The 137506-nt window shown below is 38.7% G+C and overlaps 2 protein-coding genes across 3 annotated transcripts; one reads left to right on the forward strand and one right to left on the reverse strand.

Annotated features, from left to right (window-relative positions):
* The first annotated feature begins 3753 nt into the window (after positions 1–3753).
* Ca-Ma2d (Ca[2+] channel Muscle-specific alpha2/delta subunit) lies at positions 3754–99535 on the forward strand. Of its 2 annotated transcripts, XR_010949452.1 has the most exons (15): positions 3754–4963; positions 40040–40121; positions 40180–40546; positions 81681–82195; positions 82261–82620; positions 82688–82858; positions 88392–88469; positions 88538–88914; positions 88974–89125; positions 89227–89732; positions 91513–91755; positions 95294–95387; positions 95451–95642; positions 95693–95872; positions 99295–99535. XR_010949452.1 is itself a non-coding variant. In XM_067765240.1 (14 exons), the coding sequence occupies exons 1-14, from the start codon at positions 4830–4832 to the stop codon at positions 99400–99402; spliced, it is 3609 nt and encodes a 1202-aa protein (XP_067621341.1). In that variant the 5' UTR covers positions 3754–4829; the 3' UTR covers positions 99403–99535. The 2 variants fall into 2 exon arrangements, 1 of the variants encoding a protein (XP_067621341.1); XM_067765240.1 differs by having other exon boundaries at positions 95451–95872.
* Positions 99536–118456: 18921 nt separating this feature from the next.
* LOC137242101 (uncharacterized) lies at positions 118457–124712 on the reverse strand. The gene is made up of 3 exons (XM_067769471.1): positions 124480–124712; positions 124211–124379; positions 118457–120458 (listed from the first exon to the last, which is right to left on the reverse strand). The coding sequence occupies exons 1-3, from the start codon at positions 124573–124575 to the stop codon at positions 119713–119715; spliced, it is 1011 nt and encodes a 336-aa protein (XP_067625572.1). The 5' UTR covers positions 124576–124712; the 3' UTR covers positions 118457–119712.
* Positions 124713–137506: the final 12794 nt, after the last annotated feature.

A 137506-nucleotide genomic window follows, 5' to 3' on the forward strand; every position in this document is an offset into this window, starting at 1 on the left:
AGACGAGGATAACTGCGTCACATTATGTGAATCTTGTGATACAGACTAACAAAAAAAATTGCTCGAAGCCTTGATTTATTTGTGAGGAGGATCAATTGCTCGAATTGTTCGTTTTAGTGTTGGAAACTGTCGAAATGACCTTAGCTCTGCAGTGTCAACAAAAACCAAAGAGAAAGAAAATAATTAACAAGATGACGAAGCAGAAAGAAATTGCGGAAGAAATAACTTAGCAATGCTTGTTTCTCATTCTCATCTCGCGCATGGACTTCCAATTACTCGTACACTTACTCTCACTCTCTGTTATGAAAGTGGAAAGCAAGCAAAGCAAACCAAAGGAGTAAATAATTCCAAAATGAAGTAAAAATTTGACAGCTACCAAAATATGAAAGCAAAAGCACGAACACCAAAAACAAAAACGAAATAAAAAATAACAAAGAAGCGAAAAATCAATAAAAACAGCTGACAAATTAACAACAAACTAATTACCCCAAAAGAAAATGTACACCTTTGCCATTTGCGGTTGGCCTTGAAGTAAAAACTTTTAACTGTTCTTAGCACAAATTATGCGAAACTGTGCAACGCTGGGGAGTCATTAGAGATTGTTTTCGTGACCACTTACTGACTATTTGGAGAGTATTTTCGGGACTATTTAGAGCCATTTAGAGAAAAGATTGAAGCCATTTCGGAAGTGATGGTTTTCATGATACTGATTTTTTTTTTTTTACTTTTTATAATTGTTAAAATTACAATCAACAGTAAATCTACAATCACTTCAGAATATTTGATTGCAATCACATTTTGCTTATAATCGTTGATTGAACAACTCTTGATTGTATAAAAATTACAAACTGCAATCACTTGTATGTACTGCAGTCACTTTTATGCTACAATCATTAATTGCAAGATAAAATCACTGTTTTTTTTTTTTTTTGATTGATTTTTTTAATTTTAATTTTTGTAATTGTAAATACATATTACAATATAATAACTTCATAATATTTGAGTGTAATCACGTTTTTCTCACAATTGTTGAATGTACAATAATTGATTGTATAAAAATTGAAATCTGCAATTATTTGTAGGTATTTGAAAGGGGAAACGGTCAAAATTCTAAAATTAAAATTCTGAAGTCAAAATTCCGGAATCAAAATTCTGGGTCGACAAAATTCTGGAAGTCAAAATTCCGGAATCATGGCATGGCGTAGCCGGTGTTGGATCGGCTAAGGGTTATTTTTTTTAAGTGCGGCTGAAGGCCGCCTACGCAGAAGGGTGTACTACCTAGAAGGACATCACCGTGGCGGTAGCCACGGTTATACAACACACGGACTTGGCATGGCGTAGCCCAGGGTTATTTTTTATAAGCGCGGCCGAAGGCCGCCTATGCAGAAAGGTGTTCTACGCAGAATTACTGTGCATGGCGCAGCCGGTGTTGGATCGGCTTTTTCCAGAATATTGACATCCATAATATTTATTTCCGGTGTTTCGACTTCCGGAATTATGAATGCAGAATTTCCAAAAAAGCAGAATTTTGACTTCCGGAATTATGAATGCAGAATTTCCAAATATTCGATTGCACAATCACGATTTGTTTACAATCGTTGATTGAACATTTCTTGATTGTATAAAAATTACAATCCGCAATAATTTGTATGCAGGTTACTGCAATCACTTTTCTGCTACAATCATTAATTGCAAGCAAGTCTCAGCTAAAATCGTTGTATTTTTTTTTCATTGATTTTTTTATCTTTAAATTTGTATGTTTGTAAATATAACAATACACAATCACTTCTGAATATTTGATTGAAATCACGTTTTGCTTTCAATCGTTGATTGTATAAAAGTTACAATCTACAATCATTTTTTAGGTATTTGAATGCAGTCACTTTGCTGCGCCAATCAATGAATGCAGGCAGGTCTCGGCTACAGTGATTAATTTTTATTTAATATTTTTTTTTTTTTATAATAGTAAACATTGCAATTAATCTGAATATTTTCCTTGCAATCGCTGATTGTACAGTTATTCATTGCACAAAAATTACAATCCGCGAACATTTGTATGTATTTGATAGCAATAACTTTTATACTACAATCATTGGCCTTAAGCTTGTCTTGGCTATAATCATGAAATGCCTGATTGCAATCAAGCTTGATTGCAAACAAAATGTTTCCTATCAAATTGATGGTAAATTTTGGTTCTTACAATCACAAAAAGCGATCAATGTGGTTGTAAATGAATTGTACATAGTAAACTTTGCAATCACAAAAAAGAAATAAAATTTGACTGCTTTAGTTGATTGTAGATTGTAAATTTTACAATCGCAAGAAAATCAGCAAAATTTGATTGCAATAGTTACTTGCAAATTGATTGTATATTGTAAATTTTACAAACAATATAATTTTATTGTAAATTGTTTGTAGACTGTAAGGTTTACCATCAGAAAAAAGCAATCAAACTTGATTGGAATACTAAATAAATTGATTGCAGATTTTTAATTTTACAATTAAAAAAAATGTAATAAATTTGATTGCAATGATTAATTGTAAGCTGCTGTAGATTAAAAACTTTGCAATCACAAAAAAAGCAATAAAATGTGATTGCAATAGCTGGCTGTGAATTGATTGTAGATTGTATAGTCTGTAATCACAAAAAAGGCATTAACATTTGATTGCAACATTTGATTGTAAACTGACTGTACATTAAAAATTTGCAATCACAAAGTCAGTAAAATTTGATTGCAATAGCTGATTGTAAATTGTTTGTAGACCGTAAATTTTACAATCACAAAAAAATCAGTAGAATTTGATTGTAAATTGTTTGTAAAATTTACATTACAATCACAAAAAATGCAGTAACATTTGATTGCAACATTTGATTGTAAACTGACTGTAGCTTAAAATTTTACAATCCCAAAAAAGTCAGTAAAATTTGATTGCAATAGTTGATTGTAAATTGTTTGTAGACTGTAAATTTTACAAACACAAAAAATCAGTAAAATTTGTTTGCAATATTTAATATAGTAAATATAGCAATCACAAAAAATCCAATAACATTTGATTGCAATAGTTGATTCTAGACTGTAAATTTTTAAAACCACAAAAAGGCAATCAAATTTTATTGCAATATTTGATTGTAAATTAAGTGTAGATTGTAAATTTAACAATCATAAAAAAAACTATCAAATTTCATTGCAATAGTCATTACTGATTGTAAAGTTTGCAATCACAAAAAACGAACCAAATTTGATTACAATAGCTGATTGCAAATTGATTGTAGCTTGTAATTTTTACAATCACAATAAAGCATTAAAATTTGATTGCATTCATTGATTGTAAAACCAATATTTACTAAAAGAATCTAGACTTCTATTGCGTTTGCCATTAATGTCTATTTACTTATGCTTTGACATTTGTGTAGATAAATGTTGTAGCCAAAGCGCAGGGCACAAAATGGAAACCACAAAAAACACCACAATACTTCCTTTGGCATATTGCGGTCGGAAATGAAAAGAGCCTCAACCAACATGGCCCAAACCGAATTGGGTTGAGTAAGAAATTACGCTCAGGCGAAACATTGCAAAATAAAATGAATGAAATATTTGAAAATGAAATACCCTCTTACCTAAAATCTCGCGAGTCAAAGGCACGAGATGTGGCACGAATGCTACAATGAATGAGCAGCGCTGAGCAGACAATTTTCTCACAGCTTCAATGATTTTCCATACTTTTCATACACATTTTCGCTTTTCAGTTTTTCTTTGCTACTCATTGGCAACGGTACGGTGTAACGGTAAAATTGTTTGTATCTTCTAAGTAAATAGTAAATTTAGTAACAGGAAACTGTGTAACCCGGTGCGAGTTTAATAGAATAAAGCAGCAGCAACAACAACACCGATACGGCTAGCTATAATAATAATAATAATACCAGCAACAACAACAACAACATAATATATACAAAACGGCCGAGAAAAACAAACACAACTATACGAATTTTCGAATACGAATACGAATCAGCGCACACACAATCGTACACCGAGTTTTATATATAGAAAATTTACGCACAGCTGAATAATTTCATTTTGGTTAAACAGTGAATTTTTGTCGTTGCGATTTCATTGTGAATTTTTTGGTTATTAGAAAATGTGTTCAACTATCAAATTGTGCAATAAATATATAAAATTAGAGCAAGAAAATAGCAAATTTTTGTTTACATAAAGAAAATATGAGTCTGTGTAATGTCAAAGTTCAGAAGTGATTACTGTTGTTCTTTTAATCATTCGTTCGTCTTGTCAACACTTAAATTTTCGGGACTCCACCCAGTTTTGTGATCAATGAAATAATATGCAAAATATATTTTTTTTAAATTTACATATATACATAAATTCTAATAAGAAGAATCAGTAAACGCACATGTGTAACACAAATAGAAATAATAGCAAGCAATCATATTGTTTTAGTTTTTTTGCCAAAAATAAAAAAATGGGCCAATTGAGGCCATAAATACGTATGCAGCGCGTGTGTCTATGTGTCCAACTTTTCTAAGCTAAGTTAATAAGTTCAATATTCTCCTAAGGCAAAAAGTGTAGTCTTGTGTAAAGTGAGCCCAGTGTAATATTTTGCTATATAAATAATACATCCATCAAATTTTAACTTCATATATATTTATGCTGTTCTGCATATATAATAAGTGTAGTTTGGTACTTAAATAGATATTAAGTGCTATTTCGCCGTCTAGTACTTGGTGGCGTTTCTGTCTATCATCAATTTCGTACGTCGTAGCGACGCCCAGCAGCGCCCGCAATAACAGGGAAAATGCTAGAAAATTGGCCAAGATGTTCACATGCGACAAGTTGATGACACATTTTACTCTCATTGTGACCGCATTCCTGCTACTTCATTGCATTGACTTTTCACCGTTTACGTCGCCAACGTTGCGCGCCGTTGAGGCCACTCCTGAGGATGAAGCGTAAGTTTGGACAATTATGTATTTATTTTTTACTATTGATGAACAGAACGCAGAAACACGCTTTTTTTATTGAAAATACAAGTTCGGATATAAGACGGACTTTGAAGCAAATGTGCGAGGAATGGAACTTTGTCCCAAAAGGCTCGAAACATGTGTATTAAGTTAGGAAAGGTCATTTTGAGAGTAAGCTTAGAGGACTGTCTTCGGCAGAAATGACAGTTTATATGGGGTATAATATATATACTACCGATCCTATGATTTTTTCAGACTATATATTGTTGAAATGCAACCACTATAGCTGTCACTGAATGTCTCTCTTTTCTCTTCATTTTCTTTTCATCTCCCTTTTCTTTTTCTTCCTTTTTTATTTCCATTTCTTTCCTTGCCTTTGTTTTGGTTTCCTTTCATTTCCTTTTTATTTTATTTTAATTATTTTATTTTACTTTGTGTAATTTTATTTTGTTTTTTATATTTTTTTATTATTAAATTTTTTTTTTTTCGTTTTAATTTTATTATTTTGGTTTATGTCATTTTATTTTATTTTATTTTATTTCATTTCATTTCATTCAATTTCATTTCATTTCATTTTATTTTATTTTATTTTGTTTTATTTTATTTTATTTTATTTTATTTTATTTTGTTTCATTTTATTTTTTATTTTATTTTGTTAAATTTTTTCTTTTTGTTTATTTTATTTTATTTCTTTTCAAATTATTTTATTTTTTCTCTTTGTTTATTTTATTTTATTTCATTTCAAATCATTTCATTTCATTTTATTTCCATTTCTTTCCTTGCCTTTGTTTTGGTTTCCTTTCATTTCCTTTTTATTTTAGTTTATTTTAATTATTTTATTTTACTTTGTGTAATTTTATTTTGTTTTTTATATTTTTTTATTAATAAATTTTTTTTTTCGTTTTAATTTTATTATTTTGGTTTATGTCATTTTATTTTATTTTATTTCATTTCATTTCATTCAATTTCATTTCATTTTATTTTATTTTATTTTATTTTATTTTATTTTGTTTCATTTTATTTTTTATTTTATTTAGTTAAATTTTTTCTTTTTGTTTATTTTATTTTATTTCATTTCAATTTATTTTATTTTTTCTCTTTGTTTATTTTATTTTATTTCATTTCAAATCATTTCATTTCATTTTATTTTATTTTATTTTATTTTATTTTATTTTATTTTATTTTACGTTATTTTATTCTATTTTATTTTATCCTTTTCCATCTCTTTTATTTCATTTTATTTAAAAATTTTTTTTTTTACTTTTTTTTATTTTATTTTATTTTTTGTTCACACCGTAATTAGACAAAGAGGATAAAAATCGATGTATATTTGAACGAGTTTTTTGGAGGCAAACCGCTTTTGGCGTCATGCCATCTTCAGTGACATGTGTGGTTCTGATCTGTTGTTGTCGCTTGTTATGTACTGTTTTTACTTATCAATTTGTGTGGCTAGCCGAGGACGGTAAAGCCAGTCATTTTAGTCGTTTGATCTTTTTTCGTGTACGACACTCGAACGTGAAATGACGCCGAGGATGGCACAACGTCGAAACCGGTTTGTCTCCAAGGGATGTCGGAAATTCAACAAAACAAAATGAATTCAAGAAATATGGAATACAGGACTTTGAAAGGGATCAAAACATTTAATGAGTAATCTCAGAACGCTTCCCAAGGCAGCCAGCTTGGAGCTGAATTAAGACCATCTGTAACTTTAGCAATGACTGGTTAAAGCAACCAAGTTCTTGGAAGGATATCCTACAGAGCTGTTATTGAGAATGATGCTACGTATCACAACATTTTGGTAGCGGATACTGTCGACAAAGTCTTCAATGCAGGATTGGTAGCTAACCACGTCTTCTATTTACACTCTGAGAATTGTAGAACTTGAATTTGCCATGAATTTTGTTTAGTTCTTCATTCAACTTAAAGACCAAAAATGGCAACTTTCCTTTAAAAAATATTTGTCCTTACTTACTACTAAAACGTAGATATATTCAAAATGTTCATTGCCCTTAAGCATTTTATCTTTGTCTGTTACTAATCGAGTCATAAAGTCTTAACAAAAATATGTAGCTCCACTTCTTTTTAGCCGCGACTGCCTTCTTTTGACATAAACAGTGCTTTTGACATTTTCTTTACTATCATCATTAATTGGCATTTAAACGCATTTAAACTCGAAGAGTCATCTTATCTTCTCCTGATACCGTCCATGACTCCAAGCCATACATCAGGACAGGTATGATGAGGGACTTGTAGAGCGTGATTTTTGTTTTAGAGAGAGGATTTTACCTTTCGATTGCTTACTAAGTGCTACTACTTGTCAAGAGTTATTTTTTGTTTGGTCTCTAAGCTGGCATTGTTTTGGCTGTTATTGTTGGTTCCCAGATATAGGGGTTATACACAGTCTCGAATTTGTATCCCTCAAAAATTATATTGCTGCCAAGGCGCAAATGCGCTGACAGCAAGTGATATGCCTTGTCTTCATTTACTGCAGAGCTCACTTTTTAATTTTCCTCTTTATTCAATTGTATATTCGTCCTAGACCAATAACATTTGGTATGCGGGTCATATAGAACCGAGTTTAAAGTAATTTTGGAAAAGCAAGCAGTGGCGCGCTTTGAGACTCAATATTTTAATAGAAAAGTATGATGACAGTTTTCGGCATCATTTCGGGACTTTTCCGGATTAGTTCCGCTATAAATTCGGGACTGGTAGGGCTAGTTCGGAACCATGTTCGTAATCATTTCGGGACGATTTCTAGATTACTTCAGGATTATTTCCGGATCGTTTCGCAAAGATGGTTGAAAGCATTTCTTGGTTATTTCCAGATTATTCCAGGACTATTTGAGGACCATTTTAAGATTGTTTTGGGACCTTTTCGAGGCTGTTTCTAAATTTTTTAGGACCGTTTCGGGATCATGTATGAACTGTGATTGAGATATTCTCGGGATCAGCTTTTTGGGTCTTTCGTAATAACATAACCGGGATTATCTTCGTATAGGTTTGGAACTGTTATTGAGATAATTTCGATACTCTTTTGGATCGTTTCGGGAAGGTTTTACGCAGCCATTTCGAGGCTGTTCGAGAATCATAGCGACAAGATTTCTAAGGGAAATGTTGGAACTATCGCCGGACCGTTTCGAAATTGTTGTCGGCACTATTTCAAAATCATTTAGGAATCAATTCGTAAAAAAGTGTTCTCAGAGAACCATAAAATATCAGAATATTTTTTTCTAATTGTGTGTGTATCGGAACTGTTTTCAACATCAATCGGGGCTACGTCGCAATAATTTTGCATTATATTTTCTTCGCGCGGACAGGGCCGCGGATAAAGGCTAGTATTTAATAGAAAAATTAAGACATATGTATATCTTCCAGTTTCTAAAAGTTTAATTATATACCATCAGACCCTGCAAACGTAATCCTGCCCAAATACTGACTATCTTATATTCAAAAAAAATATATTCTTTCCGAGCTTCGTATTTCAATTCTTTGACTCTCTATATAGTAATTTTCATTTCATCATTGTCTGTTTCCTACTCTTCCACTTTCCTCTCAATATTGCTTTTTCTTTTTCTCTAACTTCTTGTTTCCCATTCTCTGCATGTGCCAGTACTCCTACTACGCTGGAAACAAACACGCTTGTAAGGGCTATTAATTCATTTAAGCGTAACAAATATCCAATGGCTGATGGAGAAATTCCGGTGCATTGGGTGAGATTTGGTGAGTTAACTCTTATCCACGCCAACTGCTTGAGCTTTGTCTATGTTCACAAGTCTTGGAATATGGTCTAGGTCACCTTCGTTCCGACAGCTCTCACATATAAAAAACTAAAACATATAAAGTACGACTACGCGAGAGCGGTAGCGGTTATAGTGACGCGCCTATTGTAGGGTTAAGTACTTTGAGGCAATACATACTTTAAGTCACCGCTACCAAAGTTGCGGTGAAGGGAATGCTATATTATGAAGTATAATATCAATTCGGACTCTAAGCTAGTGGATGACTGCATTGAAATCCTTAATGACCTGGGAGCCAAAAAAAAGTTTTGTTAGAATAGGTTCCCGGACATAAGGAACATGAAGGTAATGAACATGCAGATTACCTAGGAAAGCAGGATGTTAAAGCAGCATTCTATGCTCCAGAGCCCTTTCGTGGAGTCACAAAAGCACACACCAGGCAAACCATAAGTAACTGGGGAACAAAACAATGCAGACGCGACTGGATTGACTTCCCAGAGCAAAGATAGGCCAAACTGTTTATACTTCCGGCAACGAAAGTATCAGCCAAACAATTAATCATTAAGCAGGCAGGACCTACGCTCTCACTGGGAACTATACGGGACACTGTGGTCTACGATATAACCTAAGTAAGTTAAAGCTATCCGATACTCAAATTTGTTATTTCTGCGAGCTGGAGGATGAAAGGCAGGTTCATATTCTCTGCGGATGCCTCGCTCTGGCAAGGCAGAGACTCTCCCATCCAGGTGGTGTGACTCTTAATCCCGTGATATGGAGTAAAAAGCCTGAAGAGGTACTTAGATACATTAAAAGCCACCACACACAAAAGTCATGTACAATAGATCTAAACAAAGGTCGCAGCGCTTCCAGGCCTAATAATAATCTATTCGGACAGTCAAGCAGTTATTAAAGAGCTTTCATAAATGGCAATTAAATCAAATTTAAAAGTTTCCAAATTCAAATGACCATATGGCCATTTGAAGGTCAATTGACATTATGTCACCCCACCATTTTCACATGCACACATTGTCAACATTCAACTTCTCGCAGGAATTCATCACCCAAATATTTACACAGCGAGCAACAGCAAAGCAGGATGTTGAGTATGAGACAAGTAGGGGCGGCCACCAACTGCAAGATATACAGGCCTGTTCTGAATTCCGACTCGGAATGAAAAGTAAAACGACATTGATTTCGACTCGGTTTCTATTTGGTGTTCTCAATTCCGATTGTAAAAAATCGATTCGAAGTCGATTTCGAATCGTTTTCATTCCGATTCGGTAACCAGTTTAATCAGCTGTTTTTGTTTATGTGTTTTGTTTTAAGTATCATAAAATTTTATTTTAATTAAAAAATGCCTGCAGATATGGTTTTTGGATGCGCAGACGCAAGAAGACGTGCTATTGTGCGTGCGAATCGTAAAAATGCGCTGGATCGGAATTCAGAACAGGTCGACTTCATTTCGATCAGCATCGATTTGTTTGCCTAATAGATTTCTTGATAGAAGTTTTTAAAGAAAGATTTATTATGCCAATTTAACTCAAATTTAAACGAAAACAAGTAAGGAAGGCTAAGTTCGGGTGTAACCGAACATAACATACTCAGTTGAGAGCTATGGAGACAAAATAAGGAAAATCAATCTGGGGTAACCCTGGAATGTGGTTGTATAACATGTGTATCAAATGAAAGGTATTAAAGAGTATTTTAAGAGAGAATAGGCCATAGTTCTATGGATGAACGCCATTTAGGGATATCGCCATAAAGGTAGACCAGGGCTGACTCTAGAATTTGTTTGTACGATATGGGTATCAAATGAAAGGTGTTACTGAGCATTTTAAGAGGGAGTGGGCCTTAGGTCTATCGGTGGACGCCTTTTCGAGATGTCCCCATTAAGGTGGACCAGGGGTGATTCTATAATGTGTTTGTACGATATGGGTATCAAATGAAAGCTGTTAATGAGTATTTTGAAAAGGAGTGATCCTTAGTTCCATAGGTGGACGCCGTTTCGAGATATCGCCATAAAGGTGGACCAGGGGTGTCTCTAGAATGTGTTTGTACGATATGGGAATCAAATGAAAGGTGTTACTGAGCATTTTAAGAGGGAGTGGGCATTAGGTCTATAGGTGGACGCCTTTTCGAGATATCGCCATTAGGGTGGGCCACGGGTGACTCTAGAATGTTTGTACGGTATGGGTATCAAACGAAAGGTGTTACTGAGCATTTTAAGAGGGAGTGGGCATGAGGTCTATAGGTGGACGCCTTTTCGAGATATCGTCATTAGGGTGGGCCAGGGGTGACTCTAGAATGTGTTTGTACGATATGTGCATCAAACGAAAGGTGTTACTGAGCATTTTAAGAGGGAGTGTGCATTAGGTCTATAGGTGGACGCCCTTTCGAGATATCGCCATTAGGGTGGGCCAGGGGTGACTCTAGAATGTTTGTACGATATGGGTATCAAACGAAAGGTGTTACTGAGCATTTTAAGAGGGAGTGGGCATTAGGTCTATAGGTGGACGCCTTTTCGAGATATCGCCATTAGGGTGGGCCAGGGGTGACTCTAGAATGTGTTTGTACGATATGGGTATCAAATGAAAGGTGGTAAGGAGTATTTTAAAAGGGAGTAATCCTTAGTTCTATAGGTGGACGCCTTTTCGAGATATCGCCATAAAGGTGGACCAAGGGTGACTCTAGAATGTTTGTACGATATGGGTATCAAACGAAAGGTGTTACTGAGCATTTTAAGAGGGAGTGGGCATTAGGTCTATAGGTGGACGCCTTTTCGAAATATCGCCATTAGGGTGGGCCAGGGTGACTCTAGAATGTGTTTGTACGATATGGGTATCAAATGAAAGGTGGTAATGAGTATTTTAAAAGGGAGTAATCCTTAGTTCTATAGGTGGACGCCTTTTCGAGATATCGCCATAAAGCTGGACCAAGGGTGACTCTAGATTGTTTGTACGGTATGGGTATCAAACGAAAGGTGTTACTGAGCATTTTAAGAGGGAGTGGGCATTAGGTCTATAGGTGGACGCCTTTTCGAGATATCGCCATTAGGGTGGGCCAGGGTGACTCTAGAATGTGTTTGTACGATATGGGTATCAAATGAAAGGTGGTAATGAGTATTTTAAAAGGGAGTAATCCTTAGTTCTATAGGTGGACGCCTTTTCGAGATATCGCCATTAGGGTGGGCCAGGTGTGACTCTAGAATGTTTGTACGATATGGGTATCAAACGAAAGGTGTTACTGAGCATTTTAAGAGGGAGTGGGCATTAGGTCTATAGATGGACGCCTTTTCGAGATATCGCCATTAGGGTGGGACAGGGGTGACTCTAGAATGTTTGTATGATATGGGTATCAAACGAAAGGTGTTACTGAGCATTTTAAGAGGGAGTGTACATTAGGTCTATAGGTGGACGCCTTTTCGAGATATCGCCATTAGGGTGGGCCAGGGTGACTCTAGAATGTGTTTGTACGATATGGGTATCAAATGAAAGGTGGTAATGAGTATTTTAAAAGGGAGTAATCCTTAGTTCTATAGGTGGACGCCTTTTCGAGATATCGCCATAAAGGTGGACCAAGGGTGACTCTAGAATGTTTGTACGATATGGGTATCAAACGAAAGGTGTTACTGAGCATTTTAAGAGGGAGTGGACATTAGGTCTATAGGTGGACGCCTTTTCGAGATATCGCCATTAGGGTGGGCCAGGGTGACTCTAGAATGTGTTTGTACGATATGGGTATCAAATGAAAGGTGGTAATGAGTATTTTAAAAGGGAGTAATCCTTAGTTCTATAGGTGGACGCCTTTTCGAAATATCGCCATTAGGGTGGGCCAGGTGTGACTCTAGAATGTTTGTACGATATGGGTATCAAACGAAAGCTGTTACTGAGCATTTTAAGAGGGAGTGGGCATTAGGTCTATAGGTGGACGCCTTTTCGAGATATTGCCATTAGGGTGGGCCAGGGGTGACTCTAGAATGTTTGTACGATATGGGTATCAAACGAAAGGTGTTACTGAGCATTTTAAGAGGGAGTGGACACTAGGTCTATAGGTGGACGCCTTTTCGAGATATCGCCATTAGGGTGGGCCAGGGGTTACTCTAGAATGTTTGTACGATATGGGTATCAAACGAAAGGTGTTACTGAGCATTTGAGAGAGAGGGGGCATTAGTTCTATAGGTGGACGCCTTTTCGAGATATCGCCATTAGGGTGGGACAGGGGTGACTCTGGTATGTTTTTGTACGATATGGATATCAAATTAAAGGTATTAATGAGGGTTTTAAAAGCGAGTGGCCCTTAGATGTATATGTGAAGGCGTTCTCGTGATATCCACCAAAATGTGGACCAGGTGATCCAGAAAATCATCTGTCGGGTACTGCTAATTTATTTATATATGCAATACCACTAACAGTATTCCTGCCAAGATTCCAAGGGCTGTTGATTTCGCCTTGTAGAACTTTTTCATTTTCTTCTACTTAATATGGTAGGTGTCACACCCATTTTACAAAGATTTTTCCAAAGTTATATTTTGCGTCAACAAACCAATCCAGTTACCATGTTTCATCCCTTCTTTCGTATTTGGTATAGAATTATGGCATTTTTTTCATTTTTCGTAATTTTCGATATCGATAAAGTGGGCGTGGTTATGGTCAGATTTCGCCCATTTTTTATACCAAGAAAAAGTGAGCTCAGGTAAGTACGTGGGCTAAGTTTAGTAAAGATATATCGGATTTTGCTCAAGTTATTGTGTTAATGGCCGAGCGGAAGGACAGACGGTGGACTGTGTATAAAAACTGGGCGTGGCTTCCACCGATTTCGCCCATTTTCACAGAGAACAGTTACCGTCATAGAATCTATGCTCCTACCAAATTTGAGAAGGATTGGTAAATTTTTGTTCGACTTATGGCAATAAAAGTATTCTAGACAAACTAAATGAAAATGGGCGGAGCCACGCCCATTTTGAAATTTTCTTTTATTTTTGTATTTTGTTGCATCATATCATTACTGGAGTTGAATTTTGACTTAATTTACTTATATACAGTAAAGATATTAAATTTTTTGTTAAAATTTGAATTTAAAAAAATTTTTTTTTAAAAAGTGGGCGTGTTCTTAATCCAATTTTGCTAATTTTTATTTAGCACATATAGAGTAATAGTAGTAACGTTCCTGCCAAATTTCATCATGATATCTTCAACGACTGCCAAATTACAGCTTGCAAAACTTTTAAATTACCTTCTTGTAAAAGTGGGCGGGGCCACGCCCATTGTCCAAAATCTTACTAATTTTCTATTCTGCGTCATAACGTCAACCCATCTACCAAGTTTCGTCGCTTTATCTGTCTTTTGTAATGAGTTATCGCACTTTTTCGGTTTTTCGAAATTTTCGATATCGAAAAAGTGGGCGTGGTTATAGTCCGATATCGTTCATTTTAAATAGCGATCTGAGATGAGTGCTCAGGAACCTACATACCAAATTTCATCAAGATACCTCAAAATTTACTCAAGTTATCGTGTTAACGGACGGACGGACGGACGGACGGTCGGACGGACGGACGGACGGACGGACGGACATGGCTCAATCAAATTTTTTTTCGATCCTGATTATTTTGATATATGGAAGTCTATATCTATCTCGATTCCTTTATATATGTACAACCAACCGTTATCCAATCAAACTTAATATACTCTGTGAGCTCTGCTCAACTGAGTATAAATACATACAACTCTTCCAAATAAAATGAAGAATTAAAAAAAAAATATTTGAAAGACAAATATCGCAACATTTGTGTATAATCTGCCAATTAATTTTCATTCCGACTGCTCAGAGGCATACTTTTCAAACCGATAATTTTTGGTCGGAATCGAAATTGAGAACACCAATCCATTTCGATTCCGAAAAAATTGATAGGAATCGGAATTCAGAACAGGCCTGATAATGTAATGTAATTGTCTGCTTCTTCTTTACGTCAAGGCACGCGAATGTTGTCTGTTTCTGACATTAAAATATTTTTTGTTTTTATTGTTTTATATTCATTGAATAAAAATGGTTAAATTGAAGGAAATGGTTATAGCCGCGTACTCCCACATACTCACACATACACACACAAACTATGTTGAATAGAAATGACAAATTAATATATAAAAGACGAGATATATATGCCTAGCTGGAAAACCTTTGAAGAGTATGTAGATATGTATGTATTTAATAGCACAAAAGAAAACGAAAACGTGCAATTAATAGCGAATTACTTAGCATGAGTAAAAAATGTGGGAAGAAGTGTAAGGAGTAACGCCTAGCTGATTGGGTTGTGGAATGGTTTGCAGGATTACCTCGGCATGATAGCAAGTACAGTCATGTGGATTGACTGAACTATTGCATTTCACGTGAGGACGTAAGATCTCTTCATAACTAAATGTGGAGCTAAGAAAATAGAAATCATCGGCAGAACCTTAAGCCTCGCGCAAACAGTCGTACACTGGCTTTTCGACAGCAGAGCCAGCTATGCGATTATACATATGCAGCAGCAAACTCAACCAGTTAGTCAGCAGCCAGTCTTATTGCTTCTGCTGGTATCCCATCTGGTCCTGGCGCTTTTCCGGGCTTCATCCTGTTCATAGTCGTTTTTAGCTAACATTCACTGAACGGTTGCACGTCGTGGTCTTCGTGAGCGGCGTGGTCACCTTCTCTGTTTGTTCGAGTGAGGAACAGAGCATTTAATATAATTCACATCTTTTCCTCATCCATCGTTTGATCGGTACCCTTATCCCCAAGGATCACGATTAAATTCTTTGCAAAGCTTTTTCCAGCATTAAGTTTCTTTGCTTTAGGTGGCACCGAGAGCCTTTTCTGCTCTTTTGTAAGCCTCATGCTCTAGAGCGCCGGACCTGCTGCGTGCGCGGGTTGCCAGACTTCGCATTCTGTGGCAATTTCACTACTCTGCCAGTGCATTTGCTATTTACCTCTCCTAGGTCCTTTTCGTGGCATTCTGGTTCAGGCAGCGCATGATCGATTATCTGTTGTGCGCTCTCATGTACAAAAGTGCAGAACTTTGTAGCGTCAACCTTAGTGTCCTCCCATCTTATTTTCATACGGGGCGCTCTCCCTGTCTGACATTCCCGTGGGTCATTAAGATGAAAGGTGACGTAGTTATGGTCGCGATGGATCCAACCTTTTTAGCTACTTTATTATATCTGCGATGACGTTCGCACATCTGCCCACCGAATGTTTTGGGAGTGTTATCTTCCCCCAATTAAGCTCAATAGTGATGTGATGACGTGTTTGTACGAAATGCCTGGCCTTGATTTCGATTTATTTTAACTATTTTAGGATTAGTATTAAATTGGTTCAAAGAGATAGCCAAATTCAAAGCAACTTGCATCCCAAAGAAACTAATATCACATACATATTTTCGAAACCATTCATGACTGCTCTAAAACTTTTTATCCGATTTGCAGGAAAGTTTCTACCTGATTCCTTAATTTTATACGCAAATATTTTTCCCGCTGCTTGAAAAAAATATATATTTATGGTTCGATTCGCTTGAAAGTTGGTATGTATTTATGCAGAATAGATTATTATTTGGGATACATTTTCTCCGGCCAATGAATTAGGAACGACCTGTTCGTTAAAAAACTATTTAAGACGCGGTTTTAAATAAATATTGTCAATACTTAGAAGAGGGATCGACCTATGATTAGTGAGGGAGAGAGGTAGAGGGAGTGGTCGGATAAGGAAAGAGAGGTGAAAGAAAAAGGTGGAACCAGCAGGAGAGTGAGAGGGAGGAGACAAGGGTGAGAGAAATAGAGAGTTAATAGAGAGGATAGAGGTATAAGCACGGATTAAGAAGAAAAAAGGAAGTGGGAGAAAGGAGAGAGGGAAATAGGAGTGAGAAAGGTATGTATTCACCATAAGTAACAACAAAACAAAATAGATTTTATTAAGTTAATTTAGAGACCTTTAATAATTTATTTTTGAGTTAAGTATAATAACAGTCAGTTTGATTTAAACATGCTAGTAGTGAAATATAATTGTGAAGTACTACTCCCAAAGTAGTCTAAATAAAAAGGATTTTGCAATACTAATCAGAATCCCCCAAAATTATTTACAATAGCCTTTAAAAAAAAATATGAAATGGTATAGTGAAAATGGTTTTTTGCGGCAGCAAAGCGCTGGGTAATAGCTAGTTAAGTTACAAAATCATTTTGCGACCAAAATGTGAAGTATTTTTTTTTATTGATTTTCTCTGGTATGTTATTGATGTATAATAAAAAAAAAATATTTCTATGTATATGTGTGTATCCTACAATGAAATAAATCCTTTTAAGCTGAAACACGTCCATCCATGCATAGTTACATACATATCGCACACTAACTACAAAAGAGTCACAACTTAAAATTTTTCAAAATTGGTTTTTTCCATAAACCAATTCACAGTACACATCTCTAACTTCCCCTTAAATTTCATTGTCATTATTTCCTTCTTTAACTGGAAAATTACCGTTATGTCAGTTTTGGTGTTGATTGCATCGCTTGCGTTCTATCAACTAAAGAGTACTATTTTTAGTTGTGTCAATGTGCTTAAGAACAAGTGAATAGTTTTTTTACGCATAAAGTATATTATTTTAAATTCTGACTATTTTGTTGCAAAAAACTTTTAACTTTGTTACTTATTAATTAAAATTGTGTCTTTTTATACGTAAAGAGTGAGTAAAGTTGCTTGTATTATTGTGAAATGTGCCTTTTTTGATGAAATAATTGTGAAAGTTTTCTTAGAAATAGTCATAATTCAAAGTTGCTATATATTTTGTCCGTAAACAAATAATTACAATAAAATTTCGTAAATTCATTTTATAATGAAGGTATCCTTCTTTGTAAAACTGGATTTCAGTATAACATTACAGACGTTTTCACATAAACCGTTTTTCTTCTCTCCTGAACATTTACATTTTTTCAAGTTGTGACTCTTTTGTAGTTAGTGTGCGATATATATTTTCACACGTACACATTAATAAAAGTGATGCTTTGAAATTTCATTGAATGGCTGTAAAAGGTGTTTCGTTTGCAAGAGAATGTCAGGCTCTTGATGAATTGTTGTCGGTAAATCGTGTTCTGTAATTCATTCAAACAGTTTTGATTAACAATTTTTTATTACTGAGCATATTTTTTATACAAAGCACTTAAACCCAATTTGCTTCAAAATTGTTACATAAATATAAACAGAACGTGCGCTATTAATCTTCACAGTTGAATGGAAGAACAATTCATATGTATTTGGTTAAGCAACAAAAATATTGTTAAAAAAAACTTGTATGGCGGTAAAAGTAAATTAAGCGTAAAATGCTGGCAGATGTTGTGATAAATAAATATTACCGCTAAATTTTCCAAGTTATAAATTTAAAAAAAATGACAAATGAGAAAAACGCAAAAAACAGCTTTAAGGCATTCAACGTTGGCTTGTACGAAGCATGTTAAACTTTCATTACCTATGGCAACACTGCACAGCAAATTCGACATTTTTTCATAGCAACTTTTTAAAATTGCCGCTGAGTATGTGTTTGTAAGGTTGCCACTTAATTGAACTTTTTAATTATATGTGAGATATCAATGTGGATATCAACTGAAAAGTATTTTACGTCGCCTTTCAACTGTAGTATTATTAATGGGAGTTGCCACTTAACTTTATTACCTATATTTATTTCTTTATATATCACATTAGCACCCCAAAACCGGAAGAAATTTTATATCTAGGTTGCACACTACAATTCAAGCACATTCACTTGGGTAATACTGCTTTTAATGTTTTTACAAGGTTGCTACTTGTTTGAAATTAAAATATTGTGGCGAATATTAGCATTACTATGCTGTTAGTAAATAATCACATCAACAAAAACGACAACACTTATGTAAAAGGCAACGGAGAGATATGCCACACATACACATGTAGTAATCAGCCGAAGTAATTACTCACACATACACATGCATATGGCTATAAGAAAAGCATAAACTACAAATATACATGTATATAGCTGGTAACCAAGCATGAGATACAATTGTTCTCGAACAGATTTTCGCGAAATGACTAGACCTTAGGAGAAATGGGTGAACGAGGAAACCGAGAGTATAAAAGCAGCGCAAGCTGAGTAAGGAGTTAATCAGTTTGATTTTAAATACGCTTTTGTGTAGTACATTGAAGTATAGTTGTACTACTCCCAAAGTAGACTAAAAAAAGACCATATTGCAATACTGAATATTGGAGTTATTTATTCGACAGTTCAGCGATTCGAACGTTAGCAGAAGGTACAAAATAATCGGAATTCCACAAGATTCGTTACAATGTCAAATGACGGAAAATCGTTACAATATATATCCTTTCCTTATTAAATTGATAACTTTTCGTTAAATAGCTATATATTTTTTTATAACAAATATATAGGTTTTTGGTAACAAATCTATAGCTTTTCGGTAACAAACTGATAACTTATCGATAAATAATCGATTACTTTTCGATAATAAACTGGTATGTTTTCGATAGTAAACCGATAACTCGACGACAAAAACTTGGTAACTGATTAATAGCAAAGTTCTTCTGCTGAGGCTTCTGCCTCATCGATAACACACCCTTAACAAACCGATAACTCGTCCACTTCCAAGTACTACCCTTACGCTTACGCATACCCTACCCTCACTTTTGACATCCCCCATAAGCAAAGAACAAAGATCTTTACCCCCAGGAAAATCTACGCCGAGCTTATCTTTCAATTTCCTTTGCTATTTTCACTTTTATCTACAAATTGGCTGGACGGATGGAAATGAATTTTAGCTGCGAAGCTTATATACATTTGGAGTGTTTGAAAACCACTGGCTAGACTATTAGACGCCCTAATACTAGAGCCCTCCGCCCTAGTGCAACCCTTAACCCATTTTCATTGAAATATATTTTACATTGTAAATATATAACTCATTAGACGGCTTTTGTAATGGAGTTTTTTTCATGAGTATCTTTCTTTTTTTATTTTTTTAGAGTGTTATTTGGATTTTAAAGCCAAGTAACGACTTTATTTCTAGCAAAGATGTAAATATGGGATTCTAACACTTTGTCACGGAACTTCGAGCCACATCCGCCCATATATACGACTTTTCAAAATATCCCAATCAGCGTGCCACTTGGCGGATTTATGCCCTTCATGATAGTTATATTCACATCGCGTTCTTAATTACATTCCATGTTTAAAATCTCCATCTTTCAGGAAAACTACCTTAAATGTATCGGAAAGAATTACCGATTTCTAAGCATATCGATTACTGCGTCACCCAGCAAGAGATTCTTTAATAGTTTTCAATAAATGGGGTGCAGCCAAGGGCATCACTTGATATAATGGCAGTAAAAATGTAATACATAGGCATTGATGTTAAACTCTAGAACAGCATAGTTCAGTTTTAATTTAAATTCAATTGAAAATTCTTGCATCAATGCACAACACATGCAGAAACACTTCAAAGTACATTCATACATAATATTATACTAGTGTAAGGGCGAATTGGTTACTCATACGCCATGTACTCAGACGTAGCGCACTGTGAGTTTTTAATGGTTTATGACGCCAAAATTAAATAAAATAATTTAAAAACAAGTAAGGATGGTTAAGTTCGGGTGTAACCGAACATTACATACTTAGTTGAGAGCTATGGTGACAACATAAGGGAAAATAACCATGTAGGAAAATGAACCGAGGGAAACCCTGGAATGTGTATCAAATGAAAGGCATTAAAGAGTATTTTATGAGGGAGTGGGCCATAGTTCTATAGGTGGACGCCATTTAGGGATATAGCCATAAAGGTGGATCAGGGTTGACTCTAGAATGCGTTTGTACGATATGGGTATCAAATGAAAGGTGTTAATGAGTATTTTAAAAGGGAGTAATCCTTAGTTCCATAGGTGGACGCCGTTTCGAGATATCGCCACAAAGGTGGACCAGGGGTGAACCAAGAATTTGTTTGTACAATATGGGCATCAAACGAATGGTGTTAATGAGTATTTTGAAAGGGAGTGGGCCTTAGTTCTATAGGTGGACGCCGTTTCGAAATATCGCCATAAAGGTGGACCAGGGGTGACTCTAGAATGTGTTTGTACGATATGGGTATCAAATTAAAGGTATTAATGAGGGTTTCAAAAGGGAGTGGTGGTTGTTGTATAGGTGGTCGCCTTTTCGAGATATCGCCTCAAAGGTGGACCAGGGGCGACTCTAGAATGCGTTTGTACGATATGGGTATCAAATGAAAGGTGTTAATGAGTATTTTAAAAGGGAGTAATCCTTAGTTCCATAGGTGGACGCCGTTTCGAGATATCGCCATAAAGGTGGACCAGGGGTGACCCTAGAATTTGTTTGTACAATATGGGTATCAAAAGAAAGGTGTTAATGAGTATTTTAAAAGGGAGTAATCCTTAGTTTCATAGGTCGACGCCGTTTCGAGATATCGCCATAAAGGTGGACCAGGGGTGACCCTAGAATTTGTTTGTACAATATGGGCATCAAACGAAAGGTGTTAATGAGTATTTTAAAAGGGAGTGGGCCTTAGTTATATGGGTGGACCCCGTTTCGAAATATCGCCATAAAGGTGGACCAGGGGTGACTCTAGAATGTGTTTGTACGATATGGGTATAAAATTAAAGGTATTAATGAGGGTTTTAAAAGGGAGTGGTGGTTGTTGTATAGGTGGCCGCATTTTCGAGATATCGCCATAAAGGTGGACCAGGGGTGACCCTAGAATTTGTTTGTACAATATGGGTATCAAAAGAAAGGTGTTAATGAGTATTTTAAAAGGGAGTAATCCTTAGTTCCATAGGTGGACGCCGTTTCGAGATATCGCCATAAAGGTGGAGCAGGGGTGGCCCTAGAATTTGTTTGTACAATATGGGTATCAAAAGAAAGCAGCCAATGAGTATTTTAAAAGGGAGTAATCCTTAGTTCCATAGGTGGACGCCGTTTCGAGATATCGCCATAAAGATGGGCCAGGGGTGACTCTAGAATTCGTTTGTGCAATATGGGTATCAAACGATAGGAGTTAATGAGTATTTTAAAAGGGAGTGGGCCTCAGTTCTATAGGTGGACGCCTTTTCGAGATATCGCCATAAAGGTGGACCAGGGGTGACTCTAGAATGTCTTTGTACGATATGGGTATCAAATTAAAGGTATTAATGAGGGTTTTAAAAGGGAGTGGTGGTTGTTGTATAGATGGTCGCATTTCGAGATATCGCCATAAAGGTGGACCAGGGGTGACCCTAGAATTTGTTTGTGCAATATGGGTATCAAAAGAAAGGTGGTAATGAGTATTTTAAAAGGGAGTAATCCTTAGTTCCATAGGTGGACGCCGTTTCGAGATATCGCCATAAAGGTGGACCAGGGGTGACTCTAGAATTCGTTTGTGCAATATGGGTATCAAACAAGAGGAGTTAATGAGTATTTTAAAAGGGAGTGGGCCTTAGTTCTATAGGTGGACGCCTTTTTGAGGTATCGCAATAAAGGTGGACCAGGGGTGACTCTATACTTTGTTTGTACGATATGGGTATCAAATGAAAGGCGTTAATGAGTATTTTTAAAAGGGAGTTGACCTTCGTTCTATAGGTGTTCGCCTTTTCGAGATATCGACATAAAGGTGGACCAGGGGTGACTTTAGAATATGTTTGTACGATATGGGTATCAAAAGAAAGGTGTTAATGAGAGTTTCAAAAGGGAGTGTGGTAGTTGTATATGTGAAGGCGTTTTCCAGATATCGGCCAAAATGTGGACCAGGGTGACCCAGAACATCATCTGTTGGATACCGCTAATTTATTTATATATGTAATACCTGCCAAGATTTTAAGGGTTTTTTATTTCGCCCTGCAGAACTTTTTCATTTTCTTCTACTTAATATGGTAGGTGTCACAACCATTTTTTATAAAGTTTTTTCTAAAGTTATATTTCGCGTCAATAAAACAATCCAATTACCTTACCATGTTTCATCCCTTTTTTCGTATTTGGTATAGAATTATGGCATTTTTTCATTTTTCGTAATTTTCGATATCGAAAAAGTGGGCGTGGTCATAGTCGGATTTCGGCCATTTTTCATACCAAGATAAAGTGAGTTCAAGTAAGCACATGAACTAAGTTCATTAAAGATATGTCGATTTTTGCTCAAGTTATCGTGTTAAAGGCCATTCGGAAGGACAGACGGACGACTGTGTATAAAAACTGGGCGTGGCATCAACCGATTTCGCCAATTTTCACAGAAAACAGTTATCGTCATAAAATCTATGCCCCTACCAAGTTTAAAAAGGATTGGTTAATTTTTGTTCGACTTATGGCGTTAAAAGTATCCTAGACAAATTAAATGAAAAAGGGCGGAGCCCGCCCAGTTTGAAATTTTCTTTTATTTTTGTATTTTGTTGCACCATATCATTACTGGAGTTGAATGTTGACATAATTTATTTATATACTGTAAAGATATTAAATTTTTTGTTAAAATTTTACTTTAAAACAATTTTTTTTAAAAGTGGGCGTGGTCCTTCTCCGATTTTGCTAATTTTTATTAAGCGTACATATAGTAATAGGAGTAACGTTCCTGCCAAATTACAGCTTTCAAACATTTTAAATTACCTTCTTTTAAAAGTGGGCGGTGCCACGCCCATTGTCCAAAATTTTACTAATTTTCTATTCTGCGTCATAAGCTCAACTCATCTACCAAGTTTCGTCGCTTTAGCTGTCTTTTGTAATGAATTATCGCACTTTTTCGGTTTTTCGAAATTTTCGATATCGAAAAAGTGGGCGTGGTTATAGTCCGATATCGTTCATTTTAAATAGCGATCTGAGATGAGAGCTCAGGAACCTACATACCAAATTTCATCAAGATACCTCAAAATTTACTCAAGTTATGGTGTTAACGGACGGACGGACGGACGGACGGACATGGCTCAATCAAATTTTTTTTCGATCCTGATTATTTTGATATATGGAAGTCTATATCTATCTCGATTCCTTTATATATGTACAACCAACCGTTATCCAATCAAACTTAATATACTCTGTGAGCTCTGCTCAACTGAGTTTAAAAATTTTTAAGTTAAACGGTTTTATTGTAAACCATACTTACATGAAATAATAATAATACGAAAAGCTAGAAAATAATTAGGTATGTCCTAGGTACTAGTCATCACACTCCTTATCAATCTAGGGCGTTGATCAGACAACTAAATAAAAGCGTTGGGTGCGTGAAATTTCTAAAAATGTGAGGCGCAGCATAACCTGATTAAGGTTCAGTTGGTTTTACTTATGACTATCAATAGAAATATGACGCGTCCAACGCTTTTATTTAATTGTCTGATCAACGCCCTAGATTGATAAGGAGTGTGATGACTAGTACCTAGGACATACCTAATTATTTTCTAGCTTTTCGTATTATTATTATTTCATGTAAGTATGGTTTACAATAAAACCGTTTAACTTAAAAATTTTTTTTAAATTATTTTATTTTCAAGTTTTTAGTCTTTATTTAATTGCCTATTATTTCTCATTCTATTTAGTTCATTTAGTGACTCATTATTACAAGGACTCTTTCCTGACAATTTGTTACGACCTACGTCCTCAATACATAATCCTTCCAAAGACTTTACTCGACTCTGTGCCACGTATGCTTGTCCCTCCTCCAACTCCAAAATATTTTGATGTCACTTCTACTGGACTGTATGCAATATTTGTTCCAAATATGAGCCAAATCGGGCATCATAGGTCGCTTTCTATTCATGTATGTATTATGTGTTCCAAATATGGACCAAATCAAATCGGACCACAAATACGATTTTTGTGAATTTCTCGATCCTTGCGCCATCTAGCGGCGATTTTTTTGATAGGTCGCTTTCTATCCTTGTATGTATTATGTGTTCCAAGCATGAGCCAAGTCAGACCTCAAATACGATTTTTGTGAATATCTCGATCCTTGCGCCACCTAGCGGCGATTTTTTTTTCATAAGTCGATTTCTATTCTTGCATGTATTATGTGTTCCAAATATGAGCCAAATCGGACCACAAATGCGAATTTTGCGAATATCTCGATCCTTGCGCCACTTAGCGGCGATTTTTTTTTCTTATTATTGCATTGTCATCGGGTTCTGAACTATATTCCAAGTTTCAAGCTTGTAGCTTATCGGGAAGTTACTTACAAGTCTATAATTTTTCTATATTTTCGATAACAAATTAATAGTTTTTCGATAGGAAACGACTAACATGCCTATAACAAATTAGTTATGCAGCGATAATAAATGGACCACTTTTCGATAACATATCGATAACTTTGTGATAAAATAGCTTGTCGATAACTTTTCAATATTTTCTATAAATAATCGATAACTTTTCAATGGTAAATCGATAATCTGTCGACAAAAACTCATTATTTGCGGATACAAATCAGTATCTCATTAATGAACTCTGTTATCGATAGCAAATTTAAAACACTTCGGTAACAAAAATGATAAGCACTAAAATTTCCGGAAATAAAAGCTTCTCAAATAATAATGAATTCAAGAAAGTACCCAGTAATTTTTTTGGTACAGGTATTAGAAGACAAATCTGAAGCAAATCGCAGCATTAATACGACTCATTACAATTAATCGGCCCTGGGACACTTCCTAGAATGAAAAACGCAACATATATTTTGGAAGGGGTTGGTACCTGGTCGAATTTCGTAAAGCAAGGTTTCTCAAATAATACAAATAAAAATGCCAAATTTTAAGGAAATCACACCATAAATAATTTTTTTTAGAATTGGTCGGCCTTTGGTTTACTTACCGACAAGATAAGAAAGAGAACGGACCAAATCGTAAATCGAAAGCATCCTCATTTCCACTTGATTGAACACCCACACAAAATTTGATCAAAATCAATCCAGTCATTTAGATGAAGTTCAGTCACAAACACATTTACAGAATACATATTGTGGCGAATTTAGCATCACTATGATGTTAGTAAATAATCACAACAACAAAAAAAGCAAGCAGCCACACTTATGCACATGTACACATTAACGCAAGCAGCCACACCTTTGTACAAATGTAAAGCGCGATAATCTGCGAAGAGATTTTAGGCCGAGCTTCTCTTCTAATTTGCGTCGTGCTCCTCTTGATTTTTTCCTACAAATTGGCGGTACGGGACCTACTTGTATTATGCCGACTCCGAACGGCATCTGCAAGGCAAATGAGAGCTTTTCATGTCAGTGCTTGCCAAACACTGCCGAGGGGCAACCCCGCATAGAAAAATGTTCTTCTAATTGAAAAAACTTGTTTCTAAAATTTGGATGTTGCTTTGGCCGGGGCGTGAACCCAGGATCTTCGGTGTGGATGGCGGAGCACGCTACCATCACACCACGGCGACCGCCTTATGTACAAGGCAACGAAGAATGTTCCACACACATAACCAGCAGCTTGAAGCGAAGCGATTATTACACATAACATTTTTTTTATTATTCATATGTAGGCATCAGCTAAGAGCAGAAGTTGTTACTCACATATACACGCGCATATAGCTAAATAACCAAGTATGAGATACAACTGTTCCAGAAGGCATGTTCGTGAAAAGTCTAGACCTTAGGCGAAATATGCGAACGAGGAAACAGAGAGTATAAAAACAGCGCAAGCTGAGGTATAATTAATCAGTTGGATTTAAACACGCTATTAGTGAAGTTTATTGTGAAGTACTACTCCCAAATTAGTCTAAGTAAAACCCATTTTGCAATACTAAATAATGGAGTTATTTATTGGACAGTTCAGCGATTCGAACGTTAGCAGAAGGGGCATCATTATCAGGAATTTACCAGAATTCGTTACAATATATATATTAAGGTAGGTCGGTCCCTTGTCAACCTCCCGTACCAATTTATGAATTTAAGGCATCCTCAGACCGCAGAGAAATTATGTGTTTATATATAGTAGGATTCAAACAATATCGAATACTTCTTAATATCACTAAATTTCAGCATCATATCTACGAATAAGCCAGATATTTGAATTTTGACATCCTAAAGCACTAAAAATTCCCACTATGCATAGGTACGATTCAATTCAATTAGCATTATTACCAACACTTCACTGCATACCAAGAGTTGTATATGTATATGTCAATGTGCAATTTTGATGAATGCTATTGGCACTTGCCACATTTGTGCAATTCATAACACCTCTTTCATTTAAGTGTTACTGTGGAAAAATGTTTATTTCAGCACAGGTGAAATGCAGCAAGTAAAACGATGTCATATAACGTTGTAAAGCATTTGTGCATCATTTTTCGATACAAATAAATTAATTAAAGTTCTTCACATGAACCAATTTCGCTTCAAGTCTCGTCAATCATTCATATGAGTACAATAAGTGAATCAATCGATGATGGTTATTAACATTCGAGTGAGCATTAACTATCGCATTGCTCTTTTTAGTTTGCATCAATGGTTGGACTAGTGAACGTTTTTAAATAAGAGCATAATATTTATTAAAATGGAGAAAAATTTTATACTCAGCGTGTGCTTGTCCACAAGCGTTTTATAACTTCGACTGGATAACGGGTGTACGTAATGGCTTATAAGAATCGAGATAGATATATGTAGACTTCGTTATATCAAAATTACCAATATTGAAAAAAATTTGGATTCAGCTATGTCGGCCCTTTCGTCCGTCCGTTAAACGGTTAACTTGAGTGAATGCGATATTTTTTTTACCAAAGACCTATATAGTATCGAAACCCGATATTTGCATATATATAGGTAGCATGCTTAAATCTTCATATCATTTAATGTTCTTGACATTAAATGTTTCCTTGGTATTGTAATAAAGCTTGGTGAATTCCTAATTATTTTGCAGCTTCTGTCGACGTTTGAATCGCTGAATTGTCGAATAAATTACTCAAATATTCAGTATAGCAAAATGTTCTTTATTTACACTACTTTGGTAGTAGTACTTCAAAATTACAATACTAGCGTTCTTCAATTATAGCGTTTAAAATCAAATAGACTCATTATTCATCAGCTTGAGCTTCTTTTATACTCTCGGTTACCTCATTCGCCCATTTCTCCTAAGGTCTAGACTTTTCACCAACAGCCTTCTCGAACAGCTGCTTATTTACTCCTCATTTCCAATATCTGATATTCATTCATTTGTCTTCTCGTAATATGTGTGTATATGTGTGAGTAATAACTGGTTCTCTTAACTGCTAACTACATATATGTAAGTGAAATATTATTGTTGTTGTTGTTGTAGCAGTGCTTCGCCCCATCCAATAGGTGCGACCGATCACAAATTGTCATCAATAGTGAAATATTATCTTCGCTGTTAGTTTCGCTGCTTACATGTGTGTGTGGCTGCTTGCTTTACTATTGTTGCTTAACCGTATAGTGATGTATCGAAATGGTACTACTCGCCACACTATATATGAGGCCACACGACGGGCATACAATGTTCGGTTTCGCCAGGCAGGGGCAGATAAAATGAAAAATTAGAAGCCAAAACAGAAGTTTGAATCGTAACCGGACGAGTTTTCTTTTAGTTATCGAAGAGTTATCAATGATATGCTAACTTATTATCGACGAGAGACTATCGATAATTTATCGAAGATTTATTGATATGTTACCAAAAAATTATCGACAAGTTATAGAATCATTATTGAAAATTGACGGATTATCTGACGACAAGTTATCATAAATTTATAAATTTGTAATTAAAAAGTTATCGATTTACTATCGATGTGTTGTCAATTTTTTATCGGCGTGTTATCGATTTTTCGTAGAAAATATATCGATTTTTTATAGAAAAATTAACGATTTATTATCAACAAGTTATCGACTTTATATCAAAAAGCTATCGATTTACTTCAGATTTAGCAGTTTGTTATGAAATTGATAAAACATTAAAAATTCACTATAAACTCGAAGACACATCTGTAACTCAGATATAAAAAGCCGATAAGAAGGTTCTGCGAAGTCAATGATTTGGCGATAACAAACCGATAGCTCGGCGATAATAATTCGGTGTCGACATCGGTTCTTATAGATAAGAAGCCGACAAAGCTCCTCTTAAAAAGCTCCAAACTATTTGTTTCTGGTACAGTTGCCTATTTTGTGGTTGAACTTTAACTTCTGGGTGACCTCTATTTAACTTAAAAACAATAGTTTTTATACTCAGCGTGCTTTGCACACAAAGTATATTAACTTTGATTGGATAACGGTTGGTTGCACAGGTATAAAGGAATCGAGATAAATATAGACTTCCATATATAAAATCATCAGTATCGAAAGAAAATTTGATTGAACCATGTCCGTCCGTCCGTCTGTCCGTCTGTCCGTTAACACGATAACTTGAGTAAATATTGAGATATCTTCACCAAATTTGGTACACGAGCTTATCTGGACCCAGCAGATTGATAGGTATTGAAAATGAAATGAATGAATGAAACGGATGATAACCGCGCCCACTTTTTATATATATAACATTTTCGAAAACACAAAAAACCTGATTATTTAGTAAATAATACACTTAGAATGTTGAAATTTTACGTGTCGCTGATATTAAGACTCCTGATAAAAATTTGAACAAAAATTTAAAATGGGCGTGGCACCGCCCACTTGTGATAAAATCAATTTTACAAATATTATTAATCATAAATCAAAAATCGTTAAACCTAGCGTAACAAAATTCGGCAGAGAGGTGGCCTTTACTATAAGGAATGCTTTGAAGAAAAATTAACGAAATCGGTATAGGAACACGCCCACTTTTATAAAAAAAAAGATTTTTAAAAGGGTCGTAGACGAAAATAATAAGCTATATCTTAGCAAAAAACAGCATTGTATCAATAGAATTTTACTTTCTAAATTGAAATATAACATTAAATTAGAAAACACTAAAATTTTTGAAAATGGGTGTGGCACCGCCCCTTTTATGACTAAGCAATTTTCTATGTTTCGGGAGCCATAACTCGAAGAAAAATAAACATATCGTAATGAAATTGTGTACACAAATTTTCCTTATAGCATAAAAATGTCTAGTAAAAATGGACGGGATCGGTTAAAGACCACGGCAACTTAGATATAAAACAAGTTTAAATGGGTCGTAGACTAGAATAATAAGCTATAACTTAGCAAAAAATAGTTTTTTAATCAATGATATTTTACTTATCAAGTTTTCTTGTAAGAGAAAATGGGGAGACATTCTTTTTAACGGGCGGTGCCACGTGTAATGTAGAAAAGTAATTTATCTGAAATGAAATGTACAATTGAAGCTCACGCTGAGTATATAATGCTCGGTTACACCCGAACTTAGGCGCTTTTACTTGTTTAAACATATACTTCTATATTTACACTTCGAACTTCTAGAGTACTTGGTAATCACGCCTTTTTTTAATTTTCATTTAACATGTAAACACAAAACAATACAAGAATTATTGCCGCAAAATGTTCTTAGCTGAGTTCTATAATTGGAATTTGTTTATAAAGTAGTGCAAAATCTAAGAATAAATCAAAATGTGTTGATGCGTTAGCTGATAAAAGAATTTACTGACGCTTTTTAAAAACATACGACATATACATATGTACATGAATGTACACATATGTACCAACGTATGCATGTGTGTGAGTATGTGTATAACTAAACACAAACAACATTGTTACACTTTTTTTTTAATATTGACAAATGTCATGTCTAACACAAATGAATTACTTAAATGGCCAGCGATAAATTGTGGAAATTAAAACAAAAAGCACAAAAGAATATTAAAAATTTTAAGGTGAGCATACGCCATGGTGTACTCATATAAAAACACTCAATACAAATAAAGAATGGCGTCGCCAATAGCAATAAAAAGAGCGCTAATATTGAGTATGGAAATGCGTGAAATCGAAACACGAAATGTTGGCGAAACAATTTTTAAATCAAATTGCAATAAAAGAGTATACAAAAGAATAAGGTGAAAGAGCGCATGAAAATGAGTTTACCACAAGACACACTTGTTGATTTCATATAAATACTTTGATCAAAATACATTTGCATATGTGCACTTCATTATATATTTCTCTCTCTCTTTTGCTCTTCGCCTTTATATCGGTCACTCACTATGCACACAAATCGTAACTTTCCGTTTTCGGTTTACGTTTTATTTATGTTTAGTTATTCTCTACCATTGCTTTATTAACAACTTTTATCACCTAATTTTTCGGGTCATCAGATTTTTGTTTGTAAACAAATAACAGCTGATTGATGCTACCAGCTGTTTTACATTGCCTTTAACATGGCTTTCATTAGCATCTGAAATGCCTATTGTGAATTAGTGCGGCTGCAATGGCACAGCTGAGGTTTCCAACACACACACATACATGCATAACATTTATTAAGTTTTCACTTTTTTTCTGCTTTGCTTTAACTTTGTACTCACATGCAATTATCTAGAATTTTACATATATTTGTATATTTACATTTATATGCGTATATCAAACGCATGGATCATTGCGCTTCAAACACACTCACCTATACACATGCACATACATAGACATACATCCATACACGTGTGTATTACAAAGCCTCAAGTCTTTTCATCACCGCGCACGTTGCTATTTTCATTCGCCATGTTATCATGAATTGCTAGCTTTCTGCCTATTTGACGAAGTGTTTACTTGCCAGCCGCTTTTGTGGTAGACAGGTCTACATGTGGTCCCTTGTATGTGTGGGCGTTAAAACAATCACACAAACTTGTTTTCATATCTACTACATTTGCATGTGCTTATATATAGGTACATATGTACATATGCGATTGGCGGCATTTAGATTTGGTCATAAATAAATAATTTACCCTGAACTGCCTAACAATTCTGCTGTTTACACCAGACTCAGGCACTTTGAAGGCTTGTTGCTGTTGTAATTTCAGTAACTTGCAGTCGTCACAACTCAATTAAAATAGTGACGTCGTTAGATAGCTGATACGCCTACTTAACGAAAGGAATGTTTTGCATACATGTACATATGTACATACTTATCTCTTTATAAGAGATTTTTTGTGTATATGAAATGAAAGGGCTCAGCCTGATGATATTTGAACTTCAGGTTTTATTCTAGTAGAATGATTAGTGTTAGGCTGTGGAACCTCTTCTCAGTTTTTGCTTTCTTGTGTGACCACATCCTCTAATGGCTTCCTGTTATTGGGTTCCAGTTCTTTGTTATTCTTATCCAACTCGATTCAGCCTACCAAACCTTCCCAACCAAAACGATTATAGCTTAAAAAACTTACGCCGAACGCAAGCCCATGCACGTAACCACACAGACCCCACTATACCATCCCCCGTATTCGAAGGACTGATGAGGTCCAGCACGGTTCCTAATGCCATATATCTATATAGCACAGATTGCAAATGCGAGGGTAGATCCCATTTAGTTTTTTTTTGATGTGTGAACATCTTCGCTCACGGTATGGGAGAGTTCAGAATGTAAGCGTAAGAGTAATCTTTAAAGTGGGAACGTTATACATATGTACATTGAAGAGTTGATATGAGCGAAATTAGATAGCAAATTAGTTAAATTGTTGATATATGTGTTAAGGAGAAGAGGAAGCGACATAGGAAAAGTATCTATATAAGATATAAACCAGAGGAAGAGGAAGAAAAAAAACAGTATATTAACAAAGTCGATAATGATGTGGACGATAATAACGATACTTGAGACTATCGTAAAGTTTGCGAAGCCAAGGTAAGAAAGGGAAACGAAAAGAGAAAATGAGGGGGGAGCATAGGAAAGGAAAGATTAGAAGGAAAACCGAAGCGTTCCGAAGTGTTAATGGTTTGTTATCGATGAGTTATCGAATTATCGTTTTTTAATGAACTGTTATACAGTTGCTTCCAATGAGTTACTAAATTTTTTCGACGAGTTATCGATTTTTTATCGAAATATTTTTATTATGAAAAAGTAATCGGTTATTTATCGAAAATTTATTGCTATGTAACCAAAAAAGTTATCGACAAGTTATCGCTTTTTAATCAAAAATATATCAACATATCAGGGAAAATTTATCGATTATTTATCGATAAGTTACAAAAGAGTTAACGATAAGCTATTAATTTACTAGAAAAGTTATCTATTCGTTATCTGAATGTTACCGATTTGCTATCGGCACGTTATTGATTTGCTCTCGAAAAATGTTATATTTTTTAAAATATTTTTTCGAAAATTTATCGTTTGTTTATCAAACGTTGTCAGTTTAAATTCGAAAAGTGATCGATTTTTTATGAGTGTTACCAATTATTAATTGGCGTGTTATTGATTTGTTGTCGCTCATCGGTTTGTTACTGAGTTTTTCCATCGACCTATCGAATTCATATCAAAGAGGAATGGATTATTTATCGAAAACTTATTGATATGTTACCAAAAAGTTATCGGCCAGTTATGAATCTTGTATACAAATATATCGATATGTTATGGAAAAGTTATCGATTTGTTACCTAAAAGTTATCGATTATCTATCGTAAAGTGTTAGATAAGTTAGTAAAAAGTTATATATTTTTCAAAAAATTATCGTTTTATTACCTCGGTGTTACCAATTTGTTATCGGCTTGTTACCGATATGCTTTCCAAAAGTTATTGAAAAATTATGGATTTGTAATCGAAAATGTTATCGATTTGATTTCGAAAATAGATCGATTTTTTTATCGCAGTGTTACCAATTTATTATCGCTGTGTTATCAACGGCTCATCAGTTTGTTATAAAACAGGTACCGATAAAACTTAAGTTTAAAATTGATAACACATCGCGACCCAACTATAACAAACTTATAAGAAACCAATAAGAAGCCGATGACTCAGCGATAACGAACCGATAAATCGAGGATAATTTCGTTGTCGAACAATAACGTGTCGGTATCGGTTGTTATTTGTACCTGGTTTAACTCTATTGTTGTATAACTTCAAGCCCTAGGCGACCTCTAGCTAACTTAAAAACATTCGTTTTCTAAACGTCAACCCTCATGTTTACACATCGAACTTCTCGAGTAATTGATACTCACGCTTTTTTTAGTGTTTTGACTGAAGCCAGAGAACATGTCTTGAGTGGGACTTGAAGCTAGGTCCTCGGTATGGTAGGCGATAATGGTACTTCCATAACATGGCGGCAAGTTTATAACATCTTACAGTACTTTTAGAAGCCCTTGTTTAAAATTTTCTCAACAACCAAACTGAAACCCCCTATCTGAAAGCAGGACCTATGGGCATACGCTACTTGCTGTTCTACATCTGATAGTTTTGCTACTCTTGATAGCTGGTGTCTTATCCTGGCGAGCCCAGGGCACGAGCACACAATGTACTCGATATGATGTGTAATAAAAGCTGTCGTAATTTTAAGAGGTTTCAGGTGAAAAGAAATAAAGTATCTCAGAAGCTTGTCCAATGGTTGTGGCACATAAGATTACCTGGATCCGTGAACAACATACACCTAAGAGCCCCATACACGAAGTTTTTTTATACCTTTCATGACAATGAAATGGTATATTAGCTTTGGCACGAATCTCAAAATTGTAAGTTCTTAAAGGAAAATAGATAGACCCACCATTAAGTATACCGAAATAATCAATATGAAGAGCTGAGTTGATTTAGCCATGTCCGTCTGTCCGCCTGTCTGTTTGTATGCAAAGTAGTCCCTCAATTTTTGAGCGATCTTGATAAAATTTAGTAAGCGGGGGTATTTAGGTGTCCGATTAGACATTTGTCGGAACCGGCCGGATCGGACTACTATAGCGTATATCCTCCATACAACCGATTTTTCAGAAAAAAGGGATTTTTGTCATATCTTCCTCAATTTATCAGATTGAGGCTTCAAACTTCACCATATGCTTTCGTATATTGCACATATTGTTGCCTGAAAAAATGGATGAGATCGCTCGTATATATAGTATATATCCCCCACAACCGATTTTTCAGATAAGAAACTTTTCGTAATTACTGCCCCATTTTAAGAGCTAGAAGCTTCAAATTTAGACGAATGCTTACGTATATAGCATATATTATTGTCTGAAAAAATCATAGATCGGTGGTATATATATTATATACCCCACATAAACTGTCATTTTTGCACCTTTTTTACGTCTAGAAGCTTCAAATTTCAACAAATTCATATATTGTTGGAATACGTGATTCGTAGTCATAGTTTTTACATGCAGACCACAAAAAACGTGAAACTTTGCATCCTCACACAAAGTACCTACCTCTTTTTTTATTTCCTAAATAAAATAAATGTAAGGCGCGGTAACCTCCGAAGAGATCTAAGGCCGAGCTTCTCTTCCAATTTGCGTCGTGCTCCTCTTGATTTTCTCTACAAATTGGCCGGACGGGACCAACATGTTTTATGCCGACTCCGAACGGCATCTGCAAGGCAGATGAGTTTTCACTGAGAGCTTTTCATGGCAGAAATACACCCGGAGCGTTTGCCAAACACTGTCGAGGGGCGACACCGCTTAGAAAAATTTTCTTCTAATTGAAAAACCTTATTTCTAAAACTTTGATGTTGCTTTGTCCGGGGTGTGAACCCAGGGCATATGGTGTGGTAGGCGGAGCACGCTACCATCACACCACGGTGGCCGCTATCCTAAAAATCGCTTAGGTATGTACATCTGTTCACTATATATTTTTATTTTATACAGCCGATTATTTGGAGGTTACGAATGGGATAGTTATTGTTCAGCCCCATTCATGAAAGGTATGAAGTCTTCGGCACAGCCGAGGACAGTCCCATCCTTACTTCTTTTCTTTTACGGAACATCGCCAGACTGCAGCAGATAGGAGGGGCCCCATGATAGATCCTAACAGAGTTTGTTAGAAGCCTTAGAAAGTTTCGAGCTCCGATTTCGTATCCTGACCGGTTTTAGAGACATCAAGGATAAATAACTGAATGTAAGTAATGAGGCTATCCGTCGATTATTCGGCATTAGAGAGGTTAAAGACAGTCCTGCTCACGGTGCCTCATGCATTTCGGAAAAGCAGCATTGAGAACAAAATGAAGGAATGGAAGCCGACATATTTTTCAAAATAAATTTAGAAACAGTCGAGCACCGTTTTCGTACGCTAACAGCTACTGGAGAGATCGTTGCTGACTCTATTGAGCGACCGTTTGGTTCTAGCCGCTTAATAGAAGTTGCACATTATGGCAAGCTTGCTACCATTAAGGCTATAGTTTTTGTTGCAGGGAGAAGACGTTGGTAAAATGTTGAACAGGGCAGACAAAATAATCGAAGCCATATCTGAAACCTCAATGAGTTTGCCTCAGCAGTGAAGTACTAAGCTAGTCTTTCTGCAGCTCTGTGAGGCTGAGGACGGCCGCTATACCTGGATTTAGCATTGTCGTCATTAAGTCATTCCAATACGACAAAACAAGGAAAACAAGCAGCTTATATTGATTAATGCAGCTCCTTTCCGGTGAGCTGGTCCTAGCTCGCTCAAACTTCCTATCAAAATAATGGGCCAAAATTCGAAAAAAATTCATTAAGAGTCTGAGAATGGCAACCCAAAATGCGGAGTGCATCCAAAAGTTCTATTAGCAATGTCCAACTAGGCAGTCTATAGTCCGCAAAGGAGTCTGATCTTAGCGCTTCTATTTGCTTTGAGCGTACTTACTTACTTACTTAATTGGCGCTTAACCGTCTAAACGGTTATGGCCGTCCAACAAGGCGCGCCAGTCGCTCCTTCGCTCCGCCAACCGGCGCCAATTGGTCACACCAAGGGAGTTTAAATCGTTTTCCACCTGGTCCTTCCAACGGAGTGGGGGCCGCCCTCTACCTCTGCTTCCATAGGCGGGTTCCGATAGAAACACTTTCTTGGCTGGAGCATCATCTTTCATTCGCATAACATGGCCTAGCCAGCGCAGCCGCTGCGTTTTAATTCGCTGGACTATGTTGATGTCTGCGTATAGCTCGTACAGCTCATCATTAAATCTTCTTCGGTACTCGCCATCGCCAACGCGTAGAGGTCCATAAATCTTTCGAAGAACTTTTCTCTCGAACACTCCCAAAGCCGCTTCATCTGCTGTTGTCATGGTCCATGCTTCTGCCCCATATAGCAGGACGGGTACGATAAGTGACTTGTAGAGTATGATTTTCGTTCGCCGAGAGAGGACTTTACTTTTCAATTGCCTACCTAGTCCAAAGTAGCATTTATTGGCAAGATTGATTCTTCGCTGGATTTCAGTGCTGATGTTGTTGCTAATGTTGATGCTGGTTCCCAAATAAACGAAGTCTTTTACTGTTTCGAAATTATGGCTGCCAACAGTAGCGTGGTTGCCAAGGCGCATATGCGCTGACTCTTTGCTCGATGACAGCAGGTACTTCGTTTTGTCCTCATTCACCATCAAACCCATCTTTACCGCTTCTTTTTCCAGCTTGGAGTAAGCAGAACTAACAGCGCGGGTGTTTAGGCCGATGATATCAATGTCATCAGCATATGCCAGTTATTGCACGCTTTTATAGTATATTGTTCCAGTGCGGTTAAGTTCTGCAGCTAGTATAATTTTCTCCAGCATCAAATTAAAGAAATCGCACGATAGGGGGTCACCCTGTCTGAAACCTCGTTTAGTTTCGAACGGCTCGGAGAGGTCCTTCCCAATTCTGACTGAGCTGATGGTGTTGCTTAACGTCATTTTGCACAGCCGTATAAGTTTTGCGGGGAAACCAAATTCAGACATAGCGGCATATAGGCAGCTCCTTTTCGTGCTGTCGAAGGCGGCTTTAAAGTCGACGAAGAGGTGATGTGTGTCGATTCTCTTTTCACGGGTTTTTTCCAAGATTTGGCGCATTGTGAAAATCTGGTCGATGGTAGATTTACCAGGTCTGAAGCCGCACTGATAAGGTCCAATCAGCCGGTTCACGGTGGGCTTCAATCTTTCGCACAATACACTTGAAAGGACCTTATATGCGATATTAAGAAGGCTGATTCCACGATAGTTGGTGCATTTTGCAGTATCCCCCTTCTTGTGGACTGGGCAAAGAACACTTAGATTCCAACCGTCGGGCATGCTTTCGTCCGCCCATATTTTGCTAAGAAGCTGCTGCATGCGCCTTACCAACTCCTCGCCGCCGAACTTGAATAGCTCCGCAGGCAATCCATCAGCGCCCACGGCCTTGTTGTTTTTCAAACTGGTTATTGCTATTCTAACTTCGTCATAATCGGGCGGGGGGACATATATTCCATCATCATCGATTGCGGGATCGGGTTCTTCATCTCTGCGCGGTGAATTGCTGCCTCCATTTAGGAGAGCAGAGAAGTGTTCCCTCCATAATCTAAGCACTCTCTGGACATCAGTTACAAGGTCGCCGTTTTCATTCCTACAGGAGTTTGCCCCGTTCTTAAAACCTTCCGTCTGTCGCCGTATTTTTTGGTAGAATTTTCGGGCGTTATTCCTGGTGGCTAGCAGCTCAAGCTCCTCGCACTCACGCCTTTCTGCTTCTGCTTTTTTCTTCCTGAAAAGGCGTCTCGCTTCCCTTTTCAACTCACGATAGCGTTCACACACTCCTCTTGTCGCGCTCGCTTTTAACGTAGCCCTGTAGGCAGCGTCTTTTCTTTCGGTTGCAACGCGGCATTCTTCATCATACCAGTTGTTTTTTCGTGGCCGCCGGTAACCAATTTTTTCCTCGGCGGCAGTATGAAGTGCTTTGGAGATATGCTCCCACTGCTCCTGTATTCCTTCAGGATGAGTTGTGCCCTCAGAGAGCAGGTGTGAGAGTCGAGTTGCGAAATCATTGGCAGTCTGTTGTGATTGAAGCTTTTCGACGTCTAGCTTTCCTTGTGTTTTTTGTTCCTTGTTTTTAGCCGCGTTGAGGCGGGTGCGTATTTTGGCTGCAACGAGATAATGGTCCGAATCGATGTTAGGTCCTCGGATCGTTCGCACATCTAAAACACTGGAGGCATGCCGTCCGTCTATCACAACGTGATCGATCTGATTGCGAGTATTTCGATCAGGAGACAGCCATGTAGCTTGATGTATCTTTTTATGCATGAACCTCGTGCTTGATATGACCATGTTTCGAGCACCGGCAAAGTCAATCAGCCTCAGTCCGTTAGGAGAAGTTTCATTGTGTAGGCTGAACTTTCCGACTGTAGGGCCAAAAACACCTTCTTTGCCCACCCTGGCGTTAAAGTCGCCAAGCACGACTTTTATATCATGACGGGGGCAGCGCTCGTATGTGCGTTCTAATTGTTCATAAAAAGTGTCTTTCACCTCATCGTATTTCTCCTCTGTCGGCGCATGGGCGCAGATGAATGATATATTAAAAAATTTTGCTTTTATTCGAATACCGGCGAGACGCTCGTCCACAGGCGTGAACGCCAGCACTTGGCGACAAAGTCTCTCTCCCACCACGAATCCGACGCCGAAACTGCGCTTATTCGCATGGCCACTCCAATATATGTCACAATTTTTGATCTTCTTTCTTCCTTGCTTCGTCCAACGCATTTCTTGGATGGCGGTGATGTCAGATTTTGCTTTGACGAGGACATCAACCAGCCGGGCATCTGCACCAATCCCATTCAGGGAGCGGACGTTCCATGTGCATGCCCTCAATTCATTGTCCTTCAAACGTTTGCCATGGTCGTCATCAATAGAGAGTGTATTTATCCGAGGCTTGTTGTTATATTTCATTGGAGTATGGTTTTACGTGGCGGGTCCCAAGCCCAGCGCACAACCCGCTCAGCGGGGGTGAAAATATTACTTGGCACGTTTATATAGCGAGCCGCTTGCTCCAAGACAGACGCCCGCTTGCAGCCGCACCTAGAGGTGTACAGACGCTGCCGATGAAATCTCCCCCCGGCTAGCCCTTAAACCGATTATGTCAGAGTGGCCTAGCCAGGTTGTCGCCTTCTCACATTAGCTCACCGCTAAACGGGTGTTTAGCGGCTACCCAGAGGATACTTGGCCGCAAGCGACCGGCAGTAGTGAGCTGCTTGAACCGCATGCAAAAGAATCGCTCTGGCCATTCCCAGGTGAATGGCGGTCAGAAGCTTTCCCCACTTTCGTGGACTTCTACACACGGCCCCACCCTCCTTTGAGCGTACACCTTTGGCAAAATCACGATCAGGAGAAGTTAACGTGCTTGGGAAGGAATATTTGAGCTATATTTAGTCTCAAAAAAGTTTATCGGTGTGAAAACCCACACAATGAGCTTTAATCGATTACGGACCTTTAAATAGTCTTTGGTTGCAATTCAAGCTTTTATTTACTATCTCAGACAAACAGCTCTTAGTTTGTACAATTCAAAACTTTGGAGATATAGTCTACAAATTTTCCAACTTTCCATTTTCCAGTGTCGGCAAATGGGCGATGCAGTTTGGCGATGAATTGTGGGAATTAGCGCAACGTATGACGAAATCACAAGAGATAAAGGCGGTAAGTACACAAACAGTGAAGTCCTTTAACCTTTCATACCAATTTCTATATTCCATAGAAATACAAAGAATACAATGCTCGCGTCGAATTAAAAAATGGCAGCGAACTCATTAAATCCATTACAGCGAACGTGGGACGTATGTTGTCGCGCAAAATGGACGCAGTACGATGTATTCAACAGAAAGCCGAAACGGTCTTTGAAGCATTCGATTTTAATTATACAGACGCCTCAGAAAATTATCAATATTATTCGAGCAAATTTTCGACATTCGATGGTAAACGAGCAGAAGAACTACTGGAAGGCCTACAAGAGGAAGCGAGGAGATATTTAAACTTTACATTAAATCCGGATACGCACTTTTATAATATATCTGTTGATACAGAACATAGTTCCGTCCATGTGCCATCAAATATATATGATGGGGGTAAGTTGAAATGAAGGTGGGGTGACATAAGGTCAAGGGGCAAAAGGTCAATTGACTTTATGGCCACTTCAAATGGCCATAAGATCAGTCAATTGACTTTATGACCTTTCTTTATTTTGACTTTATAGCCATTTACGAAATTTTCGGTTTACCTTATGGCATTTACGGGAAAAGCCATATACAGCAATTTAAGATTAGCACATCCGCAGGATGGGTTAAACGTCTAATTGAATATATTTTTATACTCAGCGTGCTTTGATTGGATAACGGTTGGTTGTACAGGTATAAAGGAATAGAGATAGATATAGAATTCCATATATCAAAATCATCAGTATCGAAAAAAAAATTTGATTGAGCCATGTCCGTCCTCCGTCCGTCCGTTAACACGATAACTTGAGTAAATATTGAGATATCTTCACCAAATTTGGTACACGAGCTTATCTGGACCCAGAATAGATTGGCATTGAAAATGAGCGAAATCGGATGATAACCACGCCCACTTTTTAAGTATATATCATTTTCGAAAACAGAAAAAACCTGATTATTTAGTAAATAATACACCTAGAATGTTGAAATTTGACATGTGGACTGATATTGAGACTCTTGATAAAAATTTGAAAAAAATGTTTAAAATGGGCGTGGCACCGCCTACTTGTGATAAAATCAAATTTACAAATATTATTAATCATACTTCAAAAATCGTTAAACCTATCGTAACAAAACTCGGCAGAGAGGTTAACTTTACTATAAGGAATGCTTTGAAAAAAATTAACGAAATCGGTTAAGGACCGTGCCCACTTTTATATAAAAGATTTTTAAAAGGGTCGTGGACGAATAAAATAAGCTATATCTTTGCAAAAAAGACCTTTATAACAATGGTATTTCATTTCCCAAGTGGATTTATAACAATAAATATGAAAAACTTCAAATTTTAAAAAATAGGCGTGACACCGCCGCTTTTATGACTAAGCAATTTTCTATGCTTCGGGAGCCATAACTCGAAGAAAAATTAACGGATCGTAATAAAATTGGGTACACAAGTTTTCCCTATAGCAGAAAATATTTCTAGTAAAAATGGACGGGATCGGTTAAAGACCACGGCAACTTAGATATAAAACAACTTTAAAAGGGTCGTAGACTAGAATAATAAGCTATAACTTCGAAAAAATAGTTTTAAATCAATGGTATTTCACTTATCAAGTTTTATTGTAAGAGGAAATGTGGAGACATTTTTTTTAAACGGGCGGTGCCACGTGTTATGTATAAAAGTAATTTATCTGAGATGAAATGTACAATTGAAGCTCACGCTGAGTATATAATGTTCGATTACACCCGAACTTAGACACCTTTACTTGTTCTTATTTTAAATGAATCCTTCCCGGCTTAGCTTTTAGTCCTATTTTGCACTGTATTGAAACTAGAATAAGGGAAAGTACCGCCGCGGTTTTTTCTTCCAAATTTTCTCTAAACTTTTAGCCGAATGAGTTCTTATCTCAGAAAGGACCTCATTGGCCATAAGTAGCATGAGACAAACGCATCCTTCCATAAGCGCTAAAAAGTCTTCAACAAATGCTACAGCTTGGCTACCCAATTATTCATCAACACCTTTCAAATCCGGAGTACGGAGCAGCATACTTTCCCCTCTTTTTAGATGGGTTGAAGCGCCCCATCAAGTCTGCTTTGTAAAATCGGATGGGTAGATGCGACTACGGTGTCTCCATTCTGAAGTTTTACTTGTAACACTAGATGCCATTGCTCTCAAATAGCGGACGGAGGATGATATTCTGAGTTGGACATCTAGATTCTTTACATATTTTATCTCATTGGGTCTACACAGAGTGCGTCTGACTCGCAAGTCATCTCTGTATAAGTGTTGACTCGCCGGCAAAATTACACACATTTCGATTTTCACTAGTTAGTCAGAGTTATTTCGGTGCAACTATTACTGAAATATTTTCACTAACACATCGAAACTGACTCTTGACTCCGACTCATTGTGCGTAGATAACTCAGTCCTCTTTGCCATAACTAGAAGTTTTGTAGGACGCAGCTTAATTGGTATCTAAAAATCCTTTAACTTTTGCCTGCAACTAGTAGCCGGAGCCTTCCCCTCGCAACACAAGATACGAACACGGAACGTGCTCAACCACCACATCCTACTTCAGACTTCCTACGTCTGCTGACGAAGCTTTATTTTTAAGCATATTATGCTTGAAAGCAATGCCCTGTAAGAACCTCCATCAAGGGATGTTATTAGTCTAACAACATAAACATTCACATGGTCGTTAAGGGCTGCCCTTACTCGCTTACGTCACTTCGCTGCTTTGAAGGAACATCATCTTTACTACCCCAGTCTTTTGCTTCCATTTGTGCTGCTGATTTCGGGTTATCTTTCTGCATCCCCTGCTTCTAGCGTATTTTGATTTGTTTTTCTTTAGGACTTTCCTTCCTAAGACGCAAATAAATACTGTCCATGGATATTTACCCACGCTCTGGATACAACACATCCAACGCCTTTTCGTTTATTTGTAGGATTTATCCTGACTCTTCATTGTGGTTAGAGACACTTGACACCCCCTTCAATCCAATTTTGATATTTTTGGGTTCTGACCATCGTGCCTCTTCTTTCCGCCCGGGGCTTATTCCTTCTCAATCTGGTTTCTGAATCAAGGAATTCACAGCTAAGTTATTGTCAGCGCATTGCCGTCGGCCTGCCTCCAAATGTCTCACGGGCCCCTGAAAAATAGTCGATGAGCCGACTACGGTGTACAAGCGTTGGAAAATTCTTAAAGCTTTTATGTACTATGACAGCGGCCTCTTACCCTTGCTATCCCTTTCACTTCTCAAATATCGTTAAAGGATTTTGAGTTAACATTGTTAGTCGTACGACCATTTCGAAATAATAACGGTACTCTGTTAGCGAGTATTCCGGGATCATTTTGGTATTATTTTGGAATTAAGCAAGACTTAGAAAACTTCATTTATGATATCGATAACATAGGGTAAATTATGGACGCGTTAGCGGTTATTTATCGAAAAGTTATCAGCTGCCGCTGCGGTGTGGTGGCACCTGGATCCGCCTACCACACCGAAAGTCCTGGGTTCAATCCCGGGCAAGGAACATCAAAAATTTCAAAAAAGGTTTTTTCAATTAGAAAAAAGTTTTTTTAGCGGGGTGGCCCCTTGGCAGGGATTTGGTAAACACTCCGACTGTTTTCCTGCCATGAAAAACTTCTCAGTGAAAATTCATCTGCCTTGCAGATACCGTTCGGAGTCAGCGTAAAACTTGTAGGTCCCATCCGGCCAATTTTCAGAGAAAACGAAAAGCAGCATGACGCAAATTGGAGGAGAAGCGCGCCCTTAAAACTCTTCGCCGGTTATCGCGCCTTGCATTTACTTTTTTTTTATCTATTTGTTATCAAAACAAGTAAGAACGGGACTGTCTTCGGCTGTGCCACCACCGATCTCTATGATTTATTCAGACAACAATATATGCTATATACGTAAGCATTTGGTGAAATTTGAAGCTTATAGCTGTTAGAATGAGGTAGAAATTGCGAAAAGTTTCTTATCTGAACAATCGGTTGTATGAGATATATACTGTTACGAATATTAGCAAAACTAAGGGGTGCTGCTATCTCTAAGCCGATGCTAAACAGTGATATCATGCACATCCATAGATCAATCATTATGTATCTACATAAACGAAACAATAATTGCGTCTACACATATATACCATGTACGTATACGAGCAGCGGAGAATCAATGCACAAACACATGCATATATCTGAGATACTCCTGAAAGTATGCAATGAGAGAAGCTATAAAATCTTGCAATTGCAGTTACAGCTGAGAAGTTTGAGAGCTGATGGCAACTAGTAGATTCTGGAAGCGCCTAGAAGATGCGAACATTGAAATCAGAGAGTATAAAAGGCAGCAAATGTAGAGGCGCTGGAATTCAGTTTGAGTTGAGCTATCAAGCAGTTTCGATTAAGACGATATCTAGCGAGCCATAGCAGTATTATTTTGAAAGTAGAGTTTCATTTGAACTATCAATCAGTTTGGTTGTTAAGCCAGCTAGTTGCAAAGTATAAGTGTTATTGTGAAGTACTTTAATAAAGCCATTTTTCCATTATTCAATATTGGATTTATTTATTCAACAGTTTAGTGATTCGACTTAGCAGAAGGGCAAATAAGAGGATTTGCAAGCAAATTCGTTACAATTGGTGTCAGAAGAGGAATTGTTGAATAAATTCCAGAGGACAACAAGGACATGGCAAAGTTCAGTGAATTGAAGATCCAGCAGCTGAAGAAGGAATTGGAGAGCTGTGGATTGAATACAAGCGGCGTTAAACTTGAACTTCAGGCACGGCTGCGAGAGGCAATGGAAGCAGAAGGAATTGAGGTGGAAGAGTATGACTTTCATCTTGATGGCGAGGAAATAACAAAAATGGAAGAAACACCGCAGACAATGGCGAACACAGACCTGAACATGATATTGGCTGCAATATCGGCACAAATGTCCTAAATGTCATCACAAATATCTACCAACATGTCATCACAATTGGAATCGCAGGAGACACGCATAACATCGAAGATTGAAGCATAGGAAACACAAATTTCTTCCCAACTGGTCGATGGACAGAAGATGGTAGTTGCATATTACAGCCGTTCGATTGGAAAACCAGAGAGGAACTACTGCTTTACGCGGAGAGAGCTGTTGGCATTGGTAGAGTGCATTAAACATTTTCACAAATACCTCTACGGCCAGCGATTCCGTGTCAGAACAGATCACGCAGCTTTAAAATGGCTTCTGCAGTTCCGTAATCCGGAAGGACAATTGGCACGGTGGATCGAGTGACTACAAAGTTATGACTTTTCCATTGAGCATCGAAAAGGTAGTACCCATGGAAATGCCGATGCAATGTCACGAAGACCATGTAGTTTGGAATGCAAGCACTGTTCAAAAGCCGAGGAGGAAGAAGACATTATAGATGTCCGGCTAATGACTATAACATGTACAGATGAATGGGACAAGGAAACAGCTAAGAAAGTGTCAGCTAGAAGATACAGATCTGTCACGTGTTATGCAAGGGCTCGAACGAAACGAAAAAACAAACAGAGAAGAGTTGTCAGCAGAGAGTCCCATTGCGAAGTCATATTGGGCACAGTGGAACAGTTTATAATTGATATCCAGTTGCCTTCATCGAGTATGGGAGAGTTGGGATGGTAAATGCAAGAAGAAACTGATAGTTGTTCCCAGAAAGAGGATACCTGACGTGCTCAGCGAGCTGCATAATGGTCCAAGCGGAGGTCATCTTGGAATCACGAAGACGCTCGAGAAGATTAAACAGAGATTCTATTGGGTTGGTTACCGTCCGTCGGTCACTGAGTGGATTGCGAACTGCGAGGTTTGCAGCATAGGGAAAGGGCCCAGAACCCGAAGTCATGGCCAGATGAAGCAATATAGCTCAGGTGCGCCATTTGAAAGGATCGATATGGATGTCGCCGGTCCATTTCCTGCTAGCAATGGCGGAAACAAATATGTACTGGTAGTTATGGATTATTTCAGCAAATGGCCAGAGGTATACCCAATCCCAAATCAAGAAGCGGAAACGGTAGCAGAAGTGTTTATAAACAATTGGGTTGCAAGGTATGGTGTACCAATGGAGTTACATTCTGACCAAGGCAGGAATTTCGAATCAGCTGTGTTCCAGGAAATGTGTAAATCATTGGGCATTCGAAAAACACGGACAACTGCGTTGCATCCTCAATCCGATGGTATGGTAGAACGATTCAATAGAACATTGGAGGAGCACTTAAGGAAAGTAGTAGACAAGTACCATAAAGAGTGGGATACCCGCATATCATTATTCTTGATGGCTTACCGATCAGCAGTGCATGAGACAACGGGCCAAACCCCTGCAAAAGTAATTTTTGGCAATGACCTTAGACTGCCAGCTGATTTGAAGTTTGGGATAGATGCCAATGCGGAGGGAAATGTCAAGAAATCCACTAGTGATTTGGAAGAAGAGCTAAGAGAAATAAATGATCTGATAATGCAACGAACAAAGATTATGAGTGATGAAATATTTAAATTTATAAAACGAAATGTTTGTGGTTTGAATGTCTGAACATCAATCGATTTATTAAACAAATTCGTTCTCTTTTATAGATGCGTTCTTAACCTACACATTCATAATTACCTTAATGCTAAAAATATGTACATTTGTAGTAACACTAATCATACATGTAAATTTGTATACACGGTATGCAAGTTAAGGTATGATACCACCACCTACATAACAAAGGCTGCAGAAATAGGCAATACCAGGGCAACAGAAAACTAAAGCGTCAATAGTCAGTTGATGCAGCTTACCAACAATCCAACTACATTAGAAACATAACTTGCCTAAATGCCTGACATCACAGCATAGCAACAACAATTGCACGAGTTGGGTACGCAGCCCAACAGCAACCCACAATCCGCTACCTGCCTTTGCCTAACAAACCAGATATGATATTATAATCAGCATAGCAACATCATATGCGTGAGCTCGTTTATTATCACAACAAAGGGTGATCGCCGCTTGCACTTATCTTAGCAACAGCAGGCTGGGCATGCAGCACATAAGCATTGCCTGCTTTACCACCCACTGCATAGTAAGCAAAGCTTGGTTGACAAGCTTGTCAGGTAGGCCAGCAGCCTACGCCGCGATATGAAGTGATGTGCGTCTGATCAGCACAACTCTGTTGCTAGGTCGCTAGCAATAACATTAAAGCGACCTGTTCTGCATAACAACATGATGGGCATACAGCACATAAGCATTGCCCGCTTTACCACCCACTGCATAGCAAGCAACGATTGGTTGACGAGCTTGGTAGGTAGGCCAGCGGTACAACAGGTTATGCCTTGATATGACTGATGCACGTCCGAAGCAATACAATTCTGTTGCTAGGTTGCTAGCAATAGCATCATTACGACCTTTTTCTGCACAACAACATCAACAGGTGAATACCACTGATCACAAGGGTATTTAAGGCGGTATCATCGCCCTTCAAAGGCAGTTCTTCTTTGGAAGTAAAGTAAGGTTGCAAAGCAACCAATTTAATTTATTAAATAAAAGTGATTAACTAATATAAAATAAAGTTTGTGTTTTATTTGGAATAAGCAATATGACTTGCTTAACTGGCGCCCAACTAGGAAAAGAACCAAGTGTCCTGTGAAAAAATAAATGTCCTTAAAAAAGGATAGTGACTTAACAGAAAATAAAATTTGACATCCTTACAAAAGGAAGTGTAAAAAATTAAAAACTTAACTATTCATAAATTATCGTTATAAAGAGGAAAAACTATTAAATTTTGAAAAGTGGAAAAGTGTAACCAAAATAATAAATAAACAATAACTAGCTAAATAAATATCCTTTCGAATAAAGGGATTAAATAGTGAATGTGTGCGGAAGCATATTTGAAAAATATCCTTATGGAAATTAAAATTTTTATTTTCGAATTCGATAAACTGAATATAATTTAATTAAAGATACAAGTCGTAAAAGAATAAGGAATTAAATTGTGACTGCAAAAAATTCGTTAAGAAAATTTTAAATCCTTTTAAGAGGATCGTAAGAAAAACGAATTGCGAATATCCTTAAGTGTTCGACACAAAAATAAATGTGTACCCAATAGAAACCTTTGCGTTAAAAGCAACTAAAAACAAAGCAAAATTTTGAAAATTAAATACAAGCGATGAAAACCTATGCAATATTAACTATATTCAACTACCAATGGGATGTGTAAGCGGCCAAACCCAACTTTATCGAACGAGAGAGGAAAGAACCAGAAATTCCAGCAGCATATGTACATATGTAAGAAAAAATTTATGTTTAAAAATCATTTTTTTAAGTGTATTGCAGAGAAATATTTAGAGTAACTAGGCGTTAAAAATTAACTAAAATATTTATATTTTGGATTCTAAAAATAAAAACTGTAATAACTAAAAATTAAAAATGGATAGAAGTGCAGTGACTAGTTTATTAGAATCGACAGTGAAGTAGTTGAACAGAATTTTAGGGAACAGTTGGCAGAATTAACCCTTTCGACCCTCCAGGGACACTATTGTCCCACGAAAAGTTTGTAAGTTCCTAAATCTCTAATAAGTTATTTAAATTGGCGCAAAGAAGTCCCAAACATTAGTTTATGGGGTAATTTATATTGTTACGAATTTTTATTTGCAAATCCTCTTATTTGCCCTTTTGCTAGGATCGTATCGCTAAACTGTTGAATAAATAACTCCAATATTGAATAACGGAAAAATTGCCTTTATTAAAATACTTCACAATAACACTCAAACTGTGCAACGAATAGCTTAATAACCAAACTCATATCTTAAAGGAAACTGACTTTCAAAATAATAGTGCTATTGCTCGCTAGATATCGTCTTACTCGTAACTGCTTGACAATTCAAATCAAACTGAATTCCTTCTTACTCGCTGGCGCCGCTTTTATAGTTTACGCTGCATACTTCTAGGCTCTTCGATTTCCAGAACTTACTAGTTGTTTCGGCTACAAAATCGCCAGCCACAACTACGTGCACAAATTATTGCTCACTCTTGTGACAACTCAGATAAGGTATATGCATGTGTTTGTAGTTTACAGTCTCCCGCACACACATAAGCGTATAAGTAAATTCATCGGTGTGTGACATCTCATCTCTTGCTGCCTTGTATGTAAATGTTGCTCGTCGGAATGTGTACATATGTGTAGACGCAATTATTTATTCGTTTAAGTAGATACATAAAGATTGAATTATTGATGTGAATGTTTGTAGTTTGCGCACATAGGCATATAAGTAAATGCATCAGTGTGTGACATCTCTCTGGGCTGCCTTATATATGTGTATACTTGATTTAATTATTAACGTAAATACTGCTTGGCATGGCCTTAGCATCGCCTTAGTGATGGGATAATTTAGTGATGCTAATATCCGTGACACTGCCCTCCACCTAAGTCTGATCGTCCCGATCAGACAAATCTCTCGATCTAAACGTTGCTAGCCTTTCCAAATGGACCACCTTCATTTTGGTTCGTGGTTTACCGATGGTTTGTATGCGGTACACTACATCGTTGATCCGTTTTACAACTTTGTATGGGCCTTCCCAATTACACTGCAATTTCGGGGACAAACCTTTTTTACGTTGTGGGTTGTATAACAGCACCAAATCTCCTTCCTGAAAACCTTCTGAATTAATTGCTTTATCATATCTGGCTTTCATCTTGTCACTCATAATCTTTGTTCGTTGCCTTATCAGATCATGTATTTCTCTTAGCTCTTCTTCCAAATCACTAGTGGATTTCCTGACATTTCTCTCCGCATTGGCATCTATCCCAAACTTCAAATCAGCTGGCAGTCTAAGGTCATTGCCAAAAATTACTTTTGCAGGGGTTTGGCCCGTTGTCTCATGCACTGCTGATCGGTAAGCCATCAAGAATAATGGTATGCGGGTATCCCATTCTTTATGGTACTTGTCCACTACTTTCCTTAAGTGCTCCTCCAATGTTCTATTGAATCGTTCTACCATACCATCGGATTGAGGATGCAATGCAGTTGTCCGTGTTTTTCGAATGCCCAATGACTTACACATTTCCTGGAACACAGCTGATTCGAAATTCCTGCCTTGGTCAGAATGTAACTCCATTGGTACACCATACCTTGCAACCCAATTGTTTATAAAAACTTCTGCTACCGTTTCCGCTTCTTGATTTGGGATTGGGTATACCTCTGGCCATTTGCTGAAATAATCCATAACTACCAGTACATATTTGTTTCCGCCGTTGCTAGTAGGAAATGGACCGGCGACATCCATAGCGATCCTTTCAAATGGCGCACCTGAGTTATATTGCTTCATCTGGCCATGACTTCGTGTTCTGGGCCCTTTCGCTCTGCTGCAAACCTCGCAGTTCGCAATCCAATCAGTGACCGACTGACGGCAACCAACCCAATAGAATCTCTGTTTAATCTTCTCGAGCGTCTTCGTGATTCCAAGATGACCTCCGCTTGGACCATTATGCAGCTCGCTGAGCACATCAGGAATCCTCTTTCTGGGAACAACTATCAGTTTATTCTTGTATTTACCATCCTCACTCTCCCATACTCGATGAAGGCAACCGGATATCAATTCCAAACTGTTCCACTGTGCCCAATATGACTTCGCAATGGGACTCTCTGCTGACATCTCTTCTCTGTTTGGTCTTTCATTTCGTTCGAGCCCTTGCATCACACGTGACAGATCTGCATCTTCTAGCTGGCACTTTCTTAGCTGTTCCTTGTCCCATTCATCTGTACATGTTATAGTCATTAGCCGGACATCTATAATGTCTTCTTTAGCCTCGGCTTTTGAACAGTGCTTGCATTCCAAACTACATGGTCTTCGTGACATTGCATCGGCATTTCCATGGGTACTACCTTTTCGATGCTCAATGGAAAAGTCATAGCTTTGTAGTCGCTCGATCCACCGTGCCAATTGTCCTTCTGGATTACGGAACTGCAGTAGCCATTTTAAAGCTGCGTGATCTGTCCTGACACGGAATCGCTGGCCGTAGAGGTATTTGTGAAAATGTTTAACGCACTCTACCAATGCCAACAGCTCTCTCCGCGTAACGCAGTAGTTCCTCTCTGGTTTTCCAATCGAACGGCTGTAATATGCAACTACCTTCTCCTGTCCATCGACCAGTTGTGATAAAACGCCTCCTATAGCATATCCACTCGCATCTGTATCTAGAATAAATGTTGCTCCTGGAATCGGATATGCTAACATTGGGGCAGTGCACAAACGCTCCTTCAATGTTTGGAAAGCCACTTCTTGCTCCTTCTTCCATTCAAAAGCTTTATTTTTTCTTGTAAGCTCATGGAGGCTATGGGCTACGCTGGAAAAATTTTGTACAAATCGGCGGTAATATGTGCACAGCCCAAGGAAACTTCTTAATTCATGTAGGTTCTGTGGTCTTGGCCAATCCTTTACAGCCTCTATCTTTTCGTTCGCAGTGCAGATGCCCTCTGTCGTTACCTTGTGACCCAAATAATTTACTTCCTTTTTAAACAGCGCACACTTTTTGGGACTTAACTTCAGACCAGCGCCAGCTATTCTTTGGAAAACTTCCTCCAAGTTCTTAAGATGTTCATCGAAATTCTTGCCCAATACGATGATGTCGTCCAGGTACACCAAGCATGTTTTCCAATGTAGTCCTTTCAATACCTGATCCATGAGTCTCTCGAAAGTAGCTGGTGCATTACATAGTCCAAAGGGCATTACTGTAAATTGCCAAAGACCATCTCCGACGCTGAAGGCTGTTTTCTCTTTGTCTTCCTCATTTACCTCCACTTGCCAGTAGCCGCTTTTCAAGTCCAGTGTGGAAAACCATTTCGTACCAGAGAGCGAGTCCAGAGTGTCGTCAATTCTTGGCAATGGGTAGCTATCCTTTTTCGTAACGTCATTCAACTTCCGGTAGTCGACGCAAAACCTCATTTTTCCATCCTTCTTCTTTACAAGTACTACCGGTGAGCTCCAGGGACTAGCTGATGGTTCGATGACGCCGCTGTCGCTCATTTCTTGTATAATTTGACTCACAACTTGCCGCTTCGCCAGTGGAACACTACGTGGAGCTTGACGGATCGGCCTCGCATCTCCAGTGTCAATTTGATGTTTCACAACGTTGGTGCGGCCTGGTTTAGAACCATCCTGGTCAAATATGTTCGCGTACTTTAGGAGCAGTTGTTTTGCCTTACTCTGATATGCTTCCTCTAGCCCCTGCGTCCATGCCGTGATGTCATTTGAAAGATTAGTATTACTAGCTGAAACGTGTTCCTGGAGCTGTTCACAGTTAATAACTACTTCAGCCTCTTGGCATCTTCCCAAAATAGCTCCTTTAGTTAGTTTGAGTGGTGAATTGAACTCATTGAGTACTCTTACTGGAACACGTCCATCTTGTTTTGTCATAGCCAGGGTTTTTCCTACAAGTATGTTCAGTGCTGATTTGTTTGCTGCTTCGACAACCCACAATTTGTTTGTCCCACAATCTCCATCAACCTTTGCCCAGATGACTGCTTCGGATTTTGGTGGTATTCGCTGACTCTCTTCCACCAGCACTCGTTTACTGCTGTAGCCTCTCTCGTAGCCGAAATTAAGTGGTACATCCATGTTCTTATATCGCATCGTCTTGCTTTGCATGTCGATCTTGATGCCCTGGTCGATTAAGAAGTCCACTCCAATTATGATTTCATCAACAATCTCTGCCACTATAAAATTGTGTACTACCGTGACGTTCCCAATTGCGACTTCACATGATACTTCTCCTAGAACCGTGCTGTCTTCTCCAGTGGCTGTACGCAATCTTGCTCCATGCAATGGTGTTATCTTCTTGTTGACTAAATCCGCTCGAATGATGGAATGAGATGCACCCGTATCTACAGTCAGTAAACGTTCCTTTCCATCCACATGTCCTCCGACAGTAAGATTGTTTGACCTTCTTCCAATTTGTGAGATAGAGATTATGGGGCATTCAATTGAGGGAGCCAGCTGTCGCCCCTTGCGGCTGACTCGCTTTAGTTTAACGATTGAGTGGACTTGGAGATTTGCTCATCTCCTTCAGCTCTGCGTTTACGGCCACCCACATTGTTGGAGCTATTGGGACCGGTGCTGCAATGTCGTGCAATATGACCTGGGTTGCCGCACTTGAAACATTTAATAACTCCGGCATTTCTCTGTTGTGATCCCTTCAGTGCTTCCAAAATTGTGTCTACCCATTCTGGCCTTTCTACTTCTACACGATGAGCTTTGTATGCTGGTTTACTCAATAGTGAGGCCGTTTCCTGAGTCAATGCATGTGATACCGTTTCAGAAAATGTCAGCTTTGGGTTTGCGTATGTAGCTCGCTTCGTTTCCACGTCCCGTATGCCATTTATGAAACTCTGGATTTTTACCCTTTCAGTGTATTCCACGGGTGCGTCCGCATTTGCAAGATGAGCCAATCTTTCAATATCTGAAGCAAACTCCTGCAATGTTTCATTTGCTTTTTGGTAGCGGTTTTGCAACTCAATTTGGAATATCTGTTTCCTATGCTCGCTTCCATAACGTCGTTCTACAGCAGCCATCAATGCTTCATAATTGTTCCGCTCTCCTTCGGGAATCGTCTGTAGAATTTCCGCTGCTGGCCCCTTCAATGCCACGAATAGTGCAGCAACTTTATCTTCCGAATTCCAGTTGTTCACTGCTGCGGTCTTCTCAAACTGTAGCTTAAAGACCTGGAAAGGAACAGAACCGTCAAAGGATGGTGTTTTTACCTTTGTATTGCTTGCTGAAACAGCTGGGCGGTTTAATTGCAACTCTTGTATACGACCTCTCAAAGCATCCACCTCGGCTTCGATTTTTTCCTCAAACTGCGTTATTTTCTCGTCCATACGTGCTTCGAGTTTTGATGATATACGCGCCTCTTGTGCTTCGAGTTGTACTGTTATGCGTGCCTCTTGTGCTTTCAGTTGTGTCTCCATTTTTGATGTAATGCGTGTCTCCTGCGATTCTAGTTGTGATGCCATATATGTCTTCTGTTCTGCCAGTTGAGATGACACTGTCGATGTTTGAGCAGATATTGCAGCTAAAATCATGTTCAAGTCTGTACTGGTAACCGTCTGCGATGTTTCGTTCTTCTCTTCAATTTTTGTTGTCTCCTCGCCATCAAGATGAAAGACATGCTCTTCCACATCAATTCCTTCTGCTTCCATTGCTTCTCGTAGCCGTGCCTGAAGTTCGAGTTTAACGCCGCTTGTATTCAATCCACGGCTCTCCAACTCCTTCTTCAGTTGCGGGATCTTCAATTCACTTAACTTTGCCATGTCCTTGTTGTCCTCTAGAATTTATTCAACAATTCCTCTTCTGACACCAATTGTTACGAATTTTTATTTGCAAATCCTCTTATTTGCCCTTTTGCTAGGATCGTATCGCTAAACTGTTGAATAAATAACTCCAATATTGAATAACGGAAAAATTGCCTTTATTAAAATACTTCACAATAACACTCAAACTGTGCAACGAATAGCTTAATAACCAAACTCATATCTTAAAGGAAACTGACTTTCAAAATAATAGTGCTATTGCTCGCTAGATATCGTCTTACTCGTAACTGCTTGACAATTCAAATCAAACTGAATTCCTTCTTACTCGCTGGCGCCGCTTTTATAGTTTACGCTGCATACTTCTAGGCTCTTCGATTTCCAGAACTTACTAGTTGTTTCGGCTACAAAATCGCCAGCCACAACTACGTGCACAAATTATTGCTCACTCTTGTGACAACTCAGATAAGGTATATGCATGTGTTTGTAGTTTACAGTCTCCCGCACACACATAAGCGTATAAGTAAATTCATCGGTGTGTGACATCTCATCTCTTGCTGCCTTGTATGTAAATGTTGCTCGTCGGAATGTGTACATATGTGTAGACGCAATTATTTATTCGTTTAAGTAGATACATAAAGATTGAATTATTGATGTGAATGTTTGTAGTTTGCGCACATAGGCATATAAGTAAATGCATCAGTGTGTGACATCTCTCTGGGCTGCCTTATATATGTGTATACTTGATTTAATTATTAACGTAAATACTGCTTGGCATGGCCTTAGCATCGCCTTAGTGATGGGATAATTTAGTGATGCTAATATCCGTGACAATATTTTACCATTATAAACATACACGTTATTATGCGATTTTTTTAGTTTTCTCATTAATTTGTCGACAGTTCTCAAAGAAACTCGTGCTAATTGTGTTCTTGTGCTTAAAATAATTGATCAAAATCGTTAATTCGTTACTGTTTTAAAATCGAAACCGGCATTTTATTACTGGAAATTACAAAATATATATTTATGTTGTTTATTTTCAAAGATTTTGGATATTTATTTACTTTGGGACGCTTATGTCCCTGCAGTATTTTTTGATGGGACATTAATGTTCCAGTAGGTAGTTTTCGACCCTATATATGTTTAATGTTAATTTCTTTTAGGAACTTTAAATGGCAACAAAACTAAGTGAAAATGAAATCGCAAATATTCTGGAAGACGACCAGAACGATTTTAGTAGTACATTTTAGTAGTAATCAGGTACTGATTTTAGTAGTGGAAGCGATAGCCTTTACCATCCCTTAGAAGGTAATAGTGACATTGAAGTTTATTCAGGTGACTCAGAACAAGGCTACTCGGATGAGGATGTTAACCGTAATGATCAACATGAGACAGCAGTTGTACCTAATGTCACTAGTCGCGAAGTTATTACTTGGAGCTCTCCTAGTGCCTCTTTCCTACCAAGAAAATTGGTCACCAATAGCCGTAATTGCAAACTCGCAGAGAGCATGTCATGCCTCGCAACACCATCTAATATATATCGTAAAATCTTTCCAAAAAGTTTGTCACAATATATTGCACCGTGCACAAATGAAAGGATAGATATAATGCGTAAATCAAAGGCTAAGCGGCAAAGAATACCTTGTACAGATGCTGGTGAAGTTGATATAGTGATTGGATGCGTTTTTGAAATCGCATTTATATTGATCGCAGGTCAACCAAATGATGGAAGAAAGTTTTTTATCGCGTTGTAATGATTGGTGCTGAGAAAGCGTGGGTTATTCACTCGGAGGTGCATCCAAAAAAACTTCCTTTATAGACTTTATAGTACAACTGCTGAGTCCTTTGTTGCAAATGGTAGAAAGGCAACCGCCCGCAAAGATCTCGTCGGCAGGGAATGCGATCAAACAGCTTGAGGAATAAGAAAAACGTTGGCGAACATTTGCCGATCTAAGGAACTACGAGACGTCGATGTGCCTCATGTGCCCAAAGGAAATTTGAGAAAAGTACGAAAACTATTTGCAAAACTTTTAATTTGGTTTTTTGTAAAAACTGTTTCGCTTCTGCTCATTCATAAATTATTTTCTGCTCTTTGCATATAATTTTGAAATGCTATGTATGAACTTATGTACAAAAGGAAATATTTTACCTTTTTATACTAAATTTAATAAAAAACTGCATAAATAGTGCTTTTATTGTTTAAAAAAATGTTATGCATACATGCGTAATAAATACGTATGGGACATATATGTCCCATTATAAAACCCTAATGGGACTCATAAGCCCCGCCCTTAAATATCATTGTAGACAAAAAATACGATGATCATCATGCTACCACATATTTACTGACCTATTTCCACTTTAAATATTCAAAAATTATGTTTCCATATACACTCTACAAAAGTCGGATCGAAAGGGTTAAAACGGGAATTTCAGAGTATTTTGCCCCAACAAATAGAAGTGCTCAGGCCCGTAACTATTGTCCAAGGTGTGCAAATTACCCACACGGACCTTAATTTAGTTAAGTCCCTACCGGAATTTAGGGGAAAAATTTCTGAATACCCAGCATGGAGAGAAGCAGCTAGATTCGCGATAAGTTATTATACTGAGGGCTCGGAGCCTTATTATATTGCCATGGGTATTTTGCGCAACAAAATAACTTCAGCTGCTAATGAAATTCTTAGCGCCTTTAACACCCCACTAAATTTTAAAGCTATCATAACAAAGTTGGACCAGTTATATGCGGATAAAAGACCACTCCACATATTAGAGAACCAACTCAACACCTTGAGGCAGCGTAAAATGTCTATTAGTGAATATTATGATGCAGTTGATAGACAACTGACATTGATTTTGAATAAAAATATAATGACCTATAGCAGCAATGAACAACTCACTCATGCATTTAATGTAAAGGCAAGGGAAAATGCTTTAAGGGTTTTTATTTCTGGTCTCAAGCGCCCACTTTGTGATACCCTTTTTTCTGCAAACCCACCTGACCTTCTCAGTGCACTTGCCGCAGCGCAAGAGTTGCAACATAATCGTGAACGATATGAGTTCGCACATACATATGCCTCGGGAAGATTACCACAATTGTATCAAAGTGCTCCATTGTCTAACACTTGGCCTCAACCGAATCGATCAAACAATTCAGTACAATATCCTGTCCCGATGGAAATAGATCAGGGATCCTCTTGTTTCAGGCAAAATCCTCAAACAAGAACTAATAACTCCGAGCCATTCAACCATCAACGAGCATTCTACCAGGGAAATAGTTTGAATTATCAAAATTCTTATCTACAACGGTCGCGTCAACAAGCCAGCACTTCCGCCCCATCACAACAACAGCATAGGAGACCTTATGCTAATAACATAACGGCAATTAGGCATCCTTGCAACGGCAACAAGCCAACAACTTCGCCCAACCACAACAACATCATAGGAGACCTTATGCTAATAACATATCCAATTAGGCATCCTTGCAACGGCAACAAGCCAACAACTTCGCCCAACCGCAACAACAGTGTAAGAGACCTTATTCTAATAGGACCTCCACTCAGGCTCCTGGCCAACTTAACCCCAATAAATTATCCCTTTCAATTGAGATCTATTAATGGCGTAAATAAAATTTCTGAGAAATGTAAAGTAAATATCCTGGGATCGACTGCTACATTTTTTATACTTCTCCAATTGGATACTTTTGATGGAATCATTGGGTATGATTTGTTAAAAGATATCGAGGCAAATATTAACACTAAAGTTGGTCTCATTTTCCACAAAAACGGAAAAGAGAAACTTAATTTTTTCAATTCCAAGAAGTAAACATGGCCCAAAATAAAACTCTTAACGAACCCTGTAGTATCAAAATATTGAAGCAGCGTAATTCGAATGCGTTTGCGAATCCCAATAGAGCTCTCCCATATAACACAAATGCTATCGCAATATAGACACTTTAACTGATAAGCCAATTTATTCAAGAAGCTACCCTTACCCAATCTCGGTAGCAAATTTTGTTAACAATGAAATTGAATCTCTGCTTAAAGACGGCATAATAAGAAAATCCTATTCACCCTATAATTCCCCTGTCCATGTAGTTTCAAAGAAAGGTTTAGACGACGACGGAAATCTAAATTTAAGAATGGTTATCGATTTCCGGAAACTAAATGAATACACTACATCTGACAAATATCCTATTCCCGATACTACAGTAATACTTTCAAATCTGGGCAAGTCAAAACTATTTACAACACTGGACCTTAAGTCTGGATTTCACCAGATTTTTCTTTCATAGAAAGACAGGTGCAAAACTGCATTCAGCGTAAACAACGGCAAATATGAGTTTTGCCCTTTGGTTTGAAAAATGCCCTGAGTATATTTCAAAGGACAATTGACGACATTTTGCGCGATGACATCGGGAAAATATGTCACGTTTACGTTGATGATATCATAATTTTTTCACCCGATGAAAGCTCTCATTACAAGCATGTCGATACCATATTGAAAAAAATTGAACAAGCGGGAATGCGGGTATCGTTAGAAAAATCAAAATTTTTTAAAAGTGAAGTCGAGTTTTTGGGTTTCACAGTCTCACACAGAGGAATCCAAACATGTCCTAGCAAAGTAGATGCCACCCTTAATTACCAACAGCCAAAGTCGTTGAGATCACTGCGGTCCTTTTTGGGTCTTTCCGGCTATTACCGCAGGTTTATAAAAGACTATGCACATATATCAAAACCCCTCACAAAATATTTAAGAGCCGATAATGGCCACGTTAGCAGCCGACAGTCTAAAAAGTTAACATCTTCTTTGATGACGAAGCAGTCAAGGCCTTCAATAAATTAAAAACTATGCTGGCCTCGGAAGACGTCCTTCTTCAGCACCCAGGCTACTCTAAGCCATTTCAGATAACAACCGATGCCTCATCCGTAGCCCTAGGAGCTGTACTTTCACAAAACGGCAAACCTTTTACGATGTTATCTCGTACACTGTCTAAGACTGAAGAGAATTATGCTACAAACGAACGCGAACTTTTAGCTATAGTTTGGGCATTCCAAAAGTTAAGGCATTACCTATACGGTATTAAAAATATACATATCTTCACTGATCATCAGCCCCTCACATTTGCCATGTCAGATAAAAATCCAAATTCCAAAATCAAAAGATGGACTGCATTCATAAACTCATTCGCGCCGAAATATTTGTATAAGCCCGGAAAAGACAACAAAGTAGCTGATGCATTTTCGCGTCAATATATTCATAACCTTGACGACACAGATGATACAGTTCATAGTGAAATTTCCCTTTCTCATACAATTAAATCAATCAAAAACCCTGTCAATCAATTTAGAGCCCAATTGGTGCTGTTACCATCCGAGGTTAACAGCAAGTCCACCAAAATTTTTTTCCAAAAACTCCTTAGGCACATCATATACTTTAAAACTGCGGAATATCTTCTACAAACAATCCGGGAAAAAGTTAACCCAAATGTAGTAAACGGAATCTGTTGCGATCTCGAAACCTTAGCAAGAGTCCAGTCGTTACTCCTGTCAAACTTCCCAGGTGTAAGATTCATCCACACAGAGAAATTGGTAATAGACCTAACAAAAAAGGAAGACCAAATCGAAGCTGCTACTATGGAGCACAACAGAGCCCATCGCTCAATCCAAGAAAACTATAAACAATTGATATCTGAATATTTTTTCCCAGATATGAAGAAAACTTTATTAACAATAGCTAAAAACTGTAAAACATGCCTGGAAAATAAATATAATAGACAGCCAATAAAAACTGATATAGGCCAAACACCAATTCCAGAATATCCCGGTGAAATCCTCCACGTAGATATTTTCTCTGTTGAGAAATTTCACTTCTTTACCTGCATAGATAAATTTTCCAAATTTGCAATTACGATTCCTATTGACACCAGATCAACGACTGATATTAAAACGGCTTTATTAATAATATTTAATAATGTCCGATAATGAAAAATCTCTTCATTCGAATACAATATCTAATATGTTAATATATCATTTCAATATTGAACAATTTTTCATACCGACCTTACACAGTAAAAGTAATGGCCAAATCGAAAGAGTCCATTCAACGCTAACAGAAATCGCTCGATGCATAAAAGCCGAACAAAATATAACAGATATTAAAGAAGTAATCTTACTTGCAACATATAAATATAACAATTCCATACATTCGACTGTAAATTCAAAACCAATTGATATTATTAATGATTTCACCAAAGATCACCTTGACTTAGTTAAAGCAGCACTTACTACTGCCCAAGATAATATCGTTAAAAAAGGAAGTAACAATCAGAAAATATTTCAAGAAGGTGAAAAAGTATATGTTCGCCGCAATAAACGTTTAGGGAATAAGTTAAATAAGGTGTACGTTGAAAATACAGTTCAAAAAGATGTGGGTACAACTGTCCTAATAAATGGCAAAAAAGTCCATAAAGATAATTTAAGGTAAAATTTTTTCACAAAATGCCAATTGTTAAAAACAAAATTTTTTCCAACGACTTCTACTGTTCGCACTAAAGCTAGTGTTAATCAATTTCGATTTAAACATATTGTAACGAATTTGCTTGCAAATCCTCTTATTTGCAATCCTCTGCTAAGTTCGAATCACTAAACTGTTGAATAAATAACTCCAATTTGTAATAATGCAAAATGGCCTTTATTAAAGTACTTCACAATAACAAACTGTGCAACGAATAGCTTGCTTAATAACCACACTGATTGATAGCTCAATGAAACTCTACTATTCAAAATAACACTGCTATTGCTCGCTAGATATCGTCTTAATCAAACTGCTTGACAACTCAAATCAAACTGAATTACTTCTTACTCGCTGGCGCCGCTTTTATAGTTTACGCTGCATACTTCTAGGCTCTTCGATTTCCAGAAGTTACTAGTTGTTTCGGCTACAAAATCGCCAGCCACAACTACGTGCACAAATTATTGCTCTCTCTTGTGACAACTCAGATAAGGTATATGCATGTGTTTGTAGTTTACAGTCTCCCGCACACACATAAGCGTATAAGTAAATTCATCGGTGTGTGACATCTCATCTCTTGCTGCCTTGTATGTAAATGTTGCTCGTCGGAATGTGTACATATGTGTAGACGCAATTATTTATTCGTTTATGTAGATACATAATGATTGAATTATTGATGTGCATTCACGTCACTGCTTAGATCGGCTTAGAGCTGGCAGCACTCCTTAGTTTTGCTAATATTCGTAACAATATTTAATTATAATTTTGCCATAACATTTTTTTACTAGTAATTGAGATTTATGCTAGAATAATTTGAAAAGTTTGAAAAATCACATTTTTTTTAATAGGGGAGGAAATTATTATATAAACAAACGTACATGTGCATACGGCAGCTTTAATTTCCCTAACATTGATTAATACAATTTAGAAACCATGCAATTAATTTAATAAATCATATTTAAAAATCTTTTTTATTGCCCAAAATTTATTCATTATTAAAAAAATGAAAAAAAGAGATTTTTACTAAGACACCGGATTTTTACTAATCATTATTATTAAATTGTTAATTAAAAGTATTTAATAGCCAAAAAAAATCGTACATATGCATACGACACGTATAATTTTGTTAACATATCCTAAGTGACCAAAAAAATGTGTTAAATATGCTAATTAAAGCAAATTACGGCAGAATATTGTTGGCCGAATATAAATAGCTTTGTAAAAAAAATATATGAAAAGTTAAACATTTTCACTTAATACATTTTTGTTCAAGCGTGGCTTTTGCCGTTGTCATATTTAATAAGTACAAGAACAACGCGAACGTGTAAGCTCTGATAATATAATTAAAAACCAAATTCTGAGTAGTCCTTAAAAAGCTAATTATAAAAAATGCATTTTTTTTTTTATTGAAATTTTCGTACGTTCATATATTTAACGTAGTAACAAAACTATAAATAATAAAAAAAAAACAAACAAATTTTGAATTGTTCTCGAAAACGCAAACTAAAATTTTTTACAAATATATTTAACTCAAGAATTAATAAAGTAATTACAAAACAAATTTTGAGTTATAATTATAAAAACTAAACAACTAATTATTTTTTTTTTTTCTATATATTTAATTTAGTGAAAAAAAACTATAAATATATAGTTATAAAAACAAATTTTTTTTTGATAATTCGATATTATTAGATATTATTAAAACACAACTTTTGAATTGTTATTAAAAACGCTAATATAAAAACCAAACAACTACACTTCTTTTTCTCAATAAAATTTTCGTACAGATACGTTTATATGTACCTATATGTAATTTAGTAAAAAAAATTATAAATAATGTAATTAAAAAACAAGTTTAGAATTGTCCTTAAAAACGCTAATTATAAAAAATTTATTTTTTTACTTAAATGTTTACTATGAAGAATATAAATAAAACACCCATTTTTAATTGTACTTAAAAGGCTAATTATAAAATAAAACAATTTTTTTTACTGGAATATTCGTATGCTTTTATTTTTGATTTAGTAACAAAATTAAAAAAAAACTCCATATATTATAATTAAAAAAAAACCTAAAATCTGAAATTTTTCTTAAAAATACTAAGTAAAATTGTTGTAAAGATATGTTTATTATTTAATTTAGTAACAAAAGCTAAAATATTCAGCTTAATATTGCTCAAAATGTCAAACCAAAAGATTTAAAATACTTCGATCTGATACCAAAATTTTCATTTCCACAAGTCATTAGTAAACTTATTCACTTGCAAAAAAATCAATTAAGATATAGTTATAAGTTTTAGATTAAGCTGTATGTATTTATAATTTCGTCATATCAGGGACGCTCCGAACTTAAGAAGGGGAGGAGTTAAGGTATGATACCACCACCTACATAACAAAGGCACTTCCTTGCATATAACCTGCTGCAGAAATAGGCAATACCAGGGCAACAGAAAACTAAAGCGTCAATAGTCAGTTGATGCAGCTTACCAACAATCCAACTACAATAGAAACATAACTTGCCTAAATGCCTGACATCACAGCATAGCAACAACAATTGCACTAGTTGGATACGCAGCCCAACAGCAACCCACAACCCGCTACCTGCCTTTGCCTAACAAACCAGATATGATATTATAATCAGCATAGCAACATCATATGCTTGAGCTCGTTTATTATCACAACAAAGGGTGATCGCCGCTTGCACTTATCTTAGCAACAACAGGCTGGGCATGCAGTTGCTAGGTCGCTAGCAATAACATCAAAGCGACCTATTCTGCATAACAACATGATGGGCATACAGCACATAAGCATTGCCCGCTTTACCACCCACTGCATAGCAAGCAACGTTTGGTTGACGAGCTTGTTGGTAGGCCAGCGGTACAACAGGTTATGCCTTGATATGACTGATGCACGTCCGAAGCAATACAATTCTGTTGCTAGGTTGCTAGCAATAGCATCATAACGACCTTTTTCTGCACAACAACGTCAACAGGTGAATACCGCTGATCACAAGGGTATTTAAGGCGGTATCATCGCCCTTCAAAGGCAGTTCTTCTTTGGAAGTAAAGTAAGGTTGCAAAGCAACCAATTTAATTTATTAAATAAAAGTGATTAACTAATATAAAATAAAGTTTGTGTTTTATTTGGAATAAGCAATATGACTTGCTTAACTTGCATACATGTAGATTTGTAAGCATGGTATGCTTACCTGTAGATTTGTATGCATAGTCTGCATACATGTAGATTTGTATGCACGCTATGCATATATGTAGATTTGTATGCATAGTCTGCATGCATGTAGATTTGTATGCATGCTATGCAGATATGTAAATATGTATGCATTCGTCAGCAAATCGATATTCTGTCTGGTTAATTTTCATGATTGGTTGTATGTAAATATTTTGGTGAGAAACTAAAATTGATAATAAGCAGAATTTATTATTTGTGAACAGAGAAGAGTTTCATATTCGGCATTCCATTGATGTTAGGTAACCGCTGAACGTCATGCTGAACATATACCCAGTAGGTATTGCAGGAAAGGCGGCCGCGGCAAGGTCGTTGGTCAGGCTTCGTGATATGGGATATAGACTTTCTGACCGCGGACACTCTAGCCTTCTTACCAGTTTCGACTTCATCCCGGACAGAACGGACTACTGTATGCCGATAACTGCTCCCTATACAACCTTCACCCCAGTTATTCCAGAGAGAGAGGATTGGGGAAGTGGAATTATCTGGGGCATGGGACCGGTTAACTTGTTCACGGATGGGTCAAAGCTGGATGGAAAGGTTGGTGGGGGGGTCTTTTGTCAAGAGCTAAATTTAAGCCGCAAGTTTAAGTTGGCTGATCACTGCAGTGTTTTCCAAGCGGAAATTGCTGCGATTAAGGATGCGGTGGATGGAATGCTATCCAGTGCTACCGCGGTTAGGGAATTTAACATCTACTCTGATAGCCAAGCGGCTATCAAGGCCTTGAGCTCAACTACAGTGCGATCGAGGGTGGTCTGGGAGTGCCTGACCTCGCTTGCGATTGCATCGAATTATTTTACAATTAAGATTATCTGGGTCCCGGGCCATAGTGATATCCCGGGTAACTGTCAAGCGGATCTCTTAGCCCGCATCGGTACAACTGAACCGGATGAAGATGGCTGTAGGGATTTCGGGATCCCGCTGGCCACCTGTGGATTGCTCCTCCATAGCTGGGCCTCGAATCAGCTCAGCAAACGTTGGGCGGATACCACGTCTTGCAGGGTAGCAAGATCTTTCTGGCCAAAAGTGGATGGCAGGAGGTCTGCTGAAATAATTGGGTTCACTAAGGCTCACCTTTGACGGGGCACTGTCCCATGGGTATCCATGCGGTACGTCTCAATATACTGGAAACTCCATCCCGCTGCAGCTGTATGGAGGATGATGAAGTGGAATCACCAAATCACTTTATGCTTGATTGTCCAGCTTTTGCCAGAACTAGGCGAAAGTACTTCGGTCGCGACTCACTTGGATCTCCCGAGGATATATCCAAAGTTGAGATCGGTATCATTCGGAGCTTTATCGTTGCTACCCAACGATTCTCTAAGTAGCTAGATCTAAGTCACCGTTATTTTTGGTGTATGTGGTATCACAACGGACCTTCGTGTTGTCCAAGTGAGCTATCCTTATCAGGGCAGCTACCACCTAACCTATCCTATCCTAGGTAACCGCTGTGTTAGGTCAATAATTTGTATAATATTGTAATATGATTGAGCTGTTAAAAATGTATTGCATAGGAGATCATGATGCGTAATGCCGCAAAATGTATTGCATAGGTGGGCATAGACGCTTAATGATACACCATCCGCCTTAGAAAAAGAGGATTATATAATTGTTTTGTGAACAATTGTATAAGACTCTTTGTTTGCATTTAGATGATTTTTATATTTTATTGTAACTTAATATTGTATTGAAAGAGTTTTTGGATTTAATTTCTGATTTGCTGACCTTCATACTTTTATTATTTGCATCTTACATATATTTTTTATACTCAGTTGAGCAGAGCTCACAGAGTATATTAACTTTGATTGGATAACGGTTGGTTGTACAGATATAAAGGAATCGAGATAGATATAGACTTCCATATATCAAAATCATCAGTATCGAAAAAAAATTCGATTGAGCCATGTCCGTCCGTCTGTCCGTCCGTCTGTCCGTTAACACGATAACTTAAGTAAATGAGGTATCTTGATGAAATTTGGTATGTAGGTTCCTGGGCACTCATCTCAGATCGGTATTTAAAATGAACGATATCGGACAATAACCACGCCCACTTTTTCGATATCGAAAATTTCGAAAAATCGAAAAAGTGCGATAATTCATTACCAAATACGGATTAAGCGATGAAACTTGGTAGGTGAGTTGAACTTATGACGCAGAATAGAAAAATAGTAAAATTTTGGACAATGGGCGTGGCGCCGCCCACTTTTAAAGGAAGGTAATTTAGAAGCTTTGCAAGCTGTAATTTGGCAGTCGTTGAAGATATCATGATGAAATTTGGCATATATGTCTGCTTAATAAAAATTAGCAAAATCGGAGAACGACCACGTCCACTTTTTAAAAAAAAATGTTTTTTAATTCAAATTTTAAAAGAAAAGTTAATATCTTTACCGTATGTACGTAAATTATGTCAACATTCAACTCCAGTAATGATATGGTGCAACAAAATACAAAAATAAAAGAAGATTTCAAAATGGGCGTGGGTCCGCCCTTTTTCATTTAATTTGTCTAGGATACTTTTAATGCCATAAGTCGAACAAAAATTTACCAATCCTTGTGAAATTTGGTAGAGGCTTAGATTCTAGGACGATAACTGTTTTCTGTGAAAAAGGGCGAAATCGGTTGAACCCAAGCCCAGTTTTAATACACAGTCGACTGCCTGTCCTTCCGCCCGGCCGTTAACACGAAAACTTGAGCAAAAGTCGATATATCTTTACTAAACTCAGTTCACGTACTTATTTGAACTCACTTTGTATTGGTGTAAAAAATGGCCGAAACCCGACTATGACCAAGCCCACTTTTTCGATATCGAAAATTACGAAAAATGAAAAAAATGCCATAATTATATACCAACTATGAAAAAAGGGATGAAACATGGTAATTGTATTGGTCTATTGACGCAAAATATAACTTTAGAAAAAAACTTGGTAAAATGAGTGTGACACCTACCATATTAAGTAGAAGAAAATGAAAAAGTTTTGCAGGGCGAAATCAAAAGGCCTTGGAATCTTGGAAGGAATACTGTTCGTGGTATTACATATATAAATAAATTACCGGTACCCGACCGATGACGGTCTGGATCACCCTGGTCCACATTTTGGTCGATATCTCGAAAACGCCTTCACATATACAACTAAGGGCCACTCCCTTTTAAAATCCTCATTAATACCTTTAATTTGATACCCATATCGTACAAACACATTCTAGAGTCACCCCTGGTCCACGTTTATGGCGATATCTCGAAAAGGCTTCCACATATAGAACTAAGGCCCACTCCATTTTAAAATACTCATTAACACCTTTCATTTGATACCCATATCGTACAAAAAAATTTTAGAGTCACCCCTGGCCCACCTCTATGGCGATATCTCGAAAAGGCATCCACCTATAGAACTAAGGCCCACACTCTTTTAAAATACTCATTAACACCTTTCATTTGATACCCATATTGTACAAACGCATTCTAGAGTCGCCCCTGGTCCACGTTTATGGCGATATCCCGAAAAGGCGTCCACCCATAGAACTAAGGGCCACTCCCTTTTAAAACACTTTTTAACACCTTTCGTTTGATACCCATATTGTACAAGCGCATTCTAGAGTCAACCCTGGTCCACTTTAATAACGATATTCCGAAAAGGCGTCCACCTATAGAACTAAGGCCCACTCCCTTATAAAATACTCATTAACACCTTTCATTTGATACCCATATAGTACAAACAAATTCTAGAGTCACCTTTGGTCCACCTTTATGGCGATATCCCGAAAAGGCGTCCACATATAGAACTAAGGCCCACACCCTCTTAAAATACTCATTAACACCTTTCACTTGATACTCATATCGTCCAAACCAATTCTAGAGTCACCCCTGGTCCATCTTTATGGCGATATCTCGAAAAGGCGTCCATCTATAGAACTTGGGCCCACGCCCTTTTAAAATACTCATTAACACCTTTCACTTGATACTCATATCGTACAAACCAATTCTAGAGTCACCCCTGGTCCATCTTTATGGCGATATCTCGAAAAGGCGTCCACCTATAGAACTAAGGCCCACTCCGTTTTAAAATACTCATTAACACCTTTCATTTGATACCCATATAGTACAAACAAATTCTAGAGTCATCTCTGGTTCACCTTTATGGCGATATCTCGAAAAGGCGTTCACATATACAACTAAGGCCCACGCCCTCTTAAAATACTCATTAACACCTTTCACTTGATACTCATATCGTCCAAACCAATTCTAGAGTCACCCGTGGTCCATCTTTATGGCGATATCTCGAAAAGGCGTCCATCTATAGAACTTGCGCCCACGCCCTTTTAAAATACTCATTAATACCTTTCACTTGATACCCATATCGTACAAAATAAATTCTAGAGTCACCCCTGGTCCACGTTTATGGCGATATCCCGAAAAGGCGTCCACCCATAGAACTAAGGCCCACTCCCTTTTAAAACACTTATTAACACCTTTCGTTTGATACCCATATTGTACAAGCGCATTCTAGAGTCAACCCTGGTCCACTTTTATAACGATATTCCGAAAAGGCGGCCACCTATAGAACTAAGGCCCACTCCCTTTTAAAATACTTATTAACACCTTTCATTTGATACCCATATAGTACAAACAAATTCTAGAGTCACCTCTGGTGCACCTTTATGGCGATATCTCGAAAAGGCGTCCACCTATAGAACTTAGGCCCACTCCCTTTTAAAATTATTATTAACAAATTTCATTTGATACCCATATTGTACAAAAAAATTCTAGAGTCAGGCCTGGTCCACTTGTATGGCGATATCCCTTAATGGCGTCCATCTATAGAACTATGGCCCTTTTCCTCTTAAAATACTCTTTAATACCTTCCATTTGATACACATGTCATACAAACACATTCCAGGCTTACTCTAGGTTCTGTTTACAACACGGTGATTTTCCCTTACTTTGTCTCCACAGCTCTCAACTGAGTATGTAATGTTCGGTTACACCCGAACTTAGCCTTCCTTACTTGTTTTTTTTTTTTGTTTTTGTACAAGTCCCTTTTTTTCAAAATTTTAAATTTTTAGATTCTAAATGTGTCGACCCATCTAAAATCCGCTTGTTTTTAGAAGCTTTTATTAATTAATCGGGTAAATTGGAATGATTATTTGTTTTAAATTAACAAAAGATATTTTAAATGGGCTTAAGTCTATTCTTATGGACTATTATTTCTTTTGTTTTGTTTGTACTATCTCTATTTCCTATACTATTAGGTATTAACGTATAATTATTATTTTTTTCTATACTTTTTACTTTATAACTTTCTTTGTATTGTAACGAATGTTAGCAGCACTGAGCGATGCTATCGTCTCTAAGCCGATGCTAAGCAGTGACGTGAATGCACATCAATAATTCAATCATTATGTATCTACATAAACGAAACAATAACTGCGTCTACATATATGTACCATGTACGTATACGAGCAGCGGAGAGTCAATGCACAAACACATGCATATATCTTATCTGAGTTGTCACAAGAGAGAGCAATAATTTGTGCACGTAGTTGTGGCTGGCGATTTTGTAGCTGAAACTAACTAGTAAGTTCTGGAAATCGAAGAGCCTAGAAGTATGCAGCGTAAACTATAAAAGCGGCAGGCGAGTAAGAAGTAATTCAATTTGATTTGAATTGTCAAGCAGTTTCGATTAAGCGCTATCTAGCGAGCTATAGCAGTATTATTTTGAATAGTAGAGTTACATTTGAGCTATCAATCAGTTTGGTTATTAAGCAAGCTATTCGTTGCAAAGTATAAGTGTTATTGTGAAGTACTTTAATAAAGGCCATTTTTCATTACTCAATATTGGAGTTATTTATTCAACAGTTTAGTGATACGAACTTAGCAAAAGGGCAAATAAGAGGATTTGCAGCAAATTCGTTACAATTGGTGTCAGAAGAGGAATTGTTGAATAAATTCCGAAGATTGGGAATACAACTTGGACATGGCAAAGTTCAGTGAATTGAAGATTCAGCAACTGAAAAAGGAGTTGGAGAACCGTGGATTAAATACAACCGGCAATAAGATCGAACTTCAAGCACGGCTACAAGAGGTAATGTAGTCGCAAGGAATTGATGTGGACGAGTTTGTCTTTTATCCTGATGGGGACGAAACAACAACAAAAATTGAAGAGAAAAACGAAACATCGCAGACAGTTACGAGCACAGACTTGAATATGATATTGGCTGCAATAACTGCTCAAACATCGACAGTGGCATCTCAGCTGGAATCGCAGGAGACACGTTTAACATCCAAGATGGAAGAACAGAAAACATATATGGCATCACAATTGGAAGAGCAGAAGACATATATGACATCCCAACTGGAAGAGCAAAAGACATATATGGCATCCCAACTGGAATCACAAGAGACACGTATCTCAGAGATATCGTCAGAAATAACATCTAAAATTGAAGCACAAGACGCACGAATATCGGAAATGTCGGCACAAATTTCAGCACAGGTATCATCGCAGATCTCTGCAAAACTCGAAGCGCGCATGGACGAGAAAATAACGCAGTTTGAAGAAAAATTCGAGGCAGAGGTGGATGCTTTGAGAGGTCGTATACAGGAGTTGCAACTAAACCGCCCAGCTGTTTCAGCAAGCAATCCAAAGGTAAAAACACCATCATTTGACGGTTCTGTTCCTTTCCAAGTCTTCAAGCTACAGTTTGAGAAGACCGCAGCAGTGAACAACTGGAATGCGGAAGATAAAGTTGCTGCACTGTTCGTGGCATTGAAGGGGCCAGCAGCGGAAATCCTACAGATGATTCCCGAAGGAGAGCGAAACAGTTATGAAGCATTGATGGCTGCTGTAGAACGACGTTATGGAAGCGAGCATAGAAAACAGATATTCCAAATTGAGTTGCAAAGCCGCCACCAAAGAGCGAATGAGACTTTGCAGGAGTTTGCCTCGGATGTTGAAAGGTTGGCACATTTGGCAAATGTGGACGCCCCCGTGGAGTGCACCGAGAGGGTAAAAATCCAGAGTTTTATAAATGGCATACGGGACGTAGAAACGAAGCGAGCGACATATGCAAACCCAAAACCCACATTCGCAGAAACGGTATTCTATGCACTGACTCAATAAACAGCGTCGCTATTGAGTAAACCAGCATACAAAGCTCATCGTGTGGAAGTGGAAAGACCAGATTGGGTAGACACAATTTTGGAAGCACTGAAAGGATCGCAAAAGCGGAGTGAAAAAGTTATCAAGTGCTTCAAATGCGGGAAGTCCGGTCACATTGCACGTCATTGCGATCTTGGTCCTAATAGTTCCAACAATGTGGGTGGCCGTAAACGCAAAGCTGGAGGAGATGAGCAAGAGCGAGTAAGAGGTAGAGATCGAGAACTAGATCCAGCTATTGAATGCCCTGTGATATCTGTGTTGCAAATTGGTAGAAAATCGAGGAGTCTTACCGTCAGAGGGAATGTGGATGGCAAAGAACATGTACTGACTGTAGATACGGGCGCATCTCATTCCTTGTTCCGATCTGACTTGGTCAAAAGGAGAGTAAAACCATTAGCTGGAGCAAGGTTGCGTACGGTCACAGGCGAGTATAACCAAGTACAGGGAGAAGTGATATATGAAGTCCTAATTGGGAAGGTCATGGTTCTACACAAATTTGTTGTGGCGGAGATTGTTGATGAAGTTATATTGGGAGTGGATTTCTTGGTTGACCATGACATCAAGATCGATATGCATAGAAGGGTGATGCGTTATGAGAACCAAGATGTGCCACTTAACTTTAGTTTGGAAAAAGGGTTCAGCAGTAATCGGGTACTGGTGGAGAAGACTCGACGAAGGCCACGAAATTCAAAGGTAAAGGTTGATGGAACAAATGGGCCAAACAAATCAAAGCCGAAGGTACCTGTGAGCGAAACACTGGTATTGAAAAGCCCTAACGGACGTACTAAAACGAAGAAAGAATGCAAGGGTGGTTTCAAGCCAAGGCACACTACTGTTGTGAAGCGTCGGAACGATACTGATTATGCAAAGCAAATCCGTCCAGCGCAAGCTCTGCGAAGTAGTTCTTCATTGGCCGAACAACAGAGTGCGAAGGAACGATCCAGAATAATGAGTAGTAAGATGGAACACAGGTATGAAAAGGAAAATAATTCGGAAGGTTTCCGGGAGGGAGATTTGGTACTGCTATACAACCCTCACCGGCGGAAAGGTGTTCCATCCAAATATTGCTGCAGTTGGGAAGGCCCGTACAGAGTTGTGAGGACGATCAGTGATGTCATCTGCCGCATACAAGCAATTGGGAAATCACGAAATAGAAGAGTGGTACATTTGGCGATGCTAGCAGCGTTTAGATCGAGAGATTTGTCTGATCGGGACGATCAGACTTAGGTGGAGGGCAGTGTAACGAATGTTAGCAGCACTGAGCGATGCTATCGTCTCTAAGCCGATGCTAAGCAGTGACGTGAATGCACATCAATAATTCAATCATTATGTATCTACATAAACGAAACAATAACTGCGTCTACATATATGTACCATGTACGTATACGAGCAGCGGAGAGTCAATGCACAAACACATGCATATATCTTATCTGAGTTGTCACAAGAGAGAGCAATAATTTGTGCACGTAGTTGTGGCTGGCGATTTTGTAGCTGAAACTAACTAGTAAGTTCTGGAAATCGAAGAGCCTAGAAGTATGCAGCGTAAACTATAAAAGCGGCAGGCGAGTAAGAAGTAATTCAATTTGATTTGAATTGTCAAGCAGTTTCGATTAAGCGCTATCTAGCGAGCTATAGCAGTATTATTTTGAATAGTAGAGTTACATTTGAGCTATCAATCAGTTTGGTTATTAAGCAAGCTATTCGTTGCAAAGTATAAGTGTTATTGTGAAGTACTTTAATAAAGGCCATTTTTCATTACTCAATATTGGAGTTATTTATTCAACAGTTTAGTGATACGAACTTAGCAAAAGGGCAAATAAGAGGATTTGCAGCAAATTCGTTACAATTGGTGTCAGAAGAGGAATTGTTGAATAAATTCCGAAGATTGGGAATACAACTTGGACATGGCAAAGTTCAGTGAATTGAAGATTCAGCAACTGAAAAAGGAGTTGGAGAACCGTGGATTAAATACAACCGGCAATAAGATCGAACTTCAAGCACGGCTACAAGAGGTAATGTAGTCGCAAGGAATTGATGTGGACGAGTTTGTCTTTTATCCTGATGGGGACGAAACAACAACAAAAATTGAAGAGAAAAACGAAACATCGCAGACAGTTACGAGCACAGACTTGAATATGATATTGGCTGCAATAACTGCTCAAACATCGACAGTGGCATCTCAGCTGGAATCGCAGGAGACACGTTTAACATCCAAGATGGAAGAACAGAAAACATATATGGCATCACAATTGGAAGAGCAGAAGACATATATGGCATCCCAACTGGAAGAGCAAAAGACATATATGGCATCCCAACTGGAATCACAAGAGACACGTATCTCAGAGATATCGTCAGAAATAACATCTAAAATTGAAGCACAAGACGCACGAATATCGGAAATGTCGGCACAAATTTCAGCACAGGTATCATCGCAGATCTCTGCAAAACTCGAAGCGCGTATGGACGAGAAAATAACGCAGTTTGAAGAAAAATTCGAGGCAGAGGTGGATGCTTTGAGAGGTCGTATACAGGAGTTGCAACTAAACCGCCCAGCTGTTTCAGCAAGCAATCCAAAGGTAAAAACACCATCATTTGACGGTTCTGTTCCTTTCCAAGTCTTCAAGCTACAGTTTGAGAAGACCGCAGCAGTGAACAACTGGAATGCGGAAGATAAAGTTGCTGCACTGTTCGTGGCATTGAAGGGGCCAGCAGCGGAAATCCTACAGATGATTCCCGAAGGAGAGCGAAACAGTTATGAAGCATTGATGGCTGCTGTAGAACGACGTTATGGAAGCGAGCATAGAAAACAGATATTCCAAATTGAGTTGCAAAGCCGCCACCAAAGAGCGAATGAGACTTTGCAGGAGTTTGCCTCGGATGTTGAAAGGTTGGCACATTTGGCAAATGTGGACGCCCCCGTGGAGTGCACCGAGAGGGTAAAAATCCAGAGTTTTATAAATGGCATACGGGACGTAGAAACGAAGCGAGCGACATATGCAAACCCAAAACCCACATTCGCAGAAACGGTATTCTATGCACTGACTCAATAAACAGCGTCGCTATTGAGTAAACCAGCATACAAAGCTCATCGTGTGGAAGTGGAAAGACCAGATTGGGTAGACACAATTTTGGAAGCACTGAAAGGATCGCAAAAGCGGAGTGAAAAAGTTATCAAGTGCTTCAAATGCGGGAAGTCCGGTCACATTGCACGTCATTGCGATCTTGGTCCTAATAGTTCCAACAATGTGGGTGGCCGTAAACGCAAAGCTGGAGGAGATGAGCAAGAGCGAGTAAGAGGTAGAGATCGAGAACTAGATCCAGCTATTGAATGCCCTGTGATATCTGTGTTGCAAATTGGTAGAAAATCGAGGAGTCTTACCGTCAGAGGGAATGTGGATGGCAAAGAACATGTACTGACTGTAGATACGGGCGCATCTCATTCCTTGTTCCGATCTGACTTGGTCAAAAGGAGAGTAAAACCATTACCTGGAGCAAGGTTGCGTACGGTCACAGGCGAGTATAACCAAGTACAGGGAGAAGTGATATATGAAGTCCTAATTGGGAAGGTCATGGTTCTACACAAATTTGTTGTGGCGGAGATTGTTGATGAAGTTATATTGGGAGTGGATTTCTTGGTTGACCATGACATCAAGATCGATATGCATAGAAGGGTGATGCGTTATGAGAACCAAGATGTGCCACTTAACTTTAGTTTGGAAAAAGGGTTCAGCAGTAATCGGGTACTGGTGGAGAAGACTCGACGAAGGCCACGAAATTCAAAGGTAAAGGTTGATGGAACAAATGGGCCAAACAAATCAAAGCCGAAGGTACCTGTGAGCGAAACACTGGTATTGAAAAGCCCTAACGGACGTACTAAAACGAAGAAAGAATGCAAGGGTGGTTTCAAGCCAAGGCACACTACTGTTGTGAAGCGTCGGAACGATACTGATTATGCAAAGCAAATCCGTCCAGCGCAAGCTCTGCGAAGTAGTTCTTCATTGGCCGAACAACAGAGTGCGAAGGAACGATCCAGAATAATGAGTAGTAAGATGGAACACAGGTATGACAAGGAAAATAATTCGGAAGGTTTCCGGGAGGGAGATTTGGTACTGCTATACAACCCTCACCGGCGGAAAGGTGTTCCATCCAAATATTGCTGCAGTTGGGAAGGCCCGTACAGAGTTGTGAGGACGATCAGTGATGTCATCTGCCGCATACAAGCAATTGGGAAATCACGAAATAGAAGAGTGGTACATTTGGCGATGCTAGCAGCGTTTAGATCGAGAGATTTGTCTGATCGGGACGATCAGACTTAGGTGGAGGGCAGTGTAACGAATGTTAGCAGCACTGAGCGATGCTATCGTCTCTAAGCCGATGCTAAGCAGTGACGTGAATGCACATCAATAATTCAATCATTATGTATCTACATAAACGAAACAATAACTGCGTCTACATATATGTACCATGTACGTATACGAGCAGCGGAGAGTCAATGCACAAACACATGCATATATCTTATCTGAGTTGTCACAAGAGAGAGCAATAATTTGTGCACGTAGTTGTGGCTGGCGATTTTGTAGCCGAAACTAGTAAGTTCTGGAAATCGAAGAACCTAGAAGTATGCAGCGTAAACTATAAAAGCGGGGCAGGCGAGTAAGAAGTAATTCAGTTTGATTTGAATTGTCAAGCAGTTTCGATTAAGACGCTATCTAGCGAGTCATAGCAGTATTATTTTGAAAGTAGAGTTTCATTTGAGCTATCAATCAGTTTGGTTGTTAAGCCAGCTAGTTGCAAAGTATAAGTGTTATTGTGAAGTACTTTAATAAAGGCCATTTTTCATTATTCAATATTGGAGTTATTTATTCAACAGTTTAGTGATACGAACTTAGCAAAAGGGCAAATAAGAGGATTTGCTGCAAATTCGTTACAGTATTTATTATCTAGCTTTTGGCTAGCTTCTTCTCTTACTAATACTAAATCTCCTAATTTTATTTCCTTACTGGTGCTACTTTTGTCGTAAGTGACTTTTTGTTTTTCTTTAGCTTCTTTCACTAATTTTCTAGCTCTTTGTTGTGCTATTTGAAGCCTATATTTAATTTCCTTATCATATGCCTCGTGATTATATACTGGACTTATTTTATTCTCGTTTCGTACATCGGGGGATTTTTCGCAAATATAAGCTCGTAAGGGCAATATCCGTGTACGGTCGATGGGGTCGTGTTGTAGCAGTACGCGAAATATTTTAGGTATTCATCCCAATCATCTTTGTCACTGGATATGTATGAACGTACATATTCATTAAACGTTCTATGACTACGCTCTACAGTGCCCAAAGTTTGATGATGGTATGGTGTTGAGTTTTTGTGCTCAACTTTTAGCAATTTGCACAGCTCTACGAATAATTTATTTTTGTATTCGGTTCCCATATCTATTAGGATTGTTTTTATGGGACCATAAATCAAAAGGAAATGCTCGAATATAGCTTTAGCAACTGTTATCGCATGTTTGCTCAGGACTGGGATTGTTACCAAGTATTTTGTGAGATCGCATATAATGGTAACTGCGTATTCGTTTCCGTTTATTGACCTTGGCAATGGTCCGACCGTATCGATCTGTACTATATCGAAAGCCCTAGGAGGTGTCTCCGTTATTGTCATTGGCTCTTTTATATGCTTATTTGTTTTATTCTTCTTACAGTGGATGCAGTTATTTACGTATTTCTTTATGTCACCTCGCATATTTTTCCAGCAATAGCTTTGTTTGATTTTCTTTATCATGCGATTTATTCCTGGTTGGCCACCACTAATAGGACCGTCATGATATTTCTGCAGAATTTCTCTAATTTTCCCGGGACTAGTCACGTACACAACCTCTGGGGTTAGTGCAATTGTTAATTTTTTGAGAACCCTATTTCCTAATTCAATAAATTTGCCTACTTGAGTATAATTACTTTTAAACAATTTGTCCCCTAAGGACAACTGTATCTTTTCAAGTCCTAAATTGGCGGCTTCTTTTTCGAGCCTGACAAAGAATTGTCCTAAGTCAATTTTATCATCTACAATTAGGTTGCTTGTATTTATAGTGCTACGAATTTTCTTTCCCTTTTTGAAATATAATTTCGGGGGATTGTAAACGAGCCTGACATGTCTTTTTACTTCAAATTTATTTAGCGCTTCATATATTTTGGGGTTCTCAGTGTGACTTTCTTGAATTTTAGCATTATTTTTTTATATTCTTAGCTGTTGATCTAGTTGAGACTTTCATTATTTTGCATGCTTCCACTGACATTTCTTTTAAATTTGTTATGTTAATGCGAGACAATGCGTCCGCGATATGATTTTCTTTTCCAGCAACATACTCCACTTCGAAATCATACTCCTCTAAGTCAAGCCTTATTCGTGTTAACTTAGATGAAGGGCTTTTCATCGAGAAAAGGTATGTTAAGGGGCGATGGTCGGTTTTAATTTTCAATTTTCTGCCATAAACGTATGGTCTGAAGAAGGTTATGGCCCAATGGATTGCTGCTAGTTCTTTTTCTATTGTAGCTTTATTTGTTTCGCCTTTTGTGAAGGATCTAGAAGCGTAAGCAATTGGTAACTGTTTGCCGTCATGTTCTTGGCTAAGGACTGCTCCGCAAGCATACCCACTAGCGTCTGTTTGTTATGCAGAATTCTTTATTGAAGTCGGGGTATTGCAAAAGTTTTGGGCTGATTAATGCTTCCTTTAAATAGACAAAAGCTTTTTGACATTCTTCTGTCCAGTCGAAGGAAATTTTCTTTTTGCAAAGCCTAGTTAATTTTCTTGAGTATTCTGCGAAATTCGGTACAAATCTTCTGTAATAATTGCAGAACGCTACGAATCTTTTAATTTCATCTGCTGTTTTTGGTGTTGGGTAATTTTGAACTGTTTCAAATTTGCTTGGGTCGGGTAGTATTCCCTCGCTTGTGCATTTATGTCCTAAATAAGCTACCTCTTCGCTGAAGAATAGGCATTTATCTGGATGCAATTTTAAGTTGTATTTCCTACAAGTAGAGAAAACATCTCTTAAGTTTTTCAGCATGTGTTTTTCTGAACACCCTAGTACAACTAAATCATCCATATATAGAAATGCTTGTGATGGTTTGAGGCCTGCAAATGCCAGTGTCATCTTTCTTTGGAATGAGTTTGGTGCTACTTTTAATCCATAGGGTAGTCTTTTAAATCTATATGTACCATTTTCTGCTGTGAACGAGGTTATATCTCTAGAATTTTGGTGTAATTCTATTTGGTGGAAACCTGACATAAGGTCAAGGCATGAAAAATATTTTGCTCTTCCAAGTTGGTCTAAAATATCGTCAATTCTTGGAAGTGGGAATTTATCCGCTGCTAGTTTTTTGTTTACTTATATGTAGTCAACTACCAGTCTCCATCTTTTTTCAGTATTACCTGGTAGTGATTTTTTAGGTACTAGTAAAATTGGGCTGTTATACTCTGATATTGAGGGTTCTATAATGTCATCTTCTATCAATTTATAAACCTGTTTGCTTATTTCCCCTTTTTGTGTCTCGGGCAATCTATAGTTTTTTATGTATACTGGTGTGTCATCTTTCATGTGTAATTTTTGCTTATAAAAATTATTAGAGAAAATTGGTTCTGTTTCCAGTGCAAATATATCTATGAATTCTGTGCAAAATGAGGTTAGTGTGAATTGACAAATTCTGGGAAATTTTTAGCTAATCTTTTTAATTTTTCTGTGTTATTACTCTGTTTAGTGTGTGTGTTTGTTTTAATTAAATTGTAGTCATCTAAATTTTCAGTATGTATTTTGTAATTTTGAATAGTTGTGTTTTTATGTGTGGTGTTTATAATTCTGACAAAAGTTTGTGATTGTGTTCGCTATGAAAATGCCTTCAGATAATTGTTGATGTGGTATGAAGATGGTTTTATTATCAGTGTTTACTGTTACTTCTCTAATGAATTCAGATCTAGCAGGGATCGTAATTGTGTTAGCAGACAGGTAATTTGTTAGGTACATTGTGATTGTTTGGGGAAAGTCATATGGTCTTAGGATTAGTTCATCCTCTGTTTTGCCATAATCTAGAATACAATTATATTTCTTTATAAAGTCCAAACCTATAATTCCATCGCACGGTATTGGAAAGTCGTCTTCTACGACGTGAAATTTATGATAAATTAGAAGGTCATCGCCTTTTAAATCAGCTTTAATTGTGCCTAATGTACTGGTTATACCCTGACCAATGCCCTTTAAGTCTGTTATTTGTTCTGTATTTATTTTTGTATGATTAAGTACTTGATTCCTTTTAATTATGGAGATATCTGCTCCTGTGTCTACTAAAAAATTTGAAATTGAGTTATTTAATGATGTTTTTGTAGATATATAACTATTTAAGTGTAAATTTAGTACACATATTTTCCTATCTACTGATTTTGAAGTGGAGTTTCTTGGTTTTCCTGCTGGGTACAATTTCGCACGTTGCGCGTCTGATTGTACTGTCTGTTGTCATTTTGGGTTTGTGCTCCTCTTTGGGCATTATTATTTGTTCTCGAATCATTATTGTATCTCGACTGTGGTCTAAATCTTCTGCCTCGGTAATTCCCATAGTTGTTACTTCGGTAACCTCCACGGAAATTACTTCGATATTGATTTTGTTGCCGGATATTTAAAATTGTGTTCGAGCTGCCTGTGATTTCCGTGCAGCTGTTTGTGAATTTTGAAATAGCGTCGTTCATTGTTGTGAACGTTCCCGCTTGCATAAAAATGTATTGCATAGGTGGGCATAGACGCTTAATGCTACAGTGACAAGATGAAAGCCAGATACGATAAAGCAATTAATTCGGAAGGTTTTCAGGAAGGAGATTTGGTGCTGTTATACAACCCACAACGTAAAAAAGGTTTGTCCCCGAAATTGCAGTGTAATTGTGAAGGCCCATACAAAGTTGTAAAACGGGTCAACGATGTAGTGTGCCGCATACAAACCATCGGTGAACCACGAACCAAAATGTAAGTGGTCCATTTGGAAAGGCTGGCAACGTTTAGATCGGCAGATTTGTCTAATCGGGACGATCAGACTTAGGTGGAGGGCAGTGTTACGAATATTAGCAAAACTAAGGGGTGCTGCTATCTCTAAGCCGATGCTAAACAGTGATATCATGCACATCCATAGATCAATCATTATGTATCTACATAAACCAAACAATAATTGCGTCTACACATATGTACTATGTACGTATACGAGCAGCGGAGAATCAATGCACAAACACATGCATATATCTGAGATACTCCTGAAAGTATGCAATGAGAGAAGCTATAAAATCGCGCAATTGTAGTTACAGCTGAGAAGTTTGAGAGCTGATGGCTTCTGGAAGCGCTTAGAAGATGCGAACGTTGAAATCAGAGAGTATAAAAGGCAGCAAATGGAGATACGCTGGAATTCAGTTTGAGTTGAGCTATCAAGCAGTTTCGATTAAGACGCTATCTAGCGAGCCATAGCAGTATTATTTTGAAAGTAGAGTTTCATTTGAGCTATCAATCAGTTTGGTTGTTAAGCCAGCTAGTTGCAAAGTATAAGTGTTATTGTGAAGTTCTTTAATAAAGGCCAAAGTTTCTTATCTGAACAATCGTTTGTGGGGATATATACTATATATACGACCGATCTCATCCATTTTTCAGGCAACAATATGTGCAATATACGAAATTATATGGTGAAGTTTGAAGCTTCAATCTGTTAAATTGAGTAAGATATGACAAAAATCTTCTTTTTCTGAAAAATGTATGAAAGATGTATGGAGGATATATGCTATAGTGGTCCGATCCCGCCGGTTCCGACAAATGTCTAATCGGACGACCAAATACACCCGCTCACTAAATTTTATCAAGATATCTCAAAAAGTGAGGGACTAGTTTGCATACAAACAGACAGACGGACAGACGAACATGGCTAAATCAACTCAGCTCTTCATCCTGATTATTTCGGTATACTTAATGGTGGGTCTATCTATTTTCCTTTAAGGACTTACAATTTTGGGTTTCGTGAAATTAATATACCATTTCATTTTCATGAAAGGTATAAAAAGTTAGATTTTTTACCAAAATATTATCGGAAAATATCGATTTGTTATCTAAAAGTTATTGGTTTGATATCGAAAAAAAAATCAATTTGTTTTCGATTTTTTTAACGAAAAATATTAGTTTTTTAACTAAAAAATATAATGAGTTTTAGATATCTTTTGAGCATATGGAACTCGCGTGGTTGAATATGGACACTTAAATTTTTTTATTTTATTATTATTTTTTTTTTTTTCAAAACAGTAATATAAAATTTTATTTCAACCCTCCTCAGGTGAAGAAGTGCTAAAGACAATTATGTGGTCCGAGACCCTGGATGAAGTTTTCCGGCAAAACTATCAATCAGATCCTGCGCTCTCATGGCAATATTTTGGCTCCGATAAAGGCATACTACGTCACTTTCCTGGCCTACAATGGCAACAGTATGGCGACAAAGAGAATGCTGATACCTATGATTGTCGTAAACGTTCATGGTATATTGAAACTGCCACCTGCTCTAAGGATATTGTCATATTATTAGACAATTCTGGCTCGATGTTCGGTTTCCGGAATCATGTGGCCAAATTTACAATACGCAGCATTTTGGATACTTTTTCGAATAATGATTTTTTTACAATTTTTAACTATTCAGCGACTGTCGACGATATAATACCTTGCTTTAAAGATGCTCTAGTACAAGCAACACCCGAAAATATTAATGCTTTCAATGATGCCATCGAGCAGATACATCCTGACGGTTATGCGAATTTGTCAGTGGCGTATGAAAAAGCATTTCAACTGCTGAAAAAGGTACATACTTCATCGCTGAGTATTGACTAAACTCTCTGACTCTATTCTCCTCTTTCTATATGCAGTACTACATTGATCGTCGTTGCAATGAGACTTCAACCTGCAATCAAGCCATTATGGTCGTCACTGATGGTGTGGCTGGCAATACCACCGAAATTTTCGAAAAATACAATTGGGGTACGGGCGAAAATGGCACTTTAAATATGAACATACGCATTTTTACATATTTACTGGGGAAGGAGGTGACAAAAGTACGTGAAATACAATGGATGGCTTGCTTGAATCGTGGCTACTATTCGCATGTGCAGACATTAGATGAGGTACATGAGGAGGTGCTGAAATATGTTGATGTGATAGCTACACCATTGGTGCTGCAAAACAAAGAACACCCACCGACATGGACGCATTCGTTTACCGATCGAACGGTTGGTTAACGGGATATGAAGTCTTTTGGATATTTATAATACCTTTTTTTGTCGTTTTTTCTTTTAGTATGAGCCGCGCGAAAACGATACCGGCACTCGTCTTATGATTGCAGTGGGTGTGCCCGCCTTTGATCGTACCTATCTTGAAGAGAACTCTACCAGACGCGCGCGTCTACTGGGGGTAGCAGGCACAGATGTACCTGTTGAGGACATTGATAAACTGACGTTGCCTTATAAGGTGAATTGAGCTGTTATGGATTTATCTTTTTGCTTTTTAGAAAACTACCGAATTATTACTGATAGGAAATTTAGTATCGAAGCATAACAGTGAGTAGGCACTCGGTTTCCACTCGGAACGCGGTTGGTACGTGCTTTATTGCTGGCAACAAAAACTCGTGAACAAAAACCTCTGCTGGGGTTCTCTAAAACGCGGTTGGCTCTCGTCATGATGGACATATCCTTAAATCCAACCATGAAACCTTTCTGAAAGAGAAATCAGCAAATCAAAGCAGATTTCGGCCTTAAACCCGTCTCAGTAAATTTTTGTCTTTGGACATCGTAACTTGCAATCTGATTATATTAGATTCAAATGGTCGGCCAATAAAGATCTCACATAGACTGAATGTGTCCATAGTGTTACCAGAATTTGTTTGACGACCACACGGAGATCCAAAGACCGTAAGGGACTTGAGGCCTCACAATTCTACGAGTTGGTCCACAGCAAGTGCGTTTGTGTTTATTTCAGAATTTTTTCCTGGCCATATCCTTTGCAAATTCATTACCTTCAATATCGCTTTGAACAGGGACCCAGCAAATGTAGATATTAAGATTCCCTAAGGACGTCATCGAGGCCCGACACCTCTGCTCGACCTATCCAACTTTATCACGTTGGATTCTAATGCCTTTAGGACGGCTTGGCTTTTGACAAAGACCGCTACACCGGTGATCGCACTGTTCTGGAGCAGTCTAGCTGCTCTCGCTATGGCATAGATCTCCGTGTGGAGGACATTGCAGAAGTTTTCGATCCGTCTGTGTAGATTATAATGCCAGTACTGTCTAGGCTTTTCTCACATTCCTCCCTCGAAGCATATCTTATGTAAAAACCTGGAACAATCTCTGAATAAGTCATCGTTTCCTCAGTTTAACTTATCAACGATTTCATCTCTTCTTGGCATACTATAACCTCCTCCACCTTCGCTTTGCATTGCAGCTTTTGAGATGTGACTTTTGTCAACGCGGCTATTTATATCACTATCCTGGGACTTTACCTTCTTCTTTCGACTTTTAAAATCACAATACTTCTTCTTTCCGAAATGAGTTCCTCCGTCTTAAGTTAACCGAGCCAAGCGCTAGCTCTCGCGTTCAGTTGGGTCGACTACAGCTCCCAAGTCTGGACAATTGTGAATGCTACCCGGTGTTGCCAGAGAGCCTTCTTCCTTGTTGTTGTTGTAGTATTAACAGTGCTTCGCCCCATCCAAAAGATGCGATGACTGGCAAATTGTCATCAAAATCCTCCAACGGGAGTCCGAGGAAACTGGCTGTTTCAACAGGGGTGGACCATAGGGAGACGGGTGTTAGAGGCGTAGTTTCCACATTACAATTGAAAAGATTGTTGGTGTCATGTGGGGACACATCACATGCAGGACATGCATTACGTATGTCGGGGTTGATTCTGGACAAGTAAGAGTTTAACTTGTTACAGTATCCAGAACGAAGATGAGCCAGGGTGACTCGTGTTTCCCTTGCTAGTGTGCTTTCTTCTTCTGCAAGGGTGGGATATTGCATATTAATAACGGGGTTCACCGGACGCGTTCTGACAAAAGCGTTTACTGATTCTGTGTGGATTTGGCTAAGGGCCTGCATATGCTTGCCTGGAGCAAACGGCTGTGTTGGCAGGTGCGGGGTCTCGTCATAGTGCTTTAGGAGACGTTCCCTAATCCCCGTGGAGGCGGTGCTAAATCAAGCAGTTGTTTGCTAGGATGTCCTGGTTTGTGACAATTAAGCAAGAACTGTTTGTTCAGCATTTCGTTGTGCTCTTTAATATTGAGCTATTTGGCCTCACTATGTAGATGGTGTTCGGGAGTCATAAGGAGACATACGGTGGCAGTTCTGATTGCAGCATTTTGACAGGCCTGTAGCGTTTTCCAGTGTGTATTTTCAAGACCAGGCGACCAGACTGGTGACGCGTAGCTCATGAGCGGCCGGCCGATTGCTTTGTACGTGGTTAGCAACGTTTCTTTATCTTTTCCCCATGTGCTGCCGGGAAGCGACTTGAGGATTTTTTTGCGACTTTGTGCTTTAGAAACAATATCGGTGACATGAGCCTTAAAAGTTAGAGTATTATCGAACGTTACCCCTACGATCTTTGGGTGACTGACAGTCGGTCAGTCACTGTGACATCTGTTCCTTCCACGTCGTAAACAGGGTGGCCGTGGATTTTGTCGGGATAATACCAAGTTGCGCGAGGTGAAGAAACCGGAAAGATCGGGGAAATAGCTGTTTATTTTAGAAACTAATTCATCAACTGAAGGGTCAGGTCCTGTAGCCATAATCGTGCAGTCGTCAGCATAGGAAATGATTGTGACTCCTTCTGGTGGGGAAGGGAGCTTTGATACGTGAAAATTAAACAGAAGCGGGGATAGGACACCGCCCTGTTCCCCTGTTTAATTTTTCTAGGTTTAGAAATTTCGTTCCAAAATTCAACTGACGCCTGCGGTCCATCTTTTTAGACAAGCGGGAATGTGTGAGCCTTCTATGTCTTGGAGTTGCGTGCCGTGGTTGACTGCGTCAAAAGCTTTTGACAGGTCAAGTGCCACGAGCACCGTCCTATGATGGGGTTTTTGTTGATTTAATCCGTAATTTATCTTAGTGTTAATGGCATTGAGAGCGGTGGTGGTGCTGTGCATTTTACAGAAGCCATGTTGGTGCGTGGCTATGGGAAGATTTGTCGTGAAATGAAGGAGCAATACGGTTTCCAATGTCTTAGCTACTGACGAAAGAAGTGATATCGGTCGATAAGACTGCCTTCGTTAGCTGGTTTGCCAGGCTTTAGTAGCGGGATTATCCTTGCTATTTTCCATTTTTCGGGAATAACGAAGGATTCCAGTGACAGGTTGAAAACATGTGGGAGGTATTTTATTCCATCATCGCCAAGGTGTTTAAGCATTGGCATGGCTATTCCGTCGGGGCCTATCGACTTGGAGGGCTTTGCCTTACGGATGGGTGCTTTAACCTCTGTGGGGGTGATGGTAATGAGTGGGACGTCGTGTTTATCTTTATGGGCTCGTCTGTTAGCACGACGTCTGGCTTTGTCTACAGAAGAATGCATTATGAATTGTCGGCAAAAGCCGCTCGCCCATTTCTTTGAATCAGATAAAGTTTTATCACCGAAGGCTATAGATACTTGATCACTGTGTTTAGTTGGATTAGACAAGGATTTGACGGTTGACCACAATTTACAAACACCTGCAGAGATGTTGCAGTTCTTTAGATGATCCTCCTATTTGGTACGTTTATTTTCATTTACCAGCCGCATGATATACAAATTAATACTCCTAATAAGGGGGATTCAAGGGGTTGTGTAGCGCAATATATAGCTTCTCCAACCCAATTGTCAACCTCACCTTCGAGCGGCGAATTCCGTTTCACTAACAGACGAGGCTCTGGCGACCCCAAGCTCCTCATGGAACTTGGGGGTGGGGAGGGAGGGATGGCCTGAAGGTTTAATGTGGCCATATAAATCGTTCCCGAGATGGTCGGGCCAGCACCTTAATGGTGCTGTGTTACCGGAGCGTATCGGATCTGTATCCGACAAAGGACCATCACATCGATAACACTCCCAAAGCCTTCGGGGAGTAACTAATCGCTACAACAACAACAACAACAACTCCTAATAAGGGGGCTCTAGGGTTGAGGTCACGTTCTCTTGCTAAATTTGCGGCTTCGGCCAGGAAATGCGGTATGATTTCAGGTATTTTACTGGCCGGGATGAAGCGTGCAGAAGCTGAAGCGATGACCTTGCGGAACGCACGCTCGCCCTGCCGGACATCGGTCGGATCGGGAAGAGCAGCAAAAGATTGGTTTGTAAAGGTTGTGTAGTCTTTCCAAGTAGTTTTCTTAAAATTAATGAAAGTCCGCTTTTCAGAGGTGATAAAATTGGCAGGTCGTTCAACTGAAAGGAGTATGGGCAGGTGATCAGAAGCTAAAGTAAGGATCGTTTGCCATTCAACGCAATTTATGAGCCCTGCACTGACGATTGAGATGTCAGGTGAGCTGTGGCGATTACCTGCAATTCTGGTGACGGCATCGCCGTTTATCGTGCAGAAAGTCGTATTGTGTATTTGCTCTGCTAGCTGCCTGCCTCTGCTGTCGACTGGCAAGCTGGAATGCCAGAGATCATGGTGAGCGTTGAAATCGCCAAGGATAAGACGGTTTTCGCCACAGAGTAGCGTACTGATATCAGGACGATAGCCACTTGTACAGCAGGTGGCAAGGGGAATAAAGATGTTAATTATTTCTAGGTCAACATCGTCTGACCGGATGGTTATGCCTTGACTTTCTAAGGTATTATTATGGTGTTAGGTTGAAATAGACTATATCTGTGAAGGTGGCATAGGCCAAGTCATGAACTGCATTGGACCGATGCCGCGATCGTAAATACTCGGAGCTGGCATACAGAACACACGGTGTGGGGGACAAGGAGTTGATGACTCCCTCTTACGCGAGTACGAGTGTCGGAAAGGCAGGGGAGGGACGGGTGTACAAGCTGGTGCTCGGTATTGCAGCTATCCATGCTACGTAGATTGTAGTGATGGGTTGTAGCGGTGCTTTAGGTGGAAGCGCCGTTTGGCGGAGATACGTTTGAGAGTGAACCGCGGGACGTCCTTGGATGTGAACAGCAGCGAGCCACAGGTATGGAGCAGTCCAGCTGCAAGGAGCTGCTCCGAGGATAACAATTTGTGAGAGGGACGCAACAAATTAAATGGGGTTACACTGAAATGACAGCCCTTGGTAGGGAAAAAAATCCCGAGTCGCTCCGGTACGAAGAACCGGCTGCCGTGGGAAGCGCTGCCTTCTATCTTCTCTGTCTCATTCGCTTTGCAACTTTATTTCTTTGTGTGGGCTCGCAGATTGCAAGTCGAGCTCACTGATTCCATGTTTCGCTCGCTATTCAGGTAAGAATTATTGCTTATAGTGATAGGCTTGCCATTATGTCTTTCTCTCGCCGTTTTTATTTTCGTTCAACGTTTTGAGGTTAATTATCTTGGCCGTGCGACAAACTGCCCGTCAAGGTGAACTCAGCGGTCAAATCTTAAATATGGAAAAAGATTATTGTCTGCAGCATCCTCCCTTGCTGTAGTAAGGCCATCGGCACTTCCTGATGCGAACCGTTATCGAAGAAGTCCAATTCTAATACAGTGTGAATTTGACGACATTAACGAGGTGGCTAATAGAAAGTTCATAACTTGGGCGAAGGATGGCTGTTATCATGCATCTTTGCAAAGATCTGGCATATTTCGGCTCATCATTTACCATAGTAAAATGTCTATAGTTCGAGATTTCTAGTCATGTCTATTGAGCCACCAAGACTCCGTGGAAGATAATGTATATATGCACCCAAAATGCTAGCAAAGATGATGGGCCCTACCTCGCTTCCCAATATCAACCATGAATTTCTATCTGCTCCACAAGCTATAAAGTTCCCGACTTTAAGTTTATGTTGAGAATTCATTTAATTTAAACGAAACTTATGTTTAATACCTTCTTTGTAGTTAGGAGTAAATGGCTACTCATTTGTGGTCTCCAACAACGGTTATATGATATTACATCCAGATTTACGTCCAATTACCGTGAGTACAACTCATACCGTTAATCATTAAGAGATCACGCACAAATTTCAATGATTTCCTCCTTTCAGAAATCCGGGAAACTCAATCCAAACTACAACAGCATAGACTTCACCGAAGTGGAACACCTTTACGAAGATTCAGATCCACGCAAACCTGGCGAGTCTATACTCCAACTGCGTAGCGCTATGGTACAGTATCAAGCGGGTGAATTCAAGGATATAAGCGTCAAGTTTCATTATGACAACATGCGTCGGGTATCTGAAGAAAAGCAGGACTACTTCTTTGCTCCACTGCCGAATACTCCATTTTCACTGGGTATTGTCTTACCGAGCGAGTATGGTAAAACGTGGATAAAAGTAGGTGAGGAGGTGCTAAAGAACAAGCATATGAAAGTGAATATATCGGACTACTTCGTGGGCGATAACTGGAAAGTGCATCCTAGCTGGTAGGTTGACGCCTGATAGTTAAGAAAGGCACTGAAGGTTTATTTTCTATTTCTTTCAGGGTTTATTGTAAATATCACTATCTAGAAGGACATGAATTCAAAAAACCAGAAGAAGAGTTACGACACTTTCTGGCTAAAATGATGCAAGATGACTGGAAGTGGTCCGAGCAGTATGAGTTGGATGACTCCGATAAGGATGACAAAGATGAAGGTTAGTTAATTTTGTCTCTTTCACTCTCCATTTTTCTTGCTCTCATTCTTGCCTCCTTTTGCCATTCTTTTCTTTTCTCTCTCACTCTCTCTCTCTCTCAGTGAATTGTGGACGCATCACACTCAACGAGGATGCCTACTACTGCAACAAGGAACTCGTTCATCTGCTCATCTTTGATGCCAAAGTTACAAACTCTAGTTATGGCGAGTGGAAATTTGCTAATAAAGATGAACAACATTTGATTGAGAGTTTTGGTGCTACACTACGCTTTGTTGCCACTATGAGCGGTTTAACGCGTTGGCAATTTATTTACGGAGAGGTGGAAGTAGAAAATGATCAGGAGTTTGGTGATTATCATACCACAGCCATCGACGAGACATGGTATAAAAGCGCCATTCTTCAACATCATCAAGAACGCACCGAGAGCTTCGTATATATGGTTAAACATGCAAGCGATCCAGCGGAGGATAGTGAATTGAAAGTGAGCGCATCGCATGCAATATTTCCACGAGATGGTGGTAAGGAAGCGCCAGCTTGCGTAGTGGGATTTCAATTTTCACATGCGCGTATGATGGATCGATTTTTTAATATAACATCGGTAGACAATGTAAGTTTCAGGCGGCTCAAGGTGTCGCCAGTTATCCTACAGCATGGCAGAGCTCATAATATTTTATGCCATTTATTTTGGTGGGTCCTATGAACAGGCCGATAAATTTTTAATTCAGCTCCCGTTTTTACACAGGACTAAGCTTCCCACCGGTAAAGTTTTCTGGACGCTCTATTAATATGTGTTTTATAGCTCAGAGACCTTACATTCCAGTCCCGTGACTACTCTAACTCCAAGACTAGTCCCGCCTCAGTATTCCATCTGGGACAGTTCCGATAGTCATCTGAATCCCCTCTCTGTATTCTTCTGAAGATCTCTGAAGAACTTGAGACATGCAGGGCAAGGTAAAGCTTACCGCCATTTTCCTTCCAGAGATGCCAAAAAAAAAGAATCTTTACTCGCCCACCAGAGACTCTCCGCAGTCTATTATAGCCTCACTCAGCTGTCTTGGCTGCCAGATACCTTAATGGGCTCTTCATTCGGAAACCTGGTACTAAATATAGCTTTTCTCAACGCATTACCAAATTTCATCTCTGTAGCTTTAAACGTTCTCGAGATATCGCTACTGAAAGTCGACGCAAAGCTTTTTTAAAAGGCTTGTGCTGCATAAGTAGGCGTTGCCACGCCCGTTTTTAAATTTGTTAAATATGTGTTAATAGTCGTCCTTACGAGATAGTTCCTCTAATATTTTAGCATTTTAGTTTTACGGAGATATCACGTTAGATGTATCTTAAAACGTGTTTTTTAAATTTTTACACAAATGCGGGCGTGGTCATCAACCGAGTATCGTAATTATATCCAGAGGCGATCATCTATAAATAAAGAAGGCACATACCGAATTTAGTCACTGTATCTTTAACCGTTTTCTAGATATCGCTACCGATCGAACCCTCTTTCAAAGTGTAGTGTTGTAGTTTTTTTTTGCATATCTAGTCAGCATTATACAGGGAACTTATGTGAAAATATTTGCTAGTGAACTATCGAAAATATATATTTATTGGAAATATTTGGTACATTAAAAGGGGCTGTGATTAAGTTCCGATTATATCCCTTTTTTGTTGTGAGTATGGCTCTTAGGACTGATAGACCGAAGGATGAACGGATAAGACATGCTCACTTAATTTTTTCAGTTGAGTCTACCAATCTGTCGGTAGTTTTTCAAGTCTCCCTGAGATATTGAGTAAAATAGTCCACTGTCATCTTCACGGATGGCTGCAAACTAGATGACTAGGTGAGCATTGAGTATCTCGTCGAAGGCAGCCCAGCAATGTTAGCACATTTTAGGCTGAACTAACGGCCATAGGAAGAAACCTAATACACAGCTCGGTCTGCTAAAGAACATTTATCTTTCTTCTTCTACGTTTCTTCCGCCTGAGCCTCATTCATCAGTTGTAGTTTCTTCCAACTTTTTGAGGTGCTGTCGGAGAGACAGCCCAGAAAAAAACTTTTTTCCGAGCAATAAGAAAAAATCAAAAATTAACTTTTATCAAATATAAAATACTCAAAATACAGTTTTTATTTTCCGAGTGAAATAAAAAAAGGGATATGGTAACTGTTATTTTTCGAGTGAAATAAAAAACTCGTAAGATAACTCTTATTTTCCGACCGAAATAAGATACTCAAAAAGTTTAATAAAAAGCTGATAAGATAACTGTTATTTTCTGAGTAAAATAAAAAACTCATAAGATAACTGTTATTTTCCGAGCGAAAAATAAAACTCAAAAAATAATTATAACGAAGTAGCTTTTATAATAAACTTCATACCTCTTCTTTTTTTCAGTGTAATGGTTGCATAAAAACCTGCGCAAGCGACGAAATCGAATGCTATGTCATCGACAATAATGCGTACATTATTATTGCACAAAATGTAAATCACACTGGTAAATTTTTTGGTGAATATCAAGGTGATGTTATGGAGGCAATGACGGAGAAGAAATTTTTCCAGGCCATCTCTGTGTACGACTATCAAGCACTGTGCCGTGAGGAAGTAGATGAATCCAATTATGCGCAATCGTTATTGCATGTGAGTAAAATTTAAAAAACCCACGACGCAATAAACCAGACAAGTGAAGTTAATATCACAAAAGGGGATTTTTTTGCGTGGGGTGGTTTGAAAAATGCCTAATGCACTATAATTGCTGCCGTCGCAGCAACCGTGTGTCCGTAGAATAAAAAACAGCCCCGTTTAGGAACCGTCAGCCATCCCGGTACCACTTTCGCATTACTTCAGGGTGGCGTTCCATATTTCTCATTTTTTAAGTGCCTACTGTTGTCCCTGCGTCCAGGTTCCCGATATTTGCTCTGAGTGTCGATTTAATCGCCACTGCTTCGCATGCGCATTTCTCTGCGCTCCCTCTCAGCATCCATCAGGCGTTTCATTACTATAAATGCCATTTTGCTCACTGCAGTCCAGCACTCTTTGCTGTTGCACATTTGTGATACTAAATTTCTCGTGGTAGGTTCCTCCCCAAAGACTCCATGCAAGGCGAGTCTCTCCTCGTGGAACATGACGTGTTCTGCGTTTTCTAACTCCGTGGTACACATTGGGCAATGAGGATCTTCCTCTATCCTACGCTTCCATAAATACTCTTTGAAACCGCCATGTCCACTCATTATCTGCGTGAGATGGTAGTTCAGTTCGCCGTGCTTCCGCTCATTCCATTGAGCTACGTTCCAAACTAGCGATATTAGTGTAGCTAGTAAGTCCACTGGGATTTACCGGGTTAGAACCAGGATCGCGTCGTCGGACTCCGTCCGATAAGTACTTGCTATTCTTAAAGCAGCAAGTCGGTACGCTGCTAATATATATTTTTGATGTGTCCGTTTAGATCCATACCACACTGGTGCTGCGTATAGTATTATTGAACTGGTTACTGTGGACAATAGCTGACGTGTAGCTTCGCTCGGACCACCAATGTTAGGCATTATTCGCATAAGTGCTGCATTAACATTGGTAACTTTCTCCCCCGCCGCTCTGAAGTGATCTTTGAAAATTAACATAGAGTCAATGTGCACTCCTAAGTATTTTAGAGAATCCTTTGAAGTGACTTGATGATCATCGACAGTTAAGACTAACTCGTTTGCCGACCGTTTGGAGCTTACTAATACCACTTCCGTCTTTTGGCTAGCCAACTCCAGTCCCGTATTGGTCAGCCATTCCTTTATTCTTGCTACGGCGTCATTACATAATGCTTGAAGCAGATCCAGTTTTTTGGCCACTACTACCACTGCAATATCATCAGCATATCACAATTTGCGTGTTTTCTGGTAGATCAATCTTTAGCACCCCGTCATACATAACATTCCAAAGCGTTGGACCGAGAACAGATCCCTGTGGGACGCCTCCAGTGATTTTGTACTCTTTTTCTCCTTGATCCGTGTCAAAAAGAAGTACTCTGTCTTTAAGATAGCTACCTATTATTCTGCTTAAGTAAGCTGGTGTGCCGAAGCTTTGCATCGTACCATTATATGCATGCAGTTCGCAGTGTTAAAAGCATTCTTGATGTCCAACGTAATCATTTTGGCCTTGAGAGATAGCTTCTCTAGCTATATTGACGACTGTTTGTATTGCATCTACGGTGGATCTTGATTTGCGAAATCCATATTGATTATTCGATAAGCTACCTGATCTTTCTAGAGTCAGCTGTAGGCGCTCACTAATTATACGCTCGAAAATCTTTCCTAGGGAACCCAGCATACAAAGTGGCCTATATGAGGATCGTTGCTCCGGCTGTTTACCACGTTTCAGCAATAGGACATGTCTTTGTCGTTTCCTCGGGCGAGGGAACACGCCTTCTTGCATACAGGCATAAAAAAGATCAGTAAATAATGTTGCCCTAGTTGTGGTCGCAGCTTTAAGAGCTATGTTTGGTACTCCATCGGGTCCTGGGGATTTGTTATCAGCAACTCTTTTTGCAGCGTCCAGCACCTCTTGCTCTGTAATTTGCGGAATTTCCGTACTTTCTAGATCCTCGCTTGAATAAGTCCGTCGATCTTGCGCCGGGAAAAGTGTTTCACAATAGTATTCATCAGTATCGGTCACGTAGGTTGCTGTGATATCTGCCCTTTAACTTTGCTCTGTAAGCTGATCCCCAAGGATCTAGGTCGACATTATCCAGCAGTTCACTAAAGCATATCTTCTTGCTCTTTTTTATGGCATTTCTAAAAGGGGGTCGCATTTGACTATACTCGCCCTCAGTATCATAAAAAAATACTACATTAGTGCCTTTCTGAAATATAAAGTAACGTGCATGAATATAACACCTGCGGGGTGTGTTTTCTTTTGTGGGTGAGGTTGTTATTTCCTTTTCCTGAGAGCAAATGGAAAAGTTTTCGTCAATAGAACGGAATAACTGGATCTTCAGAGTATCACTCTGTACACAGCTACGGAATATGGAAACAGACTGTTGGTGTAATTGAGATGATTGACGAAATGGAACAATATCATGAAGTTGTGGATGAGTTTATGGAAGGCTTGTAATACGAAAACTCAAGTTTAGGGGCTTAAAATATACCCGCGGCAGGTTTGCTTGTCGTAATATGCGACTAAAATACCAAATTCATTCAAGGGGTTGTGTAGCACAACCCTTTCAAGGGGTTGCTAGCACAACATAAAGCTTCTCCAACCCAATTGTCAACCTCACATACCCGTGGCGAATACTGTTTCTTCAACAGCCGAGGCTCTGACGACCCAAAGTTCCTTGTAGATCTAGGGGGCGGGAGGGCGGTATGACATAGAAGGTTTCATGTTGTCATACCAAATCGTTCCCGAGATGGTCGGGTACTTTAATGGTGCTTGTTACAGGAACGTACCGAATCTGCATGCGGCAAAGGACCATCAACATCGACAATACTCCCCAAGGCCTTCGGGGAGTGTCCTTATCGCTACAAAAACAGGTAGGCTCGACAAGCATTGTTCTGACTTCCTCTATCTATCCACCTGCCTCTCCTCCGTCTATCCCTCTTCTTCCTCTCGTATTTCCTCTCCCCACTTCGCGCTAATCGGCACGTCAGTTTCCTTTCATTCTTCCGTGCATCTTCCCGTTTTACCTCTTACTCTTCCCGTTCTTGCTCTTATCCAATTCTAAGTCTCACTATTACTCTTTAATCTTATCCTTATGTTGTTCTTACTCTTCCTGTTAACCTCTCTTCCCGATATCCTCTAAACATTACCCTTAATCTTACATTTACTCTCCCTCTACCTAATAAAGAGGACATATTATTCCGACTTCTCTCTAACTTCCTCTACATTTCCTTCCCATTTCCTATGTTTTTTCTTCTTTTTTCTTTCAGGTCTCCGTTGCGAATGTGGGATATATCGAGTTTGGCTTTTTTCCGCACATTTCATTACTAAAGTAGTAAAAAAGTAGCATAAAAGTACCAAACATCGTCCCACCCTACTCATGACCGGATTATGAGGGCCTTAAAATTTGTGTTGTTGTACTACTGACTTCACTGTCTGGGTTTATTGCGTCATGGAAAACCCAGAAACAAACCTAATAAATTTTCGATAGCAAAATTGTTTGTATTCATTTTATTTCTAATAATTTTTTTTTTACTAGCCAATACGGCTATTAAGCTTAGGCTGGCGCTGGTTTGTCGCTAAACTCTTCTGGCATTATACGCGCATCAAGTGGTGGGTCGATGGTGCACCGTGTAAGTGATTGATTACTAAACAAAAAAGAGAATATTCATAATAAACTTTTGCACAATTTCTAGTCCTAGAATATTCCGATGAAATTGATGATGATTATGAAGCCGTTCCTGATGCCTTTCCCGGTCAATCACAGAAACCAAAAGATATTACTGACGATGGTAAATTATTGTTTGAGAAAAAGAAACCAGAACCGGTGTATACGCCATGTGATACACGTTCTACGTTGTATGTCCTACAACCGAACTCACTCGAAGGTATTAACGACTATATAAAAGTGCCATATTCACGTCCGTTTTATTTAAAGAAAATACCAAATACCAATCTTTTGTTGGTGGTGGTAAACGTTTTAATGCCATCGAAAGGTATGCGTTTAAGTACGGAACCCGAACGTCTCAATTATGATAAGGTATTTCCATGTTATAAATTAAATATGAGCTTCTACGAGCGCAGACGTATAGAGGAATGTTTTACGCAACATCCAGAGGTGAGTAAATTTCAAATTATAGCATTATATGCGCTTATTTTTAGAATAAGATCTATAATGACTTCAACGTGGGAGGAGCTTACGTTTTTATACCCAGCGTGCTTTGCACACAGAGTATATTAACTTTGATTGGATAACGGTTGGTTGTACAGGTATAAAGGAATCGAGATAGATATAGACTTTCATATATCAAAATCATCGGTATCGAAACAAATGTTGATTGAGCCATGTCCGTCCGTCCGTCCGTCTGTCCGTTAACACGATAACTTGAGTAAATTTTGAGGTATCTTGATGAAATTTGGTATGTAGGTTCCTGGGCACTCATCTCAGATCGCTATTTAAAATGAACGATATCGGACTATAACCACGCCAAATTTTTCAATATCGAAAATGTTAGAAAATTAGTAAAATTCTGGGCAATGGGCGTTGCACCGCCCACTTTTAAAAGAACGTAATTTGAAAGTTTTGTAAGCTGTAATTTGGCAGTCGTTCAAGATATCATGATGAAATTTGGCACCACTTACTACTATTACTATATATGTGCGAGCCCGAACACGCCCACTTTAAAAAAAAAAATTTTTAAGTCAAATTTTAGCAAAAAATTTAATATATTTACAGTATATAATAAATTATGTCAACATTCAACTCCATTATTGTTATGGTGCAACAAAATACAAAAATAAAAGAAAATTTCAAAATGGGCGTGGCTCCGCCCTTTTTCATTTAATGTATCTAGAATACTTTGAATGCCATATGTCGAACAAAAATTTACCAATCCTTTTGAAATTTGGTGGGAACATAGATTCTATGACGATAACTGTTTTCTGTGAAAATAGGCGAAATCGGTTGAAGCCACGCCCAGTTTTTATACACAGTCGACCGTCTGTCCTTCCGCTCGGCCGTTAACACGATAACTTGAACAAAAATCGATATATCTTTACTAGACTTAGTTCACGTACTTATCTGAACTCACTTTATCTTGGTATAAAAAATGGCCGAAATCCGACTATGACCACGCCCACTTTTTCGATATCGAAAATTACGAAAAATGAAAAAAATGCCATAATTCTATACCAAATACGAAAAAAGGGATGAAACATGGTAATTGGATTGTTTTATTGACGCAAAATATAACTTTAGAAAAAACCTTGTAAAATAGATATCTCGAAAAGGCGTCCACCTATAGAACTAAGGCCCACTCCCTTTTAAAATACTCATTAAAACCATTCATTTCATACCCATATCGTACAAACACATTCCAGAGTCACCCCTGGTCCACCTTTATGGTGATATCCCGAAATGGTGTCCACCTATAGAACTATGGCCTACTCCCTTTTAAAATACTCTTTAATACCTTCCATTTGATACCCATGTCATACAAACACATTCCAGGGTTACCCTAGGTTCAATATCCTACATGATGATTTTCCCTTATTTTGTCTCCAAAGCTCTCAGCAGAGTATGTAATGTTCGGTTACACCCGAACTTAGCCTTCCTAGATTCCAGAAAAGTATGTATATCCACAGTCACAAACTGCCGCACTTTCTGAAAGCTTATTTTCATTGGAACTCGTTTATACGAAATTGATGCTTGTGTATGATTATAGAACTTTTTGAAGGCTTATGTTCCCTCTAGACAACACTTAGCATATATAAGGTTTTGTTTCTATGTCGACGGCTGAAAACAAGCAACAGGTCGTCCTCTTGATAAAAAGTGCAATTAAAAAGGCCACGAGCAACAAGTTGCTCATCATACCTGTACTGATGTAAGGCTGAGAATCAGGAACGATGTCGAGAGAAGATGAGATTCATGATGAGGTCCATGGAGTGTTCGAAAGAAAAGTTGTCCAGTAGCAGGTATAATGATGAGCTGTATGAGCTTTACGTAAATATGGCGATAGTGCAAAGAATAAAAGGAAGGTGCTCCGGTCATGAAAGTACAATCAACTTATAAAAACTGCAACGTCATCTGCTTACGCCTAAGCTTGACGGTTCCTTCATTCCTAGATATTTTGTACAAGATTTCTCCTGCAGGGTCACCCCTCATAGTTTAGACCTAGTCCAATCCGGGACCTTATATATGTTGGTAAACAAGATCATATCCGTTTTCTACGCGTGACCGTTCAACCCTACATTAAATGCCTAGGTATGTATGTATATATATGCTAATTTTTGGACGGCGCTAATCACTTATGACAACTGCAACGTAATCGAGAATATCTAAGACAACTCCTAAGGCGTACTCCTTATATTCCAAGCCTTCTCTATGTTAATAACCATATATGGGGTGCCTACCAACTTGTCTTTGGTGTACGCATGTTATGTTGTGGAGAACAGTTTTCCATCCATGTTGGACTTTACTCGTGTGTATATAAATCTCTCAGGCTCTCAAAGATTTCTAGCAGAAAGGATGTTACGTTAATGGGCCTGTACTCTTTGGGATACATATGACTGATATTTCCCTTTGGTATGAAAACGAAACGAGCAGTTTTTGAAAAATGGGGTATATGATTCAGTCTTATGCACCCGTCGAGCATTATTTAAAGCCATTCCACGATCGCTCCACTCGAAACTTGTAGCATGGTAGAGAATATACCATCTGCCCCCTTCGATTTAAACCTAGAAAAAGTCAAGCACGACACTACCCAATCCGTGCTCATTATCTCTCGAAGGAAAATGTGCGTCAAGAAGAACTTCAAGAGAGTCTTCACTCAAACTTGACTGTTCCGCGTTATCTCTTTATTAGTCGCTGCACTACATTTTCTATTGGTAGGACTTTCCTCAACGGCGAGGTTTCGCTGGAGCACTCGGTATCAACACAGACATTTTTTCATTAGGCTCTCTTCGCCAAGTGGATTTCACACTTGTAGATACTCAACAGATCCATATTCTCGTCCTTGCATGCTTCGCTTTGCGCGATCTTAGCTAGCTTAAACGATTTTTTTTTTTTTGAATGTCCGCGTAGAACATATTTTTTTGTTGTTGTTTTAGCGATAAAGACACTTCTTGAAGGTTTTGGGGAGTGTTATCGATGTTGATGGTCCTTTGCCGAATCTAAGTTCGGTACATTCCGGCAACAAGCACCATTAAGGTACAAGCCCGACCATCTCGTGAACGATTCAATATGATGACATTAAACCTTCTAGGCCATCCCGCCCCACCCCACAACCCTTACTTCGATGAAGAGCTTGTGGTCGCCAGAGCCTCGACTGTTAAACAAATAGAACTGATCACGGGTAGGTGAGGTTAACAATTGGGTTGGAGAAGCTATAAACTGCGCTGGCAACCCTTTAAAAGGGTTGCGTTACACAACGCCTTGAAAAATTTTCTCGAGAGCTATTTTCAGGCAATTTTTTACCGAGATTTAGCTTATAAAATGCACACAAAAATTTTAATAAAATAAATTTTTCTCTCCACTTTTAGGAAGCAAAATATACATATTGTGGCGATGCGGCAGCCCTGCGTTTGGATATTGTTAATGTCCTAATAACCGTATTTATATTTTTATTAACGCGCTATTTACGCACTTAAATGTTTGTAAACACATTTTTTTAAACTATCGAACGAAAGTATAAATGTAATAACAAATTTTTCGACAAAAACCTACTGTAGCCCCCCAACAAAAAAAAATCCCCAAAATAAAATTTAAAAATCTCCAAAAAAATGTAAAATGTCTTAAAAAAATTAGCACAATCCTATTTACTGTACTTTATGGACTATAAAATGCTACTGCGTGCTATCTTATGTGAAACACCATGTAGACTTCAAAAGAAAACGCCAAAAATAATACCAAAGCAGATAATTGAAAAGTGGCTAAAAAGTAAAACTTTTTGAATTTTTTTTTAGTGTATACACTTGTAAAACCGTATATTCGAGACCAAAGTTAACTTTATCTTTTGCTTTCCGATGATAATCAAGGTTTTTAATAGACATAACACTTCTTTAAAGCATTTTTTCATTTAAAAAAAAAAAAAGAATTTAGATACATAAATATATAAAATTAACCCGTTCAAAACCACACATTTCAAAACTACGTTGAGCGCATAATTGAAGATGTTAATATGTATGTATGTATGAGCGCTAAATTCGCAGCAATCCTTACAAACAATAACAAACTTTTTTTTAGAAAATTGTAAACATATTTGCCAAAATCGTATTAATTATTGAAGAGGACAACAAATATTAAAATATATAGCAATGTACATATATATTTTGGTTAAATTTTGATAAAATTTTATAATAGTTATGTATTGTAACCCCTAGTCAAATACGTTGATAAATAAGGCCTAGCCTTTATGTTAATTGCAAAAATCAAAACATGTTAAACAATTATTTTAATGAGAGGAAATATTGAAAAAAGTAGACAACCAAGGGTTAAAGTTGAAGAAGAGGTTAATAATTTATAACAAATATTTTATATCTTAAATGCATATATGCGTTTATTTTTAAATTTATTTGTATGTCTATGTTGGTCCCATACATTTATGGCATATGTACAATGTTACGCTAATGGGTCATTCCATACTAAATTGACCAATGGTTGTAATGCGGAGTCCGATTGATTGACTTTGAAAAACATTACAGGCCGCTCTCAAACATTTATTTACCCCGATTGATACAGATCTTGTTTTGATCATGTAATTCAGAACAGCATCTCCGTCAGTGGTGTTTTGTTTTGAAGAAACAACAAATTTTTTTGATGCTACATACCTTTCAAGAAGTTATTACCTTTTACTCTCCCTCCCCCTTTTCTTCATTCTATTATTCTCTCCTCTATCTGCGTGTCTTTCTCGCTCCTGCATTTTCTCTCTATTTTCTACATGTGTGGCTACCAACTGTCCCGCTCTGCATCCGATTAGCATCAGTCCAATATCTATAACCAATACTCCCAAGAGAGGAGCAAATGCACGGTCATCAGTGCACAACATCAAAATTTAGTGACCATGCCAAATAGCAAAGCCCCTATCATAACAAGGGAACAGGGGATTCTCCAGAGTCTAAAGCCTTTAAATTTATACAGCAAGATTACGTGCGGCAAGCTCCGAGGATCTATTGAACTGGTTGTAAAGTTTATTCGCGTACAGCCAACAATCCATTTAGTTGAGCTTCCGTAGTTTGGCCAAGTTTTTTACCTGAATTGAGGACCAGTTAGGAAAAAAGCAGTATTCACATCCTTGAGCCGCAAATATTCTTCGATTAAAATGTATTCAATTCGAAAGAACTCAATGCAACTTATTTGTCAATATGCCATGGAATGACCCATTTACGAAAAATAAGATAATTTTTGTAATGAAAATTATATGTCTAACCAACAAACAAAAAACATAAACCTGCCTTTATCATACAACCGTTATATTTAATTATATTTAAGTATCTGAGAGGCACTGAACTCTAGTTTGGACTCCAGAAAGATAAGAGATTGAGAATTGTAAAATATGAAACTGTGATACTGTCTACCAACGTCTGGAATGATTTGAACAAAATTTTAATAGTTTATGTGACCCTGGGACCTGCCAGTTGGTCCTTCACTTAGATACCACTACAGCTGTCTTAAAACTGTCTTTCTGCTAAGCCCTGTTAAAATACAAAAGTTGGGTTATCTGCTCTAAAACAATGCTCAATGGAAATAGGAAAGACCACATCAAAGTAGTAAAATTCAAGACTGCACTGCGATAGCAACAACAACAAGCAACGACACTACAATTAAACAGCAGCAGGTGCAGACCGGACAGCAGTGAATGTATATTGTTCGGTTTTCGTGCCGGCATCAAAGCAATTCAAAATTTGAACTTCATTTGGATTTCAAAGCGTGCTTTGATTATTTTCCGCGTTATACTAGCTAAATCGATTTGTTTTTTGTTGGGAGCCAGTGGGAGTGAAATTGATTTTGTTGGGAGCCGTACGGAGCCAAAAGAGCCAGAGCGCGTGGCACCCCTCACATGAGCGACTGAAAATTACGAGATCGTATTCAATCAAGAGGGTCCTTTGACGAGTACCAGGGGCTATATGCAGTAAACAAAAAAACCTTTGAGATATTCATAGATCTCTATCGATACTACAACCTTTAAGAAATACCTAGTTCTCAAATTCATATCCAACGTCATTTCTCTTTCACTGTTTTTCCTTTCAGAAGTTTGGAAAAATGTTCAGTTCTCGAGTTGATCTCCAACATCTTTTTCAAACTATTATCCAACCATTAAGGAATTCATAACTTTCAAGTTGACTTCCAACGTCATTCTTCAATTATTCTCTTTTCTTTCTTATGTTTTGAGAAATTTATAGCTCTCGGGTTGATTCCAACATTGTTTTCAACGTAATTCTCCTACATTTATAATTCTAAAGTTTTTTTCATCGTCATTCTGAAATTATAATTCTTCTTATCTTGTTTGGTTGATTTTCCGACAGGGTGGATAAATGATGTATATTGGAACGATTTTCCGTCATCCCTTGTCAAATTTGGTTTTGAGACAAACCGGTTTCGGCGTTGTGCCATCATCAGTGTCGATTTTCGTTCTGATCTGTTGTTGTCATTTGTCCTGTATTTATAGTTCGTAGGTATATGAGCAGGTATTGTCAAATTGATGCTTGTGTATATTTAGTTATGTGTATGTGTTGTGTGTTCGTTCAGAACCGAGGGTGGTTTACTAATCGATTTGTGTGGCTGACTGGGGTAGGTAGAAATCTGTGATTTTAGTCGTTTGACCTTCTTTGTCGGTTTTTTGTTTTGGTGTGTTAATTGTTTTGTGTTTATTTGTTGTTGTGCGTTTGTCTGTTGTACCTGTGTGATTAAGTTGTTTCCTGTAAACAAGTTTTAAAGGCTCGAATATTGTGTCAGAAATGGTGTTTATCTGTTCGTTTATTATTCTACCGTCGAATGTTTTCTGTTTGTAGATTTCCATGTTTTCGAGTACGTTAAGACGTCGGCCCTTTTCTTGTATGTGAAGAACCCTAACTGTTTTATTGATGTTTGCTGGGGAACATTCATTCTCGACCATGTGATTCGCGAAGTTAGACTCGGGTATAATGTTTGGATTCCGTATTTTTTTGTTGTAATCTCTAATATGTTCTCTGACAGGACGGCAAATAAGAACGAGGTTCAGAGAACATATTAGAGATTACAACAAAAAAATACGGAATCCAAACATTATACCCGAGTCTAACTTCGCGAATCACATGGTCGAGAATGAATGTTCCCCAGCAAACATCAATAAAACAGTTAGGGTTCTTCACATACAAGAAAAGGGCCGACGTCTTAACGTACTCGAAAACATGGAAATCTACAAACAGAAAACATTCGACGGTAGAATAATAAACGAACAGATAAACACCATTTCTGACACAATATTCGAGCCTTTAAAACTTGTTTACAGGAAACAACTTAATCACACAGGTACAACAGACAAACGCACAACAACAAATAAACACAAAACAATTAACACACCAAAACAAAAAACCGACAAAGAAGGTCAAACGACTAAAATCACAGATTTCTACCTACCCCAGTCAGCCACACAAATCGATTAGTAAACCACCCTCGGTTCTGAACGAACACACAACACATACACATAACTAAATATACACAAGCATCAATTTGACAATACCTGCTCATATACCTACGAACTATAAATACAGGACAAATGACAACAACAGATCAGAACGAAAATCGACACTGATGATGGCACAACGCCGAAACCGGTTTGTCTCAAAACCAAATTTGACAAGGGATGACGGAAAATCGTTCCAATATACATCATTATAATTCTTCCTTTCGCCTGTATTGATAAATTTATAACTCTCTCCTTTTCAAGCTATTCCCCATGAGAAATGCATAGTTTTCAAGTTGCTCTGAACTTTTGCAAAGAATAATTGCTGTATTCATACCACATTTTCTTCGAGTATTCCCTTTAGACTCTTCAGGTCATCCATCTGCACTTTTTCATGCATCTAAGATACGGATGCCTAAAACCGATGTTTTTTGTAGCGTCGAAAATCATAGATTCATGCTTGGGATGCGTTAGCAACTCTCGCACTTGGAAAGCAAATCAAATTTCTTTTGCCAGTATCACATTGCGTCTACAATTCTCAACCACTTTAAAGCATAAACAGAATATACATAAATAGCTAAGGGTTTTAGATTTTTATTTAGTTTTATACTATTTAGTTTTAAACATTTAACTAAAAAAGAAACTTATGATTGCAACTATGCTTATGTAAAGCGAATGAAATTGATTTTAGCAAAATTTTAACATGAATTTTTGTAAGATTTAAAAAAATTTTCGAATTCCCAAGCGCTAAGCGTCGCAGGCATTTTTATTCACGCAGCAACTTTGTCGTTCTAAAACATTTTTTTTTTGTTTAAGAAAACAACGACCTATTGAAATAAATATAAAAAAAGGAACTAAAATAAATTAATTCAACAGATTGCCTTTAAATTTAAAATGAAAAAAAAAACTAGAAAAACGTAATTTTAATATTTAATTATGTATGAATTTCTTACGGTCACTAAATAAGCATCGTAATAAAATGGAAACTAATAAATTAGATAACAACGTCTTAAGAAATGTAAATACACATAATTTATGAGAGAGAGATAACACTGTGCGAAAGACGGGAATTATGAGAAAGACAAGAATGCGATATGGAAGTTATAAGAATTAAATGTTGTTTGAACTTTTTTTAATTTTATCACTTCAAACAAAGTAAATTTAAGTAACGTAAAACCGTAAGGAACCGGAAAGCCAAACCACGCCCTGAGAAAAGACAAAGGGCACCACCTGGGCAAGCCAAGAAGGCAAAAAGAAAAGGCAAGCCCAGAAACAGACGGGCCGCAACTTTCGTAGTTAGACCAGCCCAGGGAAAGAACTACGCCGAAGTCGTAGGAGCCATCCGGGGCGGGCTTCGGCCTGAAGATACAGGGACCGTCATACGCTCCGTCCGAAAAACCAAATCCGGGAGTGTACTTATCGAAACTGCACGTTGCGGCGATAAATCAGCGTTCATCCAAGCGATAGGAAGCGCTGTTGGAGAAGCGGGCGAAACCAAGCAGCTTACACGGCGAATGCGGATAGAGGTGCTGGGCATGGACTGTCTGGCAACCGCCGAAGAAGTTGCCCAGGCTGTTAGGAAAGCTGCTGGCGGGGAAATGACGGGGCAGGTCCGTGTGTCTATTTTCTCGGCAAACCAGCGTGAACAGAAGATGGAAGCCATTGAAGTGGACGAAGCTGTTGGCGTCCTTTTACTAGCCAAGGGCAAGATCTGTATCGGCTGGCTGCAATGCAGGCTTAGACAGAGGGTAGACGTGCAGCGATGCTTCAGGTGTCTAGGCTACGGGCACCAAAAAGCAGACTGCAAAGGCCCTGATAGAAGCAGTGCTTGCTGGAAGTGCGGACAGAGTGGCCGCCAGGCGTCGGCCTGCACGGAAACTCCAAAGTGCTTTTTATACCAGTCAGAGAAGGTCGATCACCTTCCCGGGTCTGGAGCATGCAGAACCTTCAGGGAGGCACTCGCTGCCACAAAGGCCAAACAGGCGCGCAAGTGACCAGGTTCATCCAAGGCAACCTGAACCGAAGCAGGTTAGCCGATAGTCTGCTGGACCAATTGGTTCTTGAAAGCAGAGCCAGCTATGCCATCATCAGCGAACCTTATAGAGTCAGGAGTGACTGGCACGTAGACTCAACAGGTGCTACTGCGATCCGGATCCTAGACGCTGGCGCCCACGTACGAAGCCGTGTTGTCGGAAACGGCTACGTACGCGTAACAGTGGCGCACACCACACTAGTGAGCTGCTACATGTCCCCAAACGATCCAATTCAAGGGTTTAAAGATAAGCTAGAACTACTCGAAGACGATTTGCGTGAGGAAACCGGTAACGAGGTCGTCGCTGGAGATTTCAATGCTAGGGCTGTTGAGTGGGGAATGCCCCAGACTAACGCCAGAGGAAGGCTAGTGCTAGAAATGGCTGCCCGACTCGGATTGGTCATTCTGAATACCGGCACGACCCCGACATATCGGCGACCAGGCTTTGGACACTCTATCCCTGATATTACATTAGTATCGGAAAACCTGATATCAAAGGCGGCTGGATGGAGGGTGATGGAGGATCTCACGGGTAGTGACCATAACTACATCACCTCAGGGCAAAGTCGGACAGAGAGACCGCCCCGTATGAAAACAAAATGGGACGCCTCTAAGGTTGACGCTGCAAAGTTCTCCGCTGTTGTACAAGCGAGCGCACGACAGATAGTCGACAGCGCCGAAGCGGCGAACGCTACGGTAGAAGCCACCATGCGTTGCCTGAACAACGCATGCAAGACCTCAATGCCACGAAAAGGGCCTAGGAGAGGTAAAAAAACAAGTGCACTGGTGGAGTAGCGAAATCGCCGAACTACGTAGGGTATGCCACAGAAAGGGAAGGCTGGCAACCCGCGCACGCAGCAGGCCTGACGCGCTAGAGCATGCGGAGGCATACAAAAGAGCAAAAAAGGTTCTCTGTGCCGCCATAAAGCAAAGCAAACTTGATAGCTGGAAAAAGCTTTGCAAATAAGTTGATCGTGATCCTTGGGGACAAAGGTATAAAATAGTAATGGGGAAATTCCGCCCACCGAACCAAACGATGGATAAGGGAAAGATGCGAAGTATAGTAGATGCTCTGTTCCTCACTCGCACAAGCAGAGAGGGTGACCACGTCACCCACGAAGGCCACGACGTGCAGCCGTTCAGTGAAGGTGAGCTAAAAGCGGCCCTACACAGAATGAAGCCCGGTAAAGCGCCAGGACCGGATGGGATACCAGCTGAAGCAAAAAGACTGGCTGCTAAGAGCAGTCCTGAGTTGCTGTTGCACATGTATAACAAATGCCTGGAAGCCAGGATCTTTCCTACAAGGTGGAAGACAGCGCACCTCGTGCTAATCCCGAAAGGCAAGGGAGACCCGAACTCCCCGTCGTCTTTTCGACCATTATGCATGCTCGACACGGCCGGGAAAATGATGGAAAGCCTCCTTAAACAACGGCTGATAGCAGCCATTGACGATGGAGGTGGTCTGTCCCATCGGCAGCATGGGTTCCGGAAAGGTAACTCCACAATAGATGCCATAGCCGAGGTTATAAATGCGGTAAGGAAAGCCGAAATCGCGTGCCACCAAGTTAGGCCGGTTGTCTTACTGGTCACGCTGGACGTGAAAAATGCCCTCAATTCCGTCAGGTGGGACGATATGCTCGATGCGCTGAAACACTCTTTCAAGGTACCTCCTTATCTACTAGCCATATTAGGGGACTACCTAAAAGATCGCTGGCTCACGTACGAAACAAACCAAGGTCAGAGAAAGGTGAGGATAACAGGCGGAGCAGCCCAGGGATCGCTGTTAGGTCCCGACCTCTGGAATGCTTCGTATGACAGCCTCCTTCGTTTGCACATGCCAGAGAGTGCATTTCTTGTCGCTTTCGCAGACGACGTGGCTGCCGTAATTACAGCACGGAACTGCGAGCTGGCGCAGCTTAAATTAAACCAAGTAATGAGCAGTGTAAATAGATGGATGAGTGATCATGGACTTCAGCTCGCGACAGCGAAAACTGAGATCGTAATCCTCACGAAGAGACGAATTCCCACCATTACGAATATGATGGTTGGAGAACAACAAGTACAAACACGCAGCTCGACGAAATACCTTGGGGTGAGGCTAGATAGCAAACTAACCTCGGAACACTTTCAAGGAGCCTGTGAGAAAACTGCACGGACCATAGGATACTTAAGTAGATTAATGGCAAACACAGGCGGGCCAAGGCCAGGTATAAGAAAGCTGCTTGCTTCCGCTTCGGATTCTATACTCTTGTACGGTGCAGAAATTTGGGCGGATGCAATGAAATTCCGAAAGTATCGAGCAGCTATTACTTCTGTCCAACGCAGAGGGGCGCTACGAAATGCCTCAGCTTACCGCACGGTATCCGCAGACGCAGTTCTTGTTATTGCGGGAACCATACCGATACATCTTCTTGCTGAGGAGAGGAAATCAATTTACCACCTCCGAGGAGAAGTACGTAGATATGTTGCTGCCGCGCAGGCGCGAAAAGATTCTATCCGACGCTGGCAACAGCAATGGAGCTGCGGCACTGCAGGCAAGTGGACCAGGGAACTGATTCCCGAGCTGGAGCCATGGTTAGAACGGCCACATGGAGAGGTCAACTTCTACCTGACACAGTTTTTAAGTGGCCACGGCTACTTCCGGGAATACCTCCACAGGATGGGCAAGGTTGAAAATCCGAATTGCTTATACTGTGGGCTCATAGACGACGTACACCACACCTTTTTCGAATGCGATCACTTCGCACAGCAACGAAGAAGAGTGGAAGTAACACTAGGCGACCTATCCCCGGGCAGTGTCATCCATAAAATGACCTGCGGAAATGACAGATGGGACATGGTCAGCAGATATGCAAGGAATATTCTCCTCGCTAAACGGCAAGATGGTTGCTTAGCCCAATAACGTGAGAGTAGTCAAAGAGCTCACGTAGCGCGCTTCCGTGCCCGAAGTTATGCTAAACGCGGTCCCAGGTGCGGAAAATGCGCGGGCCGTGGGAGGTTAGGTTTTAGTGGGTAGACCATGAAGAAAAAGAAAGGGAGTCCTACACTCGGAGAGGCTCGCTGCTACAGAGAGTAGCACCGAGGCTTAACAACCCGGTTAGTGCATAAAGCATTTCCTCCTTGCACGTAACAAAAAAAAAAAAAAGTAACGTAAAACATTTTTAAATTAAATAAATCAAAATAAAACAAAATAAAATAAATTTAAAACATTAAATTGAGTAAACTAAAATTAAATGAATTAAAATAAAATAATACTTAAATAAATAAAGTAAAATAAAAGGAACTAAAATAAAATAAAAGGAGCTAAAATAAAATAAAATAACAAAATAAAATAAAATATAATGAAACGAAATAAAATATCATACAGAAAAATGAAATATAAAAAAAATCGAATAAAAAAGCAAAGTACAATAAAATATTCCAAAAATAAAGTAAAACGGGATTATGTGAACTAGAATAAAATAATATAAAATTCAAAAATATATATTAATTAATTAAAATTAAATTAAATTAAATTAAATTAAAATAAAATAATTTTAAATAAAATAAAAATAAAATTTATTTAAATAAAATAAAATCAAAATAAAATTATTTTAAACAAAATAAAATAAAACAATAAATAAATAAAATTTAATAAAATAAAACGAAATGAAACAAAATTAAAAAAATACATAAACCTAATAAGATAAATTTTAATAAAATAAAATAAAAATAAAATAATAATAATAAGAATAAAAATAATAAAACAAAAAATAAAAATAAAATAAAGTGAAAATAAAAATAAAACAATAAAATAAAATGTAATTAAATCAAATAAAAAAGAAAAATTAAGTAAAATAAAATATACCAAAAATAAAATAAAACAGGATTACATGGACTAACAATTTAAAAAGGAAAACAATAATATAATATAATATAAAACAATATAAAATAAATTACATAAAATAAAATAAATAAAACAAAATAAAATATAATTAAATTAAATTAAAATAAAAATGTTGAAATAAAATAAGAATAATAAAATTAAAATAAAATAGAATTAAATGAAACATATTTAAATAAAATAAAAATTAAATAATTTTAAATAAAATACAAAAAATAAATAAAATTAAAAAAAAAAACCAAATGAAATGAAAAAAAATATATATATAATCCCAAATTATTCAATAACATGAAATTAAATTAAATAAAATGAAACGAAATAAAATTTAAAAAAAATAAAATAAAATAAATTTTAATAAAATAAAATTTTATAATTTAAGATAAAACAAAACATAATAATAAATAGTATAAAACAAAAAAATAAAGCAAATTAAAATAACATAAAATAAAATAAAAAAAAAAATTATTACATAAAAGAAATTAAATAAAACAAAGTAAAATTTTATAAAATTTAAAAAATAATAAAATCAAACGAAATAAAATAATATAAAATGCAATAAAATAATAAATAAATAAAATAAAATAAAACGGGCTTTATTTTCTTTATTCAGGAAATAACGTCCAGCGGCGTTATTTCTCCTGGCTTAATTTCACTGCAAAAAATTTAACGCAATTGTTTTGGGAATATTTTAACCCAATGTGTACCACCAATAGTTTTACAATTACTTGAAAAATTTGGAAATAAATTTAAATTGTATTGTACATATATATGGGGTAAAAGAACCAAAAAAAAGTACTTTCTGATTGCTGAAATTTAAGCCCGTCATCATAGAGCTAGGGAGCAAAGGTACGTGGGACACTTCCAATAATAGAATAGAAGCGCTCCGTCAGGATCACACTCTCATGTGGTACATCGATGGCTCAAAGACGCCAGAAGGCATCGGAGGGGGATCTTCGGCCCCAAAACCAAAATCTATAACCATTCGTAGCAATCGGAAAATATTTGAGCATTTTCCGAACCGAGATAAATTTGCAGCGCCCAACGCAATGTCTTCAGTTGAGATTAAATCATAACCGTCCTTGAGTGCGTGAAGAGTTTAAATCGATGGATACAACTCAAAGCGTTATAAAGCCATGATTAAGTGTTAAGCAGTGTTAAAATTTTTACAAACTCACAGGTCTCTGCAGGCCAAAAAACCGCAAGCACAAACTGGGTATATGGTCTGATAGCCTCTGTCGACTGCAGAACACATCCTGCTTGAATACGATGCAGTCGCGACAAGAAGACTAAGGATCCTTGGATCGCTTAAATTAGGAAATAGTCTCAGCACCATTCTGGATTTCCCCAGGGATTTCTGTTTGGAGGATGCTGTGAAGAAAATTAAGGCACAATAGACCAATAGGTTGCAGTGCAATACCTCACAAGCTAAACATAGTTTAAGCGAAATTCTTCAAATAATATAGGTTTACCAAAATAACTGTCTGTACACTGTAAAAAATAAATTAACGGTTTTAGAACAAAGACTGCGTGTGCTTCAATCTACTCACGTTCTTAATTCTCATACCGTATTTTTGTCTTTTTTTTTTTTGGATAATGCACAACGATATTATTTGTAATAAAAAATCTGCAAAAAATGAAGATCAAAAGATTTATTTAACCAACACTGTTAACTACTTAAGAGTAGAGTAAAAAAATTTGATATATATTATAAATTGTACTTATGTACATATATATATATGTATGTAATATAATTACAAGCTTTATTTAATAAAGAAAAAAATTCATAAACAACAAATGTACACTGTTAAAAAGCTATAAACAAATAATAACTTCATTTCATATTTTATTTTTTTTTTTACATATTAAACGAAATTAAATGGCACAAAAAAGAAAATATGTTAGTTAAAATGTTTTATTTTTTGTTGTCATAAAGAGCCATTTTAAACAAATTAAAATGTTTTTAAATAAATATTTTGTAAAGATAAAGTACTTAATAAAGATACATTTGAATAAAAAAAATAAAAGAAGCGTACTTATTTGCTCATAGTGTGAATGTCATGTCCGTAACAGAAAATTATATCAGAATCCCCGCGTCGCTTAAGATCGCTCCTAGAAAATTCTTACCTATTGTGGCGAATATTAGCAACACTATGCTGTTAGTAAATAATCACAACAACAAAAATAGCAAGCAGCCACACTTATGTACATGTACACATTAAAGCAAGCAGCCACACTTACATATGTACAAGGCAACGAAGAATATTCCACACACGTAACCAGCAGCTTGAAGCAAAGAGATTATCTCACATGCACTAAGAGCAGAAGTTGTTACTTACACATACACACGCATATAGCTAAATAACCAAGTATGAGATACAAATCTTCCAGATTGCCTGTTCATGAAAAGTCTAGACCTTTGGAGAAATATGCGAACGATACAACAGAGAGTATAAAAGTAGCGCAAGCTGAGGAATAACTAGTCAGTTTGATTTAAACACTATGTTAGTGAACTATAATTTTATTGTGAAGCACTACTCCCAAAATAGTTTAAATAAAGACCATTTTGCAATACTGAATATTGGAGTTATTTATTCGACAGTTCGGCGATTCGAACGTTAGCAGAAGGTTTAAAATGAGCGGAATTTCCCAAAATTCGTTACACTATGCTTTGCCCGAAACACTGAAAACAACTTTCTTTTTTGCATTGTCGGGTGGGTAAAATAATATAAGGCAATTAGGATAAAGCAGCCTGTCTCGCTACTTTGGCGGTCTCTATAAGACTGTGAATCAACCACATATCGACGGTTACGTGCAATATCACCCTATGTTGTTGTAGCAGGTCTCGCCCCATCCAATAGGTTAGAGCAATCAGAAATTGTCATCAATATCTTATAACGAAAGTCCAAGGAAAATTGCTTTTTCAACAGGGTTGGAGAGAATCGAGAAGCGTTGGTCCCACATTGCAATGGAAAGGATGGTTAGTATCATGTGGTGACACATTACATTCCGATTGGATAAGTAGGGGTTTAACCTTTTACAGGATTCCGATCAAATTTATTTCACATTTTTAGACTGAGTGGAAGTGTGGCCCTTTCAATTAAGGCAGTAACGTGCTTTGATTGACTGTGTCAAAAGGTTTTGAGAAGTCTAGCGCTACTAGTACTGTTCTATACTGGGGTTTTTGATCAAGTCCGCAATTTATTTGTGTGTTGATGGCGTTTGTGAATCATTGGCAAGTCACAGCTTGCGGTGACATAAGGGAGAAAAACGGCTTTAAGTGTCTTGGCTACTGGCGATAGGAGAGATATCGGGTGAGAGGAGTATCCTACGTTAGCTGATCTCCCAGGTTTTGGTAGCGGTATCACGCTCGTCATTTTCCATCTTTCAAAGATGACGAAAGTGAACAGAGACAGGATGACGACGAGCGCCAGATTAATCCCTCATAGCTAAGGCTTTTAAGCATCGGCATGGAAATCCTCTCTGGGCCTACTGCTTGAGATGGTTTAGCAAGTTTGATGGCTTCTTGAACCTTTTTGGCGGTGATGGTAATAGGGGTCGCGCTGTGTTTATGCTTGTAGGCCCATCTGTTGGCTTGCCATCTAGATTTGTCGACCAAGTAATACATTACATATTGCCGGCAGAAGGCGCTAGGGCATTCTTCGCATTCGATATCACGAAATTGGGGGCCCGGAAGGTTTTTGGGGGCCGGCAACGCAAAGCAGTATTACCAGTACTCTAACTAGGATTTCATAGATGCATACTTATTTTGTTGCTACAAAAATTTGTTTTAAAATTGAAAATCACTTAACTAAAATCATAAGCATCAAATAAAATACTATGGGGCATAGTCATAGTCGAAATAAAATGGAAGTATTATTTCCTAACATCTGCAAAGCATTAGGAATATTTTGCACACTTCCAGTCAGTGTGGCTGAAGAACGCTCCCCTTTTAGTCTATTGTCTCGCGTGAAAAATTTTTTACGTTCTACTATGAGCCAAAATCGCTTGACAAGCCTTGGAAGGCAAGCCTTGCTCGCAGCATTAGTTTTGAATCGGTAATTTCCATATTCGCAGACCAAAAGGCACGGAAGGTTTTCCTTGGTTGATTCAAGCTCTTAAAATGTAAATATTTAGAAAAAGTTAATGTAAGCAAATCAAACACGGAAATCTAACATTCCATTTATGTAAGTGCTCCAGTAAATCTTATTTTATATGAAATAAAACTGACAATGTGAATTGAAAAATTTATGTATGTTGTTATTTTTTTACTGGATAGAGTTTATTTTTTAGGGGGGCCCGTAAACGCGAACTGTCCCAGGGGCCCGGCTCCGCTCTATGCGGCCCTAGTTGTAGACGGAGCAAATCTGCAGAGCAGATATTGCTGTAAGTATAGTCTCGTGGTTCGTAGCTATGCGGATTTTGTGCCGCTTCATAAAGTCGACTTCTTCACAGTTAAGTCATTACAGTTTAACGGCAGTATTCTGAAATTCAACGGTAAAGACGGTGTCACTCTGCTAAGCCTATGTCGCGTTTGTGGCCCTGGAACAGGTTGCCCCTGGGCGAGTGTCGCACCCCGACACCGGTGGTGTTTGGTGTTTGATGTTGAGGCGGAAACTACGTGACGCCGTTGGCGAGAATAGCAAGGAACCACAAGAGCTTTAAAGAAATAGCGGTTCGCAGAATGATGTGATCTAGCCCTGAACACCGCATTCGATGCAACCATCTTTTGCACATGACATACTGACATGATTGTGACCGACCGAAAACCACTTCTCTGGGGCGGAGTTAGGCTCAACTCCTTCCCGAAGCAAGAGAGTATGAAGTAGTCCCGCTGAAAGGATCTGCTCCGAGGATAGCAAATTAAATGGGGTTAGACTGAAATTACAGCCGTTGGTAGGGGAAGATCCCGCGTCGCTCCGATATACAGATCCGGCTACCGTGGGATGCAGTTTCTATTCGCGATCTGGTGCTGTGAGAATACCATGGCTGCATTCAGTCTTTGTGAGGTGCTCCAAAATTGGACAGCCCAAAGGTGCTGTCTAAAAATGATAAGCGCTTATAGGTCATAGATTATGCACTCAACCAAAAACCTCAACGCGCCACAGTGCTCATGGTGCTCGACCTGCCAAAAGCTTTTGACATGATCAACCATGGCACACTCCAATGAGGCATTTTCTCATTCAATCTAAAAAAGGTGGGCTACAAATTATGTAAGAGACAGAAAAGCGTCTGTGGAATTTTGGAATGAATTATACAAATAACAAGTAAGGAAGGTTAAGTTCGGGTGTAACCGAACATTACATACTCAGTTGAGAGCTATGGTGACAACATAAGGGGGAAAAACCATGTAGGAAAATGAACCGAGGGAAACCCTGGAATGTGTTTGTATGACATGTGTATCAAATGAAAGGCATTAAAGAGTATTTTATGAGGGAGTGGGCCATAGTTCTATAGGTGGACGCCATTTAGGGATATAGCCATATAGGTGGATCAGGGTTGACTCTAGAATGCGTTTCTACGATATTGGTATCAAATGAAAGGTGTTAATGAGTATTTTAAAAGGGAGTAATCCTTAGTTCCATAGGTGGACGCTGTTTCGAGATATCGCCATAAAGGTGGACCAGGGGTGACTCTAGAATGTCTTTGTACGATATGGGTATCAAATTAAAGGTATTAATGAGGGTTTTAAAAGGGAGTGGTAGTTGTTATATAGGTGGTCGCCTTTTCGAGATATCGCCATAAAGGTGGACCAGGGGTGACCCTAGAATTTGTTTGTACAATATGGGCATCAAACGAATGGTGTTAATGAGTATTTTAAAAGGGAGTGGGCCTTAGTTCTATAGGTGGATGCCGTTTCGAAATATCGCCATAAAGGTGGACCAGGGGTGACTCTAGAATGTGTTTGTACGATATGGGTATCAAATTAAAGGTATTAATGAGGGTTTTAAAAGGGAGTGGTAGTTGTTATATAGGTGGTCGCCTTTTCGAGATATCGCTATAAAGGTGGACCAGGGGTGACTCTAGAATGCGTTTGTACGATATGGGTATCAAATGAAAGGTGTTAATGAGTATTCTAAAAGGGAGTAATCCTTAGTTCCATAGGTGGACGCCGTTTCGAGATATCGCCATAAAGGTGGACCAGGGGTTACCCTAGAATTTGTTTGTACAATATGGGTATCAAAAGAAAGGTGTTAATGAGTATTTTAAAAGGGAGTAATCCTTAGTTCCATAGGTGGACGCTGTTTCGAGATATCGCCATAAAGGTGGACCAGGGGTGACTCTAGAATGTCTTTGTACGATATGGGTATCAAATTAAAGGTATTAATGAGGGTTTTAAAAGGGAGTGGTGGTTGTTGTATAGATGGTCGCATTTTCGAGATATCGCCATAAAGGTGGACCAGGGGTGACCCTAGAATTTGTTTGTGCAATATGGGTATCAAAAGAAAGGTGTTAATGAGTATTTTAAAAGGGAGTAATCCTTAGTTCCATAGGTGGACGCCGTTTCGAGATATCGCCATAAAGGTATAGCAGGGGTGACCCTAGAATTTGTTTGTACAATATGGGCATCAAAAGAAAGGTGTTAATGAGTTTTTTAAAAGGGAGTAATCCTTAGTTCCATAGGTGGACGCCGTTTCGAGATATCGCCATAAAGGTGGGCCAGGGGTGACTCTAGAATTCGTTTGTGCAATATGGGTATCAAACGAGAGGAGCTAATGAGTATTTTAAAAGGGAGTGGGCCTTAGTTCTATAGGTGGACGCCTTTTCGAGGTATCGCAATAAAGGTGGACCAGGGGTGACCCTAGAATTTGTTTGTGCAATATGGGTATCAAAAGAAAGGTGTTAATGAGTATTTTAAAAGGGAGTAATCCTTAGTTCCATAGGTGGACGCCGTTTCGAGATATCGCCATAAAGGTATAGCAGGGGTGACCCTAGAATTTGTTTGTACAATATGGGCATCAAAAGAAAGGTGATAATGAGTTTTTTAAAAGGGAGTAATCCTTATTCCATAGGTGGACGCCGTTTCGAGATATCGCCATAAAGGTGGACCAGGGGTGACTCTAGAATGTCTTTGTACGATATGGGTATCAAATTAAAGGTATTAATGAGGGCTTTAAAAGGGAGTGGTGGTTGTTTTTTATTTGGTCGCATTTTCGAGATATCGCCATAAAGGTGGACCAGGGGTGACCCTAGAATTTGTTTGTGCAATATGGGTATCAAAAGAAAGGTGTTAATGAGTATTTTAAAAGGGAGTAATCCTTAGTTCCATAGGTGGACGCCGTTTCGAGATATCGCCATAAAGGTATAGCAGGGGTGACCCTAGAATTTGTTTGTACAATATGGGCATCAAAAGAAAGGTGTTAATGAGTTTTTTAAAAGGGAGTAATCCTTAGTTCCATAGGTGGACGCCGTTTCGAGATATCGCCATAAAGGTGGGCCAGGGGTGACTCTAGAATTCGTTTGTGCAATATGGGTATCAAATGAAAGGTGTTAATGAGTATTTTTAAAAGGGAGTTGGCCTTCGTTCTATAGGTGTTCGCCTTTTCGAGATATCGACATAAAGGTGGACCAGGGGTGACTTTAGAATATGTTTGTACGACATGGGTATCAAAAGAAAGGTGTTAATGAGAGTTTTAAAAGGGAGTGGTGGTAGTTGTATATGTGAAGGCGTTTTCCAGATATCGACCAAAATGTGGACCAGGGTGACCCAGAACGTCATCTGTTGGATACCGCTAATTTATTTATATATGTAATACCTGCCAAGATTTTAAGGGTTTTTTATTTCGCCCTGCAGAACTTTTTCATTTTCTTCTACTTAATATGGTAGGTGTCACAACCATTTTATAAAGTTTTTTCTAAAGTTATATTTTGCGTCAATAAAACAATCCAATTACCATGTTTCATCCCTTTTTCGTATTTGGTATAGAATTATGGAATTTTTTTCATTTTTCGTAATTTTCGATATCGAAAAAGTGGGCGTAGTCATAGTCGGATTTCGTTCATTTTTCATACCAAGATAAAGTGAGTTCAAGTAAGCACGTGAACTAAGTTTATTAAAGATATGTCGATTTTTGCTCAAGTTATCGTGTTAACGGCCATGCGGAAGAACAGACGGACGACTGTGTATAAAAACTGGGCGTGGCATCAACCGATTTCGCCCATTTTCACAGAAAACAGTTAACGTCATAAAATCTATGCCCCTACCAAATTTCAAAAGGATTGGTTAATTTTTTGTTCGACTTATGGCGTTAAAAGTATCCTAGACAAATTAAATGAAAAAGGGCGGAGTCACGCCCATTTTGAAATTTTCTTTTATTTTCGTATTTTGTTGCACCATATCATTACTGGAGTTGAATGTTGACATAATTTACTTATATACTGTAAAGATATTACATTTTTTGTTAAAATTTTACTTTAAAATTTTTTTTTTTTTTAAAGTGGGCGTGGTACTTCTCCGATTTTGCAAATTTTTATTAAGCGTACATATAGTAATAGGAGTAATGTTCCTGCCAAATTTCATCATGATATCTTCAACGACTGCCAAATTACAGCTTGCAAACATTTTAAATTACCTTCTTTTAAAAGTGGGCGGTGCCACGCCCACTGTTCAAAATTTTACTAATTTTCTATTTTGCGTCATAAGTTCAACCCATCTACCAAGTTTCGTCGCTTTATCTGTCTTTTGTAATGAATTATCGCACTTTTTCGGTTTTTCGAAATTTTCGATATCGAAAAAGTGGCGTGGTTATAGTCCGATATCGTTCATTTTAAATAGCGATCTGAGATGAGTGCTCAGGAACCTACATACCAAATTTCATCAAGATACCTCAAAATTTACTCAAGTTATCGTGTTAACGGACGGACGGACGGACATGGCTCAATCAAATTTTTTTTCGATCCTGATTATTTTGATATATGGAAGTCTGCTCACTGAGTATAAAAAGGATTAAACGGGGGATGAGACCGGGTGATGTCCTATACGCATTCCTGTTAATTCTCTACATCTCGAATGTGCTTTACTCGCCAAGAATTAAGAAAATATAGTAGGAACAGATGAGCCCTGTTTTAAAATGAACTACCTTTGCAGTCGTCCAGGCAGAGACCAACAAATAATAACCACATAATGACGCCAATTAATACTCGAATTATTTATTTCCAAAATTTTTTATAACACAAAAGTTCTTATGTCTAATTAAATTATGTACATACATAAAATAATGTATGAATATACTGGTTACGAGTAACCGATTACAAATTTGTTATTTTTTAAAAAGTTAATATAACCACTGACATGCACAAGCAAGCTGCAACAAAAAATTATTAATAAAAGCTTAACTCTAACTAAGTTGGTAGCAAGCCCAGTAGTAGATAAGTAATTATTGACTTGAATAAAATACATGGATATTTCGAATTTCATTCTTATTATTTATTAAACATTAATAGTAGTTTTGTCCTGAAACAAATACTTTGGTTAAACAATACATAGCATTCAACGCTAAAATGATACGAAAGACAACAACGATACAAGTTAAAGTGTAATTTGTTAATTTTTTGTTGTTTTAGCGACAAGGATACTACCCGAAAGTTTTGGAGAGTGTTATCGATGTTGATGGTCCTTTGCCGGATATAGATCCGGTACGTTCCGGTAACAAGTACCATTAAAGTACTAGCCCGAGCATCTAGGGAACTTTTTAATATAACTAAATTGAGCCATACCGCTTCCCCCACTGACTAGTTCCATGAGAAACGTGGGGTCGCCAGAGCGTCGCCTTCTAAATATGTATACAAGCATATTTGTAACACTTTTCGCCTGGCGTAGCTAGGGCTGAAAATATGTTTGCGGAAGCTATGACTTACGCTTATCAACCTTTTGAACAGCTTCAGTATTCCGGTGCAGTTTTGTCACAAATTATACTTTGCTTTGAAATTTTCTTTCTTTTTATTCAATTATACTCTTCTTTGAAATAATGTATTTGTTCTGCCTTAATTATGTGAGGCAAAACTTGAATTTAAGATTTAATTTTCTAAATCTAAACACGTAGACGGAGAAGCTTAAATATGTACGTATTTGGTCGTTTTTCTGATTAATTTCAAAATTTTAACATTTAGCCTCAGTATAATTAAGGAAGGATACAAGATAGTTGAAAGTGAGTTAGAAGACAATTACCGTAATTAAATCTAAATCTTTATATGTTTTTATATTAGTAAACATTTGCGCTCCTATAATAACTTATAATAATTGTGTTTTGCGTAGCAGCAAATTAGTTATAATAAGTCCTTTAAAATTTCAAATGACACATACAATTCATAAAAAGAGGTACAAATTTATGCATCCTTTGATGATGATTTGTCTATATGGCCTCATAGTGTTCAACAGTTTCTTTTTATCCACATAAATCTGCATGCAAATTATTTGAATATTTACTCTGTCCACTATATTTTATACTTAGTTCATATTTGGCTATACGTTCATTTTTTTCCATTTCCATTATTCTCAACTTTTCATTACTTTCAATTTCCCTTTTTTTCAATTCAAGTTCTTGCCTTTTCAATTCCTGTTCTGCATGAAATTTCTCTTTAATGAATGAAAATTCTTGTGCGAATTTGTACTCTTCAAATTTAAGACGTAAACGTTGCATTTCATTGCGCGCATCTTGACTTTGGCTCAAAGCGTTAAGCGAGTTTCTTAGTGATTCCTTTTTAAGCCTTTTCACTTCTGTGATATCATCTAGTAATTCACGTTTCTCATCAACTTGTGTTGGTTCTCCATTTTGTTGCATACTCTCGTGTCGTATAATATCTGGTTGTGTTATAGATTGATGCGTTGAGGTTTGCGTAGATTCATCATCGGCTACTGGAACACTTGATCCACCAAGTAATTGATCTGTGTTATTTGTAATTGCAACATTATCTTCACGACAATAATTTGCGGTTTCATTGTACTCCTCAAATATTTTGACGTCTACGTCGACATCAACATCTTCAGCATAATCGGCATTATCGTCCATATCTTCATAGGAACAATCGCCAAATGAATCGTTTGAATCCATAATTTCAATAATCTCAGCTCTCTTCGAACCAAAAATTTTATATAAACGATAATAATTTGGGCACATTTTCAACAACTTTTCTGTAAGCGGGGGAAAAAATTGATAAACGTTTTATAGAAAATTATATGCTGATTCTCTTATTTTAAAAATCTTTAGAAGTTTTCAAAAATTGTTTTTTAAACAAAAAATTAGTTAACTTATATGGAAGTGGCTATCCGTCCGGGAATTCCGTCCTGATGATCCAGGAACTGTTAATTTTGTAGTCGAATCTATTACTTTACATATTCTACGCATTTCGAATGATTGAAGATCTCAGTACAGTTGGGGTCTGAAAATTTCGAACAATCAAGAGCGACACGATATTTCTTGAGAAGTGTATTTTCTTTGAATGCTGGACATCGGTCCACAGTAGAAATCTGTGCTTAGTATTTTTGACACATTACGAAGAAATGAAAAACTCAGCATATTTCTTAACGGTGGAGGTCCCACGCCCTTGGAAATAGTTACTATGAATTCAATTCTTATTACTGCAAGAATTTTGTTCTTGACCAATGAAATGAGGTATGTACATGTAGGTCATATTAACCGAGGCCCGAGCAATTTTTGAAATCGAGCGGTACCTGCTGGGCCACGCGCCACATGCGTCGAACTTTTAAGGATTTTTGGACTACTTCAGTATAATCACAGCTTAACTTCAAGGTTGCTTGCGGTATCGTTTCATGACTGTTTGGGAATCATTTAGCGAACATATGCAAATTATTTCGGCGCTATTTTGCGAAAATTTCTTTATAGCGCTTGTTTTCGGGACTATTTCTTGATGTCATTTCGGGATAATACCAGTACGGATTTCGTATAATTCCGGAACTATATACGCAATTTTTTGGGATGATGTTTACAGAATCATTTCAGTACTAATTTGAGATAATTTTTTGATTGTTCGTTTATAGTATCGAGGTATGTACATACATGTAGGTCATATTAACCGAGGCCCGAGCAATTTTTTAAATCGAACGGTACCTGCTGGGCCACGCGCCACATGCGTCGACCTTTTAAGGATTTCTGGACTACTTCAGTATAATCACAGCTTAACTTCAAGGTTGCTTGCGGTATCGTTTCATGACTGTTTGGGAATCATTTAGCGAACATATGCAAATGATTTCGGCGCTATTTTGCGAAAATTTCTTTATAGCGCTTGTTTTCGGGACTATTTCTTGATGTCATTTCGGGATAATACCATTACGGATTTCGTATAATTCCGGAACTATATACGCAATTTTTTGGGATGATGTTTACAGAATCATTTCAGTACTAATTTGAGATAATTTTTTGATTGTTCGTTTATAGTATCGCTGGTCCAGGAGAAGTGTTTCATGAGAAGAAAAGGCGTTTGTGGGCACAGAGCGGATTTTCATGGACTTATACATTTTGCACCAAACTAATGATATTTTTCTTACTTTTTTTTCAAGACAGAAACAACATTGCCAGCTTAATCAAGTATATGTTTATTATGCAAAATCAGCCCCGATATACCCCATGCCCATATGTCGCTTGTAACGTGTCCCCAAATGACAGCAATCACCTTGTCTAAGGAAATGTGGAACCAACGCTCCTAACACCCTAATCTCACTGGTCCAAACCTGTTGAAACTACAAGATTTATCGCAATCCCGTTAGAGGATATAGATGACAATTTGAGTTGTTGTTGTTGTTGTTAAGATACTCTTCGAAGGTCGCCGGGATTGTTATGTAGTTGTTGTATCGGTAAAGACACCCCCCTAGTTTTGGGGTATGTTATCGATGTTTATGGCCCTTTGCCGGACATATATCCGGTACGCTCCGGGAATAAGCACCAAAACCTTGTAGGAATTGTGACTGGAACCAAAAAAAATGGAGTGGACTCAAAGCAGAATACGAAATAAGGTGGTGAACCGAAACATGAGTTGAGACTGAACTAACACCGAAAAAGTAATTGAGGCCAAACTAAACCCGAAATTGGAACCGAATTTAGACGAATACGGAAAGGAACCGGAGGTGGAGTTGTTGTTGTATTAACAATACCGACACTCCCCGAAGGTTTTGGTATGTTATGTTGTTGTTGTTGTTGTAGCGATAAGGTTACTCCCCGAAGGCTTTGGGGAGTGTTATCGATGTGATGGTCCTTTGACGGATACAGATTCGGTACGCTCCGGTAACACAGGACCATTATGGTACTAGCCCGACCATCTCGGGAACGATTTATTTGGCCACATTAAACCTTCGGGCCATCCCTCCCTCCCTACCCCCAAGTTATATGAGGAGTTGGGGTCGCCAGAGCCTCGCCTGTTAGTGAAGGGAGGTTGACAATTGGTTTGGGGAAGCTATATATTGCGCTACACAAACCCTTGAAGGGTAGTGTTATCGATGCTGATGATCTTTTGTCGGATATTATCAAGTACGTTCCGGTAAGAAGCACCATTATGGTACAAGTCTGGCCATCTTGACTGCATTGAACTTTCTTGACCATGCCGCGCCCATTGCATAGATTTATGAGGAACATTTTGATAGACTGAGCCTTCTTTGCTAAAGAAACAGGATGTTCTCGGGTAAGTGAGTTAGACAATTGGGTTGGAGAAGCTAAAAATCACGCTAGCAACCCCATGAAAGGGTTGCTCTACACATCCTCTTGAGTCATTTGGGTATTTTAGTAACCTCATATGACATGCACACCTTCTGCAGGTATATTCTAAATGTCCTAGCCAGATTTGTGAGTGGTCGCACCATTGGATGGGGCAAAGCACTGCTTCAACACCAATTACAAGAGGTGGCAGAAAACGATGTTTAACGGCTGCACCCCATTTATTATTACATTTACACGTTTAGGTAAAAGTGTACAAAAGATATTTGCAAAAAAGTTTAAAACTTTCATGTGGTTGTTGTAATTTTGATGATATGATTTTGTTGTACACCCCAAAAACTTATGCAGAGAGGTGTTCTGCGAGCATATAACTTTGATCCGCAAGCCGGTGTTAGGTCCACCCCAAGCCTACTCAACCGAAGCCGCCAATGCAGACTACGGTGGGAAGAAACAAAGTTGCATCAAATTGTTGTACCGTTTTACAAGCCGGTGCACCACCTAATTTATATCAAAATTTTTCAAAATTGGTACCACAAGTCACGGAAGGTCAAATCCATAAAAGAATGCGAAAGCGAAAATAAAACTTGAGTTATATCGAAATACTAGCGGAATAGTGTTTTACAATTGAAATACATTTTTCGTGCTCTTAAATCGGAGGTCAAAGTGCGTGTCTTGGTACCCCCATTGATAATTTTTGATACAAATTAGGTAGTGCACAGTCTTGTAAAAAGTTACCCAAACTCCTAATAGATCAGGGAATTCTAGAAGATAACATAAAAATCCTACATCTTTAAATATTCACTATAATACTACCACTTTCCAACACAAAATAGTTTGGGTAATATTAGGTCTAGCAACACACATCATTCAAATAGTTGACCCAAGTGCTCCACTTGATGGGAAATGCTATAAATAGTACCCAAAACAGCAGAAGGCATCAAGTCCAGGTATTTGAAAACATGTTTATTCTATACGGCAGCATGACAATCGTAATACGCGTCCAAAATATTGTGGGGGTGTCAAAAGAAGCGTTTTGGGTACAGAATAGTGAATCCGAAACGGAAATTTTAAGTTTTGCTGCATCAGGACGAAATCTGTTCCTTAGAATTACTGATACTGAGGTGAAAACGCGCACTTTCTCACATCTCCTAGCGTTTTTTGACCGGTTTTACCAGTCGACCCCTATTGTAGACTAAAAATAGCTTCGTTTATGACTTACCTTCTACTTGTGCATTATTCATTTGCCTAACTTCGTCGGTTTCTAGCCATTGCACTGCTTTGCTGTAAATGACCCGCAAATAACGCACCTTCCATTTGATCAAGTCCCATGTAGCATCGATAGGATAAACTTTGAGCATGTTCTCATAATAAGCTCGGGCGGTCGGTTTCTGCAAAATATAAAATCACCCTTTGCAATTAATCATGCAAATATATAGACATGTATGTACATGCATGCGTAAACGCGATTGCATTTGCAACTCTTTTTACCTCAACATTGGTAAATTCTGTCATGTAATCTATTATTTGGCTTATTTCTGCTGGCGTCCATCGTTTCAATTTTCTTTGACCTAACTTTCGTTTCATTTTGCACACGAAAAATGTATTACAACTTGATAAATAATAACAAAAAACCCGCGTATAGCAACAAACACTTGCAAGAATTATTATAAGCACTGCTGAGTTCTAGACGTGAATGGCATTTGCCTCCAGGAACCATTTTGCAACTTATTTGTTGTTTGCATTTAAATTTTCTATCGACGGTAACTCTGTACTTGCACATAGTTTTGCACAGCGCATTGCGTTCTAGCGCTGATTTTATGCAGTTTGCAATAGGTGCCACGTAAAGGCCAGTTTATATTTCACTTTGGCATTTCGCTGTATGAACATTTGATTTTATGCAAATAACAAATATGGCGCATAATTATTATTATTATTATTATTATTCATTTATTATTACGGCGTTTTAAGCCTAAAACTTAGATTATTACAAATTTTAAATACATTTAATAATAATAGGATTTCTAGCGTTTGGGGTGTCGGAATGCATGAGATTCCGATCAGCACTGGAAATGGTGGTCCCAACGGGCGAGTCTTGGAGTCATATCATTGGGAGGTTGGAAGGACGTGTTCTCAATCCTGCCCTACTCCAAGACGTATGACAGTTTTTTTATTTATGCTGTCGGAATGCATTTGATTCCGGTCAACCCAAAAGCTAGCAGCTCAGCAGAATAAGCCACTCTTATCGGACGGTTGGAAAGGACGTGTTTCCAATCCTCCCTGTACCAGCTTTTATCTAAACATAATTAATTATAATATATCATTGTTGTAGGAATATACGTGATTCACATGAACACTCCAACTGATTGTCTGGGACGATATTTTCAGAAATTCTTTCCTAATTTGATTACGAGGAATATATGTTTTTGACCTGATGCATAAGGTTCCTCTGTGTCTATTTGGATTGCAGTGTACGCTCAAGCATCAGTAACATGAAATACAGATACAAAATATTTTAGCTTATTGGAAGGGTTTTGCAATATTCTAATAAACTTTTTTGGAAGGTGTTTAAGTTTTCACAATTTTTAACATGATTGGGTAGTTCATTAAAACATTTCAGGCCTTTGTAAAATATATTTTGCTTGTCCATTTCTGTTTTGAGAAGAGGTAATCTAAAATTATTATTTTCCCTGATTATGTAAGAATGGGTTTCATTCACATAAACAAGTTTTTCACTTATACCTATATGACACTACTTTGTTTTCGTGTATTTTTTCTTGTATTTTATCTTCAATTTTTTGTCGCAGCCCCTCCTAATACAGCTTCAGTACTGGTGTAAATGTGTAAACTATATTTCAAAAAACTAACGAAAATACAACCTAGTTCATTTAAAACAAACCAGCCAGTTTGTATTTCGATAGGTTTTTTTGTCATTCGGACGTTTTTTCTAATTTTTTTCTGACACATAAAAATTTTGTTTTTAGTTTGAAAATTTGGTGCATAAAAGCACAATTAAAATCAACTTTCTTGTGAAAAAAGTGAACCATTAGATACCGAAATAATTCTCGCATGTTATTTGCATTGTTTTTATTGTTAGAAGTGTTCATGTAAAAATAAAATGTAAAACATAAACAAAAATATGTCAAACTCACTCACAACAAAAACATGTCACAAATTTACATGATAGGAATTGTTTTTGTGTTTTGAAGTTCCGATAAAGTTTCGTCAGTTTTTTTTTAGCTTGGAATCCAAGCAAAAATAAAGTAGTGTCATATATGCTTTAGGTAGGCTGGTAATTTACCATGCTTGATATAAAATACAAATTTCATACTATGGTAAAACAGTTGATATTCACGCTCAGCCAGTTTAGTGCATCAAGCATACTCTTTATGGAAGTGTCGTACCTCACTTTCAATATAAATCTCATAGCTTTGTTTTGCATAATTTGTAACCTGTCTACTTGTGTTTCATTGGCAATAAAGAATATTGTAGGGCAATATAAGAAGTGCGGTTCTATGATGGATCTATAAACTTTCAACTTATATTTCTTACTAATAAGTTTACACGATCTCTTCCAAAATCCAATTTTTTTGCCCATTTTGGCAACAATATAATCAATATGATCTGTAAACCTCAGTTTATTGTCAATCAGGATCCCTAAGTACTTAAATATTTTGACATCCTCAATGCTCGTATTCATTATTTTTAGATCAAAATTAAGTGATTCTCTATTGGTCGTCCTGGATAAAACCATGAACTTAGTTTTGTTAACGTTAAGCTTGAGTTTATTAGTGCAAAGCCATCTATACAATGAGTCCAAATCTTCTTGTATTTTGCTCCTTGTTATTGAAATGTCCGTTTCATTTACTTCAAGTAGCGCATCATCTGCAAACAACCTGACTTTACTATATTTCAGTGCTGATGATATGTCGTTTATGTAAATGTTGAACAGGATAATCATAGTCAAAATAAAAAAGGTTTTAAAGTTAGTTTCAGCTTTTTTGACAGATAGCTCATATAAAATTATGTCAAAAAGCTGCAACTAAATTTAAAATCTATTTTATTTTGACTATGATTATGCGCCTGTGTCTTTATTAAACGTTCTCAATACACAGGCAACGTAGGACACCATTTGTAGCCCAAATGCGAAGAAATACGACCAAATGAGTCATTTTGTTATTGCGATTTGTATGGGGAAATGTGTCGCATTCGGAAAGTTGAGATGCTTTAAAAAAATATTACGCTTATCTGTCAAATTCGGTTCTCTTAACAAATCATTTTAGGCAAGTTCACCTAAAGCTGGAGTCATTGGTGCCGTATGTCGTATCGCTGTATCCGTATCCCTAACGTAATCAGCTGTTTATCGTTACGACGGTAAACCAAAACCCAATTGGTTGGCTACGATACGGTTACGACTTTAGCGGCACCAATAATCGATTGCATTGATTCTCATAAGGTTGGTCGAATCAGCTGTTAAAAGGTTACCGATACGGTTACCGATAAAGCACCAATGTCTCCAACTTAAGCAGACTCGACCGTACCAAAACGATACATTGATCTCATCTGTAAGAGGCAAAAGATGGACACAAGTTTTCGTGGTGCAATGCGCGTTCAGATGCAAATGACCTTGTAGCATTGCAAGTTTTCAGTGCAAACCATTTGCTTATAACTAAGTTATACAAAATTTGCAACAGTTTGATTTATTATTATTTCTTCATGCTTAGTAGCTTGCATGATCCGACGCCTCGTGTGCAGCGTTTTATTCAAATATGTCTGTTCGACTTCAAAGCGTACAGATTTCATATGCAGCACGTAGTACGCGTTTATGAAATTACGCAGCATTTGCATCTTTCCAAATGTATAACTTGGGTACTTACAGTACACTTTTCTTATTAATATATTGAAAAATGTCAGCATTATCAAATCGAAACTGTGAGAATATCTTTATATGTCAACATTTTATTATTGACAATCTAAAATTATTTACGTTTTTCGCCAGGTTTGCTTTCTTGCACCTCGAGTGGTTTTGAATTTTACCTTAAGACCAATTTACATGCGACTTTTGCATTGCTTTGGCAATGTGGCAGCTTTGACATAATGCAAGATGAAAGTTTACTTGCTACAATTTTATTTAATCAGCAGTAAAGGAGTCTAGATAATAATGAATGCAAGAGTATTCTTGTTTTCAATTTTCATGTCCTCACTCAGGTAGCAACCTGCCAATTGTGTGCAGGCTTAGCCAAACTCCATAGCGCATGAATGGTTGAGGTGCTTGCATCTAAAGGGCGAATTAATGGTGACTTATAACCATAACGCCATAACCAGATAAATCAGCTGATCGAACCTACCTTATGGAAAGGAATGTAATCGATTAAAGCTGGAGACATTGGTGCTTTAGCGGTAACCGTATCGGTAACCTTTTAACAGCTGATTCGACCAAACTTAATGCAATCGATTATTGGTGCCGCTAAGGTCGTAACCGTATCGTAGACAACCAATAGGGTTTTGGTTTACCGTCGTAACGATAAACAGCTGATTACGTTAGGGATACGGATACAGCGATACGACATACGGCACCAACGACTCCAGCTTAATGGTGCCATATCATAACGCTAACGCCATAGCCAATCAATTGGTTTTTGGTTTCTCGCCATATCCATAACCTAAAAATATTTGAGTTGGTGAATTTAATAACTTTTTTTAGATTTTCTTCATTGTTTTGGATACGTTATGACTAAGATACTTATTTTTTGTGGAATATGTTTGTAATTTTTTGCGTTTTCATCATTTTTATGAAATTTTCACGATTTTTAGGTTAAGGCACCATTAATCGATCACATTGAGATGGTTATGGATATGGGTATGGTTACGACTATGGCGTTAGGGTTAAGGAAGTTTAATTTGGCTTTAACCACACTTAATACTAGACCGCGCTCCTTGTCGTGTAGACTTCAGAACAGGAAGTCACTTCGGCAATGATTAAGACGTGTATAGCGAAGAAAGTTGGCAGCCAGGTTGCCCGTTATGATGTGAATGAGACAGAGATTTGTGGTTGATCCAATCGACCGCGAAAAAGAAAGAGGAGGGCATTAATGGCATCAGAAGAAAAGACGAAAGGGCTAATAAGTTAAAGGGAGGTAACGATCAGCTTACTCGGTGATACTAAAATGAGCTAATGGTCTCACCGAGGAAGATGAACGAAGTTGCGAAGCAGTACACGCCTGGCGCTTTTAGATTGCAGCAACCCCGTTGGGAAGGTGTCTATCGCTAAGTGCAGTTCCGTAGAAGAAGAACTGATTAGTATATTGATGTGTAACGCACCAAGTAAACCGCTACCAGTAATCGAAACATCTGCATCTAACCCACACTTAATATTAGACCGCGCTCCTTGTGGGTAGACTTCAGAACAGGAAGTCACTATCGGCAATGATTCGTGTATAGCGAAGAAAGTGGGCAGCCAGGGTGCCCGTAATGATGTGTAGGAGACAGAGAGTTGTGGTTGATCCAATCGACCGCGAAAGAGAAAGAGGAGGGCAATAATGGCATCAGAAGAAAAGGCGAAAAGGTTAATAAGTTAAAGGGAGGTGACGATCAGCTTACTCGGTGATACTAAAATAAGCTAATGGTTTCACCGGAAATATGAACGAAGTGACTGTGGCGCTTTTAGATTGCAGCAACCCTATTGGGCAAGTGTCTATCACTAAGTGCGGTTCCGTAGAAAGAAAACTGATAAGTATCATGGTCTAAATGATGCGTGACGCACCAATTAAACCGCTACCAGTATTCGAACAACGGGATGATGCAATGGGTTTAAACTGATGAACTGCACCAATAACACCACACCATGTGTGGTGAAACCGATGAACACGCTTAACATGTTGCAGTGTCAAAACCCGAAATACCAGCACGAGCTTGGAAGGTACTTTATGTATATCGACCCACGGAGGGGGCAGCAATACATCTTCCAATTTAATAAGGACTCTGAGAAGTGTTGCACCCATAGTTGTTGTTGTTGTAGCAGTACGTAACCCACAGCTATGAGGCATACCCTAGGGTGCAAAGAGAAGTACTTAGAACAATAACCCCGATTTGGGGAGAGACAGTTTTACAGTGTTTCCAACACAGCAAAGTGGCGTCGAGCGAGCACCTCCTGGCTCTTGAGGAGGGTTCATCTGATGTGGCGCTGATAAAAGAGCCATGGCTCTCATCTGATGGCCAGCTTTTTGAATTCAGCGCTTGCGGACTCATCGGGTTACGCAAAGCCGGAAAGCAGCTCTCCAACACTCCACGGGTACCATCGGCACTCGACATCGTCCATGATAATGGACTATACATCAGAACGGAGTATTTATCGTCGAGAGAGGAATTTAAATGACGTGATGACAGCAAGTTCTTCATCTCCTTGTCCACCACAATACCCACTTATTTGAAAGGTTATCCAATCTAGTAAAAGTTTAACTTAGGGCGCATTTATCAAGCACAATGATATTAATATTGTTACGAGTATTAGCAACACTAAGGGGTACTGTAATTTCTAAGCGATGCTGAGCAGTGACTTGTATGCACATCAATAAATCAATAATTATGTCTACACAGATGTACGTACACGCAGCGGAGAAGAGACGCACAAACACATGCAGATATCTTATCTGAGATGCTCCCAAAAGTATGCAATTATAATTGTGTTCGCACATACACGCGCGTATGGGAAGCTATAAACATAGTAATTTTATATCTGATGGCCAACTTTTTATTTGGGAACCAGCATCAACATTAGCAACAACATCAGCACTGAAATCCAGCGAAGAATCAATCTTGCCAATAAATGCTACTTTGGACTAGGTAGGCAATTGAAAAGTAAAGTCCTCTCTCGGCGAACGAAAATCATACTCTACAAGTCACTTATCGTACCCGTCCTGCTATATGGGGCAGAAGCATGGACCATGACAACAGCAGATGAAGCGGCTTTGGGAGTGTTCGAGAGAAAAGTTCTTCGAAAGATTTATGGACCTCTACGCGTTGGCGATGGCGAGTACCGAAGAAGATTTAATGATGAGCTGTACGAGCTATACGCAGACATCAACATAGTCCAGCGAATTAAAACGCAGCGGCTGCGCTGGCTAGGCCATGTTATGCGAATGAAAGATGATGCTCCGGCCAGGAAAGTGTTTCTATCGGAACCCGCCTATGGAAGCAGAGGTAGAGGGCGGCCCCCACTCCGTTGGAAGGACCAGGTGGAAAACGATTTAAACTCCCTTGGTGTGACCAATTGGCGCCGGTTGGCGGAGCGAAGGAGCGACTGGCGCGCCTTGTTGGACGGCCATAACCGTTTAGACGGTTAAGCGCCAATTAAGTAAGTAAGTAAGTATAAAAGGCCGCAACAATAGAGGCGCGACAATCAGTTTCATTTAAGCAAGCTATTGGTTATAAAGTATCAGTGTTATTGTGAAGTACTTTAATAAAGGCCATTTTGCATTATTAAATATTGGAGTTATTTATTCAACAGTTTAGCGATACGAACGTTAGTAGAAGGTTGCGAATAAGAGGATTTGAAGTAAATTCGTTACAATTGCTGTCAGAAGAGGAATTGTTGAATAAATTCCGAAGATTGGGAATACAACTTGGACATGGCAAAGTTGAGCGAATTGACGACCCAACAACTGAAGGAGTTGGAAGTCCGTGGATTGGCTACTTTTGGCAATAAATCCCAGCGACAAATACGACTAGGTGTAGCTATGGTATTTGAAGGAATCAATTCTGAGGAGTATGTTTTTCATTTTGATAGCGACAAAACAACAACAAAAATGGAAGAAAAAACGAAACACCGCAGACAGTGACGAGCACAATATCTGCATAAACATCGACAATGGCATCTCAGCAGGAGTCACAGGAGGCACGCATTTCAGAAATGGCGTCGCAAATTTCATCTCAATTGGAAGAACAGAAGACATATATGTCATCTCAACTGGAAGCGCAAGAGGCACGTATATCAGGTATCATCGCAGCTCTTTGCGAAACTGGAAGAGCAGGATGCAAAAATTTTACAACTCGAGGACAAAATTGATGCCGAGATAGAAGCGTTGAAAGGTCTTATGCAACAGTTACAACTAAATCGCCCAGCTGTTCCAGCGAGCAATCCGAAGGTAAAAACTCCATCTTTTGACGGCTCTGTTCCTTTCGAGGTATTCAATTTGAGAAGACGGCAGCAGTGAACAACTGGAATGCTGAAGATAAAGTTGCTGCACTGTTCGTGGCATTGAAAGGGCCTGCTGAAATCTTACAGACAATTCCAGAGTATGAACGGAACAACTATGAAACATTGATGAGCGCTCTAGAGAGACGTTACGGAAGCGAGCATAGGAAACAGATATATCAAATGCAGTTGCAAAATCGCTACCAAAAAGCGAATGAGACTTTGCAGGAGTTTGTTGTGATGTCGAAAGACTGGCCCATCTAGCAAATGCGGACGCACCCGTGGAATACACCGAGGGTAAAAATCCATAGCTTCATAAATGGCATACGAGATGTGGAAGCGAAACGAGCTACATGTGCGAATCCAAAACTAACATTTGCTAAAACGGTATCGCATGCACTGACTCAGGAAACAGCCTCACTTTTGAGTAAGCCAGCGTACAAAGCTCATCGCGTGGAAGTGGAAAGACCAGACTGGGTAGACAATTTTGGAAGCACTGAAGGGGTTAGAACAGAAAAATGCCGGAGTTATGAAGTGTTTCAATTGCGGTAACCCAAGTCACATTGCACGTCATTGCAGCACCGGTCCTGGTAGTTCCAACTTGGGTGGCCGTAAACGCAAAGCGGGACGAGATGAGCAACAGCGCGCTTCCCAAGGCAGTCGGTTCTATGTACCGGAGCGACTCGGGATTTTTCCCGACCAAGGACTGTCATTTCAGTGTGACCCCATCTAATTTGTTTCGTCCCTCCCACAAATTGTCATCCTCCCAGCAGCTCCTTGCAGCAGGACTGCTCCATATTCTCTTACTCCGGGAAGGCATCGAATCCAATCCGGGTCCGTCTCCTGACCCCGGTCCTGAGAAATGGTTTTGCTGCATCTGCCGGAAAAGAATCTTTTTAGGACGGTCATACTCTGTTCAGTGTGTCTCGTGCAAGGGATGGTTGCATCGGACAGGTTGTTCTGGGCTTGATCCCAAAACCCGACGTCCACGTAACTTTTATAAATATTTTGTGGCTCCTTGCTGTTCACGCCCAAGGGCGTCCCGTAGTCTACGTCTAAGCGCCCCCCCGCTACCTTCCAGCAGCCCCGCTGCTCAGCAAGCCACAACAAGTACCCGCTGCTGATCGCGCCCCACGGCGCCAACAACTCAAACAGCTGCTACCACTCATAACTACAATCTTCGTTGTAGAGTCGGAAGCAATGCTGAGCAGCAGCCCCTGCCCCCGTCTTCTCCCCCCCTCTTTTCCGGCAGCAATCGTGTAGGTCAGGGAAACAGACTCTTAGTCCCTACCTCCGTTTGCACCGTTTGCCAGCACAGAATATATATGTTTGCGACATCCGCCCAATGCAGCTCCTGCCTTGGGTGGTGCCACTTCCCTAGATGTTCTGGTCTCCGCGACGGCAACCCCCGACGGGTTTCATCGCGCAATGTTGCCACGCCGCAAACCCAAATCATCCGGGTACCCCAATGCTTGCCCAAGGACGCCCAGTCCCAGGGCCACAACAGCAATTGCGTCCTGGCCTTCCCCAACCCAGGCGTAGTCGCCCGTCACTTACCCCCAGAGTGGCGACGTCTCCCCTCATGCACTTCAGAGTTCTGCAGTTAAACTGTAATCGATTAACTGGGAAGATTACGGAGATAGTCGATTTCATGAAGCGGCACAACATCCGCATTGCTGCGATTCAAGAGACTAAACTCATAGCAAGATCTGCATTGCAGACCTGCTCTGGGTATAACGTCCACAGGAAATACCGCGAAAGCGGAAATGGAGGCGGTCTCGCGTTTATCATACACCACTCTGTGCAATATTGTATATTTGATCCTGGCATCGACCGCAGGGACAATGTCTTAGAACGTCAAGGCCTATCTGTCCGGTCAGGCGATGCAAACCTAGAAATCATCAACATCTACATCCCTCCTGCCACCTGTTGCCCCAGTGGATACCGCCCTAATATCAGGGACTTACTCACTGGCAACAATCGCATTATCTTAGGCGATTTCAATGCCCATCATGATCTATGGCATTCAAACTTGCGGGCGGACAGTAGGGGCGAGATGTTGGCGGATCAAATAGAAGAAACGACGTTCTGCACAATAAACGGAGACGCCCCCACACGTATGGTAGGAAGCTGTCACAGCTCGCCAGATATCTCAATCGTGAGCGCAGAACTCGTAAACTGCGTCAACTGGCAGCCGATGGTAACATTGGCATCCGACCACCTGCCCATACTTATTTCGCTTGAGCGTAACGCCGACTTCATCGTCACTGAAAAACGCACTTTCATAAACTTCAAAAAAGGAAAGTGGGAAGAATATAAATCCTTTAGACAGCCGCCTAGCTGCCCTCCCTATCCCGACTGATGCCCGCCAAGGGGAGCGTGCCTTCCGTAAGGTCATTAAACCCGCCTCGGCACATTTCATTCCCGCCGGGAGAATTCCCGAAATCCGGCCCCACTTCCCGGCGGAGGCCGCAAACTTAGCGAGAGAACGTGACCTTATAAGACAGCTTGACCCAGGCGACCCCCAAATAAGGGATATAAACCAACGCATCAGATTGCTTGTAGATGAACACAAGCGGACGAAATGGGAGGAGCACCTAAGAGGTTGTAACCTCTCTACCGGTGTGGGTAAACTTTGGTCCACCGTAAAGTCCCTATCGAATCCGACTAAGCACAAAGACAAAGTTTCCATCGCATTTGGCGACAAAGTGCTGTCGGACGCGAAAAAATGCGCGAGCGCTTTTTGCCGACAATATATAATGCATCCCACGGTCGACAAAGATAGACGGAGAGCCAATAGACGCGCACATAAACACAAATTCAGCGCGTCACCAATCACCATCACCGCTAAAGAGGTTGAGGACGCCATTGGTCGTGCTAAACCATCCAAAGCAGTGGGCCCAGACGGCATAGCCATGCCGATGCTTAAAAACCTAGGGAAAGAGGGGTTCAAAAATTTAGCACATGTCTTCAATCTGTCTCTTTCCACCTTTGTCATACCTCAGAAATGGAAAATGGCCAAGGTGGTCCCGCTACTAAAGCCTGGGAAACCAGCTAACATAGGTGAGTCGTATCGTCCGATATCTCTCCTATCGCCAGTGGCAAAGACGCTTGAAGCCATTCTGCTCCCTTATTTCCAAGCAAATTTGCAGCTAGCCCCTCATCAGCATGGCTTCAGAATACTCCATAGCACTACCACCGCGCTGAATGCCATTAGCACCCAGATAAATTGCGGTTTAAATCAATACCACCATAGAACAGTACTCGTAGCGCTAGACCTATCAAAAGCTTTTGATACGGTCAACCATGGCTCGTTACTGCAGGACCTGGAAGGGTCTACCCTTCCCCCATGTCTTAAAAGGTGGACCGCAAATTATCTGGGTGGTCGGCAGGCATCGGTGCAATTTAGAAACGAAACATCAAAACCAAGGAGAATTAAACAGGGGGTGCCACGGGGTGGTGTCCTATCCCCACTTTTGTTTAATTTCTACATATCTAAGCTACCTTCACCACCGGAAGGAGTCACAATCGTTTCCTACGCCGATGACTGCACAATAATGGCCACAGGCCCAGGCCCAAAGATCGATGCGCTATGCAATAAAATAAACGGCTACCTCCCTGATCTCTCCAGTTTTTCCGCCTCGCGAAACCTGGCATTATCACCGACTAAATCTTCCGCGACCTTATTTACAACATGGACGCCCCAAATGTCGACCATTTTGAACATCCACGTCGATGGCACTACGCTACCGACTGTCCGACACCCCAAAATCTTGGGTGTCACGTTTGATCAGGATCTACATTTTGGTGAGCACGCAGCCGCAATTGTTCCGAGAATTCAGAGCCGTAACAAAATCCTCAAATCCCTCGCTGGCAGTACTTGGGGAAAAGATAAAGAAACGCTCATGAATACATACAAAGCAATTAGCCAGCCGATTACGTGCTACGCGTCACCCATATGGTCGCCAAGCCTAAAAATCACCCACTGGAAGAAACTACAGGCCTGCCAAAATACTGCTCTCAGAATCGCCACGGGCTGTCTTCTTATGTCCCCAGAACACCATCTGCATAATGAGGCGAGAATACTCCCCATCAGGGAGAGAAATGAGATGCTGACCAAACAGTTCCTGTTGAATACCCAGAAACCTGGGCATCCCAACAGACATCTGATTGATGAACCTAGGGGCTTAAGGAGTAATCTCCGTAAGCATTTTGAGGAAATACGGCACCTGAGAACCCAGCCGTATGAAGTGAAAAAACACAAGCAGGTCCTTGGTGAACTCCATAAACAGGCGTCGGACCTTTATGCCGGGAATTGCCCGGTGAATCCAGTACTTAACGAAAATTATCCAAAACTTGCGGAAGAGGAACGCATACTCCCCAGGGAAACGCGTGTCACTCTTGCTCAACTTCGTTCTGGATGTAACAGGTTAAACTCTTACCTATCCAGAATCAACCCTGACATACAAAATGTATGCCCCGCTTGCAATGTGTCCCCACATGACACCAACCATCTCTTCAATTGTAATGTGGAACCAACGCCTCTAACACCCCTTTCCTTATGGTCCACCCCTGTTGAAACGGCAAGTTTCCTTGGACTCCCGTTAGAGGATATTGATGACAATTTGTGATCGGTCGCGGCTATTAGGTGAGGCGAGCATTGCTACAACAACAACAACAACAACATGAGCAACAGCGTGCAAGATGTAAAAATCGAGAGCTAGCTCCAGCTGTTGAATGTCCTGTGATATCTGTCTCGCAAATTGGAAGAAAATCGAGTAGTCTTAACGTCAGAGGACGATACGGGCGCGTTCTCATTCCTTGATTTGGTCAACAGGAGAGTAAAGCCATTACCTGGAGCAAGATTGCGTACGATTACTGGCGAGTGTAACCAAGTCCAGGGAGAAGTGGTATGTGAGGTCTTAATTGGGGAGGTCATGGTTCTACACAAATTCGTTGTAGCGGAGATTATTGATGAAGTCAAATTGGGAGTGGACTTCTTAGTTGACCATGACATCAGGATCGACATGCAGAGAAGGATTATGCGTTATAAGAACCAGGATATACCACTTCAGTTTGATAAAAGGGTTCAGTAGTAATCGAGTACTGGTGGAAAAGACTCGACAAAGACCACGAAAGTCAAAGGCAAAGGTTGATGGATCGAATGGGCCAAATAAAGCGAGATCAAAAGTACCTGCGAGAGAAACACTGCCATTGACAAAAACAAATGGACGCACAAAAACGAAAGAACGAATTTTCCAGAGAGAATGCAAGGGTGGTTTCAATCCAGCGCGCACTACAGTTGTAAAACGTCAAGACGATACT

Source organism: Eurosta solidaginis, chromosome 2 (genome assembly GCF_040869045.1).
Source record: "Eurosta solidaginis isolate ZX-2024a chromosome 2, ASM4086904v1, whole genome shotgun sequence".
Classification (NCBI taxonomy): domain Eukaryota; kingdom Metazoa; phylum Arthropoda; class Insecta; order Diptera; family Tephritidae; genus Eurosta; species Eurosta solidaginis.

Coding starts and splice junctions, on each gene's coding strand:
- Ca-Ma2d (XM_067765240.1), top strand. CDS start 4,830: ATGTTCACATGCGACAAGTTGATGACACATTTTACTCTCATTGTGACC. Junction 82,196..82,260: donor CATTTCAACTGCTGAAAAAG/GTACATACTTCA, acceptor TTCTATATGCAG/TACTACATTGATCGTCGTTG. Junction 89,733..91,512: donor ATATAACATCGGTAGACAAT/GTAAGTTTCAGG, acceptor TCTTTTTTTCAG/TGTAATGGTTGCATAAAAAC.
- LOC137242101 (XM_067769471.1), bottom strand. CDS start 124,575: ATGAAACGAAAGTTAGGTCAAAGAAAATTGAAACGATGGACGCCAGCA. Junction 124,380..124,479: donor CAGAATTTACCAATGTTGAG/GTAAAAAGAGTT, acceptor TATATTTTGCAG/AAACCGACCGCCCGAGCTTA. Junction 120,459..124,210: donor GAATAATGCACAAGTAGAAG/GTAAGTCATAAA, acceptor CCCCGCTTACAG/AAAAGTTGTTGAAAATGTGC.